At 37.7% G+C, this 119,353-nt stretch overlaps 6 protein-coding genes across 7 annotated transcripts in view; 2 read left to right on the top strand and 4 right to left on the bottom strand.

Annotated features, from left to right (window-relative positions):
• Positions 1-1,260: 1,260 nt before the first annotated feature.
• Positions 1,261-50,035, bottom strand: LOC134805076 (solute carrier family 22 member 3-like). Its single transcript, XM_063778361.1, has 12 exons — positions 50,020-50,035; positions 45,104-45,378; positions 34,320-34,540; positions 32,020-32,203; positions 30,366-30,495; positions 29,546-29,674; positions 27,754-27,946; positions 26,828-26,933; positions 23,852-24,084; positions 6,888-6,967; positions 2,590-2,765; positions 1,261-1,419 (listed from the first exon to the last, which is right to left on the bottom strand). Exons 1-12 carry the CDS (start codon positions 50,033-50,035, stop codon positions 1,267-1,269), a joined length of 1,896 nt encoding a protein of 631 aa, XP_063634431.1. The 3' UTR covers positions 1,261-1,266.
• On the top strand, positions 48,562-71,051 carry LOC134804954 (E3 ubiquitin-protein ligase RNF13). Of its 2 annotated transcripts, none has more exons than XM_063778249.1 (11): positions 48,562-48,748; positions 50,743-50,946; positions 54,238-54,404; positions 54,953-55,044; positions 58,664-58,766; positions 59,345-59,450; positions 61,489-61,663; positions 63,015-63,181; positions 63,319-63,402; positions 63,667-63,719; positions 64,080-71,051. In XM_063778249.1, exons 2-11 carry the CDS (start codon positions 50,854-50,856, stop codon positions 64,372-64,374), a joined length of 1,335 nt encoding a protein of 444 aa, XP_063634319.1. In that variant the 5' UTR covers positions 48,562-48,748; positions 50,743-50,853; the 3' UTR covers positions 64,375-71,051. The 2 variants fall into 2 exon arrangements, with proteins under 2 accessions (XP_063634319.1, XP_063634318.1); XM_063778248.1 differs by having other exon boundaries at positions 48,562-48,752.
• A 3,138-nt stretch (positions 71,052-74,189) lies between these two features.
• LOC134804756 (PAX3- and PAX7-binding protein 1) lies at positions 74,190-101,647 on the bottom strand. Its single transcript, XM_063777971.1, has 16 exons — positions 101,166-101,647; positions 90,264-90,394; positions 89,817-90,089; positions 88,111-88,255; positions 86,816-86,920; positions 86,328-86,475; positions 84,466-84,655; positions 83,870-83,990; positions 81,796-82,002; positions 79,128-79,303; positions 78,554-78,618; positions 78,141-78,325; positions 77,557-77,743; positions 75,860-75,993; positions 75,460-75,637; positions 74,190-74,826 (listed from the first exon to the last, which is right to left on the bottom strand). Exons 1-16 carry the CDS (start codon positions 101,326-101,328, stop codon positions 74,772-74,774), a joined length of 2,463 nt encoding a protein of 820 aa, XP_063634041.1. The 5' UTR covers positions 101,329-101,647; the 3' UTR covers positions 74,190-74,771.
• A 1,829-nt stretch (positions 101,648-103,476) lies between these two features.
• LOC134804340 (large ribosomal subunit protein uL10) lies at positions 103,477-107,400 on the top strand. Its single transcript, XM_063777346.1, has 7 exons — positions 103,477-103,537; positions 103,704-103,793; positions 103,867-104,103; positions 104,184-104,340; positions 104,639-104,763; positions 105,252-105,488; positions 107,139-107,400. The coding sequence occupies exons 2-7, from the start codon at positions 103,740-103,742 to the stop codon at positions 107,280-107,282; spliced, it is 954 nt and encodes a 317-aa protein (XP_063633416.1). The 5' UTR covers positions 103,477-103,537; positions 103,704-103,739; the 3' UTR covers positions 107,283-107,400.
• Positions 107,401-108,900: 1,500 nt separating this feature from the next.
• On the bottom strand, positions 108,901-111,460 carry LOC134805230 (protein arginine N-methyltransferase 9-like). Its single transcript, XM_063778537.1, has one exon. The coding sequence runs from the start codon at positions 111,317-111,319 to the stop codon at positions 109,130-109,132; it is 2,190 nt and encodes a 729-aa protein (XP_063634607.1). The 5' UTR covers positions 111,320-111,460; the 3' UTR covers positions 108,901-109,129.
• A 7,830-nt stretch (positions 111,461-119,290) lies between these two features.
• The window catches only part of LOC134805260 (RCC1 domain-containing protein 1), a 2,525-nt gene continuing 2,462 nt past the window's right edge, over positions 119,291-119,353 (bottom strand). The window contains exon 2 of the mRNA XM_063778573.1: positions 119,291-119,353. This exon is cut by the window's right edge and continues 1,547 nt beyond it. The gene's annotated coding sequence lies outside the window, so the exon portion shown is untranslated.

Here is a 119,353-nt window from a genome sequence, read left to right as displayed (position 1 = left end):
CTTGGAACTTTCCTCTTTGCATCGGCGCTGGTGATGGAAATGCTCGTAGTACATTGTGCAACGAGTGGGGTAAGTGAAATATAGTAAACGAGAGTCTGTAGATTCAAGACAGCCGCAGGATGGAGTGAATTAAAGACTCGAGATTGCAATATTCTTACCCCCGGAGTTACACACAATGTTTTTCATGACACTTTCTAAGAATAAACTAAATAACAAGCGAAATCATTCTTAAAACGGTGACTCGTGTTATCCCACTGCTAAAAGTCCCAAACTCCTCATCTCTTTCTCTCTCAATACCGTCCTATCTCGATCTCTCCAATACTTACCTGACGTCATACCTCAGTCAAACACAACCTACTTATAATTCAATACCTTTCAGCCTGGCTTTCGCCACTGCCACCGGTGTTCCTCAAGGCGGGGTGCTATCCCCATTACTATTCTCTATCTTCATCAACAGTGTCACTCAACTTCTGGTGTCATCATATCACCTATTTATATGCAGACGATCTGCAGATATACAGACATACGCCGCGGGTAGCGTCGATGAGTCAGAGTCATTGATTATTAAGCAAATAAACCAAGGACTTAATTTATATAAGTGACTGGGCGGCGTCGTTTGGCTTAAAGGTAAGCCAAGAAGTGACAGGCAATTCTCATTGGCCAAATTTCCTTCCGGTTAATACGAAAGTCATTCTTACCCGTTATCTTCTGCTTCCTCTCCGGGACTGCGAGGACGTCGCGAACGAGGAACTCCTCATCAAGATTAAGCGTCTACAAAATGTTTGTTTATGAAATATTTTTAGTTTCCCCAGAACATATTTCGTCACTTCGTTATGAACTTGTTTGGTTACATGTCCGCCGCCGTAGAGACATGCGTTATCTTTCCTTTTCAAAGCAGCTTTTATTTTCTTTTTCCTTTTCAATATTCATAACCCTCTTCCCCACCCTAACCTCTCTGAGCGCTTCAAGTTCCTGGCAGACGATAGTGACCACCGACTACGCTCCAAGTGCCTATGTTAAAAATGTAATTTTGTAGAATTTAAATGCCGACGATGCCGACTGTATATTTGTTTCGGATTTGGGAGAGAAGAATTATTTATTAGTAGAATAATCGCTCTTGGGAAGGGTGTATAGTATCGAATGCATAATCCATTCGTTAAGAAACGTCTTGTATAAAACAAATAAGTAGGTAAGTAAAATATTTCCGCGATAGAATGTATTCGTAGTTGCGTGAGGCTGGTCGGCGCGGCGCGCGGCGCGGGCGTGCTACCGGCGGCGTGCATCGGCGATGCGGTTGTAGTCGTCCAGGGTCTGCGGCAGCGGCTGGCCCGCGGTCTCTGGCAGCAGCAGGGCCACGGCGCCGCCCGCCACTGCGGTCGCGCCCACCAGCACCAGCGGCAGCTCCCCCCACACGCGCTCCTGTATTCAAACATCCATCACGAACCACGAACCACTATTAATAGGTGAATCCTTGACTATACGAATTGCGGATATTAAATATAACAGTTTATTCCTTCCAATTCTTGATACGAATGATAAATCACTCAATTTTAATTGCACATGACTAGCGCTGCTTAACGATATGATTGATGACTAGACTTAGGTACCTACTACAGTCAATAATAGTTGGTAAAGCAAGTACGCTACGAGTACGAGTATATGTGGTTCTGCTCATGAGTCACACGAATATTAAAATTAATTGATGGTGTAATGAGGTCGCCGATGTTGTCTACAACATAAATATAGGTGACCTAAAATTAAGTAGATTTTTTTTTACTGCGGCAAATTGAAATTGAAATTGCTAATATATGGAGGTTTTCGGGGGCGATAAATCGATCTAGCTATGTCTTATCTCTGGGAAAACGCGCATTTTTGAGTTTTTATATGTTTTCGGAGTAAAGTAAAGCTCCCAGATATTGTGGATAAAATTCAACTTTCTTATCAGTTTTTGAAGTACAAAGAGAGCCTTTCCGAGCTGGTGCATGTGGTGAAAATAAATATTGACGTTTGTAGTGATTTAATCGGTAGGCCGCGGACTACTGGTGGTCCCCGGGAGCATCTGAAGTGATCTGCGGATTTGTAATCAAAAAACTTAGACTAAAGTTTGTTAAAGTTATGGTCTACGTAGGTAGTTTATGTTAACTCAAAGTATGGTAAAGTTGACAAAATATAAAGTGAGCCGATCTTGTTCAAACTTGTTTGAGAGATCGGCTCACTTTATATTTCGTCATCCTTACCATTTGCACAGAATAAATAATAGTACTCCATTTGGTAGAAAAGAAAGCATGAAAATTGGCATGCAGCTTGTAGCTTGTGCAGGCACAACAAAATTGAGATGGAAATAAGCTGTCAAGTGAATGTTTCCCCTCCTAGATAAGCTACATGCATGCCAAGTTTTATGTTTTCAGTAGGATGGGACCTTGAAATTTGTTAGGGCTCTGAGAAGTAGGTAAGTAGGGCGGTCTTTACACTGGCGCCGCAACTGGATGGAAGCTGAGAAGTTTTGTGCGCGAGACAGGTCGCGTTTATTTTACACCCTATCGCCGCACCCATTGCGGCGTCAGTGTGATAACCGCCTAAATTACATACGGAATATACGAGGAAGGGGGCCAGCATGGCGGCGGCGAACCCGCTGACGTGCACGAAGGAGGCGCCCGAGGCGCGCACGCTGGTGGGCATGAGCTCGGGCGTCCACTGGATCACGGCGCTGTACGCCATGTTGCCCAGGAACCGCGCACCCACTGCCATGACCACAGACGCCACCCCTACCGCACAAAATATCTATTAAAGTACTTACCTCATTTTTTATCGTCGTACCTAATAAAGGCACTGCTCGCCATTTAGCTCTCTTTGCGTATATTTTTCACAACTTTACGCGCCCTAGGAGTCTCATCATTCGGGCACGAAGTTAACTAACGTTGTAAATATGAAATACTTGATCACGTGGCAAAGAAGCCTATTCGTAAATTAGGTTTAAGTCTGCGATCATATATAACCATGGATACCGCCTTTAGGAACATTACCGTTCAAATTCTCGGGCCAAATTAGCACACATACACAATTACGCCTACATTCAAATAAGACGACGCGTTTACAGAGCCTGTAATCAAAGCTGGTAAACAAAATAAGAGTCATCTTTATTACACTAATGGTACATAGCTAAGTGTAGATGAAATGCATATAATGTCAATAACTACCAATCAGCAACATTAATCCGCTAATAAACTTCTTGCTGTACGTACTGGCCGCTGAGAGTTCGCGGTTCATATTTGATTAGAATATGACTTGGACAGGGATAGGTTTATGCCATACAGTGAAGAACCAGTCAAATAATTCACGTATAATAATTTAATGCAGATTAAAAGATAACTAGTTAAAATGTTGTTATGACATGACAGACTAACTCAACATAAGTAAATATATCATTGTGTTGTATAAATGTATTCCGCTATAATAAGTATTTTGTATATTTTATTATCAATCTGCATGGTCACGTCACGAACAAAGTCACGATCAGGTATAGTCTGTCCGTTTTTCTAAGATCAAGTACGCCATAGTAAATGTATGGGGAACTTGATCTTAGAAATCGGACTGGCTATACAGTCTGCAAAATTTACATGGGTACACGAATCGGGTCAAAAATATTTGAACAGGCGGAGTCACAATAAATCCCCACTTTCAGTTCAGAATATTTTATATGTATATAGCCGGTCAAGCAAGTTTATCAGTAGAAAAAAGTGCAAAATTAAAATTTTGTATAGGACCACAGCCGTTCGCGCGCTTACATTTTCTAAATTTGCCGCTCTTATAGGGAGGCGAATAGGGGAATTTTCGGCAATACTCGAGCGTGGCAGTTTAAGATATGAGAGATACCTTAGACCTAATAGAACAACCTTGTAAAGTATTTAGCTCTATATGTAGTGACGCGCGCCTAGGATAGACGATCAGATTAGTAAAAAAAAATTGATAGTCTGAAATACTCGAGCGCCTCAGATTAAGATATTGGGGGTTGATTTTAGTGTTTAAAGACTAAATTTAACTAATCTGACGATAAGTCCTTGACGCCGCCGAGTTATAGGGTCGCGAACTTGTAAAAAAAAAACGTTAATCCGGCATTCTCGAGCGCGATTTTTTTATTTTTTATTTTGAAGAATATAATCTAAAACTTACTAAAAATACAAAATCTGCCGGTTTCCGCATGACCGGAAGTGTGGAGGAGCCATTTCGTCTTCCTAAGAACGCGTTGCGGCATATAAGTCGCGAACGATACATTTTACAAAAAAAAAGTTTAAATAAACAACAAAGGTAATTTTATTGTCATTCTTAAATTCCCCGTTTTATCAAGGAGAAAGAAAGGAAAAAAAAAGAAACCAAAAAACCTTTTTCGGTCAGATTAAGAGAACCCACCAACATTTTTGTCAGATTAAAAAAATATGCTTTCAGGATACCGAGATAAACCTCCCCTATGAAAATCTGACGCGCTCGAGTATTTCAAAAAAACTTTTTTTTTTGCATTTTCAAAAATTCATCGTAACTTATCGTCACGCCGAAATCGTCAGTTTTTTTAAAGGAAGCTTCCTTGGGGCCTACTTAACACCCCTTCCGAAAATCTGACGCGCTCGAGTAAATTTTTTTTTTTTGCATTTTTGACTACTTTATATGCCTACCCCCACCACGCAAACCGGCAGATTAGTATACCGTTGTTATCAGAGGCACTCGGGGCATACGTAGTATGAATATCTGACGCGCTCGAGAATGCCCAAGTAACTGTTTTTTTTAACATTTTTGAAAAACCGTACACGCCAAACCCACCGCTAAAATGGTTTTTGCCATACGAGCTTTTCTTTTCGAAATTATTTTATCTTTCGATTTTGATAGGTCTCGACGGCGCCGTTGAATTACGCCATTTAGCTACCTCGCCTCCCTAACTATAATATTTTAAACTTTCGCGTTTTGAACACATATTAACTCACATTATACGAAACGAAACTGATTTACGTCGGTAAATCAAGGTAATTGAATATAATTCGCGTTAGACCCGTCTATAATGTGAGTTAATATGTTTGCCGCTCTTTTCTACTGACGGAAATGGCTTGAGAGAGAACCTACATATATGTGACAGTAGAGGGTGGATTCAAATGATCAACATTTTCAGATAATGTCTGTATTTGTTAAATTAATTCAGTGAAAGCATGATAGGAAAAATGTATCTACATATAGGAGACCGGGTATGATTATCTCACGGGTTATATCTCATGAATAGAACATATTCTAGATATCTTGCCAGGCATCCACTCAATTTCATGTCTCTCTAATTGGACAGCTTTTTTCCATAGTTCTCTGCGAATAGCATCTTGTGGGAATCTGAATGGAAAGTAATGTAAAATGACAATACCAAATTTGATGGGTTATTCCCACTAGTTACCACCAAGTTGTTACCAGTGGTAACTACTGGGAATTTTTTTCCCACCTTTTACCACTGGTAACTACTGGGAATAAAAATTCCCAGTAGTTACCACCAAAATTTTGTTACAGGTAAATACTAATAAAATCACTATAAATAGTGTAGTATAAATATATAGAGTAATTTAATAAATAATTATAAGTCGATTAGTGTTTTAGTAAACTCCCTTAAAAGTGACCAAAAATATTGAAACAGTTTAACCGGTACTAGTACAAAAACTATGATATATGTACTTAAGGATAAATTTAATAATCCATTTAGATGATTTTTCAAGTGATTTTATTTGGTAATTCAAAATAACTCTATTTATACTATTCATACCTACTGTTTTTATTAGTATTTAACACTAACAAAGTTTTGGTGGTAACTACTGGGAATTTTTATTCCCAGTAGTTACCAGTGGTAAAAGGTGGGATAAAAATTCCCAGTAGTTACCACTGGTAAAAACTTGGTGGTAACTAGTGGGAATAACCCAATTTGATTATTAATTTGAAATAACTAGGTAGTTTTTTTATAGCTCCATCTCATGAAATAAAAAAGAAAAATACAAATCTGTAAGAAGGAATTTATTACTACATTTATAATTATATAGAAAATACCTAAACCAAACACAAGTTAATAAAATAGTCTACTTCATTTAGCATAACACCATCCCTATTATCCTCGCAATTTAAAAAGTCGTATGTTGTTATGAAAGTCGTATGCAGTTGTTACGTTTTAGCTTAGCACGGTAGTATTGAAAACAAATCGTCATGTTTTTTCCAAATTCTACTGAAGTTTATCTGTTTGTTGTTGTTGTGAAAAGTGATTCCACTGTCCTTGGTATGAACTAAAATAACTTCTGCACCACTTCACGACACATGAATATATTTTTAATTACAAAAAAACGTTGTTTTTATAAATCAATTTAGCCATTTGTCACTGACTGTCATCTCGGTGGTACTGAGATTGCCAATCGAGCAGTTTGTAAGTACCGCCTATCGCGGGGTAGTTTGCGTTGGGTCATAATTGAGCGGACAGAATACTTCCATGTATAGCATTTCGCTGGGTTTAAGTACGTTATATACGTAAAAGCCGTAATAGGTTTTAGTTTATTATGACACCAAAACATATATGTAGCCAAACCTAATTAACATGTAGATAAGAATACCCAATAAGTATTTTGGTATTAGGTACTTATAAGAAAATTTTAAAAGACCATGAATTTTTAAGGATTAGCATTTTGTCATAAGACTCATAAGCCATAGCCAAATCTGTCGCGCATACACAAACATCATTGGTACAAGAAAGGAAGCTAGCAAATATAAACCATCTACGAAAAAGCATGAATGACGCATTAAAATTAAACGTTTCTTCAGAATAGTTTTGTGCAATGTTACTTGATGCCTTCAATAGAATAGAATAAAGTTATTACGTCACCAACCTCGGGGCACAAAAGCGCCTACAAAAGCAACGACTCCTCCTATAATCAAGGGCAATGAGACTATTTTCCGACGTCCAAACCTGTAAATAATAGGATATGTTACATCTCTAAGAATATTCTTCTCTCTTAATAGGTATTTAAAGCTAGATCAACAAAGTATAATACGAAAATGTACTAACAGTCGGTCTAGCATGAGTTGCGTTCTCGCGCGCGACTCCATACATCTAGCGCGACTTCGAGTAAGTATGGACTTCGAGTATGGACGCACGCGAGCGAGAACGCAACTTGCTAGACCGCAATTTACTGTAAATTGTGCTGTAAATGAATAATTGTGTCCGCGGCTCACAATGAATCGAGTAGAACAAGCAAATGGGACAAAAATATTTTTATAGGTTTATGATTATAAATGAGCTTATTAAATAAGGGTATATATACAGGATGATTCATGAGACGTGAGCAGGACTAATCCTGCACACTCAGTAACTGATAATTGATCGATCACCGTCGTATTTAGGAGAAACAACCACACTTTTTCCTATTTTTTTACTTTTTGGTGAGGGCAAATTTAATTCTCAACAATCATGGTCACCCTACAGGACCTAATTAATAAACATAAAACCTCTTTAACCGTAATGGCATTTTGATTACGAAGAAAATAAACTGTCAAACTTGAGTGAGATACGAGTTTTCAAAAGTAACCAGACCGTGATGACAGTAATGACATTCAATTTGACACAGAATATCGGTAGTTTAGTATTCTAATTTTAGGGTGACCATGCATGTGGTAAAAAAAATAATAACTTTTTTTTTGCAACATGACTAGAAAATTAACGTTAACCTCACTAATACCTGCGATCATATATATATAACCATGGATACCGCCTTCAGGAACATTACCGTTCAAATTCTCGGGCCAAATTAGCACACATACACAATTACGCCTACATTCAAATAAGACGACGCGTTTACAGAGCCTGTAATCAAAGCTGGTAAACAAAATAAGAGTCATCTTTATTACACTAATGGTACATAGCTAAGTGTAGATGAAATGCATATAATGTCAATAACTACCAATCAGCGACATTAATCCGCTAATAACCTTCTTGCTGTACGTACTGGCCGCTGAGAGTTCGCGGTTCATATTTGATTAGAATATGACTTGGACAGGGATAGGTTTATGCCATACAGTGAAGAACCAGTCAAATAATTCACGTATAATAATTTAATGCAGATTAAAAGATAACTAGTTAAAATGTTGTTATGACATGACAGACTAACTCAACATAAGTAAATATATCATTGTTGTATAAATGTATTCCGCTATAACAAGTATTTTGTATATTTTATTATCAATCTGCATGGCAGTGCGAAGTCACGTTCAGGTATAGTCTGTCCGTTTTTCTAAGATCAAGTACGCCATAGTAAATGTATGGCGAACTTGATCTTAGAAATTGGACTGGCTATACAGTCTGCAAAATTTACATGGGTACACGAATCGGGTCAAAAATATTTGAACAGGCGGAGTCACAATAAATCCCCACTTTCAGTTCAGAATATTTTATATGTATATAGCCGGTTAAGCAAGTTTGTCAGTAGAAAAAGGCGCAAAATTAACATTTTGTATAGGACCACAGCCGTTCGCGCGCTTACATTTTCTAAATTTGCGGAATTTGCCGCTCTTATAATATTTTAAACTTTCGCGTTTTGAACACATACTTATTAACTCACATTATACGAAACGAAACTGATTTACGTCGGTAAATCAAGGTAATTGAATATAATTCGCGTTAGACCCGTCTATAATGTGAGTTAATATGTTTGCCGCTCTTTTCTACTGACGGAAATGGCTTGAGAGAGAACCTACATATATGTGACAGTAGAGGGTGGATTCAAATGATCAACATTTTCAGATAATGTGTGTATTGGTAAATTAATTCAGTGAAAGCATGAAAGGAAAAATGTATCTACATATAGGAGACCGGGTATGATTATCTCACGGGTTATATCTCATGAATAGAACATATTCTAGATATCTTGCCAGGCATCCACTCAATTTCATGTCTCTCTAATTGGACAGCTTTTTTCCATAGTTCTCTTCGAATAGCATCATGTGGGAATCTGAATGGAAAGTAATGTAAAATGACAATACCAAATTTGATTATTAATTTGAAATAACTAGGTAGTTTTTTTATAGCTCCATCTCATGAAATAAAAAAGGAAAATACAAATCTGTAAGAAGGAATTTATTACTACATTTATAATTATATAGAAAATACCTAAACCAAACACAAGTTAATAAAATAGTCTACTTCATTTAGCATAACACCATCCCTATTATCCTCGCAATTTAAAAAGTCGTATGTTGTTATGAAAGTCGTATGCAGTTGTTACGTTTTAGCTTAGCACGGTAGTATTGAAAACAAATCGTCATGTTTTTTTCCAAATTCTACTGAAGTTATCTGTTTACTACAAGTGAAAAGTGATTCCACTGTCCTTGGTATGAACTAAAATAACTTCTGCACCACTTCACGACACATGAATATATTTTTAATTACAAAAAAATGTTGTTTTTATAAATCAATTTAGCCATTTGTCACTGACTGTCATCTCGGTGGTACTGAGATTGCCAATCGAGCAGTTTGTAAGTACCGCCTATCGCGGGGTAGTTTGCGTTGGGTCATAATTGAGCGGACAGAATACTTCCATGTATAGCATTTCGCTGACTAATACTGATACGAAACAGTTGCTTATAATTAATGATATGCGCAGTGTTAGTCCTGCTCACGTCTCCTGAATCACCCTGTATATATGTACCTACAAATAGTTTATTTCATTTGGTTTGTGACTTAGAAGGGGCAGGGAGGAAAAGAGTAAATAATATATTTTTCACCTTAGGAGCTCGAACAAGGGTACTTTCCTTCTTAAAAACAGTGAGCAAAATGCGATTTTGCTCACTGAGTGAGACAAAATGACATTCAAGTGACCTTTATAGTCAAATGTCATTTCAACATGCGGGGTCTAATACAAGTTCGAAATACTTGGGTTCTATTACCTCTGTCCCTTTCACACTGTTAGCAAAAAGAAACAGACAATAAAAGTTAAAACGACATTCAACGGTATATTGAAGGTTTATAATAGACCCCCGAAAACTTCAGACCGCATCGTTCCAAACCACGTACGAGTATGATTTCTTAATAATTAATCAATAAAAATAAAGTTTAAGATTTGATAAAAACTGATCAAATACTATATTTTAGGTATTTCATTGTACAATTAAAATAATGAACTCAAAAAATACACAGATTATCACGCAAAATTAAAATAATTAATTTTTAGTTTTACTTTTAAGAATTTCTACCATATAGTTCGTTTTTTTAGCATTAGAAAGAACTTGAAAGAAGGTAAGCAAGATCGCTTACCTTCAATCGCTTCGCGTTTTTCAATTAAAAGACATGTCAAGATTGACATGTCTTTTAATTGAAAAACGCTTTATAAAAATCAATAACTATTACTTATGAAAGCAGAAGAATATAAAAGATCGTATTAGATTCATAATTGTTACATATTTGCCGTAACTTAATAGGGAATATTAGGCAAAGCTCTGTGTAGGTGGCACCTTTGTGGCACATACAGTAAACAAACCACATTGACACATTACACGTCACGTCAATCACATGGCCTACCGCGAAACAAGTAAATCGAAATTTCATTATCTAATCTCTCTATCGCTCTTGCATATTCGAGCGATAAAGAGGTAGATACTTAACTAAATTTCGATTTTCGCGTTTACCGGTAGGCCCTTGTTAACAAACCGCCTTGATGCATCAATGTCATATTTTATTGTCTGTTAAATCATGTCAAAAAACTGTTTAAGGCCTAGTATGTATAAGTTACTCTATGCTTTTACTCTATGTTCAGTGCTACACTCGGGCGGCAGAACATTGCAGTAATACCTCCTATTAAAAGCTTCGAGCAACACGGAAGGGAGGCGGCATCCGCACTATTTCCCTTCTGCCAAGGTACAAGATTAGCGCGTCAATATAATCTAGCGCGGGTAATAAAACTAGTTGCACTTGGATTTTTCACTAGACCGAGTCCAGACGCGCGCGTGAACACTGCTGCACAAAAATGCCTGTTTGCTCGGTTTTTTGTTATAAAAAGAGGTCGGGGACATCAAATTTACAAAAAGAAAGTGTTACATTTCACATGTAATATTTTTTTTTTACATATCATACGTTTAATTACATTCAAACACAATTATTATATTTTAGTCTCATGTAATTGTTGGATTTATCGATTTTGCTCGCTCAGTACAAATTGCGGATCGGTCGAGCGACAAATCCGACTTCTCATCTCTCAGAATACAATAATATACTTCAACGATAATGTGTTAGTGTGCGTGTTGTGACACTTGTCACTCGTCCGTACACAAAAAGAGATCGAGGTTTGCAAGATTTGTCTTTGACGTGTGTCATTTTCTATGTATTTGTGTCGTCATTACAGATTGGATTTTGTATGTAAGTGTGTGAGAAGTGCGACTGTGTGCACCTTTCCCCCCGCGAAAAATGGCAGAAAGATTTGTACGGTGAGATATCGCCTGGGCCCCTCCCTTCCGATGTGTCGGAAGCCGGTGTTGCTCGAAGGTTAAAAGACACATCAAGATTGTTTACCTTATTTCTAATGCTAAAAAAAAACATTATAGTTGACAAAAAGTACGTATCCGCAATTCGGGTTCGTATCTTACAAAGATTTTATTAAAAAAAAAAAGTTGTCGATTGATTTGAAGTGTCAGTTGAAGTTCGTTATTTCATTTCCATATTATTTTACTGAAATTTATTATTACGTTTTGTTTTTGTGTTCGATTGCGGTAATTAAACTTAATTGTTTGTATATCTTAAGAAAACATGAGTGCAGGTATTAAGTGATGGATGAAGGACTACATTTTTCAAGTTGTCTAATAGGTATGTTCTCACTGCTCAGGTGAAAAACGTTATTCTTTATTTTGTTTGTTTAAAATGAACTCATAAATAAAAGTGTACAGACGGGCACTGGGCAGTCGTCTGCACTTGGCTAACGTTGCGATTTTTAACGGGCAATACCTATGTACGTTTTTTTAAATTAATAAGTTTAATCTTGACTAATCAGTCGTACATGATCTCATTTTTAGGCTAATCTGGGTCAATTGAGAACGATTATAATGGCCCCATTAAATTTTCGTGATTGTCTGACCAGTGTCAGGTAAACACGAACATTGGTTTTGTTTTTGTTATAAAAGTTATTACTTACTTAAATAAAAAGAATTTAATATTGTTGATTGTAGTAGTTTAAAGTACGATCTTTACCTTTAAGAATAGTGTAGGAAATGAAGGTAGTGGACCCCGCAGTAATTCCTCTGCCAGAAAAAACTTTACAGTATGATAAAGTATCAATGAATAAAAAGTATTGTATAAATTTCCAAAGAATAATAATAATAGGATGTAAGTAAATACCTAAAGTCTTAAATCGTTAATATCTTTTTACGGAAAAATGCTCCGTTCAAACTTTCTTCTCCGGACATATTCATGTAAAGTATCCCAGCAGAAATACTAATATTAATAAAATATAATTTTTTGGCGTGTCTTGGACCGGAGAATTGCTCCGTCTAAATTTTTCACTGGAATGCCATTTTATTGCCGTTTTATACCTACAAAATGAAAATCTAAAAAAATTACCATGTAACTATACTATTTCCAGAAATTACCTTTTTACTCGCTGTGGAAAATTTCTCTATCCATTTTATTTATTGAATTAAGTTCAGAGTTTTCTTTCCATTCAACTAACTTACCATATTCGGTACCTAATAATAATATTGAGAGTGGCAACACTGTAGTTCATTGTATTGTCCTTTTCTAGCATATACGTTATACGTCCCTCTCTCTCCCACACTTCCACCAAATCAGGCAGTTGCTTTTGACACTGACAGTTGGCCAAAGCAAATTTCCAAGTCATTGTCTCAAAATTATAATACACCAGGCAGGATTAAAAATTTGGGTTCCGAATATGCTAAGTTATTTAATTAGCGTTTTATTTGTGTGTAACACGCTGTCAATAAACAACTGTACCGATATTCGGAACCTAATAATAATATTGAGACGTGTTTGTTATCGCCTGGTGTTGGGAAGACGTCAAGCCAATGTGATTATACATGTACTTATTATGTATATGTAATATTATTATATTATGAGTAAAAAAAAAAATTATGAGTGTTTAATTAACTATGTAGTACACCCTTTATTTTAACACCTGTGAGGAGAGGGGTATTTAGTAAAGCATACAATTTGATATACCATTATATATTATGATACTAACTTAACATTTTATTTCGAACGGCAAAATCCGTTAGAAACTGTTTTTCAATATAGTCAGCTAAACTGGGGTACAAATTCAAAAACTCACCAGCAGTTTAGCTTCACGACCTTCCCGTAGGGAATGCAATAACCAGCCGAACTTCATAACCGGTTTCGGTTACGGTTATGCCCGAAAAATAACCGAATATCGGTTATAAAAGGTTACGGTTATTTTCAACAAAAAATGATAAATTTACAATGTAGTTAAAAAATTACGAAAATAAAGGTACAGTATTAGGGAATGTGAGTATAAGTCTTCGTTTTAGGGTTCCGCACCTCAAAAGGAAAAAACGGAACGCTTATAGGATCACTCGTGCGTCTGTCTGTCTGTCCGTCTGTCACAGCCTATTTTCTCAGAAACTACTGGACCAATTAAGTTGAAATTTGGTACACATATCGACTACTGTAGGCTCAAAGGGCTTAACGGACAAAACGCGATTTTTTAGGAGAGCCAAAAACAGTTTTGTGTTGAGAAAAAAATCATAATTTTTTTCTTTGTATGAATAAACTGATGCCTGTATGTGGCTTATTCTTAACTTTTTGAGTTCTTTTAAACTGATTGTTTGAACTTATAATACAATGCTTATTTACGAAAATAGCATGTCCGTTACGCCAAAAACACGACTTTTTTTAAGAAGGGCGCCCCTTAAACTTCTTTTTTATGGTTTATCTTATTAGAAAAAGGGCGTAATGTACAAAAAATTAAACTGTTTTATTACCATTTGGCGTAAATCCAACAATTTCGTTGCAATATTGGCAACTTGCATTTGAGGAACACTATACTTCTAAGTACTATAGTACTTAGAAGTATGGCTAACTTATAAGTTACAATTTATTTTTCAAAAACATATAGAAATGTATTCACTGTTAAGTTTTTTCCCCATTTTTGTTATTTTGGATATTTAAACGTGGAAAAGGTCGTTTTTTAGCCTTAAATCCAATGTTTTTTTTAATTTGTTTATATTACTTGAACAGAATCACTGCTGGGTGATTCCTAAATTGTGTCCAATAAAATGTTTTTTCATAAACGTTTTTATTTTTCACATATTATTGCATATATCAAAAGTACATACAAAAAGCAATTTTTTGATTCATATGGTCAAGCTTAATACCCCCAGGAAAGGTAAATAAAATGAGTACATAAAAACGGTTGTGACAAAGTGTCCCTCAGTCAGAGATTTCGGCATTTTGGTGGCCAACTCGGCTATTTTGATTTATATAGTTATTTTAACATAGCCTAAGTCACTCCTATGACTACGACAAACCTAATGACAGCTCAGACGTTGAAATCCGTCAAACTATAAAGGCTGTAGAGCGTGACAAAGAATTCGATACACATCATACACACATACAAGCGAAAAACATTTTTTTTTTGCTTTGGCAGTCGGGCAAAATAGCAAATGATCTGTAGCTAATAAAAATACATTTCTGGAAAGTGCACGTGCCTCTAAATTAATCAAACGAATTAAGAATGACACGACCACGTGTCTATATGTCACAAACGTGGACTCAAAAGTCCGTGGCGGTGACAGATTTTTGAGGCCACGGTCGTGATAATTTGGAACATGTTCGATATTACATAAACAATCCCTTTGATTTTGCAAATGTTAAATAATTAGCTTAATCTGCAATGTATGAGGTATATCTTATGTTACAAACAATAACATGAAACTGCAACTTACTTATAAAACTCTAACACGGCGGTGACGCGTTAAGGTTGACCGTTTTTTCAATTGAACACAAATAAATAATTTTCGACAAAACTTCTCCCTTCAGCCATTTGTAAACCTGACAACAACACAGTGTTGCTGTTCTAAAAAAACTTTAATAAGGCTGCCAGTAGTAAAGATAATTTTCTACCGAGTACCGCATGTTTATATTACCACGCACGGTGGTGACGCGAAAACTAATCACAAAATGTATGTTGTTTAAAATTATATAAAATCGTTATAAATCCATACAATTTTTAAACAGTGTTGTAGAACAAGGATTAGTGTTTTATATTTGATATAAATTATTTCAAAATCACTTCATGTTTTTTCAAAAAAAAATCAAATATCACAAAATCAGGGGAAGTCACACTACACGGTCCGTGACATTTCGCACTTGTAATTTTTTTTTATATGTTTCTAATACTCTTAGGACAATACATTTAGGTTGACCTAAAACTAGAGGTAAATTGCTAAGTATATTGATATAGAGTTTACTTATTTTCACAAAAATAAATGCATAAGAATAAGAATTACCCTGCTGTCCTACCATCTATATATATTTAAAGCTTGACCCAGAAAAAAATGTCGTTTGTATTCGCATTCGGCTGCACATCAGACTTCTGACCAAAAGGCTAAAGGAGATCATAAATGTAAAAAAATACTTTTTTCTTATTCTTTATAACAATAAATCTCTTTCGTTTACATTTTCGAAGATATCGCCATCACAGAAAATACTACATGAAAAAATGTACTAACCCTTACAATATCGAGGTATTTCCACGAAAAACTAGCGGTGACGTTAATCTCGGCAGTAAGACCTGTTCAAATCGTGTTAAAATAATTCTAAAAAACTGGTGGTAGACGACGGCGGACTGGAAGTAGTCATAAGCCCTGGTTTTCCAACAAAAATATAGAGAAGAACATGATCGCTGCGTTCAAAAAACGCCTACCCTGTCTGTACTATATTTTGCCAAAAAGTGCAAAACGTCCAAATCGAAAGTGCAAAGACTTAAAGAATAACTCTATAATGACCTACAAACAAACTAAAGTACCTAACAAAAATGCAAAACAGCAAACTGAAGTGGAAACCACACCTAGAAAACTTTATTAAAACATTGCAACAAAAAAATCCTGTGTTGTAATGGTAGATGAAACATACTGCAAACTTGACTTCAAATTGCTACCCAGTCAGCTGTTTTGTTATGGAACTGATAAAAAAACCGCTAGAGACGAGTATAATATAATTAACGTTAATAAATTTGCGAAGAAGGTTCTCGTACGGCAGTATATGTGGCAAATGTAGCACTTAAAATTTTGTTAACGGGTCTGTAACGGCGATATATGTGACGTTCCACGGCAAAAGGTACCTTATGGCGGCTGGCGCTTATGTCGCATAGCGCCGCAATAATATTGGAGCGGCGTTAATAATAGCGTAAGCGCCAACCGCCATAAGGTACCTTTACCCGTGGGACGTCACATATAAACTAAACCGAGTGTTTGATAAAAACGTTGTTACCATTCATAGATCACCACAACAAGCTCTTTTTGTCTTGGCCTCATTAGGCCACGTGCCATTATCCCAGAAATCGATAAAGTGGTACTAAGTAAACAATATCGAATTTGTGGAAAAACACCTAATTCCTCCCAACTGCTCTGAATTACGATCCATGAAAATTAATGGGCTCGTATGAAGCGGAAGCTCTTCAAACATAAAACTAACGCCATGTCAGTTGAAAACTACAAACCAAAATTGAAAAATGCTTAAAAATGAATAATGAAGTCCTATGTATAAAACATGATGAAAAGCATTACAACAAAATCACGAAATTTCTGGAGTAATAAAGTCTAAAACTGCAAAAATGCGTACATACACGTTATTTATTAAATTTAGAACAAGAATATACCTACAATAAAATAGTTGGTTTTTAACTATTCTGTAAGATTTTGTGAAAATTAACATGCGTAATTTTTTTCTGGGACAACTTTTATGTAAACAATTTATAACAATTAGTTTTACTATAGAAAATATGTATGCCTTATTTCTGTTTGTAATCTAAGTTTGATCATAAATTTTACTTTTATATACTATAATACTATTAGGTACAACAGTAGTTTTTACCGGTTATTCGAGTTTCCAATATTCGGTTATGAAATTTTGTCAAAATAATTGGTTATAACCGATTATTTCGGTTACGGTTATAACCGATTTGCATTCCCTACCTTCCAGGTGGAAAAACAGCAAGCCAATGACTTGGAAATTTGCTTTGGCCAACTGTCAGTGTCAAAAGCAACTGCCTGATTTGGTGGAAGTGTGGGAGAGAGAGAGGGACGTATATGCTAGAAAAGGACAATTCGACCAACTACAGTGTTGCCACTCTCAATATTATTATTAGATTCCGAATATCGGTATAGTTGTAGTAGTAGTAGTAATCACTTTATTGTACATAACACAGGTTTACAGTTTCACAGGTTTTAAGTTGTTTAATGGTGTGTAAAGAATCACACACCAGTGACAACTCCCTTCTTAAGTGCGGGCTGTGGGTCACGTGGTCGGGTCGTACTAGTAGCACAAGGACGCTAATCTGCACTTAACTGCTAAAGCAAGACGGTACATTATTGCGTAACCGCGGGATGGATTTATCTTCGCTTCCAAAATTTTGGTGTTCTGGATGATATTTCTTTTGGATATTTTGGATTTAACTGTATACGTGACTACTTAGTATATATTTAAAAATAAATCAGGCTGAGAAATTTTCCACTCTCAGTTTTTAATAGTTCTAAAATACATAAATTTGGGTATGGATTTTTTTTTTGGATTTTCTTACCCACTACGCCAAATAATATTCTAAGATCATATAAGAAGAAAAAATGACAGAGCAATTTTCCGATGAAAATGAGCGTCAAAAAAAGGAATTATCATAAAAAAGATATTCTCATGTTTGACAAAAGTTTTAGATTTTTTTCTAGTATCACGTACTGATACAAAGAACTTATTTGGTAAAATAATTTTTGACTGAGGAATTACTCGGTTCAATATATAAACAGATTTGTATTTTACGTATAAATACCTAACTTAGGAGTGTTTTTTTTTTGGATATTTTTATGTTAGTTTTGGCTCATACTATACAATAACCAAGCAAAATTTCATCGACTGAGAAATTAATGCATGGGTCTCCATTAGACATGTGCGCCGCGCCGCCGCGCCGCCGCCGCCGACGATTTTTCCACGCCGCCGCCGCCGATAAATTTGACCGGCGTATAATCGGCGTGGCAAATTTTGATACCTATCGTGTCTTATTCCATGTTGCGTAGTGAGTAGATAGCGTCAAGGGTATAATTTAAAGATCCTTATGCTTTTTCGCTTATTATTTGCCAAACCAACCTTTTGCTTTGGTTGGTAAGTGAACCAAATAAGCATCATTTTTGTCGTTGCGGTATTAGCTGTGATAACGATTTAGCGTTAATTTCAACAAGATCTTGTATCTGGATCTCAGGTTATTATTTGATATTTTATCGCACAGCTTTTTTTGTAGAACGCATTTTGTTTTACATCAATAGTCTCTTGATTGTCAATTTAATCAGTGAACTACAGTCAAGAAAATAGCAGGTTCATAGCCTAGGACATAAACACGCTATTTTCTTCTTAGAATCTCCAGCAAGTTGTCACCACGATTATAATTGCGTATTTTATGGTTTCTCGTGTGATGCTGGTGACACGCATCAGGGGCATCATATGATAGATATGATTTGATTTGTTTATCACATAATATACAATTTCATTTAAAATTACACACAATGAATTGTTAGTCATTTTATGGTGATTATCAGCTTCTTTTACTTAACAATATATATTTCAATCAAAATTATAACAGTCAGATTAAAGCTTCGTAATAAGCTATACCTAAACAATTATACCTACTTAAAGGAACTTAAATCACCAAGTATCATCACTAAGCTAGCAGTATAGAAGACAAAGTAGACCTTAATATTCCATAAAACGGGACACTTCAAAGACATTCTGTTGAGCGAATCGACCTGCCAGAGACGTTTACTTTCGAAAAAGATGACATCTTTATTCTAACATACATTTCTGTTAAACTTCAGTTGAGACAAATGTAAAGTATGTACCTAGTTCATCATTATTTCGTAACAAATCCTAGGTGAGGGGACAGTGGCTGGGAAAAGTCAATATATATTTAAGACTTAACTTATAAATATTTTTTTTGTGTTTTATTTGTATTCCGCTTACAAAGTAAAAATACTGCCTAAAATGTAGCGTATCCTTTTTAGGGTTCCGTACCCAAAGGGTCAAACGGGACCCTATTACTAAGACTCCGCTGTCCGTCCGTCCGTCCGTCCGTCTGTCACCAGGCTGTATCTCACGAACCGTGATAGCTAGACAGTTGAAATTTTCACAGGGCGGGGTCAGTACTTGGATGGGTGACCGTTTTTTTTGCCGTTTTTTGCATTATGGTACGGAACCCTTCGTGCGCGAGTCCGACTCGTACTTGCCCGGTTTTTAATTTAATATTTAAACATACCGTTGGTAACCGTTAGGTTGGTATTGGTAATAAATGGTTGCCGAGTGACATGGATGGGATATCATTTACGCCAATAATTTAAAAAACACACGTAATATGTTTTGGATAGCCTAGTAAATACTCAGAAGGGTTTTGTGTAGAGTTTCTACAGCCACATTCTCATGCAGTATCAAAAATTATGCCACGCCGATTTCACGCCGATCACGCCGCCGCCGCCGGTCAAAAAATCATCGGACGCCGCCGCCGACGATTTTGCCATCGGCGCACATCTCTAGTCTCCATACAACAACTTGCTTCATTTACTACACTAAATAAGCAGTTAAAGTTAACTTATAAATACTATATTTTCATTTACACATTTTATTTTATCTCAAAACTCCCTTAGGTGTACGTAATTATCCCGCCTTCCCCTAAACGCATGTTCGAAATGACATTCATATGTCATAGTTTTCAATTGTTTGGTTGAGTTAAATATAATATTACGGTTGAGTTAAATATATTAGTACTATGCCTTATGGGAAACGGTCGAAGAGATAGTTCAGAGCCGGAAACCGCTACCAACTTTTAGTATGCTGTTGGGCATGGCATTGGGTCTCCAAAACTGCCGGGAGACAGCGGCGCCGGCCATCTACTTCAGCATTGCATACTGCACCCAAACTATGCATGGCACATACACGTGTGGGGTATTAAATGAAAGCCAATTAAATAAACTATATTTCATTTATACAGTGTGTACCAAAATATGCAACAGTTTAAGAGAAATTTACAAAAAAATAAAAATGACGTAAAAAAATACTCGATTATTTGGGTTTTACAACCAAACCAAAAGTCGGACGATAAGGCACTGGTCCCACCGCGAGCTAGTAAGCTATGAGCTATCGGCTATAAACACGAACAAAAGATAAGCACTCCCGTGTAAATAAAAGAGACACGGCGATATTTATAGTTACTCGCCCAGTGGTGAGCTATAAATATCGCCGTGTCTCTTTTATTTACACGGGAGTGCTTATCTTTTGGTCGTGTTTATAGCCGATAGCTCATAGCTTACTAGCTCGCGGTGGGACCAGTGCCTAAAGCAATGTACTACAACATTAAAGATGACGTCTCAGGCCATACACTGATATCAATAAAATCAAAATTGGACCAAATATGTGGAAATTATGCATCAAAATGTAGATATTTGCCCATACAAATGCATAAAAGTTAAAAAAATCCAAATTGATCATTTTCAGGATAATCCGCATAAGCTTCTAGTATGTTATTAGCAATATGACCTGGATTCTAAAACTGCCGGGAGACCATCTCTGTTGTTCCTCAGTTACAAATAATGACGTCATATAAATAATCACTGCCGAATTTCGTTAAATGAAAATTATAGCTATACCACGAGTCTCACATACACATGAGTTACATGTAATGAAAGGTTATTAAATGTATTATGATTCACCTAAACATTAATTGTAAAAAAAATGTACGGTTTAAGAACTATAAACAAAGAAATAACCCTTTTTATGAAAAAAGTAGGTGTATATCAATTTTATAGCTAAATTAAAAAAGGTAATTAAATGTTGCGTATATTATCAGAAAAAACAGTTATTCAGCTTTAGGATACTGCTTAAATTTTAGATTTCCATTAAAAACTGAGAAAGTTATGCAAAAAGAACTAAAGCGCGCCATCAATTCTACCTACAACTACAACGGGCTCATATTATGCAATGTACAGTCCTAAGTATCGGGCAAGAAATGAAAGTACAGAACGTAAAATGAAATTCATTCATTCATTTAATGAATTCAAATGTAATTTTTGACCAACACATATATAAAAAAATAAACCGGCCAAGTGCGAGTCGGACTCGCGTTTCTAGGGTTCCGTACATAAATCCGACTCACGCTTGACTGCACATTTCTAATAGGTTTTCCTGTCATCTATAGGTAAAGAACTATTTTGTGTACTTTTTTCAAAATTGTAGACCCAGTAGTTTCGGAGATAAAGGGAGAGAATGCTAATTTTTTGGCTATTTTCTTCAATAACTTCGAACCTAATATGTATTTTTAAATTATAAAAAAAAGGTCCATCTTTGGGTCACTAATTTACATATGTGTACCAAATGTCAACTTAATTGGTCCAGTAATTTCCCAGAAAATAGGCTGTGACAGACGGACAGACAGACAGACGCACGAGTGATCCTATATGGGTTCCGTTTTTTCCTTTTTAGGTACGGAACCCTAAAAACGACAGTTTTAGGTAAGTACCGTAGTTGCCCGTCATTTACAATACACGGATACAATATATACAATATATAGAAGATTATTGTATGCAATTTGTAGCAAAATGGAGTATTCCTAAATTCTCCAATACTTTGTAGTCTCTTCAATAGGTACTTCGGTACTTCAATACAATGTATGTAATTATACTAATTATATGTGGCTCAGTGAACGTTAATGTAAACCGACTTACCTACTCAACTATTAGGTATAATTTGTTGAAAATATATAATGTAACAGCATTTGAAGACGCACTGAACTCAAATTTAATACGATATTGGTAATTGATATACGTGAATGCGACTCATTTTTAAATTAAACAAAAATGTGAGTGGGGACACATTTTTTTTTCGTTTTAACATTAGAGGTTTAACCTATAGATGACAGGAAAACCTATTAGAAATGTGCAGTCAAGCGTGAGTCGGATTTATGTACGGAACCCTAGAAACGCGAGTCCGACTCGCACTTGGCCGGTTTATTTTTTTATATATGTGTTGGTCAAAAATTACATTTGAATTCATTTTACGTTCTGTACTTTCATTTCTTGCCCGATACTTAGAACTGTACATTGCATAATATGAGCCCGTTGTAGTTGTAGGTAGAATTGATGGCGCGCTTTAGTTCTTTTTGCATAACTTTCTCAGTTTTTAATGGAAATCTAAAATTTAAGCAGTATCCTAAACCTGAATAACTGTTTTTTCTGATAATATACGCAACATTTTATTACCATTTTTAATTTAGCTATAAAATTGATATACACCTACTTTTTTCATAAAAAGTGTTATTTCTTTGTTTATAGTTCTTAAACCGTACATTTTTTTTACAAATAATGTTTAGGTGAATCATAATACATTTAATAACCTTTCATTACATGTAACTCATGTGTATGTGAGACTCGAGGTATAGGTATAATTTACATTTTACGAAATTCGGCAGTGATTATTTATATGACGTCATTATTTGTAACTGAGGCACAACAGAGATGGTCTCCCGGCAGTTTTAGAATCCAGGTCATATTGCTAATAACATACTAGAAGCTTATGCTGATTATCCTGAAAATGACCAATTTGGTTTTTTTTTAACTTTTATGCATTTGTATGGGCAAATATCTACATTTTGATGCATAATTTCCACATATTTGGTCCAATTTTGATTTTATTGATATCAGTGTATGGCTTGAGACGTCATCTTTAATGTTGTAGTACATTGCTTCATCGTCCGACTTTTGGTTTGGTTGTAAAACCCAAATAATCGAATATTTTTTTACGTCATATTTATTTTTTTGTAAATTTCTCTTAAACTGTTGCATATTTTGGTACACACTGTATAAATGAAATATAGTTTATTTAATTGGCTTTCATTTAATACCCCACACGTGTATGTGCCATGCATAGTTTGGGTGCAGTATGCAATATTCGCAACGAAGCGGGAGTCATTATGATGACGTCATTCCGCTGAAGTAGATGGCCGGCGCCGCTGTCTCCCGGCAGTTTTGGAGACCCAATGCCATGCCCAACAACATACTAAAAGTTGGTAGCGGTTTCCGGCTCTGAACTATATTCCCATAAGGCAGTGCACTATATGTATATATATATATATATATATATATATATATATATATATATATATATATACATATATATATATATGTAATATAATGCCCGTGTTACAACAACGCTATAATTATGCAGCAACTACATACATTATATATATTTTTTTTTTTCATGAGAATTAACTACTTATGCCATTTAGTTTACTTAAATGTACTTAGCCATACCCCGAAATTAACGGAATTCAATAATAACACTGTTTATATACACTAGTTACGAAAACCCCTTGCAGTGCTGACGAAGTAGGTATATATGCAGGTGCACGTTGGTAACGTAAGTATTAGGTATGTCCCAGAGCCACCTTCAATCTTACTTGCTTCCAAGCAACAGAGGTGATAATGAATAGAGTTGGCCACTATGGTAGGTACTGGTAGTCACCGGTAAGTATATATCTACATGAAGGGGACGACCGCTGCGCCATACAAACGTAGTCCCCATTTTCCAACAAACCTGTCTATTAGCAGGACCACTAAAGCAATCGAAGGTACTTCCGTAGCGGACGTCAACGTGAACGCTATGAAGAAGTCCACTCCGAGATGCTCCGACATCCTGATCAGGCCATCGAACACCAGAGCGCAGGACATGAATGCGATAACGAGAAACAATACAGTTTTTCGCAAACCTTTGGTTTTAAATATCATTAACAAACTTTCATCTTGCTGAGTGAATGATTTGGCGGCAGCCTGAAACAAAATGTAGACAATTATCATTAGTCAATGTACCTCTACAATTAATTTTAACAGATCATATGATATCTTACAATTTTACAATGAAAACTAATTGATTAGGTTATCTATGGTTTGTAGTCTAGTCCAATTCTTTAGGTAAAGATTATGAATTTGTACCTACAGATTTTTAGGGGATTCTGCCTGCCTAGCCAAGGTTACAATCGCTATCGCTTCGACAACGAAAAGCTTTATGTCTCTCTATCACTCTTCCATATTAGTGCGACAGTGACAATTGCGTTTCGATCGCTACGGAGCGTGAGCGATTGGCATCTTGGCTACGCGGCCTGTTCTATTCCATGTATACCTACCATCCATATATATGTAATACCAAAACCACTGCAATTAGTTGGGCATAAGTCTATTAAAAAAATGTCAGCTAGCTCCATAGAGAAAACTTTCACCTCAGTTGCTAAACAAGGTGCTTTGATGCTGAAAAACAGTGAGGAAAATTTGATTTTACTGCGAGAGTAAGACAAAATGTGACGTTCCACGGGTAATGGTACCTACCTTATGGTGACCGCCGGCGCTTACGTCGCGCACCGCAGTACAGTCGCCATCAGATATATCGGAGCGGCCAAGGTGCTCACAAATATCGGAACACGCCTCTATTGTCAGGGTGTTAGAGCGCGTGTTCAGATATTGTGAACACCTTGGCCGCTCCTATATATCTGATGGCGACTGTACCTATGGTACCTGTACCTACTTACCTATGAAAGCAATAAATAACTGATTATATGTGACGTTCCATGGGAAAAGATACCTTATGAGGGTTTCTAGTATCGGAGATATTAAATGTTTTGTAAAAAGGTGAAAAATGCTCAATTTTTTTTTATTGGGTTATCTGAAACCTTAATGCTTAACGTTTGTTTACCTGTTTTTATTTTTGTTATATGTTAGTTATAAGCCTAGTAATGTCGTCTCAGAGTTTAGTAGAAAAGGTACCTTATGGAAAAGTCATTGAAAATTCCCAAAAATAACTAGTCAATACGGGAAAAGAAGTTTGGTAGAGATTTTGTTTATTAAAACCATAAACATAATTAATAACAAACTTACAATAAAAATTAACCTAAACCTGGTAGAGAACTGTATTAGCATTCTGAAAAACTAATTTGATAATTTCAGTTCTGGTCGAAGGGCCTAGCAAATATTATAACCGTACATCGACCGACATTACAAATCCAAGTAGCCTGCTATTATATACCAAAGTTACTCTCGTCAAGTCTTTCTTAACTAGAGTAATCTTCATTTCGTTTGGTCGCATGCAATAAATCTGCCATTGGTTTGCTGAAAAATGCCAATACCCGACGCATTGCCATAGGGGATATCTGAGGTCATCGAACCTCAAAGCCCCTTGTCTTCAATGGCAACCAAAATATATTGATAGCAAATAGACGATTTATACCATCTTTACCCCAAAATATTATTAGTTTATCCTAACTGTTCCATCATCATCATGCCTCATCATGTAACTTAACCACAAGGTACCTTTTCTTTACATACAAATTATAGGTCTTTTTTTTAATTATTATGACGAGGAACTAATTAAATTTGTGGCAGTTTAATGTAAATTAATATTTTCAATTCATAAAAGATAAACTTCAATGTAATTGATGTTTTGTAGTGATGTATTATTAAATTTATAATCATAAGGTACCTTTTCTTAAATTTATGGAGCAAAGACCGTTATTGTTATGTAAGTTTAAAGTGGCATAAGAGGTTAAATATAGTATTTAGTTGCGGTTTTAGGACTTATTTCATTTGAATGACAGAATTACTTTCATATGTGCTTAGAAAAATAGATTGTGGGTCACATTAAAAGTAAAAAATATTCAATTTCGTGATTTTACATGAAAAAGTCAGAAATTACATTTTCACGTCTATATAAATCGGTATTTTTTTTTGCTTAAACTGTCTCTCAGAGTCGTTTTCTAATAGATAAATTTAAATCTTGAGAGCTCATTGCAATCAATCGTGAAAATGAAACCAAACTGTATTTTCAAGAGATTGGTTAGTATACACATAAATCAGTCGATATCAAAGGTTTCCATTTATATTACAGAACAAGTCGCAACATTTTTTTAATCTCAGGAGTCTAAGGTATTATTATTTGTAGTCAACTATGTAACTTACTTCAGGAACATAGTTTTTTAGGTGGCTAAACTTAAAACTTCTCTATCGTAAAGTTGCTCATTTTACAACATTATTTTCAAAAAATAATATCTCTGTAACTACACAACTTAGGAGGTTGATCTTTTGTGTTATCGATAGCTTATTTATTTTAGATTACTGGGATATGCATAACTCCATACCCGCCACAAGGTACCTTGGACAATGGGACGTCACATATACTGATTAGTATTGAGCGGCAGTGTTAATAATAGCGTAAGCACCAACCGCCACAAGGTAACTTTACCCGTGAAACGTTACAAATAACTTTGAAATTATAGTGGCATTTCAAAGTCCGGTCTTTAATTAGTACTTATACCAATTTGGGACAGTTGCATTCAGCCAACTACGAGTATGGTTTCGTCATCAACTCTGATTGAGCGGCCTCCGACTGAGACTGACACAGCGACTGCAGACTGCAGGGCTGTCGGGTTTGGTCTGGGACTGGAACTGGGAGTATGTCTGGGAATGGTATGAGTAGCTATCTATACTGTTCTTAATTATTACGTTACCTACTAAAAATGTTACTTACTATAAATTCATCGAGGATCTCTTGCGAAATTTTAGTTTTGTTGACCCTTTCAAATTTATGAACTATTTTTACAGCTTCATCAACTCGCCCTTTGGATACCAACCACCTGAAAATAATGCTGAATATTGAAATACTTACGAAAACGAACCTAACAACTACTCAAGGTAAGTATTAGGTACTGCCTATACAACGTGATCAGGAGGAACCCGAAAGATTTTAACAGTGTACTTAATGTATTCTTGTTACCTAAGTCTCGCCTACTTGCAGAGTAAATATATATACTTATACTATTATATACCAATTAAAAAAAATACATGTTTTACTTAGAGCAAAACGCCTTTTTGGTGGCGATGTTGCTACTATGAGGCCTATATTACGGCCCCAATTTCATAGAAAAACCGCAAATCGATGTACTTACAGGTTAGCCATTTGGCACACGTATTCTAGAGGTCAAAACAAAATTTTTGAGCCCCAGTTCCTAAAAAAAATCCCTTAGGAGGGGAGTGCCGAGTCATTGTTTTTTTGTATATGGGAAAAACAATTTTTTTTTTAGAAACCTGTCGTGTGTGGTATTATATGAAAGGGCTTTTTGAGACGATACTAAAAATATACCACTTCATTACATTTCAGCCATTTTTTTTTAATTAAAGCAAAAATAATTTTCAAAACTTACCTAGTTTGGGCTCCTCCAGATACGATATGGCTGTTTTTTTTTTTGTACAATATACCACAAATGATACGTGATATCCTCATATCTAACCTTAATAAAACGATTTTGAACATAATTTTTCAATTTTACTAAGTGATACAGTCCTACTTCATCAGTACATTCCGTATTGCATAATTCCTTCTTTTGGCCTCAGAAATGCATGGTTAAAATCTTTCGGGTTCCTCATGAGCACCTTGTATAAGGTAGACGGTCTTACCCGACACTCTCCGGGACCAGGAAGGGAGTAACCAGAGCAACCAGCATGGGCAGCGAGGTGACCAGGATGAAGGTCTTCCAGTCGCTGAACCACAGCGCCAGCCACGGCAGCGCCACGCAGCCACCGCCGAAGTACAGCGCAATCGACATGTTGGCCACCCAAGACCGATGCTTTACGCCAACGTACTCCAACGCTGCAACAAAATAACGAACTACTTACTGTAGGTACTTTCAAACAATTAAAAACGAAGCGCATTATATGCAAATATAGAACATAGTTATGATAGGAATTATTGACGCAGATAAAGTAATCTTCCCAATTTGCCACTAACTAAATTCAGGATAAGGTTTTAACGCAGAAGGGCAGGCAGGGTGAAACACCTCTGTGTCCGAGCAACTTACACGGAGCACTAACACTAAGCAAGCGAAGCATTGCTAGGCTTTCTGGAGCTGGGTTAGTTAGAGTACGCAAAATATGCCCAATGGATTTCGAATGGCGGAAAGTCTCAGGAAAATAAACTGTAGTAATTACTAAGTTTTCTTACAGAACAATCTATGGGGGTTACTTTATGGTACGTACAGTTTTAGCAGCAGCAGTTACTATGCGGGCGAGGTGTTCAAAATTACCTTGACGCGCTCTTATTCTCTTCAATAAAGTCGCGTCATGATCATTTTGAACAACTCGCCCACTTAGCAACTATTGCTGCTGACTGTACATAAGAAACCTACAGGAAGCGCAATTTTATTGGTACTCGAGTTACGATTAACACAGCCTAAGTGTGACCTCTAAAATGACACTAAATACTGAATAATTAAAGGTCAAACATTGTCAATCTTCAAGAAACTTAACACTTAGCTGAGGGGGGGTTCTTTGATAATAGGACTTATTTATTTATTTAAGACTATCACTCCAACTTATTAAACAAAGTCCCCCGCCCCGTCTGTCTGTTTGTGTGTATGTATGTTCGCGATAAACTCAAAAACTACTGAACGGATTTTCTTGCAGTTTTCATCTACCAATAGAGTGATTCTTGAGGAAGGTGTATAATTTGCTAAGGTTTTGGTTTTGTGTAAGCCGTGCGCATCCGAGGCGGGGCGCTTAAACCTATATATTACCTATATATTCTTCTGTTCGTCGAATTTATAACGTTTGAATCTCGTCCCTATCTATGGAGCTCCCAAGTCAACTCAACCATAATGAATTCATTCAATAACTAGCTTGTAAAATTTCGTACCACGGAACTCTGATGAAAAGCTCTGTATTACGTCACGATTGTATTAATATATCTACTTTATATTTAGATAAAGATAGCGCGATTAGCGATAGGACCAAAGCCGGCAGAATACTAAACGCGTTTATTTTTTTTTGTTTTGTTGTCCAATTTATTCATGATCTCACTATGTATACGAACGTGTCAGATTTATGGCTCGTACTCTGTCAACTGTCGTAACACGTACTCGTACCTACACATAAAATTAGGTATGCTAAATAGGTACTTACCTACATATAATATTTGCACTCATACACATCGTACAATTCATTAGGCATGGTAATTAAACTGAGGAGTAGGTACACTAGGTACCTATCTCACATGTCTTGCAAATGGTGACATTCGTTTAAATGATGACTCACGCTAAACGGGGCCGTGCCCGGGCCGAGGCGTTGACATGTCACGTTCTATGACGGCTGATCGGTGATCACGTGGTGCTTTCCACGTAAAACGACGCGCCGGAAGCTCCGGCCCGGCCCCGGCCCGGTCTAGCGTGAGTCAATCTTTATTCTCCTTTCTTACCAAGGATATATATAAATAGAAAACAGCCGTCACAAGACATTCCAACCAGGAAGCGGCACACGGAGAAATCCCAGAAACCGGTAGTAAAGGTCATGGCCACGCCGCCGACACAGCCGAGAATGTTAGACACTGCAACACGTAAGTATAAACATTCTATTAGACATTTGGAAAGAAAACGCAACAAAACATAAGTAATTTAATAGTAGTAAGTAACTTAGAAACCGACTGTCAAAACTTCAAGAAAAAGATCGTACTCCCATCTTAAAGGCCGGCAACGCACTTACAACCCCTCTGGTGTTGCAGGTGTGACAATAATCTCCAATTCCCTTCTTCAAAATAAATACATAAATAAGTAAAAACTACGTAAAATACACTCGGAAGAGATTTCAATTGTCTACATCTACTCTCTATGTAAAAAACGTCTAGAACTCGCTGAGCGACATGCGGAAATGAGCTTTAGGGAGCGTAACGTTTTAAATACTACACCCTCGAATCCGCTCGCAACATCTTCCACGTAGAAGTCACCCTCACGCCTTCAGGTAGGTACATATATTGATTGGTACATCATCAACTAATCGTCTTACTTCCTTACCTACCTACATAACATCCCTTTAGAAATGATTCATTTACTCGTATATTTAACTAAAATTTTCTTGAAGGTTACCAAATGTCGCCATCAAATATATCGGAAATGTTTGCAAATACATATCTGAACAAAGCAGCAAGCTGCTCTAACATTTAAAGTATCTGATAGCTAAGCGTAAAGTATTTATTTTTTATTTACTATTTCTAATCGTAAAGTGTATGTTACAATAATCACCGAGCAACGCAGGTATCCGTCCGAACCTATCGGCGAAGTATCCGAGGAGTATTCCGCCCAGCATGGAGCCCAGAATGCTGATGGTCTGGGACCACGGCACCAGCGCCGCACGGCTGCACACCCACTCACGCTGCAAACACAATTACCTATTCATGATTTTCATCACAGACAAATAGTTAAAACAATTGCATATACATAAAGGTAGCCTAGAAACTAACACAGTTTTATTACGTAGCTTAGCTATTTATAGTTACCGATGTATTTTGTAATAGACTAATAGTTATTACTAATTATGTATATAAAAATAATTTATTTACTAACAAGATCGTACTCTAGACAACGGTATTACTAAACGAAATTAATAACTAGGTTAACTTTAAAATAGGCCCTTGAGGCATTATTGTACCAAGGATGCTGGCGGCATTTCCTCGCTGTATCGCAATGCTGATACGTTGTGCGAGGTAGACGCCAGCGCTTCCGTCACCATGCAGTTACGTCAACCAGACGCGATTTCTGCGAACAACTTGTGCGCGCTGGGACCCCATGGATCTAGAGTTTCAACTCCAAATGGTACAAAATGGTCCTCTCTACCGAGACTCTTATATTTGTTGCGTTTTAAAATTTAGGCGCTTTCCGCCGCTCCACCCGCTTTTACATTAGTCCGTTGGAGGTGGGACGGAGCCAGTGTGTCTACGCAGGTATATGTAGCATCCCACACTAACATCTGTCCCAAACTCCAAGAAACTAAGGACACCCCATCGGGCCCCCTGCCATCACCCCTGAATTATCAGCCAGTCGGCTCAAGAAGAGCAGGCACATTGATGGTGGCAAGAGACCGACGGATTATGTCATTCAGTGAGGCATGTCTCGAAAAACGGTTGCACTTTTTGACAAGATAAAATCCATGGTGTCCCACGTCGGTCCACGTCCGTGCCTGAAGAGCATATGTGTGGCGTAGTACGCACCGGAACCCTGAGTCGCAAACCAGACGCCAGTCTAAGGGCGGTCGGATCCAAGAAAGTACCAGTATTGGGCGAAGGATGGGCATGTGGCCCGTAATCAGCTTCCCGGGCTCCGACCGCCAAAAGCCTCGCGCGATCTGGACCTGTACAGTTGTTAATAGACTAATATAGTTACATCAAACCATTGATGTTTGTATTTTTCGAAATATTAATTAGTCTTAAATTACAAGCAGGAAAATCAGTACATAATATCGTATCTTACCTTATTGTTTTCGGAGGCCCTTCGACCCATAGGGATCTTTTGTGCAATTACCCCCTAGAAAAGATCTAAAGGTCAGCTACTCAAGAGCTTTTCCCACCATATCCATGTGTAGGATGATAGAGCTCATGGGTATAGCGTTTTAAAGTCCTTTGGTTCCAGATATCAGATATCCTGCTCCAAAGTCCTTCATTCTTTGTCTGGCGAGGGCGTGGGCGTAAACCCAGACACCAAAATAAATGTTAAGTAATTAACTGTCACACCCTACTCAGCTAGCGCTAAGTACATAGGTATACCTTCTTCACATTACACAATGTGCAACAAGAGAGCAGTTGGTTTTTGCTAGCCCCGGGCGGAGCCCAAATCTTTTGCTTGAGATAGCTAGGACGACCTAGGTACCTACTAAAAGCGAGAGGAACTGAATGGCACATACCTCAGTAGAGACGGTAGAATATGGTATGTCATCGAAGAGGAACTCCCACCCATTCTGGCAGGGGATGGTGGGCGAACCGGGCGCGGGCGGCAGCAGCGTCTCCAGCACCTCGGTCCAGTTGGCGGCGAACACGACGCAGCGCTCGAACACACCCTCCGCGCTCGCCGGGATCGACAGATTTCGCCTGACCAACACTACTAACTTTTACGTATTCTGGAGGCATATACCTACAGTTTTTAAAAATATGATGCCTTCTTAGTTACCAATTTATTTTCAATCTCAGGGCTACCATTTCTTCAAATTCTATCGAAAATATACCGAATATCGAATAAGAACCTAAGTATTCATCTACCCACCGCAGGGTGATTTCGCGTGTATAATTTATGTTATAATAAGGACTCGAATGTTTGAAGAACACGGCTAAATTGTTTACCTAGTATGAGTTTTCCACTAGGCAGGCTAATATTTTAGTCACACTTTTTGAAACGGCTTAAAAATACACCAAAAAGTCTATCTATTATCAAATTTAAACGTCAGGTTTAGTGATATTTATAAGGAATATAGGAGTAGGTAAGCTGTATTACAATCTAATATCTGTATTACAATTAGAAGTCGCGAGCGCGACGGTGAGTTTTTTTGTATTTTGCTAGGTTAATAATAGTAGATTGTGTAGTGTAATACCTAATAGTAGAAGTAAAATAGACCCTGATCTGAGCGTAGTGAGGGATCCAAGTGATAACGCCCGAAGTGGAAATAATTTTACTGCTTTTCATATCACCTATGAGAAAATTATCATGTTTCAAAACATTATTTAAACTAAAAAAAATGTAAGGTGCAGGGGGGCAATTCATAGACATAGAACAGAAAAAGTACCACTTAGATCCCTCCTATAACAGGGAAGAAAAAGCCCCTTTCCGAAGAGCTGATGTGAAATAATTAAATGCGGCAAGGTCTGAAACCTTCGCAACGCTCAAGATTCCACTTTTTTAATCACTCGCAACTCTGATGATATTTAAGGCTTATTATTAACCGGGCAACTGAAATATTCAACAGGAACTTTCATTGGGCATATAATAATATAATTTGGCTGTGCATTAATATTTTAGCGCCAAAAAATATATTAGCCTCAAATATAATCATCATATTATTAAAAAAACTGGCAGCAAAATCAAGCCCCCAAAAAAAATTATAGGGATCTTAAAGTGATAGGTTGGCGACTAAAATAATAAATTGGCAACTAATATTGTAAAGGGATCATAAAATTTAGTTGTCATCTAGTTTTTCACCTCTAAGTAATCAACTATAGTCATAACTGAGCATGTCGTTTCAGCTAAGGTAGTATTTTACTCACTCACTCTTTACACAAAACACCTCAAATTAATTTACCAATACGAAATGGTCAGTACACTTATAGTCGAAATTTCTAATCCTGAAACGCCTAATGGCCATTATACCATTAGATCTTTAAATTTTTAATGACTAGTTTCAATAGTTACCACTGTGTTCTGCTAGAGTCAACGAATAGGTGTGACGACGAGCAAAGCGAGGAGTGTTAGGTTGACCGTGTAATGACCAACAAAATATTTTAACACAACTTCATTTTTGAATTAATAGATAGCCGTTTTCTTTTTAAAATGTGCTTCATAAATGGTCTCCAATATAATAATTCAGTTGCCAAATAAATACTTGGTACCTGCCTAAATATTATCAAGAGCTGTAACGGCATTAAAATAAAACTCATATTGATATATTTTAAGGCTCCGTTTTTGTTGCCAAACTATTAATTTTAGTACCCATTTCTAGTTTTTTAAACTACCCAAATTCGATTAATTAGTTGACCGGTTAAATACGTGCCGATATTTAATACATTACAAATATGAATAAAAAGCGCTGTAAAATCTAATACCTAATTAGTTAGGTAATATTTTTTACGAGTTATGACGCTGATATTCGGCGAATACGAATATTCGTATTTCTTTTTATTAAAGTATTTGCATCACAAATCGGGTTCGTTGTGCTAAATTCGGTTCCTACCCGTGCACCACAGCACACACAGAACTGAGTACTGACAATACTTTTCAGCCGCGACTGCTGAAACTATTTACAAACGAACTGCACTTTCCGATGCGACGCGAACAGCGAAGTGTGTGTGTGTGCAGTTGGGACACAGCCTGTTAAAACCAACCACCGAACCGAACGTGTTGAATATTTCACAACATTAAGATACTTAAGGGTAAATTTATATTATTCTACCTATATAGTGATCCTATATGTAGCTGAGTGTATCTGTAGGTATCTACCTTAGGTCCCATCCTAGGCCATCGAGTTCAGGGACCCGGCACCAGTGCTCGTAGGGCGTGACCGTGATGAACAAGTGGCTCATGTACACAAATGCCCATAAAAACCCGAAGGGCAGCATCCCTACGAAGAGAAGTCGCTGGTAGATTCCCATCTCTCCCACATCTTTGATAACTGCTTGAAGTGCTGCACTAAAATCTTTTGGTTCTGCCGAAGTAACTACCTATAAATTAACAACATAATTGATCCCCGACTTGATCAGTGATTATTATTCCATCAGAGTATAACAACTGACTTTCTCCCAGATTAAGAGGTATTGATTACCTTATTTTTCGAATCTAAATCCATTTTTAGTTATTAAACAAACGACTACGACTGCGATGTAAGTCTTAACGAAAAGCCCAGGGGCTAATGAAGTAATAACTTAAAATTCCTTATCATAATTTAAAAATATTAATAGATAAACATTAATACGTTAGATTCAATTAATCATTTTAATCCATCGATTTGAAATTAGTTGCCGTGTGACGCATTTCAGATTACATTATACCTAAGCTACTAAAGCTACTCTCGTACTTACTTATCTTCGACTCCTTCAAACGTATCGCTCATCTCCTCATCTCAGTGATCGTTAATTTTCCAGCAATTTTGGTGCAGCATTGTTAGTTATTTAAAAGCATCTGTATGCCCTACTCTAGGTGGAATAGATAATTAGGGTTAATAACAGTAATATTCACCTGAACCATTCCTCTCCCTAGAAAAAAATTTAAGAAAATCCTTTATTTTTACTATGCTGCACCAAAATTGCTGGAAAATTAACGATCACTGCTCATCTCAAACATAATTCCTAACTAGTTGAAATTGAAATTTATTTATTTGCTTTAAATGTAGTACAATTGTGGTGTTACAATGGTCGAGTGAGCGTACATTCAGACTTTAATAAGTCATGCAAATTATTTCCTTAATAGCTAAATTATTTCTAGACTTATAATTACTATTTACATATTTAGCTTAAACATTAACGATGATTACATGTAAACAGATAAAAAAGGAAAAAGTAAGAGAGAACCATCAATTTTCAATTTAAAAATAGAATTCAAAATAAATTAACATAATTTAGCAAGTTTATAATATAATATTTTAAAATATAATGACATTCATAAAATAAAGAGATTTCAATAACCGTTAAATTTAATTAAAATATAAATTTTATTGCGTAAAAAAGAGTATAAAAATGTCAGAAATTTCAAATATACAATTAAATTAATCAGTTAAAAACAATAAATCACTAATGAAATAAATAATAAAATATACAAGGTTTTACTATATAAATTAATAATACTATTTTAATAGTCTGTTTGAACATTATCGCAATTTAAAAAGTCTTTTTCACCTCAGCAGCTCGAACAAGGGTACTTTGCTTCTTAAAAACAGTGAGCAAAATGCGATTTTGCTCACTGAGTCATTTTGTCTCACTCAGTGAGCAAAATCGCATTTTGCTCACTGATTGTGTCTCACTCAGTGAGCAAAATGCGATTTTGCTCACTGAGTGAGACAAAATGACATTCAAGTGACCTTTATAGTCATTTCAACATGCGGGGTCTAATACAAGTTCGATATACTTGGGTTCTATTATCTCTGTCCCTCTAGGTATGTTCTCACTGCTTAGGGTGAAAAATTTTGTGTACTACACGAGATCAAAGTTATTTACATCTCGTGCGCTTTTGAATCCCTTACTACGCTCAAGATTCTAAATTAGATTCACTCGCTACGCTCGTGAATCTATTATAGAATCTTTCGCTTGCACGGGACTCAAAATAAGCACTCGAAGAAATACCAAACTTTGATCTCTTGTTGTACAAATAACTATTAAATTGTAGTAACACTTTTGGGTCAGGTAGGCGTACAATTTGTTTTTAAATCTATTAAGGGGTAGTTCTTTAATGTCCTCCGGCAGCTTATTGAATATTTTAATGCACATCGCATAACAGCAACTATTTTTCATTTTTGTGTTTGTTTTTGGTAGGACTAATCTGTTGGGGTATCTTGTATTGAAGTCGGTTATTTCCCCCTTTTTTTTAAACATGTCGGGGTGCAATTTTACAAAGACACATACTTCATATATATACAGTGAATGTATTGTTAACAACTTTAATTCGACGAATAAGTTTTTGCAAGATGTCCGCTGCGAGGTGTTACACATTGCCCTGATACACTTTTTTTGGGCTATAAAGGTACGATCTATATGCGGAGAATTGCCATAAAGCAATATTTCGTATCTTAAATTGGATACCACGAATCCATGATATGCTTTAAGGACAGTGTTTTTATCAGATATTCTTGATAAGCGCAATAAAACGTATGAAAACTTATTAATGCTGGTACAGACTTTATCAACATGCATGCTCCATGTGCAACGGTCGTCTAGAACAATACCTAGAAACTTGGTGCTATCACATTCTGTTAAAGTTTGATCATTGTAAGTCAAACTAAGTTCTTCTTTTTTACCCCGTTGATTAATAAATTGGATATATTTGGTTTTTTCGACATTGACTTGTAAGCTGTTATCATTTAGCCATTTCATTATGGTAGCGATAGTTTCATTAATGACCTGGTTGTAATTTTGCGTTGAGGTATCAGATATGACAACGGATATGTCGTCTGCAAATAGTGTACACTCGTGTTCTGTAATTGTGGGCAGATCATTAATATATAACAGGAATAGCAAGGGTCCTAAGATGGTTCCTTGAGGTACTCCTACTTTGTTGTTTTTTGTATCCGACCTGTATTGTTTTTGAATATTATCATTGTCCAGATCTGTGATTTCTACTGTTTGACGTCGACTGCTTAAGTAACTCTCTAGCCATGAGTAGGCCAAACCTCTTATGCCATATTTCTCGCATTTGTACAATAGAAGTTTATGAGAGACATGGTCAAACGCCTTACTCATATCAAAGAAAACTGCAACTGTATTGTCTCCTTTATCTACATTATCCACTATTTTATTAATTATGTTGAATGTAGCCAATGTTGTAGACTTACCTTTTTGGAAGCCATGTTGTTGGTCACATATTATGTTACATTTATTTAAGAAGCTCATTAGTCTAGTAAACATAGCTTTCTCTATTATTTTTGCAAATATAGGTATAAGGGTAATTGGTCTATAGTTACCTAATTGTATTTTTTCCCCAGCTTTATAAATAGGCTTTACGATAGACACTTTTAGCACTTCAGGGAATATGCCTTGTTCAAACATTAGGTTTATTAAATGAGAAAGGATTGGAGCAATGATATCAGCTGTTAACTTAGTTATTTTTGTCGTAATCTCATCGTAGCCTACAGATTGAGTATTCTTAAGTTTTCTTATGATATTGGCTACCTCTGTTGAATCAGTAGGAGAGAGAAACATGTTTGAATTGTTATGTTTTAGGACATGATGATACTGTCTTAAGTTTATGTCAGAGTTGGAGTTTTTATGAGTTATGTTGATGAAATAGTCATTGAATGCATTTGCAATATCTATTGGCTTATTTATTATTTTATTATTGTAATTTATTTCATTAATCTTTCTAGCTTTAAAACTATCACTCTGTTTTGTTTCTAATTTAATTATGTCCCAGCTAGCCTTAGAAATATTCTTGGCATTATTTATGTAATTTCTGTTTGATATTTGCCTAGATGTATGCATACATTTTTTTAATATTTTATTATATTTATTATAGTTTGCTCTATCTTCAGGTGTTTTGTTTTTGTAGTACAGGTATCTCAAGTGTCGTTTAGTTTTTAAAGCCTTTCTCAAGCCTTTCGTGATCCACTTCGTATTTGTGTTAGATTTTTTAATCCTGACTCTGAATTTTGGAAAACACAGGTTAAATAGTAAAGTATACATCTCGTGAAAAGTGTTAAAAGCTATATTGGCATCAGGTTCATCGTAAACTTCACTCCATGAAATATTTATTAGGCAATTACAAAACTTTTCAACATTTTCTTGGTTGAAGTCTCTTTTCATTGCGTAAACGTAAGTAGGGGGAAAAATATTCCCTAGGTTTGGTATACTAAGTAATTGGCCTGTATTATGATCCGAAAGGCCCAGGGGACGCACTTCGCCTATGGCATTTGGAGTATTAGATATAATTTGGTCTATACACGTATGTAACCTTGTAGGTGCAATAATATGCGCTTTGAAATTAAAATTATCTAGGATTCTTACAAACTCTTTTAGTGGTTTGGCAGGCTTTAGGAAATTAATATTGAAATCGCCTGTTATTACTACCTTCTTTTTTGATTTTTTTACTAAAATTTCAAGTAGACTCTCAAATTTGTTTAGAAATATATCAATAAATGAATTAGGAGTTCTATAAATGCAAATAATGATGCAGTTAAGTGTGTCAATTTCACATCCACAAGCCTCGAAGTGCAGCTCCTGTTTAAAATCTTATAGAAAATTAAGTGGTTTACTCTCTAAAAGTAGTCTCTTATCAGGATACATGTCCCTCCTCTTTTTTTGGGTCTCGAAAAGGAAGTTGTTAATTTAAAGCCGTTAACATTGATGTTTGATTCGTTACCTTGTTCGACAAATGTTTCAGATAGACATATTACGTCTATGTATTTTCCCTCGTTAATATGCAGATCATTTAGTGTAATTTCAAGCAAGTCTTTTTTACCTAACAACCCAGCTATATTTTGGTGTAAAATTAGAAAAGAATTAGGCTTCTGTGATTGCGACTCCTTGGTCAAGAAAAAACTCGTTTTCGAGTCAGTTATTAATACTCGTATTAATATCCTTCTTCTCCCCCCTCTCGATTATAATACACAGTTATTTGTTTTACAAGGGGGCAAAGTTGTTGTTTAACCTCTCGTGCTAATATTGATACCCAGCAAGTGAAATATTCCAAAATTGAACCACGAGCGTAGGGGGTCATCCATTAATTACATCACACGTTTAGGGGGAGGGAGGGGGTCAAGAAAATGTGACATGTTATGACAAGGGGGAGGGGGGAGTCACAAACTTTGTGACGTCACTTTTAACTTCATCAGTAACCGAAAATGTATTTAAATTATTTTATTTGCTATACAGTTAAATAACAAGTTTTTGAAACGATAATCGTTTTTATTCGTTTAATTTTATTTCGTAATCAGTTTTGGGTTATATTAGGTCATTACCTATGAAATTGGCGTTTTGTTCGGAGAATTTCAACGAAACACGAATTTCCATACAATTAATTTTGCGGATATTTTTTTGATGGCTAATTCAAACCAAACAAAATTTTTCCAGTAATTTTTGACACCTTTAAGGTATGTTTTCAATATCTCCATTTCTTGAAAATTGGTACCATTAGAAAAATATAAGTAATTTTAATACTCGAACCGACAGCACATGAAAAGACCTATTTTCAAGGCTTAATTCTGAACACTTAACAATAAAAAATAACAATTAATTGCTGTCAAGCAGTTTGGCGAAATCATATTGTAGTTTTATTGTAATTGTGTATGTACTTTTGTAAAAAAAAAAAAACTAGGATCAGACTTATATCTATGAACAAAAACGCCAATTTCATAGGTAAGGACCCAATAACATTACTAATATATCTTTTGTCAAAAATATTTTGATAAAATATTAAATAAATATTTGCCGATTTCGTTGAAGAAATGTGACGTCACACCAGGGGAGAGGGGTTTGCCAAATGTGACCAAGTGTGACAAGGAGGGGGGGAGGGGTAAAAAAACCTAGAAATTCGTGTGACGTAATTAATGGATGACCCCTAGCGAGTGGTTCGAAAAATGGAATCTTGAGCGTTGCGAGGGTTTCAAGGCACGAGAATTAAACGAATTTTGCCACCGAGTGAAAAACAAAAAAATTCACCACACCAACACAAGGAAAAACTAACTGTAAAATATCAAACAAAATCAAAACAAATCGATTCAAAATGAATGTTATACTGAGAAATACTCTAAGCCTAATTAGCCGCCAATTATCAAAAAAACCGGCTAAGTGCGAGTCGGACTCGCGCACGAAGGGTTCCGTACCATTACGCAAAAAACGGCAAAAAAATCACGTTTGTCGTATGGGAGCCCCACTTAAATATTTATTTTATTTTGTTTTTAGTTTAAAGACTCATTTATTGTATAATAAGTGTTAAAAAATTAATATAAAACTAAAATTAACTACAACTAAAAACTAAAGCTAAAAAATTAAAAATACTATCAAAATTTTGCGCCCTTGGTAAGGTGCCCATCACGCAGGCAGCGTTCCCTCGCTGGATTGCTATGGCCAATCTTTGCGCGAGAAAGCTGCCTGCGCGAGGGTCACCTGTGGCCTGCCTTAGGCGTTTGCTGAGCTCCTTGTGGAGCCCCCGAGCCCCCCTACCCCACGGACCTAGTGTCAAGACGCCGAAGGCTACAAATTCGTAGTGTGCGCCGAGACAACTATATTTGTTCGCCTTAAAACGTTCTCGGACGTCAGCCGCCGCCGCGGCCTGTTTGCTGGTGGCTGAAATGTAGGACGCCCAGGGCCGGATTAACCCTAAGTCAAAGTAGGCAACTGCCTAGGGGCCCCGCCTCGGCCAGGGGGCCCCGGCGGCTCAGCGCGCACCAAATAATATTTTGTTCCATAGGGTCAAAATTCATGCGTAATTTTTTTATTATTATAAAAATTTATATGCTTTGTTATTGTTTTTATCGACCCATTTAAATTAATGAAATACCTACTGTAATCAAATTGAAGCAATACGTTACAGTTTACGGGGCGTATTGTGCGTACCTGTTGTAAAGTTGTAATAATAGGGGTTTTCGGGAAAAAAGGTTCACTTTTTTTCGAACAACCAACAACTTTTGGGTTATTTCGACTCTGAATCACGAGGACTATTGATTAAAACAAAGAAAAAGAAAGTAGACAAAACTGTCCCCAGTTTTTCATAGGAATGCTCGACCTTCAGCCTCACTTTTTACCTCAATTTACCATTGATTTGTGTTCCACATCTCCTCTACTTCAGCTTAGCCTTTGGCCTCGTAGCGCCAAGCTCGGCCTGCGGTCTCGTTTTTTAATACAATGGGCATTGCTGGTTCGTGTCTGTGCTCAACTATTTATCCTGAAGCCTGATGAAGCACGGCTTTGACTTCGCATGAAAGCTCGCCTCACTGGGGCACTTCGGACTTTTAGGCCCAAATGAAGATCGATACCCAGCCTTTTAACACGCTTTCACAATTTGCGATATTGTTAACCCTTCAAGTGGCGCCAGCGAAAACGCGAAAAGTAGTCAAGTGGCGGGGCCCCGGTGGGTGGTCAGCGCAGATTAAGAAAATTTTACAAAATCGTCGATTTAAGCTTTTTTATGTTTGAAAGTATATTAAATCACATATTGTTAGAATCAGAGTTATATAGGCTATTTGAATATAGCAATTAAATTATTCTAATGTTTATACATTTGGCCAGACCTAATCATACTCCGGAAGAATGACAGTTTTCCAGCTTCCTTGTTAAAAATGACTGCCACCATAAAACTAATTGATTATTGGAGGTAATTGCTATTTAATTATCAAAGGAAGACTTTTATCTTTAAGATTAAATCAATAAAAGGGACCTAAGATACAATTTCTTTTACAAAACAACCTCTTAATAAACGAGACTGACCTCGGACTAGGCGGTCGCTCCCGAATCAATGGTCCTCACCAACAAATTTTATACCAAGTGTTTTTGTATTTCTTATGGTATGCTATCCTTCTCTAACTCGCTAACTGAAGGGTTAACAAAAAATTTCGCGCTCGCTGCGCTCGCGTTTATATTTTGGTTCTTTAGTTGACCCTGTATCTACATGTTAGCTTGACTGGTGAATGAGTAGAGTTAGACCAAGAAAAGTCTGCAATGATTTTGATAGCATACGCAGTGCAAGTGTTATTTATACGTCATCATTTCATAGAAGTTTTAACGTTTAAAATAACACTTGCACTGCGAGTGCTATCAAAATTGTTGCAGGCTTATCTTGGGTCGTTTCTCAAAAAGTTGGCACCGCCATGTTAAAATTCATGTTTTACAAAAATATTGCATTTTCGCATTTTTTTAAATTGGGATTGTTAAAAGGCAACTTAATCTATTAGAAAATGTGGAAGGGAAGCAATTCCTTCAATTAGTTTAGAAGATATAGGCGTTTGAAATTCAGGTGAATGATATCAAGGACAGGTGAAAGATATTTTGTCTCCAGGTTATCGATAGTAGAAGCAGGTTATTGAGAAATAAGTACAAATTCCAATGAAAATATTGACAGGTTATCGAGAGGCGTCATTAACCTGTGTCCGTTGCCGTTAACCTGGTTTCTTGTCATCATTCACCTGAAATGAGTGTCATCCACCTGTCCACCACATCATTTTCAATGCCCTCTAAAAATAATCGAAAAATGTGTCATTTTCTCTAAAAAGGGACCTTATTGTCCACTACGATGATTAAAATTTTGGATTCTGACCCACTTAACCTTCGATACGATTCCCAATTTAACAACAAGTTTCTGTGAATAAGTAAACATTCAATCTTGCTGTCTATTAACCCTGGCAGTACCTAGTGGAACTCAGGTTTGGTGCAACATAGGCACCTGCAGTTTTGGTCATCCAACTCGTCTTGGTGAGCACTTGGGAGAACAGAACTAAAGATAGAGCCGATGCTGGCTGGACCATCGCAGTACCTAGTGGAACTCAGGTTTGGTGCAACATAGGCACACGCTGTTTTGGTCATCCAACATGTCTTGATGATCACTTGGAAGAGCAGTACCCAAGATAGAGCTGATGCTGAATCCTCGCAGTACCTAGTGGAACTCAGGTTTGGGGCAACACAGACACACGCTGTTTTGGTCATCCAACACGTCTTGATGAGCACTTGGAAGAGCAGTACCCACGATAGAGCTGATGCTGAACCCTCGCAGTACCTACTGGAACTCAGGTTTGATGCAACATAGACACACACTGTTTTGGTCATTCGACACGTCTTGATGAGGACTTGGGAGGGCAGTGCCCAAGATAGAGCTGATTCTGAACCCTCGCAGCACCTAGTGGAACTCAGGTTTGGTGCAACATAGGCACACGCTGTTTTGGTCATCCAACACGTCTTGATGATCACTTGGAAGAGCAGTACCCAAGATAGAGCTGATGCTGAATCCTCGCAGTACCTAGTGGAACTCAGGTTTGGGGCAACACAGACACACGCTGTTTTGGTCATCCAACACGTCTTGATGAGCACTTGGAAGAGCAGTACCCAAGATAGAGCTGATGCTGAACCCTCGCAGTACCTACTGGAACTCAGGTTTGATGCAACATAGACACACACTGTTTTGGTCATTCGACACGTCTTGATGAGGACTTGGGAGGGCAGTGCCCAAGATAGAGCTGATTCTGAACCCTCGCAGCACCTAGTGGAACTCAGGTTTGGTGCAACATAGACACACGCTGTTTTGGTCATCCAACACGTCTTAATGAGCACTTGGAAAAGTGGTACCCAAGATAGAGCTGATGCTGAACCCTCGCAGTACCTAGTGGAACTCAGGCTTGGTGCAACATAGACACACGCTGTTTTGGTCATTCGACACGTCTTGATGAGCACTTGGGAGAGCAGTACCCAAGATAGAGCTGATGATGAACCCTCGCAGTACCTACTGGAACTCGGGTTTGATGCAATATAGACACATGCTGTTTTGGTTATTCGACACGTCTTGATGAGCACTTGGGAGAGCAATACCCAAGATAGAGCTGATGATGAACCCTCGCAGTACCTACTGGAACTCAGGTTTGATGCAACATAGACACATGCTGTTTTGGTCATTCGACACGTCTTGATGAGGACTTGGGAGGGCAGTACCCAAGATAGAGCTGATGCTGAACCCTCGCAGCACCTAGTGGAACTCAGGTTTGGTGCAACATAGACACACGCTGTTTTGGTCATCCAACACGTCTTGATGAGCACTTGGAAAAGTGGTTCCCAAGATAGAGCTGATGCTGAACCTTACCTTATGGAAATAAATTTAATAATAACTAACTACAAAACATCAATTACATTGGAGTTTATTTTTTTATGAATTGAAAATATTAATTTACATTAAACGCCACAAATATAATAAGTTCCTCGCCTCGTCATAATAATCTTAAAAAATAACAATAATTTGCATGTAAAGAAAAGTAAGTAAAGTGGTTAAGTTATGATGTATCAGGATGATCAGTAGGTATGCTATACAATTCTCTACCAAACTTTAGGTATTTTTGGGAATTTTCCATCACTCCGCCACCTTTTCTGCTAAACTTTGAGATGACATTACTAGGCTTATGTAACTTATAAGGGGTCATCCATTAATTACGTCACACGAATTTCTGGGTTTTTTTACTCCTCCCCCCCTCCTTGTCACACTTGGTCACATTTGGCAAACCCCTCCCCCCCCTGGTGTGACGTCACATTTCTTCAACGAAATCGGCAAATATTTATTTAATATTTTATCAAAATATTTTTGACAAAAGAAATATTAGTAATTTTATAACCCAAAACTGATTAAGAAATAAAATTAAACGAACGAAAACGATTATCGTTTCAAAACCTTGTTATTTAAATGATAATTAGCATGTAAAATAATTTAAATACATTTTCAGTTACTGATGAAGTTACAGTGACGTCACAAAGTTTATGACTCCCCCCTCCCCCTTGTCACAACATGTCACATTTTCTTGACCCCCTCCCTCCCCCTAAACGTGTGATGTAATTAATGGATGACCCCTAACAATACTCTTTAATAGAAAAAAACCGATTTCTCAACCGAACCGGGTCAAGGTCCCGGTCCGGGTCTGAGTCCGGGTCCGAGTCCGAGTCCGGGTCCGGGTCCAACACCAGGTCCAGGATCAGGTCCAGGTCTAGGTCCTGGTCCAAGTCCAGGTCCGGGTTCAGGTTCAGATAAGAGCCGGGATCCAGGTCCAGGTCCGACTCCGGGTTTGAGTCGAGGTCCAGGTCCGACTCCGGGTCCGAGTCACAGTTCGGGTGCAAGTCCGGGCCCGAGTCTGGGTCCGGGTCCCAGCCCCAGTCCCAATCCAAGTCGAAATCTAAATCACCAAACGTGTACTATGCGTCGTTAAAGAGTTCTGTTCTGATCATCATCAGCAGTTCCACTTCATCGAATACGACAGTTTTTAATGAAAATGCTTGAATTTCTGATGAAAATCCAAAAGTCACTATACGCATGCCTTTAAGATTTGAGGAGTTCCCTTGATTCCTCATGGATCCCATCATCAGAACTCGAGTTTGAGAAAAAGGTGGGTTAAAAACTTATCATGCTTAACAAACATAACGAAGAAGACAAATTGCCAAACGTGAACTATGCGTCGTTGAAGAGTTCCGTTCTGATCTTCATCAGCAGTTCCACTTCATCAAATGTCAATTTTGTGAATGTATATGCTTGATTTGTAAATAAAAACACAAAAATCACTATATGTATGCCTTTAAGATTTGAGGAGTTCCCTCGATTCTTCATGGACCCCATTATTAGAACTGGGTTTTGACAAAAACGGGACCAATCTGTATGCATATACATACAATCAAAAAAAGAATTTCCAAAATCGGTCAGGTAAACAAACGTTAAGCATTGAGGTTTCAGATTATCATCATCATTCGCTTGCCCTTGCCCCATTCATTTGGGGTCGACGCAGCATGTCTTTTTCGTTTCATCCATACCTCTCTCTCTCGCCCGTCATCTCATCACACAATAAACAAAATGAGCATGTTTTCACCTTTTTACAAAACATTTTAATAAATGTCTAAAACTAAAAACCCTCATAAGGTACCTTTTCCCGTGGGACGTCACAAATCTACTTACGACATTAGTGTAACAAAATTTTTTTTTTCATAAAAACCCCAGGGAGGAAAATGGGGTCTACGTTTGTATGGAGAAACAGTTGTCCACTAACGACTTAATAAACATAATCACTGTTTGAGTATATACGTGGATTTTAAATAGTTATCGTTCACCTGCCATTACATCATTCACCTGACTTTTTTGGACAGGTTAACGAGACTTAAGACAAAAGTACACAAATTTGAATAATATGCAACTTTAACCGACAGGATAGTTTTTATTCCTAAGTTAACACACAAAAGCGATATAACCGCTATATAATTATATAGTTACGAGTATTAGTTGTGGTATCAGTGACATTAACCTGCCGCCAAATCTCATCCACCTGGCAGTTTTAGCCAGGTGGACGATATGCAGGTGATGGGGAAAATGGCAGTTATATCGCGAATACACAAAATGTATTAGCTTGATGAACTCCATACTTAGGCACATAAAACTAAACTATTGATTACGTTACATATCTTGATAGTAATGCGATAGGTTACACAATTAGCAAGATATCGACGCCAGGATAAAGAGTACTTACTCATTACAAACTACAATTTCCGATACTTTGTCGTTTGTGTTTTATTTGCGAAGCACAATAACCACGTCTTCGTCCTACCAGGTGTTAGCTGATGAGTGACGGCTTCGGCTCGTACGGAGTGAGACGGGATAGGTGCGGTGGTAATGACGTTAAATTAAGTTAATAATTTGTGTGGTTTTCATAGCTCGGAACATCAGTACCTCGCGTTGGGACACGGCAGGTTAACGGATAAACGTAGTTACAATATTTTTTTTTGTATGCAATATTTATTATATCTTTTTCAAAGTATTAGGCCTCTGTGTAAAAAGTCTCTCTAAATATGTGTTAAAATTTTATATATGAAAATTATACATAATGAAAAAAAAGTTCTAACATAAACCTATTTACAGGTGGCGGTGCCAACTTTTTGAGAAACGACCCTTGGTCTAACTCTAGTAATTTAAACATATGAAAATTCTTTATTATTAGATTGATTCTAAACATGTGGCTCGGCGTTTGGTCGTATGGTCGGACAATCGCTGTTCAGGCTCACAAAATATTAACTTATTGAAAAAATCAATTTTACGGCACCAGTTGAGCTTAGCTTTTAGCCTCGCTTAAAATTTGCCATTAGAGGTAGATAGGAAAGTGACGCTGAAGCTCACATCTTTGGTATTCCACTGGGAATTGGCCTTAAGCCTAGAGGCTCTCCCCACACTTGACGCGACGCGGAATCGGCAAAAACCGATAGAATAAAGCTTTACGTCCACGCAATAAGAGCGAAAAAGACATCGTTCTATTTGGATCGGCTCGTCCGACGCCTGAAGATTGAAATTAAAAACGCAAACTTATTTCCCTGTACTGACTATGCTGTGTGCAGAATTGACTGTAGGGGGCCCGAGCCTCGCACTGCCTAGGGGCCCCGACTTGCTTAATCCGGCCCTGAGGACGCCGCCAGCGTATCTGCGCAGGTGGCGTCCCACACCAGCGCGCGGCCCAACCGCCAGGGGATCAGCGACATCCCGTCGGGGCGCTTGCCGTCATCCCTTGCGATCTGGCCGCAGGGACGTCGGCGCTGACGAGCGCTCACCTCAGGATGTCGTTGAGCGCGGCATGACGGGATAGGCGGCCGGCGCCCGAGGAGCAGGCGAGTCCGTGGTGGCCAAGGCGATCAACAGGGGCAACACAAGACGCGCAGCTGTGGTCCACACATACATCGGCCCCGACCCGGAGTCCGATGGCAATTCTTAACGTGTTTGGATCGATGAAAGTGCCGGTGTTGGGTGATGGGTAGGCGTGTAGCCATTGTCCAGACTCTGGTCAAGTCTGGTCTGGACACAGCTAAGAGCCTTGCGCGGTCCCTTCCCGACGAACTGTCAACTAGGGATTTCATAACGGCGGTGCAGGCCAAGTTGTCCCAGGCCCTTTGCGTTATAGCGTTAACATAAATATAATACATCATCTATGAATTACTATGAATATTTCAACTGTCATCAGGTCATCACGAATATCACGGTTCATGAGTTACAGCCTGATGACAGACGCACAGACAGACGGACGGACAGCGGCGTCTTAGTAATAGGGTCCCGTTTTTACCCTTTGGGTACGGAACCCTCATAATGGCATGCTATTTGCAAGGACCTTTTATTATATCAAGACCGTGTACCACCCGTGTACTTATGCGAAAAAACAGGCCGAGTGAGAGATCACTTAAATGGAGTTTATCCCTTTCTTTCACATGAAAAATTACAATTACTCCAGTCATGTGTAGTAAGGTCTGACAGTCTGTAGAGGCCTTATAAACAGCGTTTCAAATTTCTGAACGATGTCAAAATGACAGCCAATGAAAAAAAAAAAGTATTAGTCGATGAGTGGTGAGTTGAGTAAGCTCAGTCGCAATTAGTTATCTATATTTACAATTTATTTATATTCTTGGTCTTATACGTTTATTTTGCAACATTGTGGCGGTACATGTATCCTGAACATTTTGATCTGTAAAATTTCAATCGACCATATCACCTGGTTGATAGTGAAGTGCTTCTGTAATTTTATTAATGTAGGTATGTACTGACGCCCTGGTTATTTTGTAGTCTTGCTTAAATGAGTTATTGTTGTCGTAACAAAACGTGTTCCAAGGCTAACCATGTTCATGTGTTCCAACGATTAATTTAATTAGTGGTGCAGAGTATATGTTGTCCTCCAGCCGCGCCTACATACCATGATGCATCGCGAAACAATTGTCTTTGTGCTAATGCTCCTTGTTATTACGACACTCAACGACACTGCGTTTAATCCTATAAAAGTAGTTCTTCATTAACTGAACTCCATTTTAATGTATCATAATAGTAATACTTTACTAATTATATTGTTTCCTTATAAGATACTAAATTTAATGGTGTTACCAAAAAATCATTAGCAATAACTTACTAATAATACTTAATCAATAGCAAATACTACACAACGAAGACTAGGCAACACAATTGATTAATGCCACTTTATAGAATTAAATTATATTACATTTTGTTTAAGACATTTAAATATGAACTGATGACAGCTATATAATAGTTATATGGTTTATTTATTTTATAAGATACATATGGAAACTATGAGCAAGTTTTTCGATGATCTGGTTCTGACGTAGGTACTAGACTGAATACTTGTAAGTATATTATAATTTCAAAAAATTATCATTACATGATTACTGTGTCAGAGGTAGGTACCTGATTAAACATTTTTTTTTACAGAAAAAAGTATAAAAGCATATTGATTTACAAAGCATCTAACTGTCATATCACATTGATTTCTTAGGCACTGCGAAAGTGAATATAAAATAAAAAGGCAACATATGATGATCCTCCCAGTTCCCCTGCTATACACAGGCTCATTATATCCTTGAGAATTTATTTAAACAACCTGATTGATGTAGTCTTGCTTAAATAAGTTTTGTGGTTTCTTGCATTGTCCACAATTCATCTATTGTATGTGTTGTTAGAGTTTTATTTAGGATATACTTAGTAAAGTTTGGTTAATAAACAGTAAGTTTTATATTTGTTTCTGTCTACAAAATCATTGCTTCTAGTGAGTTCTAGCATTGGTCAAGTGCTCAGTATGTGGGTGAATCAACTTGTCTGTTCTACAAGCATGTCAGTAAGATGTGGCACAATAGTTCTTGCTGTGCGGCAATGGCCTGCTGGCTGACTAGACAAAATAACAACTAGAATTAGTTGATCCACCCATGTACATTTATATTAAATTGTGGTGTAACTATGTGTCACAGGCTTCCCCCTCATATTGTAACAGATCAAGTTTGTGCAGATTCTTACTTACCTCTTGCTTGTTTCATCTTTAGTTTGAATTGATATTTGCAGTTAGTTGTATTTTATAATAGGGTAGTATACTGTATTTAAAATAAATTATTTTACACCACACATGAAATAAAGCACTAGATAATTATTAGGAAAACACAGATAGGAGTTTTTTTGTAAACACATATTGGATAGAAATATAAAAAGTAGGTGAGTTGACCGTGACGTCACAATGTAATGTTTCATATAAATTCCATATTAGCAAATCGTTTTTACAGTTCTAAAAAAGTAACTGATTTGACTAGTAGGAAAATACCCTAGTTTTGAAGTGTTTTTTTTTTCTTATATGTAAATTTCAAACAAATAAATGTTGAAGTTTGGTTATACATAACTTTGGTTAAACAAGAAAATTACTACCACTTATTTTTTTTTTTTTTTTTCTTTTTTTATTTTATTATCACTTTTTACAGAAAAACCATATTCTCTGGCCCAGAATTAAGTTTCTCCCATGCCATTCTATTCAGAATTTTAGTAACATAGTGTTCAAATGTATATACCTAAGACCCATTTTGCCGGTTTTGCTAATTTGGAGGTATTTGTTTATACCATGCAACACTATTTTGATTTGCAAAATAAAATGTATACCTATGTTTTACAAATAAAGCATTCTTATTCTGATTAGATTTTTATCATTTATGATAATGATAAAAACACAAACAATTCCAAAATATGTTAAATATTACAGAACATTATCAGTGTGGTGCAAAATTGTGCATGAGTGAGGCACCCGCACACGTGCAACTGAAATGTGAGCAGTTGGGGCGTGAACAGCGTGAACAAGAAGCGGCGCGTGGGCATGGCGTGGCGCGCGCTTGTGGCCTGCGCCCTCGGGCTGCTAGCGCCGGTCCTCGGCACAGTCGTCGTCTACACCCAGGACATACCACACACTGTAAGCCATTTAACCATGCACTTTACCCTTCTATACTAGGTCCGTCCATAAGTTCTGTCACAAATATTTTTACTGTAAAAAATGTTATTCATCGCGCGGCGCCTCGGCCGAGGCATGTCTACACTGGCCGTTTTGTGGGCGAGGAAACTGCCTCACGCGTATGTTTCCTCTGTGTGGACCCGGCTATTAGCAATAACAAAAAAGGGTTTAGGGTTTGACATGTATGTATGCCCCTTCCTATGTTTCGATTATGAACCGATTTTGATGACCAATATGTCACGAGTGCCATGCAGTATATTAAAAAAATATTGAGTGTACTCAGTCAAAATTTTGGGGCCATATTGTATTAGTAAAAACCAGACAAGTGCAAGTCAGACTCGCTCACCGAGGGTCACTTTTTAGTATTTGTTGTTATAGTGGCAACAGAAATACATCATTTGTGAAAATTTCAACTGTCTATCTATCACGGTTCATGAGATACAGCCTGGTGACAGACAGACAGACGGACAGAGGAGCCTTAGTAATAGGGTCCCGTTTTTACCCTTTGGGTTCGGAACCCTTAAACCTATTGGGTCCCTACTGAACCTATTGAGTGCAGTATCAAAATGAAAAATGTTTAGGTAAAGGTAATGTTTAAATCCAGTTAAAAGTCCTTACTAACTTTGGCCTCGGTATAATCTCCATGACATTGTTATAGGTTATGTCCCAGGTGACCCAGGCAGTATTTTAACTGACATTCAAATAGGAGCTCCTCCTTTTCCTATTTGATATTACGGGCTAGTGCAAGTGTAAGACATGCGGATCGTAAGTTTTCTATTTAGAAAATATGTTGACTTGTTCCAAAAAACAGGGTTTGCTGTTTGCTTCGATTGGAGTACCACTTTCGTGAAGCTATTATCAAAACAATTTCGTAATGGGGACAGCCCACACGTTATCATCAAGGCATAAAATCTTTTGTTGTAAATATTGTACATAATCGTACCTTAGCATTATTTTTATCACATTGTGTATTCGTACATTTATAATTAGATATCCTACTGTGAAAATTCGACCCAGGTAGTTAAATATGGAGTTCATTAATTTCATTACACACTATAGGGAGGTGTTTCAAATCATACCCAAATACCTATTAACAGCACGTTATTATCCGAACCTCTTTATTTTCAATAGCAGTATGAGTAGACCTAAGCAGAAGAACGACTAGTCGCTCATATTGAATAGGCGGTTAAGTAAACATTTGATTGACATAAACACTTAATGATAAAGTAAATCTTATCTGTAGCCATTACCAGTCAGTTGGATATTTCCAGTGAAGGTTTATGGGTGATTAACACACGACGGGCTACAACTATTACTACGCTTATTATTATGTATTGAATCACAAATCGACGCTTGTAAAATGTGTAAATTCTGCCGTCGTGAAACAACACGGTTACTTGTACTACAGTGAATATAGCGCGCTTAATAATAGACCCACACTTAGTGTGTTTAACATGTGAACACTAATACCTACCTATCACTTGCGTTAGGAATGTGACGAAGTAATCATTTTGATTAGGCATTGAAATGCTCATTGTAATCGCTAGTATTTTCCGAAAATGTACGCACTCAACCCTTTCAATGCAGTACAAGTCCTGCAAATAGTCGGGCTGCAGCACTTGGTTTGTAATTATACATATAAACTTTATTATTGCAATGATGCACTGACATAAAGACAGTTTTAAGATAGTACGAGGTGTTTTAATCAAATGGGGCAGTGAGAGAAAATCAGTAAATATGTAAATAATATACAGTACCGGCCAATTAGTCAAGGCGCTAGAGTGCGAGATCAGATATTTTTGCGCACCTCGGCCGCTCCGATATAGGCGATATATCTGATGGCGAATGTACATTATAATAACCTTGTGTCTTTAGTGAAATTTTATAAAATTACAAAGTACATACCTATATAATAAACACGCAAAGGTGGTTAAATTGCAAACTAAATTCGGAAATGTTTTTGTTAATAGGGGATACTACAGCAATGTTCTGCCGCCAGAGTGCAGCACTACCGACTCTAGTAAATTCATAGACTAACTCAGCGGTCGGCAGCCTTTTAGCAGCCAAGGGCCACATAGTAGTTAAGGAAGTTGACGCGGGCCGCACTTTTGCTAATGTGTGATTTTATCAGACATTGTTGTTTGGCAATATTACATACAAAATAACCAGGGGGGCTCGCGGGCCGCTCGCGGCCCGCGGGCCGCTTGTTGCTGGCGCTGGACTAACTTATACATACTGTGCCTTAAACTGTTTTTTTGACAAGTTTTCACAGACAATCAAATATGACATTGATGCATCAAGGCGGTTTGTTAACAAGGGCCTACCGGTAAACGCGAAAATCGAAATTTAGTTATCTGCCTCTTTATCGCTCGAATATGCAAGAGTGATAGAGAGGCAGAAACCGAACTTTCGATTGTCGTGTTTCACGGTAGGCCATGTGATTGACGCATAATGTGTCATTGATTTTTGTTTACTGTATGTGCTAGTTGTGCCACCTACGCAGAGCTATGCCTAATATTCCCTATTAAAAAAAGATATCAAGGTGTAATTATATTTTTCCTGTAATATTTATGATAATGTTAATATTATGTATTTTTTTGTAATCTTCAGATAAAACGGGAGGGGGGGAGTATAGTATTTCTTTTTTTCATTTTCCTTCATAACTCAACGGAATGCACAACACGAGCTCTTTCAAAATAATACCCCACATGACTTAGTATCTATATAGACTTAATTTTGTGATAAAATAATAGAATTTAAAAAACCGGACAAGTGCGAGTCGCACTCGCCCACCGAGGGTTCCGTACTTTTTAGTATTTGTTGTTATAGCGGCAACAGAAATACATTATCTGTGAAAATTTCAACTATCTGACTATGAAGGTTCATGAGATACAGCCTGGTGACAGACGGACGGACGGACGGACAGCGGAGCCTTAGTAATAGGGTCCCGGTTTTTACCCTTTGGGTACGGAACCCTAAAAAAGACCCAACGGGTTAATTTGTACATAACTATTCTAAATTTCAAATCGACAGCGTAAGTAGTTCTCAAGGTATATTTCACTCAGTCTCATTTGAAGCATATCGAACGTTAATTTTAATTATTCGAGGTTTGTACCCGTTAGTACACGATCAAGATCACTCAGCTGTGAACTACGAAACTTATCATGCAAGAAAATTTAGCGAACGCTTTAACGGTGACAGGCGGTTTGGTGCAACCGACCCTGTGTACTTATTACGTTTCGATTGTCGCAGATAGTGGACGAATTCAGCGACCAGCCGGCGGCGTTCGGCGCGAAGCTGCCGGACGACGGGCTGCGGGGGCTGCTGGTGCGCGCCGAGCCGGCCGACGGCTGCGCGCCGCTGGCGCGCCCGCCGCCCGCTGACAACTTCACCGACAAGTGGATCGTGCTCATAGCCAGGTGACTCACTACACGACACACATTCCCCGACGGGGACTCGCGGACTCGAGCCTGTTTCCCGCTTCTACTTTTTAACCTAACACTAATAGTACCATAACCCGATTCTTACACCTTCACCAAAGCTTCTGCCGAATCCTTAACCACTTTGGTCCAACCAATCGCCCTAATTACTAGTACGAGAGTTTAAATTACATACAAACTATGTAATTAGCTACTGGTGGTCATTAGCAAAAACTAATAAGTTAACAAAACTATTTTTGCATATCAAGGGCATATGAGCACTTAAACTACTGCTGACTGGTATACTAAACCCAATAGCTACTGACCCCCTTCTTTCGTCTCTTTCCAACAAACAGAAGTGTCAAAATGACTGATAGGCACAAACTGTTATCAACGGTCTGTTAGATTTGACAAACGTTTACGAATAAAGCCATAAGTGGTTTTGACGACAAGATAACGAAAAAGACTGTCTTTATAATGTATTTAGTTCCTTTTCGAATTAAAGATTTGGTAAACTCGTTATTAGATATTTTTTCATGATTATCCAGGTATAACTGTACCTTCGATGTGAAAATCCGCAACGCGCAAGCGGCGGGATACGACTGCGCCATCGTGCACAACGTCAACTCCAGTGAACTCGGTGAGTCGCCCCGCCCCTACACATCCCTGCACCTTTCTGATTAAATTGTGTAATCATAAAAAGCAAAAGGTTTATCACTTTTAAATCTTCTATATCTGGGATACCGAGCTTTGCTCGGAAAACATATTATGGGCCTTGGAGGGAAAGTACCTTAAAACCTTAAGTTAGCTCATTTTATTTAAAATAAACATTCTTTTTTTTTCTAAACTGCATTCAAAGATTTTTTTAATTCGCTAGTCACGCCCGGGAATCGAACGGACTAAAAATTCCAAAAAATTGTCACTGGCTATTTTATTCTACTAGTTGATACCGTTAACGTTAATGATAACTGTTCTTCAAGAAACATTAGGTCTTACACTCGTCTGTCGTGTAAAATATATACAGGGTGACCTTAGCCATTGGACAAACCCTGAAATCCCACGTCAGAAATGCTCTAACGGTAATATTTATTTAATTAGAACAAAAGATAAAAAATAATTATCAAACAAAAGTAATTTCCAATAATCGACAACAAAAAGAAACACACTGTATTAATCATTGGCAGTGTTTTTGACAATTTGTTTGAAAATGTGCGGCAATGATGACATTAGTCAAAAGTCAGAATCTTATTAAAGTCATAAATAAAAAAGATAATCAAAACGGTCGAAGAAGGTTTTATACTATTTATTACCTCAGGAGCTACTAACACATACAGGTTGCTCCAAAGTAAAAAAATCCTAATTTGTTAATAGGGAATATTAGGCAAAGCTCTGCGTAGGTGGCACCTTTGTGGCACATACAGTAAACAAACCACATTGACACATGGCCTACCGCGAAACAAGAAAATAGAAATTTCGTTATCTAATCTCTCTATCACTCTTGCATATTCGAGCGATAAAGAGGCTGATAACTAAATTTCGATTTTCGCGTTTACCGGTAGGCCCTTGTTAACAAACCGCCTTGATGCATCAATGTCATATTTTATTGTCTGTGAAAACTTGTCAAAAAACAGTTTAAGGCACAGTATGTATAAGTTAGTCTATGAATTTACTGAGTCGGTAGTGCTGCACTCTGGCGGCAGAACATTGCAGTAATATCCCCTATTTCTTCGTAACCGCTACACCGATTGTTATGATACTTTGTATACTGGTTCTAAATACCCTAATGCATATGTACATTTCGGCTTTGTCCAATGGCTAGGGACAACCTGTATAAAATCGAATATTTAGTACCTACTCAAGAATATTTTTAGACAAGCAAAAAAAACTTTGAATGCAGTTTTGTTTCTTTTTAGAAATAAAATAATGTTTATTTTAAGTAATATGAGCTAACTTAAGGTGTTAAGGCACTTTCCCTCCAGGGCCCATAATTTTTTTCCAGCCTGTATATAATGTATTTAATATGTAATATTTGTGGGACCGAGCTTTGCTCGGAAAACATGAAAACTCAAAAATGCGCGTTTTCCCAGAGATAAGACTTAGCTAGATCGATTTTTCGCCCCCGAAAACCCCCATATAGCAAATTTCATCGAAATCGTTAGAGCCGTATCCGAGTTCCCCGAAATATTTAAATATAAATAAATATATATACAAGACTTGCACGTTTAAAGGTATACATCTTCATTACTAAGCAGTACCTAGTGTTGGAATGTGACAAACGTTCGTTGTCTCGGCTTTATATTAAACCTAATATGAAATGAATATAATTGAGTACGAGAAGGATAAGGGCATTAGTAATGAGAGTAATGATGAATGCGCTCATTATCGCTCGTGCTCGGGACGTTACACTGCGGAGATAAGTGGCGTGTTGTCGAGGCGAGAGCTTCGGCTAAACAGTATGCCGTACGAAGGGTGGGTGACAAATACTTTTGCTTTTTTCCAACATTCATTTAAAACCGCGGTTATTTTTAAAGTGGACCGTGCAGTAATGTTAATGTAATTCGTCTATTTTAGGGTAAGTACCATCACAGCTAGCCTACCTAAACTACATATAAAATAAATCATAATATCAAGTTCCTGTTAAAATCCTGTTAGTTGGGAGTTTTCCGTGTGCCATCCACATCGTCGCCGAGAGACTGTACGCGGTGTACGAGTCCATTATAAATACATTATACATTTTGTGTATGCATAAATCAATAACTACTAATTAATGAAGTCAAAAATCCGACGATTCGTGTTAAAAAATTAATATACCTAATGTGTTTGTGTACAGTTATAAGTAGTATCACGGTTAAATATACAAGTAGGTAAATATTCTTATTTAAGTGTAACAAATTTTACTAAAGTCGGTACTTTTTTATATAATAGGTACTGTTTTATGTATTGTTGTCATATTATTGGAGGCCACTAAACTTCCGTATCGCATTTTGACTCATTATGTTTTCCAAAGTGACTGCAGTGCAGATTACGTTATTAAATACATACCTACTAATAAGTATCGTAAATGCGAAAGTCACTCAATCTGTTTGTTACCGCATTACGCATAAAGCGCTGAACCGATTTAGACGAAATTTGGTATGAATATAGTTGGAGGCCCGAAGAAGCACATAAGGATAGTTATTATCAATCATCATCATCATAATCCCAAGCAGCCGAACGGCAGAAGCTAGTATCTAGACACGCGGCAGCTGTCGAGCCAAGTTCAAAACAACATTATTACAAGAACCATTTTGGAGCCACTTTTGACCCTTGCGTAACTCAAAATCATAAACATATGAAAATTGTCTTTTTTAAGGCTAACTAGAACACCTTTTTAATTAATATAGCTCCACCGGTTATAAAGATACAAACATCTAAAAATCGGGACTTTTCTCACTGACTGACTCACCTAACATCAAAAACCTAACCCACTTGGCTCTTATTTCACAGTTTATGTTTTTGATAGGATTGTATTTATGTATCAGTGTACCTACCGACCTACACACATGCCTCGATAATACGTTTTTTTTTTTTCAAGTCGGTCAATACAATCATAATAATGATTGTTTTATCTGACATCAGTTCGCGGCTCGCGTTGCGAATGATATCACCAAAATGTTATATTAGGTACTCGTACTGGGGACTGTAGTGGCAGCAACGTATAGTATATATATATATAGGGTACTTTGCACTATTGTCTCGGGCAACGTTTCTTGTTATGAGGTTATGACAGTTTTTGAGTCAAACTAATGCTGAACTGCTTACTTTATCTATGGTAAACATGACTGTTATTATCTTGAGAATGTTAATAGGCTTAATCACTACCATTATCTGATATTTAAGATCAAGAAACCATAATATCTCTAAATAAATTAATCAAACAGAATAGGGTATTTGACTACTAGTCAAATCAGTTTCTTTTTTCTAATTGTCAAGACGATTTTGTGACTATGGAATTTATATGAAACACTAGCTTGTGACGTCACGATCAAATTACCTACTCTTTATAGTTTTATATGGGTTTTAAAATAGAAATTGTATATATAATACTTCTAATAGTACGAAATGGTTTGTTTGATATTGTCCCTGGCCGGTGTATCTCTCGAACTTGACTGACACACCAGCGCGTGACTGGGTCATTTTTATAGTGATTGAAGTTTGATAAAGAATAGGCTCGTACAGTAGTAGACTAGTGTTGATCTGAAGGGCGTTGTCTGCCGCAGATACTATGACCACGAAGCACCCGGCGGGCATCGACATCCCCTCCGTGTTCGTGAGCGACATCGCCGGCCTGGCACTCGGCGAGTCCTACCTCTACAATTACGGGTCAGCTCCCCGGATTTTTATTTTATGTTTAATACTTTTATGTCTACGGGTTATGATTATAACCTGATATATATACCGTAACTGGTATATATACCGCGCGAACTTATATACATTTTATTATTTGACCGTCATTCCAATTAATGTTTTGCAAAAACTAATGATTAAAGCGTAAAGAGATTTATCCTCCCGAATTTCAAAAGCAATGATGTATTCTGACATTAATTACCTCTTTTGTTCAATAAGAGTTGAACAAATTTTGTTATGTACAATATTTGCCTTTGTACTGCCTATCCTGTGCCATAAATTTGTGTTTTGTACAATAAAGAGTTTATACATACATACATACATATTTCGGAACTCACGAGGTAATTTTTTTTATAGTACTTAGCTAAATAACGTTATGTCTTGTCCTAATAATTTTATCTAGCCCCATCGTTTTTGAAGCCTAAAAGTATCCCATAAGTATTCCCCGACGTGACGAACCTCAATGTACAGTTTCAATAATACTAATATTATCGTTAACGCTATTTGGTGAAATATTTCATTTATAATTATTGTCTGTCCCTCCTTACTTGCAGCTACTACATAATGGTGAACGGCGCACCCTTCGACATCAACACACAGCTGCTGCTTCCGTTCGCCATCGTCGTCGCCATCTGCCTCTTCATCATGATCGGGTTAATGGTGAGACTGGACCGTACCAATAATAACCTTTTCTCAAAAATGGACGGCAAAGTCGACTTTGCCGTTTAAAAAATTGGTCGCGAAGCGCGTAGTTTATGGTCAGTCAAAAATTAAAAAGTTAAAAACATTGCAGTCTCGATTTTGGGACTGCAATGTTGCATACAAATTCCATTATTTGTCGAGTTCCAAACTTTTTAAAAGTTGAAATGGCCATATCAAATGAAGGCACAGGCCCATTAAACAGCCAAACAGATGATTAGTACCGCGACTATTTAGCTGTCTCAAATAGGTTGACGTATTTTCGGCAGAAAAATACACTTCTATTTTTTTATTAAAAAAATAAAAAGGCGGCAAAGCTAATTTTTTCAATTGTTTCTACTTTTTTCTGTGAAAATATATACGTAAGAACGTTGCTTTTGTAAAATATTTCTATGATATTTATATTTCTTGCACCATTTTTGAGAAAAGCACTATATATGACTCGGCTGGAAGGCTACTTGCTGGCTTCGGATTCAATTAAACGGACTCCCAAGGTCGTCCGTTTAAAACGCTGCAAGTAGCTACTTCCGAGCCTCGACAATAATGTACTATTTCACTTCTCATGCTCAAAAAGTGCACCTTTATGTCGTGCGTAGACGACATAAAATCTATTACGACCCTTATTGACTTAGCAATAAAGTCCAAATTCTGCCATACAAACTGCCAGCCCTGCCGGCGCGCCCCCGACTGGCGCTCTCCCGATCGGCGTGCCCCGCGCCTCCGACCGGCCCAAGAACAGTTTTCTTTAGTCTTGAATAAATACGTTAAAATAACCTAAAATATTTGATTTTTTGGATATTTTCCTCGCAATCGAAGTGAAAAGCAGAGCGTACGAGAAGGGCATAAATGTCCATTTTTACCCTTGTCTACTATTTTGGTCTTCGCTTCGCTCAGACCAAAAAATTGCCTCGGGTAAAAATGGGTCACTTTATGCCCTTGTTGTACAATCTACTATTACTCTGTGTTGTTTCACTCAAACGCATCGTACTACTCATGCGTTAGGAAGGGACAGCGTGGTTCGCTCTCTAAGATCGGTTTTATAATAAATAAAAGTGCAGAATTCTCACTGTTTATCAGTGAAAATTCTGTACAGCTAGTAATATTATCGATCAAGAGTATAAAGCGCTGTGTAAAATAAGCTTTGCTTTGGCATTTAATAATGGTGCCTCCACCAAGCATAACATAACGCCTTCACCGCCAAAATAAAATAAGAAATTGCGTCGCGCATGAGCGCAATGTGCTTCTTGAATTAAGATTGAAGGGCCGCGGCGGCCGGGGCGCGTACCAGTATGAAGGTATCGCGGCTGCTCGCGTATCTTAGCTGTATACTTTTGGTTTGGTTTGTTTGTATGATGCTACTAGTTTAAAGTATTATTTTTGTTGACTCATAGAAAAAGTATTGTATACAATAGTGATATAATCAAGCTTTTCAATCTCGTCCCTTACTTAGGTAACTTAGCAAGCTTCGTTGCCTAAACACGGTACTCGACTAAAAAACACTCTATTATATCACGATTGTATAAAATACTAGATGACATGCAATAAACAAATAGTATGAGTACATTTTAAACATTTGTCATGTTACTATTACAATAATTTTAATACATATATACAAACCATGGGTATCGTCTTGGGTCGTCCCATTCGTTTTTCGTCAAGTTCTTAAATTAGTCCTATTCTGCTTTCGTCACTCATTGTACATTTGTCACAATCGTCGGTGGCTTTCAATGTAGAATGAGTGACGAAAACAGAATAGGACTAATTTAAGAACTTGACGAAAAACGAATGGGACGACCCAAGACGATACCAAACCATGCAGGTACTGTCTGGCAAACCATGTCGTCAGTACAAAAATGCGCGAAATTCTAAATGTGTGTGGGAGATTGACTCTTCTTGGCCACATTTATCAAATTAGCTGCCATTTTGTGAACTGTGAAAATTGGAATTAGTGTTTAGAATTATACTCAAAGTTATAACAAGGGTGGTTCGGTATACACAGATAGCGAAATGCGTCCGCGACCGTCAGCACGCGCGGCGGCGGCGGCTGCCGGCGCGCGCGCTGCGCAAGATCCCCACGTGCAAGTTCAGCAAGGGCGACCCCTACGACACCTGCGCCATCTGCCTCGACGACTACGTCGAGGGCGAGCGTCTGCGCGTGCTGCCCTGCGCACACGGTACATCATTCACTTGACCTCTCAACGGCTCGCCCACCAAACGCACACACACGTTCAACGCTGACGCCGACTAACATACATTGTTTAAATCAAATGTGTGGCGGTCGGCGTCAGCGTCGAGCGTTCACGCTTGGAATGTGCGTTTGGTGACTCTCGCGTAAGTCACATGAAAATAGCCACCGACATACAATCCAAGTTGCGCTCTCATTTGCTCATGACATGCTGCAGTAACTTGACATGAATATTAAGCTATAACTATGTTATTCGTTTTCATTCCTAGAAATTGTAATACAAAGAACATAGAGCGAGTAGAAAATTTGCGAGCAAAAGTTGTACTTGCTTTTTGTTAACTAACTTAACTAAATGCTAATTGTATGGCGGCGGCTAAGTTCTTGTGACTCTTTTAGGTCTTAATGGAGAGCTACAGGTCCATAGACCTTGCAAGACATTGTTGGATTGGTTTCGTGGATTATCTCGACAGTAGGCCTCGTGTGAACACTGAATAACTAATTTCAGCGCACAAGAGCGTTGAGACTAATCTGTAATCTTATTGCGAACTAAGCTTACTGCTGTAAACCTATCTATACAGTGCATAATTGACGGACTGATTAACTTGAAACATAGCTTCCGCCAGTTGTCAGTTTTAAAACTTCTTTCATGCTGAGAATTCACTTCATTTTATTGCTTAAAAAGTATTCGCGTCGCATGTGTTTCTCTATATTCTAGAAAAAACAGGCATGCGGTTGCGGAGCGTATTCATTCTAATAAAGCAAAGTAAATCAAGCAAATTATGATTATACACGGTTTGGTTACAACTACTAGTAGACGTATGGTTTATTTTTACTTCGTTCTAACGGTCACCATGAGTTCTCGCACGCGACTCTATACATCAAGCGCGGCTTCAAGTATGGACTCGCGCGCGAGAGCGCAACTTATGCTAGACCGCCTGGTTTCCTCTACACTTGTGTGGATAATCATTCCATATCTTTACACATCTAATACCATCAATGAATATTTATTGAATACAAATTCATGTTTCAATTTGGGAGGTTAATATAGAATTATAGATGGCGCATGTACGGCGCTGTACGACTGTACATTTTGGGGTAACTCTGGTTGTCAAAAGTTAACAATGTTTGCATATGGCACCTTACAGCGGCATCTTCGTCGGCTGTCAAACTCGGGACATTTTTTCTTGAACTTTACACTTCTTAAGTACCTATACAATTAAATTTAATAAATGTTTGACGATGATTTCTCATGTGATAGGACCAAATAGTGGTGAGCACGAGACCGGTCCGAGTGTATGGTCCTTATAGGTTGTAAGTATGTAAGGTGTTGTGTGTCGCAGCGTACCACGCGAAGTGCATCGACCCGTGGCTGACGCAGAGCCGGCGCGTGTGCCCCGTGTGCAAGCGGCGCGTGTTCGCGGCGGGCGAGCGCCGCGCGCCGCTCTCCGACTCGGACAGCGACGACTCGCGCGAGCCGCTCGTCACCAACACCACCGAGCCCACTCAGGTATCTACTCACTTTGCACTATGCTTTCTCTTACCAAGCCTCTGACCAAGACTTCGATCGGCTAACAACTATTATGATAGAATATATGTATTGTATATTAATCTTTAATATATTTACAATAGAATTTGTGGTTCCAGGGTGGCACGTTCGAGCCGCAGCGAGAGAACCCGTTCGTGCGCGCCGCGCGCTTTGTAACGCGCGCGCGCCGCTCGCAGCCACAGGTGACACATCACTTCCTTTAAGGCGGGATTCAACCAGTGTGCACATGCCTATTCATCTAAGCACACTGGCGGAATCCCGCCTTTATAAATAGGTAACACCGCAGTGTCAAACTAACATATACATACCTAGCCCGCCTCAAACTCTTTAAGTAAAGATACACTCTTCTTTCTAAGAACCACATACTCTCACTGGAGAAAAGCGGTTCTTTCGGCAGTCAATGCGTTATAAGTCACTTCTTTCAACTATGGTGTTTGTTCTTCTAGAACGAGGGACAGCCTGACGAAGAAAACAATACAGTGAGGACTGACGTTGAAAAGTAAGTGTTCCTTTTAATTGAACTTCGATAGAAAGTAATTATAGTTGGTTTTTTTAGCATTAGAAAGAACTTGAAAGAAGGTAAGCGATCTTGACATGTCTTTTAATTGAAAAACGCTTTTTAAAAAATCAATAACTATTACTTATGAAAGCAGAAGAATATAAATTATCGTATTACTGTCATAATTGTTACATATTTGCCGTAACTTATTTTTAAAATGTGTTATTCAATTAAAAGACACATAAAGATTGTTTACCTTATTTCTAATGCTAAAAAAACGAACTATATAATTACATACATATATATTAAAGATAATAGTACATACACGAAAGATTTTTTATGACGAAATACTTTCTTCAGTGGTCAAAACGAAGACACGGATCCTCTGATTCCGCCATCGGCACCTGCGGACGGGCAAAGCACCTGGTACCTGTCCCGGTCGCGCCGCACCCGCCGAGCTCGCGCCGCCGCCGCCGCCACCGCCGCCGCCGAGCCGCCCGCCGAGCCGCCCGCCGAGCCGGCCGCCGCGCCGGCGCCGACGCCGCTGCTGCACGCCGGCGAACACTCCATCAACACCGAGACACAGTGCCGCGGCGAAATCGGGGTCGCGGCCCTGCCCGCCCCACAAAACCAGCCCTCACATGTTCATTTATGAATGGCTTAATTTGCCTCTTATGTGCAATAAGATAAATCCTTATTTTAACATATTAACGTCGATAACTCATCGAGATTAAATCAAGTAGCAACTGTATGTCGTATTTCGCTTGGTTAAATTGACTATGAAAATACTTTAGGCCTTCAATGTCGTTCAAGGCAGCAGGACAGTTTATGGCTCCCAGGTTTATTAGTGTTATCATGTATATATTTAAATAGGTATTTAGTTTGGTTTCCTATATCTCTAGAGACAATTCCCGATTTCTCCTCCTATTTAAATTTTAGGCTTACCACAGAAGGCTTACCTACTTGTGTTAGTATCAATTATTATTGACCTACCTTTATTTTTTGTCATAAATACACATATGTTTCTGAAATTATATTCCGTTCCATTACATCAATTATTTCTTACGATTTGTATAGCAGATAGTTAGGATATATCTTAGGATTAATTTAAATCCGTTGTGTGACGCAATTTAAATTCTTAGAATTGAATTTGCTCAATGAAATAACCGTCCGCCAGTGGTGGCGTCTACGCGGCCTCAGCCGTCTGCCTCGCGGCGAGTTTTACACGTTGATACAATAAAAATACTATAGTCCGAGTCGAAAACACAGACGTGGCTCAACGCGGGCTCCCACCACGAGGCCAAACCACCCTCATTTTCCGGTAAACCCTACTTTGGTAAATAAAATATTTCACTTGACTGACACATTTTGACACATTTTAATTGTGATGTTAAATAATGTAAAATGAGGTTTCCTTTAACGGCTAGGCCCCCACCCCAGGACCCGACGCGTGTCGCTATCCTTCAAAGTAAACCCGAAGGAATTGTTACAGGCCCCCTTTATCAATTAAAGAAGGAAAATTGGCATTATCTAAAAGAGCCGCAGCGTCATGTAAATAATGAACAAATAGTATAACCTCCTAACTATAATTTACATTAATCAAGAATGGCAAATAGGTTGTGTGATTCTTGTTTGCTTCTTGCGGATATTAGACCGAGGGTGCAAACTTCTACTCAAGTATATATGTATACAAAACAATGACAACTTGCATATAAGTAAATAAAATGTATATGCTGAAGGATGTTGTAGACTATCTTCTGTTTTGAATTCATTTAATTCAAGGACCTATATTGTATCAGCGTAGGTACCTGGGCTATAACCGCGAAAATAGAAGTTCGCAAATTGCGGGCATTTTTCTCTGCCACTCTAATTACGCCTTCATTGGAGTAAAAGAGAAAGATCCCCGCAATTTGCGAATTTCGGTTTTCGCGGTAGCCCCTCTGACTCGGCACGATTTGCGGTATTCGTGGTACCATTAGACCATTGCTAGTAATATATGTAAGTTCAACAGATAGAAAATCGATACCTTCAATCGGCTTGAGCATACAAAAAATATTTGGTACTAACCGGATCAATTATGGGTCAGTCACAAATGTATACTGTTCTCTGTTCCAGATAGTTAAATATTGGCGTAATAAATGGCCACAATTTTGATACAGACCAATAGGTACAAGGGCGGTTTTGGCAGTTATTTATAGTCACAACCAGATATTTATTAGGCTCCATCTATTAACAACTCACACAATACCTTCAACTTGTCACTAAGAGTGGTATTCCACTTGTCCAATTTCTTTGTCCAATGTGCATTGCGTCTCACTATACCTACACATTGAACCAACATATTGGACAGATGGAATACCATCCGAGGGAATAGTATTAAGACATTTATTATTTACTTATCTACTGTTGACACGCTTTACGTTATAGTATTTACAGACAAGTGTAACTAACAGCTATGAGAACTAAATGGGATTAAAAATATGAAACCGCACCGACGAAGTCTTGTTAACAAATTTATTTGCCACACGATGTTTCCTATTCATTGAGCAGAACAAACGTATTAAATCGATTACATTCTGCGAACAAGTGGACAGCCTGTTAAATAACGGTACCCGACTTTGCTGTAGGTACATGCCTCATAATATCTCACCCACAAAGGGCAAAGCCTCTCTTTTCTACAGAATGATAAATAACACGATTCACTGGGCAACTACAGTAAAGTGGAAAGTTGCCAAACTTTGTATTATTTACTCGTATGTAGTTCTAAACCACTGACTTGTAAATCGTACTTGTATATAATGTTAATTAATAATATAAAACTTGTAAGTTCAGCTTATCATCAAGTCACAAGGTCGTAAAATTTTAAATTATACGATGGTTGCACTGACGCCTTAGCCACGAAATACCCGGAGGGTGTGTTCCGTGGACCTGGGTAAGTTTCCCATATTTGAGCGTAGAATAAATTCGTACCTATAATCACATAAATTAAAAAATCAACTCATTTCGTTTTACGAAGTGAGCGATGTTTTATTTTAGACCTTACTTTGTCGCACGGGTTGAGATGTTGAATTCTATGCCAAATTCATGCACGTCTGGGGACCGATTTTTAAATTTCGAGTGCTCCAATTCTATTTTCGTCACTAGAAAAACGGCGAAATGCTATTTTTGAAATATAAGCGATAGAAATCGGGAATCTAGTGGTGTTGATCACTAGTTTTCAACTATATTAGTAGAACTTAAATGCCTACAGTTAGACCAAGACAAGTCTGCAACGATTTTGATAGCACGCAGTGCAGTGTTATTTTAAACTTCAAACTTATGACACTTGCACTGCGTGTGCTATAAAAATCGTTGTTGACTTATTTTGGGGTAACTCTAGTGGTGGAAATAATATTAAACGAAATACTAGAAATCGAGCGGTCGAAATTCAATAATCAGCCCCCTGAACTAAATGTCTATATAGGTACATAAGGTCCTATATAGGTACATAAGATCACGTGAAGTGACGCACGTCGATACCGAACATAGGCATGTGTTCCATGCGTATACTTATTAGGCCCTGAGGCCGTACCGTAGAACGAAAATCATTTTTTTTTTATCTGCCTCTATCGCTCGAATGTGTAAGAGCGATAGAGAGGCAGATAACGAAATTACGTTTTTCGCGGTAGGTCCTTTAGACCTAAAGCCCGTCACAGACGTAGCTTTAATGTATATAAATATATATATATATATATACAGGGTGATTCATGAGACGTGAGCAGGACTAATCCTGCACACTCAGTAACTGATAATTGATCGATCACCGTCGTATTTAGGCGAAACTTTTTAGTGAGGGCTAGTTTAATTCTCTACAATCATGGTCACCCTACAAGACCTAATCGCCGAACATAAAAACTCTTTAACCGTAATGACAGTGTTATGATTACGAAGAAAATAACTGTCAAACTTGAGTGAGATACGCGTTTTCAAAAGTAACCAGCCGTGATGACAGTGATGACATTAAATTTGACACAGAGTATCGGTAGTTTAGTATTGTAATTTTAGGGTGACCATGCATGTCGTAAATAAATCAATAACTTATTTTTCTCAAACATGCAATGAAATATTGATGTTATGTTCCTTATAATAGGCTGCGAAGTATGACGTTTCAGGTGCGGCTAGGACAAAAGGTCGTTAATGGAATTTCATACACATCTTGCAGGCCTAGGCCGGCAAAGTCCTCTTTTTTAATTTTCATTTCACAGATATTTGTGACACAGCATCGTGGCATTCATCCATTAAAAAAAACTAGAGGCAGTATTTGCTTTATGGTTCGTAATGACACTCTGCCACTACGCCTATAAAAAAAAAAAAAAAAAACAATGTTTGCTCAAATTTGCAGTTTTATTTGTATAAAATCAACATGAACTTAATGAATAATACATATAATACATTCTATAATTTTAAATTATAAATTTAAATACACAAATAAAAACATTTAAAATATTTCATCTAAACGTTAGCGGTAAAAAGGTCTACTCAAACACGCGTAGTTATATTTTTTAAATTGTTATGGAGGTAAAGTTGAAAAATATTCATTCTGTTTTATTGGATTTATGGTGCGTTGTTGATTTTTTGACTTTAATATGAGTTCCGACGAAATAATAAAATTAATATTAATTGTAATCGTAGGTGTTGGAATTGGCAGCGTAAGCAGAATTGATTTTAATAACTTGCTGCCTCTGCCGCCAAGACAAAGACGAAGTATGTATATGGTTGCTTATGGCAATTTTATTATTTGAGAAACTAAGAAAAATGGCTTACAGTTTATTAGAAACGGTTTTGTGGCATATTTTAAATGAATGTAACTTCAAATTCGTCAACACTGTGGAAATTATACTTATTTACTCCATGCATAAAGCAACGATGTATGTGAAACATGATATCAACATGAAAGACTATGTAAATTTATGTGACGAAAACGACAGTCAGACGGATACAAGGCGAAAAAATCAAAATACATGAAAATATACGGGTAGTAAAAATACACGACTCGTGTAAAACATACGCGTGATAATGATATAGGTACGTGTTGGTTATATTTTGGGTGTAGTTTACTTTTAGTTTTTTCTATAAATAAAACTTGGGTTCCGTGGATTTTTTATTTTATTTATTTCATTGCATGTTTGAGAAAAGCACTATACATACCTCGGCGGGAAATGGGGTTGCCCGCGCTCAGACCTATTCGGCCTCGCTTCGCTCGGCCGTCTATATGTCTTCGGCCGGCAACCCCTTTCGTCCCGGCCTCTGTAGTAATGTACTATTTTCAACATGACTAAAAAAATAACGTTAATCTCACTAATACTGATACGAAACAGTTGCTTATAATTTACGACATGCCCAGTGTTAGTCCTGCTCACGTCTCCTGAATCATCCTGTATATACCAACATATAAATATATTTATAGCAAGGTAACTTAAGATATATTTTACGTTTACGATATACAGTGTGGAAAAAAATTATGGGTCTTGGAGGGAAAGTACCTTAAAACCTTAAGTTAGCTCATTTTATTTAAAGGAAACATTCTTTTTTTTTTAAACTGCATTCAAAGATATTTTAAATTCGCTTGTCATGCCTGGGAATCGAACGGACTAAAAATTCCAAAAAATATACACTGGCTATTTTATTCTACTAGTTGATACCGTTAATGTTAATGATAACAGTTCTCCAAGAAACATTAGGTCTTACACTCGTCTGTCGTACAAAATATCTATAAAATTGAATATTTAGTACCTACTCAAGAATATTATTAGACAAGCAAAAAAAAACTTTGAATGCAGTTTTGTTTCTTTTTAGAAATAAAATAATGTTTATTTTAAGTAAAATGAGCTAACTTTAGGTATTAAGGCACTTTCCCTCCAGGGCCCATAATTTTTTTCCACCCTGTATATTATGTATTGCTATAAATAATATACATTTTGATATTTTAACATGTAATATTTGTGAGACCGAGCTAGCTTTGTTCGGAAAACATAAAAACTCAAAAATGCGCGTTTTCCCAGAGCCTAGCTAGATCGATTTTTCGCCCCCGAAAACCCCCATATAGCAAATTAGATCGAAATCGTTAGAGCCGTTTCTGAGATCCCCGAAATACATAAGAATTGCTCGTTTTACGAGTTCATGTGTTACCTACTTATCCGTCATAATTTCATAGAAGTTTGACTTTTACTTAATCGTTACAGACTTATCTTGGCCTAAGGGTCTAACTCTATAAGATTATAGCTACGTCTGTGACGGGCTTTATAGCCAAGGATACGGCGCGGGGAGCTCCGGGCCAAGTTGTACCTAACTCTGAGTTGACAATAGAACAGCTGAAGACCAATACACAATATACACACATCATTAATTACTAATGTTAATTGTATAAAATTTAATAACTAACCTAACCCTTAATTATTATGAATGGTACCTAAATAGCTGTTAAATAAAGGAGACAGTGTTTTCGGTGACCGAATATTGATGTAAAATAAACACACATGTTAAGCAAATATATAAAATAGAATTCGGAAATCTGATGGGAATAAAGATAAAGAATAATAATTAGTAGTGATTTTATATTTTTTGGGAGATTTGGTTTAAATTCCGTTATATTCTGAACACGTAATGCATTGCTGCATTTCTGCTTATGGAAGCACCCTTGCCTTGCCCAGGCATCCGCAGCGAATCTATTTAAAACGTACCTAGTCGTCGTCGTCTAATTATTGTAAGAGCGATCCATTTTCATTGCTCTTGACTTAAAACAACTTAAGACTAGAGAAGAATCATTATCAATATTTAATAAGTATTTCTTTTGTGTATCAAGCGTATTGTTAATCACGTATGTGATATACGGATTTAACTATTCGTTAAATCCGTATATCACATGATCGATCAGTTTGGATATTTCCGCCGTGAGGTTGATAATATTCCTGAATGATTAGGTTCTTGTCGGATTCATATTTTATTTGCACGATTCATTTTCATATTTCCTATACATTTGTGGATGCTGTTATCACTATCGTAATCCAAACATTATAACGATTAAGATTTAGATTGATTCATAATTCATGAAACACATTCATTAAAACTTCTTAGTTGGCCTATTTTCCATATATAAAACGTTTGTCTCCTTTTTATCAGTTTTCTTATCTCATGTGATATGAAATACTTTTCTTTAATGTAATATTTTTGTTTAGTCAGTGATGTCCTTTATTTTAATGAGTCCCTTCCATATTTAATATTACGTTTGGGCTTGGGATGATAAGCTTAAATTCTTTTAGGGTATAACCAAAGAAATAAAGTGGTTTGACACGATTATCTTGTTTTATTTTGTATATGCTAACAGCCTCCTTTTGTATATGCTGCCGACCATGACGCCACACGCCACCAGCCGCGAAGGGCGGACCACTACCATGACGCCACCAGCCGCGAAGGGCGGACCACTACCATGACGCCACCAGCCGCGAAGGGCGGGCCACTACCGGGCTATGGCCGTCAAAATGAGGGTCATACAAATCATTTTGTCTGTTTAGTACTTGTTCAATGTATGACTGTGAACATCTGGTTAGGTATTTTTGCATGAAAGTTTATATTTTTCTTGATACGGGTATAGTAGTGACGTATGTAATATAGGTAGCAGAGCCCGGAATTTTCGCGGCAAAACAAAAGACTGTCGCAATCTTGCTAGAGTAAGAAACATTTTTTTGTCGATATCGATAGTTGTGTAGGTGTGTTGTCTAATACAAGAAAAAACGGTCCACCGAATATAAAAATATTTAATAAGACAATTTACGTCAGGTTTGTCTAAAATTGTGTAGAGATAGATACAATTAGTATACATAATGCAATAGTATAAATAAATGGCTTTATAGTTATAAACGAAACTGTTTACTCCCAGAGCATGTTGAGAAAGTAATGATTATCTACATTCTACTCCTATTAATATCACAAACCAAATAAAATGTCATGTGCCGCGGTGTGTACTGACGTGTATTTCGAAGAAGACATTGCATCTATTTCTATATAATTTTAGACAAACCCCACGTAAATTTTCTTCGTAAACATTTTTTTATTAGGTGGGTCGTTTTTTCTTCTATTAGACAACACACCTACACAACTATCGATATCGACCAAAAAATGTTTCTAACTCTAGCAAGATTGCGACAGTCTTTTGTTTTGCCGTGAAAATTCCGGGCTCTGATAGGTAGGTTCGTTTGAGTCGTGCGTTCCATCGTCGCTGCTGACTCTGATTTAGTGAATGAGATGATGTCAATGATTTGTTTTTAGGAAGCGGGTGTCATTAGCTGCATTATGAACCTACTCAGAAAGAGGACAAGGTTTTTTCTTTACCAAAGATGGCCAAAAGAACCGCAGTCAGTTTAACCCTTAAACCATTTGACATTCCTTTCTAGTCATTCGATTTCGAACCGTAATTCTTATTGAAGAGATATACGTTTTTGTTGGTTCTCTTATTTATCGCCGAAAATGGTATGGCCGATTATAACTTCCCAACTCACGTTTGGCGGATTTTTATTTCGCCGAATTTTCATTTCCCAACTTTTCAAATCTTTTTTTTTTCATTTGCCAACCGCACACTTACCAACTAAACGTTTGATCTGTGTTTTATAATGCCAATTTTCTAAATGCCAACTTTCATGTCGTAGAATGTTTTAGTTGGCATAATATACACTTAGTTGTTTATTGTTTACCAATTGTTTCATTTGGTCAGACTGTTAGACCGGGAGATAGTGACACATTTTACTGGGTCATTTGTACCAGTATGGCGGTTCGTCAGGGGTCTAAGTACGTAATGAAGGAAAGAAAAATGATGGTCATAGCGCTGGTACCGGCGGCCCAATCGCGTGGGCGTTAGTCGAACGTGTCGGATAAAATACGAGTGTCGAACGATTTGTTCCACAAAAATCCTCGTATTTTCCGATAGTCCATAAAAAAGAAGTAGGCGGTAGCGTAATGCCATACTTCTCCGGTGTGACTTACAGCCCGCCATACTGAGGCGAACACATTAATTTAAAAGAAAACAATTCAATCATTTGTGCCAAGCTAATTTTTGCACAGGTGATCATCGTCGAGCAGCCATTCATGGACATCACCATGCCATACTCTTCGGACGGTTCCAAATGGCCGCCATACCGCCGCAAGGGAGTTAATTATTTTTTTTTGATAAACCTTCTAACCTAACCATATCCAAGTCGGCTCTGCCCAGGAAGGTCTTGCTCGCTCGCTGCCACTGGCTTCAAATATTAAAATATACATTATAAAAAGTACAACAACTCGGCCATTTTTGATTGTTTGGTATGTATCTTTTTCTTATTGGTAACTTGCCTAATGTATGAAAAGCGAACTGTAGCTCCAACGAAACGTTATTCGCCCAAGGGTTGTTCGACCAAGTGAAAGATTTGACAAATGATAAGTCTCCCAAAAGTTTAGAGGCGTTATAATAATCTGCTTTACAATAATTCTGCCAATTGAAACGTTGCCATACAAAAATTTGCTAATCGTTAGTTGTCAAAGTGAAACGTCGGCGAAATGTTGGTTGGCAAATGAAATTCCGCCAAAAATAGTTCTGCGAAAAGGCAGAACACCGTTTTTGTTTAAGTATGATGGCAAGTATGTTGCCGCTGTGGGCTTAAGGGTTATAGTTATTCAAACGGTCTACATATTTCTGTGTGGTCTACTGGTTCTAACTTTGGAATAGTATGCATTTTCTGAGATGATTTTTTCGGCTCCGGCCCTAATATGTTAACACAAAAGGTATTGTTTCTTTAATGCAGCGGCTACATTACCAGTGCTACTGACTGAACCGGAACAAACCCAGTAAAACATAATATATTAAAGGGTAATTAAAAGGTAAAATTGCTTTTTTAAGCAATTTTACCATCCTGTGTATATGGTTCAAATTCATGTAACAGCTAATTCTGTTACCTGGCTCGTTATCTCAGAATGAGCTGTTACATAAATTTTAACCTTAATACTATCCCGATGGCTGTTTTTTAAACAATATCGTTGTTTTAGAACGCCCGGAAGACGGCTCTGCATAAAAGAAACAAAGGCTTTTGTGTTAACAGATTAGGGCCGGAGCCGAAAAAATCATCTCAGAAAATTCATACCATAACTAAAGTTCGTTTTTTTTAGCATTAGAAATAAGGTAAACAATCTTGATGTGTCTTTTAATTAAAAAACACATTTTAAAAATAAGTTACGGCAAATATGTAACAATTATGAATCTAATACGATCATTTATATTCTTCTGCTTTCATAAGTAATAGTTACTGGTTTTTAAAAAGCGTTTTTCAATTAAAAGACATGTCAAGATCGCTTACCTTCTTTCAAGTTCTTTCTAATGCTAAAAAAAACGAACTATAGTTTCCGAATGGAAAATTAAAATCAATGTGAAGAAGATTAATAGATCGTATCATTAAGAAAACGACAAAACACAGGTCAATAATTTCATTTATTTATAGACAATGTCCTTAATACGTAGATTACGCAAGCAGTATACATTATGTAGTCGAATGTCACAGTTTAAGGTTTGTGTAGTAAGAAGACATTGATACGATTATTATTTGTCACTATCCATAATTATAGGTCTGCCACATAACTGAGGTGTTTGGTAACAAGCTATTATGGATAACTGCGGGCTGGTTGAAGGCTGAGCAGCGTGCGACCGATTTGTATTGTTTAAGAGTCAATATTAAATACTTAAAACTTGATTTAGTTCGAAAACTGCAAAAAAACTACTATCTTGTAGAAAAAAACCACCGCACAATGACTTTACCAACCGCCCATTTAAAATGATGATAGACCTATAGTCTGCATCTGATTATCTTATTATGTTAGCCGCACGATTTGAGATTAAAAATAGATGTCTCGGAGACATTCCGTTTAAAACGTCACATTTATACCTACAACTGATTGGATTGTTCGTGTAAAAGCATGTCGACTTGGTCCGCATGCCTGGTACGTGGAGCCCGAGCCGGAGTCGCCGGCGCCGCTCGTGGCCGAGCGCGACCGTCGTCACTCTAACGGCTTGGCCTCTGCTATGACTGCTTTGGCTTGTTCTACAGCTTTCCTAAACACAAATAAACGTTCAATTTAAAACTAAATGTTTCTAATACTATCTGAAGGGAAAGTACTCTTAAATAATGGAGATAGCAAATATCACTTAAAAGAAACATTCCTTTATTTTCGAAAATTTGCATTCAAAGATTTAAAAAAATACGAGTGATTCGATCCTTATGATTAATCTTATTGATTCGTGCCATAAAAGTACAGGATGTTGTTTCTTTTTAATTTTAGGCGGTTCGATTCCGGGGTGAGGGAATTGTATTTTTTTTTAATCTTAGAATGCAGTTTTGTTTATAGAATATTTCGCTTGCGCGGGATTCAAAATCAGCACTCTAAGAAATATCAAACTTTGCTCTCTTGTTGTGTAAATAACTATTAAATTGCATTTATTTTCTTATGTAGGTTTGATAAGCTGCTGTCCAACCGGGCACAGGGAAGTGGTTAAAATCTCGTATTATTATAAACAAATGTAACAATCTCTGTGACGGACAAAAAAGCTTGTACCCGATGCGGATCCGGCCCGTGTAACAACACTATATGCGTGCATAGCGCAGTCTCGCTCACACGCCGGAGCGCCGTGCGGATTCGCATCTACTGATAACCGCGGTTATGGGTCGGCATGCAGGCTCAGGCTTACATGTGGAGCGGGTTGGCTTGGTCGAGGCGGTCGATGGCGAGCGTGGCGAGGCGCGCGAGCCGTCGCAGCGCGCGCGCGCGCAGCTCGCCCGTGCCGCGCGGCAGTGTCTCGGCCAGCGCCGCGGCCGCCGCCGCCGCCGCCGGACCGGCGGACGCGCCCGCTGCTGTACTCAGCGTCTCTGCGGCAATAAGTATACGATCAAATGTCATTATTAACATTTAGGACCTCGACTACAGTGAGGTACCAAGAGCTTGTAATTTCACTGGCCACGACCACTCTGTAAAGAGTGTAACGAAGAAGAAGATAAATAAAAGCTTGTAAAAATCTAAAATGCAATTTGGGGAAACAAAACAAACTCATACTTTATACCGAGAACGAATATAACGAGATGGTCACTTACCTATGAGGGAGAGCGCGACGTCATCGGCGTGCAGCAGTGGCGGCGGCGACGTGAGCGCCAGCGCGGCGCGCAGCAGCCGCACGCCCGCGCCCAGGCAGCGCCGCCAGAAGGCGCCGCTCGCGCCGTCTAGAGCCCTGCCAAACAGTAATAATATGCATATTATGGACCGGCATGTGATAAGCGTAAACGAGCGTCAACTTATCTACAGTTACAGTTACGGTCTATTTATTCTGCATAGAGGCGACATATACCGTAGAGTTTCGTATCTTTGCCTGCGCTACCTATTTTCGCCTAGTTTGACATAAGTTGCCATTAACAAAATGTTTCTAATGTAAGCCTTACATAAAACTGCTAAATACAAAGTATTTTTTACGGGTGTCAACATTCTTCGAACAATCTGCGGCTAACTTCACACAGTTGACTTTTAGTGAGGTTTTTTCGTGACACCGACCACACGTTTTTTTGAACCAGTGTTTTAACTTCAGTTTTAAACGGTGATTTGGACCCGGTAATGATAAACTTTTTACATGATTATATCCTATAACTATTTCTTTTTCACATGAAACTATTATTTAATGGCTAGCTTACGTTTAGAAGTCACAATTGGATAAAACATTGGTGAGGGTACTTTGCATCCATCTTGTTGCCAAATTTCGCCTACCCCTAGGGTTGACAAATTTTTTGTACCACATTCATTGGTGGATGACATTACTTGTTTCTAAATTTAAATATTATCTTATGTTTGGTTATTTTAGTTTACGCTATATGCAAATGTTTATTTCTACTCTTACCGATGTTGAGTAGGTACCAAATAGGTATTTTTATGTCTCACTTTGTGTAAATAAGGTTGATTTGCTGGCACTTACGATAATAACAACAATTTTGCAATAATTATACAATTTTGTTAAAAATAATATATTTTTTTAACTTATAAACCATTACTCCCCTTTATTTGGCATGTTGGTTAATTTTTGGCAGCCCTAGCTTCATTATAGAAAATGTATGAAAACAACTTCAGACTGTTACCAAACTTCGCCTACTACCCCGTTTTTTAAAAATATGCCTAGTCTGGTGTAGTTAAGGTTCATAGTATATTAGCACATTCCAAGGAGATATGACTTAACATGTGTAAGTCACAGAAAAGTAAGTATTAGCGGCAAGGCATGCCATAGGCGAAGATTGGGAAAAATACCCAAACATCGCCTATTGCCTTTGGGGCCATTTATGACCAACTTAACCAATGAAATTCTAAGTTTTAGTGGTGTATACTGATAGTTGGGAGTACTAAAAAACATTTTTTCGTCTTAACGGATTAAAATGCTTTCAAATTTGAGAGATTTTTTGGGAAAAGTGTCAAAATCCAGGCGAAGATACGAAACTCTACGGTAGTCTCTTTTTGTTAAGATAATAGAGAATGGTAGATGCGTAATTTGATCCGCTATTTTTAATACTGACTGTACGCGTTAGCAACGCACAACGTTGTGCGTGCATGCATATACGCTATATCTATATATTACTATTTAATTGTTATTCTGATATCGACCACATACACTGTACAACACAAGCCCATTTCATTTTACACAGAGAGACACTTGCACTAAATATTTTGAGTAAAATATCATTTTGACACAATGAATTAGTTCAACTTTGCACTTCCGTTTATTTGTTAGAGGTATCGTAAAGAGTGCGGTACTGACTGGTTGTTGGGCAGCGGCGGCAGAAATACGTCGGCGTTGAGCGCCCGTTGCAGGCGCGCGCGCGCCGCCGACGCCACGCGGGCCACGGCGGGCGCGGCGCCGGGCAGCGCGCACGCGCGCACCAGCAGCTGCCGCAGGCGCACGCACGCGCGAACGCACACCGGGTCCCATGCGGCCTCAACCAGCTCTGCACAAGTTCATATTTATCATATATTTATTTGTCATGAACCAACATTTTTATCTACGTATGCTCGCACCATACATAAATAAAACCACATAAATTTATAATAAATTTCCTGCGAGCTTTGCAAAAACTTATTCATAATAAATTTTAAGCTTAACAATATAGAAAAATATACACTTATAATTTTTTTCATATAAATTTTTTTTTGCTCTCCTACGCACAAGGGTAGGTAATATGTATGTTTTAAGTTTAAGAGAGTTTCAATATTAGGTATTAAATGACTATACCTCCCATACAACTTATTATTAATAAGTAAGGACAGGCATATATCTAAGGAGTCAGCACTCTTAGTTATTTAGCAAAAGAGGGCAGCTTTAGAGCAACTGTAAGTTGGCGTCACCTGCGAGCTTGGGCAGCACGACCCCGCAGACGACGGCGGGCACGAGCATCAGGTCGGGGTCGGCGCGCACGCCGTCCTCGCTCACGGTCGCCGCGCCGCCGCCGCCGCCGCCACTCTCCTCGTCGCTTGACTGTTCCGACTCGCTCGATAGCTTCTCGTTCCGAACTCCATACATCATTAACCATCTAACACACAAATACAATCCGTAGAGACACGATTGCTATAAACATCTTATTATATTTTAATGAAAAAAATGTCTAAATACAATCAATAAACGTGAAGCAGAATAATTTGAAAAACTGCAATAATTTTAGATAAAATCGTTTAAATTGGAGTTCAATTTTAAAGCAAATCATGTTAAGAAATTGAGGACAATATTTTCACCAATGCCTGAGGAAACTTATTCCACTTACTTGTACCAATCCATCCTTTCATAGTCATCATTGTCTTCATCTGCGAGTGGATTCCAAAGAATAAGCTAAAAATAAATCAAATTTACATATATGCTAGATATTTTTCGGTTTGACAACACTTTATTAAGGCCGACAGGTTACGTGGCAAGTGCGCAAGTAACGCAATGGAAATTACGAAAAAATAAAACAGATTTCGTCTTAGGGCGGTATTCCACATGTCCAATGTGCATTGCGTCTCACTCTCTCATTAAGCAAAATGTGAGACGCACATACACATTGGACCAAGATATTGGACAGATGGAATACCATCCTAAGACATATATATGGCTAAAAATATTCAAAAATACCTCCGCTATCACGATCTTAAAGCTTTGTACCTAGCTACCAAACACCCTGAATATTACATGTGCGAGCGAGGGCGAGCATTAAGTACGTACTATCATGCGACGTACTCGTATTAAATTTCCCGATTCTCTTTGCCATCCTTCCGGTGATGGACACATATTTACATTTTCAACATATCTAGTGATGTAGATAAGTAGGTGCATTAGAAATCTGACTCGTGCGAGGGTACCTGATGCCTGACGTAGGGAGCGATCAGTTTGGGCAGGCAATCGGCCACGTAGGCGTCGGCGTAGAGCGTGGGGTCGCGGCGCCGCCATCGCGCCAGCCGCGCGCACACGCCGCGCGCGCTACGCCACGCCGGCAGCGCGTCCGCGAACACCGCCGCCGCCGCCACGCGGATACTCTCTAACAACACATAAACAATATACAGTGTGTTTTTTTTAAGTGGGACAGTATGGGGAAATCCCAAAGTATAAGAGATACAGGGAAACTGTCTTAGGAAACATTAGGTACTTTTTTGTGAAAAAAAAAATGGTATAGTCAAAATTTTGGTCAAGTGTGAGTTGTCCCTAAAAATGATTAATTTTGATGAAATTTTTTTTTGACGCACATCTACTCAGTTTCATGAGGGGATCATTTTATTGTATGGGAAGAAAAAAATCGGGACAGCAGAAGTTAGTCAAATTTAAGAAAATCGTTTTCATTTTTACAACCCGTGTAAATTGAAAACCACTGCCCACTGCAAGGTTTTTATTTAAAAAATATTGCCTATTCCAGTTTTACATTTGAATTTGGAACACTTTATTTGGTTTAAAAAGGATTAAAATACTTTAAGATATTCTTACGCGAGCCTTACCTTACAAATCTAATTTTAAAAAAAAACAAATTTTAAATTTGGAACTTCTTGAAACAAACAGTATTTTACTTGATATTTCATTGTTTAAAGTTAACATTATGTTAAGTTTTCGTCATGGAATTACCAAACTCGCATAAAGTAGATTTAATTGAAGCGTATTTTGTAAATTATCGTAGCTCTGTGAATGCGTTACAGTGGTATCGGGAACGTTATCCGGACCGCGATCAACCGGACCGCAAAATTTTTGACAAACTGGTGAAAAATTTAAGAAAGGGAGGCTGTTTTAAATTAAAACGGAAGAGACGAGCCACAGTAATAAATGAATTTACAACTATCGCAATCTTAGGATATTTTGAAGCCTACCCAAAAGCCTCATTGAGGGAAGCTGCTAACACTATCGGTGTGCATAAATCTACAGTACGAAAGGTATTGAAGGCTTACAAGTACAAGTGTTACATAGAAGGTCATCTTGTACAAGCATTGCTTCCAGGAGACACTGACCGGAGATTAGCATTTTGCCAGTGGTTTGTAGCATGCTCGATTAGAAACCCGTCTTTTCCAAGCCGGATTATTTGGACAGATGAATGCAATTTTTCAAACAATGGCATGTACAATAGAAAAAATAATCATTTTTGGGCACGTACAAACCCCTTCCGAACTACGGCAACCCATAACCAGGTCCGCTTTTCCTTTAATTGTTGGTGTGCAATATTAGATAATATAATCTTTGCCATTAAAATTTACCATGGAACATTGAATAGTCAAAAATATCAGGAAATATTAAACATGGCTGTGGATTTAGTAGATATGGCAATTCCATTAAATAATTTGAATAATATCATCTACCAACAAGACGGCGCCCCTGCCCACAATAGTATCGCTACGAAACAGTTTTTAAATGAACATTTTCTTGATCGCTGGATGGGCACAAATGGCCCTATTAAATGGCCACCACGTTCACCCGATTTAACACCGTTGGATTTTTTCATTTGGGGGTACCTTAAAGGTCGAATTTATGCAGATACTTACAACTCGGTACAAGAGTTAAAAGACGCAGTGCATTATCATTTGAACAACATACATCACAACGCCTTGTCTAAAGCTACCAGAGGTGTTCTGAAACGCGCTCGTGCCTGCATTCGACAAGAGGGAGGCCACTTTGAACATTTACTTTAATGTAAAATTATTTTATTAAATTTACCTAACTTCTGCTGTCCCGATTTTTTTCTTCCCATACAATAAAATGATCCCCTCATGAAACTGAGTAGATGTGCGTCAAAAAAAAATTTCATCAAAATTAATCATTTTTAGGGACAACTCACACTTGACCAAAATTTTGACTATACCAATTTTTTTTTCACAAAAAAGTACCTAATGTTTCCTAAGACAGTTTCCCTGTATCTCTTATACATTAGGATTTCCCCATACTGTCCCACTTAAAAAAAACACACTGTAGAGTTCAATAGAAATTGAAGTTTGATTTCAATTATGTTTATGGTTTTAAATAAAAGTATTTATTCTTAAGTACGTTTGTAGAATCTGAATTAGAAGCTTTTTTGAGTAAAAAAAAAACATATAGAAATTACGATGCATGAAAACAAACCAATTTACCTTCATTACTGCGTAATATCGCACTTTTTAAGGATAACCATGATGTTATCAACAGTCTATAAACTTGAATCTTCTATTTATAACAGTTTCTTGTTAAACTAAATTAACCCAACAGCACCTCTATAGTCCATGTGCATGACGTTCCATTCTGTAACGATTGGAACATCCAAACTGTCAATTCAAAGATGATCATAGGTAGGTATAGTAGAAATAGAAAGAGTTTATTTGGTGTAAAAGTAAAACTATCAGTACATCTTATTCTAATACATTCTGACACCAAATGGCGGAGTATGCAAACGGCTTTTACACCAAATAAACTCTTTCTATTTCTACTATACCTACCTATGATCATCTTTTAGTATATTTTCCTACAACTAGTGAGCGCCAAAGAGGTTTGACTTCACGACCTTCGGTATTTCGAGGAGTGTACCTTTCTCCTGGCGGTAGTAGTGTTCCTCGCTGGGCGGCAGGTCGTCGTCGCTGGAGTCGCCGTCGCGGTGCGAGCGCGGCGGTGGCGCGCCGGCCGCCGCCGCCGCCGCCTCGCGCTTGAGCCGCCGCGCGCGCCGCCGGCCCTCGCGCTCCGCCGTGCGACGGATCTTCTCCTCAGAGTCCGCCGGCTTCAGCGCGCCCGCGCGAGCTGTACAATAGTAGATTGTTAACCACCCTTGGTGAAAGGCACTCATTTCTGCCGAGGTAGTTTGGCACTCGAACGCACTGAGAGCGCCAATAGTCCGAGGCTGAAATGATGTCTTTCACCCGAGTGAAACACTCTACTTTTCATTTCGAATACGAGGAAAGTAAATGCATGAGTTTTTTTAAAAACATGACTAAGTATACATTTTTCTAGTATTTTTTAGGGTACTCTCAAATCTTTCAATTAACAATTTAGGCAAAAGTATCGTTATTTATGGAATGGGAGTCAAATATCAGAATGGAAATTGTATAGCAAATCCATTTACACCCAAATTTCAATTTTGGATTGGAACCTAAAATGCTCTAGTGCAGAAACGTATCATTTTCTGCACACCTTTTAGAACAACAATTACTCTCTTTCAGAGCATGAGAAATGAAAAATACATTCATACCCGTGTTCTTTCTGTGCCTTTGTTTTGTACAATCAGCAACACTACTAACTATACATCGATGGACAATTTACAAAAGGCATAAGGTCCCCCGATGTACAGTTAACAGTGTGGGCGATGGTACTTATGAGTATGCATTTAAAAAAATATTGTTAGTTGTATTGTAACTGTTGTAAGTAAAGTATCTTAACAAAGTACGATAATAAATTGTACCAATATTTATTACAACTCCAATAGATAACTAAACTATAAAAATTAAAAGCTAAATCTAAAAATAAACAATACCAATCTTAAAATAAAATACTAAAAAATAGCCCCCTGCGGCATGGTGCCGTAGATGCTGGCAGCATTTGCTCGCTGTACCGCTAGACTAATTCTTTGAACGAGGAAGCTGCCAGCTCTGCGGTCACCAGTGACCATCATTATCCTTTTGGATAGTTCCTTAATAGGATTAAGGACGCTTGGACCCCATGGGCCAAGGGTCTCAACGCCATTAGGTACGAAATTGTATTACGCCGATACCCCTATATTTAGACATTATTAATTTTTCGGGTGCTTGTGCCGCCGCGCCGGCCTAACAGATATGCCGTGGAGATAAGACGGGGCTAGGGTGTCTACACAGGTGGCGTCCCACATCCAGCACCCGTCCCATCTTCCACAGAATTAGAGTCATTCCGTCCGGTCTCTGACCATCGTCTCTTAAAATGCCGGGGGGTTCAAGTAGAGCTGGCACGTTGACGCTGGCAAGAGACCGGCGGAGAATGTCGTAGAGCGCGGCGTCTCTAGAGAAGCGACCGGCGCTCCTTTGGCAGGAGAGCCCGTGGTGTCCAAGAATGTCGACGTCAGTGCCGTAGGGGCACCTATGTGGGGCACAGACCCGGACGCCGAGTCGTAGGCAGGCCGCAACGCACAGAGTGTGCGGTTCCAGGAAGGTATCAGTATGTACCGACTGGAAGGCGAGTAGCCAGGGGCGCCGGATTCCCTGCCACCTGCTGCTAACAGTCTTACAAATCGCATTTATTTATATTTGAAAGTGTTACGTTCTTAGTTTTGGGAAGACAGACAAGTAAAAGTTTAATGGCGTTATTCATAAATGCGTTACTGGCCTGAATTAGCTATGAATCGTTTGTCTTTATCTGTCATTTTGACTTATGTATTTGTAAGAAAGGGATACATAATTTAACTAAATGTGGCCCGTAAAATTTTATGAATAAGGGGGTTAGTGTTCCTGTGTAAAAAACGCCACGACACGGTCGAGACGTCCCGGTGCTGCGGTCTTCGGTGCCGGGCGCCCCGTTTCCAGTACAAAATGAACACACATACGTGTGGTTGGCAGTGAATGTGTGAAAGCTCCTCCAGCAGCGGCGGCTGCACACATTGTACACGCTAGATACAAGCAGGGGCGGGGAGGAGGGTTATTACCGGGCGCGAGGGTGTCGAGCGCCTGGTCCTGCACGTCGGCGCGGCGCCGCTCCGTGAGGAACTCGCAGCGGCGGCGGTGCAGCGCCAGCGCGCGCGCCTCGAGCGCCTCCAGCAGCGGCACCTGCAAACATACGTGCATTCCTCATTAGGGCCGGTTGCACTACGCAAAACGAGAACACGCTAAGTTAAACTGTCTAATTACCTTGGACTAATAAGACCAAGATCCCAGAGATCCCGACATTACTTATTTTCTCAAAAATAAAATGTGTGGGATAAAGTAGTGTTACTATGTACAGTCAGTAATACTATTCGCTTAGCACCTTTGCATACAAACTTCTATACGGAGGGGGGGTCACGTTTCTCTGCAGCTGAACTGTAATTTGAGTGTATGCAATTATGCATTGCATACCTGCTAGCTTGGTCCGGCGGCCGTTTACCGTTACCAGGTGCTAAAGGCAGGTTGCATAATACTTACTTTTCTTAAATCTCAGTGCTGATATTTATGTTTGTTGTAGAAGATATTTTTTTAAATGTATAATCAATATTGCCAGACACATTATCTTGATCTTGCTTGTAATATGTTGAGTATTAGTGACCTTTTCATCGAGGCACTCGATGAGGTCGGTGAGGAAGCCCCGGGCGGCCTGCGCGCGGCGGTATGCCGCGTCCAGCGCGCCGGTGCGCGCGCCGCACGCCGAGCGCGTCGCCGCCGCCGCCTCCAGCCGCGCCGACCACGTTTCCTTCTTTGCCAGGGTCGAAGACCGGTCCGTCTCTAATTCTTGCAACCTATACAAACAACACATACAAACTAACTATTAACTTTATTATTATCTGTAAGAAGCGGTCTGGGTTGCCACCATACGCTGCGTACAACGTTACTTTGTAAGGAAAGACAGCAACACATTAGTTACCAATATACTTAAGTTTGTATCTGAATGAATAAATATTTTTCACCACACCAGCTCGGAAAGGCTTACTTTGCACTTCAAAAACTGATAGCAAAGTTGCATTTTATTCACATGTGAGGCAAAGTAATCAAATGCAAATTTTGAGTTGTTTTCTTATGTTTGCTGGTAGAATTGACTTTTAAATGATAAATATTTAATAACATTCATTCGGATTTGATTTGGTTTGATATTTTACATTTAATATTTGCTTCAGGTTGGTGTGGTGAAAAATTTTGTGTTTCACTCGGGGGCAAATTTTGTTTAACCCTCGTGCTTTGAAACCCTTAAGATTCCATTTTTCGAACCACTCGCTACGCTCGTGGTTCAATTTTGGAATCTTTCACTTGCTCGGGTATCAATATTAGCACGAGCGGTTAAAAAACAACTTTGCCCCCTTGTAAAACAAATAACTATCTGATGGGTAAAATAGATCGGAATTTGAATGTGATAAGATATGGTTCACTTAACAACCATGTGGATCCTTATTTAGACCTATTTAGTATGGATGCACAATCGTTCATTCTAGTAAAAAGTCCGTGAGTAAATTTTACACAAATTAAGTTGGAAGCGTAAACTTGAAGACTGGTCTGGCCTAGTGGGTAGTGACCCTGTCTATGAAGCCGATGGTCCCGGGTTCGAATCCCGGTAAGGGCATTTATTTGTGTGATGACACAGATATTCCAGAGTTCCAGAGTCATGGTTGTTTTCTATGTATATAATATAAGTATTTATATATTATATATATCGTTGTCTGAGTATAAAGACCGTGCGCGTTGGAGGGTCTGCCATCTTGTGACCTCAATAGGAAACATATGTGCACATGTACACTGGCGTTCAAAAGTGCTAGGACATGTTTCAACCGTAATATTAAGACATTACGGTCGACATTATCCATGCACTCTTGAACGCCACTGTACATTGCCAAAGCAAGTGCTACCATCTACCGTTCTCGTCGGTACGTTTCCTTGTGCATAGTAGGTTCTGCCATCTTGTGGGCTACATTGGAAGCATAAACGACACATTTACGCCTCGCGCCAAAAATCTGATGCTCCTATGCTGCCCCCTATAGTTCATGTACAGGGCCTATCCACAACACTAGCCTTCTTGAGGTTACCGTGTGGGGCTTAGTCAATTTGTGTAAAAATGTCCTATAATATTTAAACATGTGCTGTTGATGTTTAAAATGGTAAACAATTCCACTCAAAAAATACAATTTAAAAATCTTAAAATGCATGTACTTACAAAAACTACAATAATCTTAAATAAAAATAAAACAAAAATCTGATAAGGCCCCTACGAGCGTGTACACTTGCCTTAGGGCCAGTTTAAATATTGATTAGTGTTTAGTACCTGTGAGTTTATACATTTGCTACTAAACGCAAGTACCATCTCGGACGATCGATATTCGAAATATATTTGATATGTCATACATTAATTAATTGCTATAAATATGTACAGTATTTACAAGTTCGCCATATTCTAGTGGAATTTGGTTTGATCGCCTGGCATACCTGTCAGTGAGCGCTTCGAGTAGCGCCTGCGGCGTGGTGGGCGGCGGCTGCGCGGGCGCGGCCAGCGGCCGCAGGTGCGCCGGCGCCTCCTGCAGCCGCGGCGGCGGCGGCGCCACCGCGAACGGGTTCAGCCCCGCCTCCGTGCCATCTGCAACGTACACACATTTATAGCTTCTCGAAAACAAACGGAAACAGGCATCGGACGCCTTGGTCCAACATGTACGTCAAGCTTTAGAAATACAGTAGCGGAAATATGTCGTACCGTTACTTATTGCTGATATTCATTCGAAAATTCGTCAAAATAAACTTTGTATCACAAATATTTCAATAATTATAAATGTCACGGACACCTGGCTCGAAAGAAGGCCAATTTGATCAAGAGGCCATGAGCTCAGGGCCCCTTTGCCCCATTGCGATAGATTAGCCACGGGCCTCTGCAGTTGGTACCCGCCGCTGTACATGCAGCAGGACTGGTGCGCTAGTGTTACCCGGTCCGTCGGCGAGCGCGCCGCGCGCCTTGTTGAGCTGCTGCGCGGCCCACTCCTCGCCCTCGCTGTCCAGCTCAGACTCCGCCGACGCCGCCGCCGTCCCGCCTGCCATATACATATAATATTCAATTACACTCATTCATTTTTTTTTAGGGCCAAAGTGAAAGAGCTGCTATTCTTATCACCATTGACGTGACAAAGTGTGGCGAGCCAACGTCATATTTTCATCGAAATTTTAAATGTATGGTGACACTTTCACACTTTATTATTCCAATATATGTGCAGAGTTAGCTTATGTATGCACAGACCTCCTCAACCACTAGACTAGACGACTCGTGTAATTTAATAATATTTACAAAAATTTAAGCTTAGCTTACCTGCAATAATACTAATAATAATATAGTTACTCTTCGAAGGCTGTAAAAATATCTGACACGATCTTATCTCTAGAGCAGGGATGTTGCGAACATTCGCATCCGCATCCGCAACCGCGGAACTTCCGCATTATTTTCAACATCCGCATCCGCATCCGCAAGTGCTAGGTCATTTCGTCATTACCTATAACGAAATCGTCTAGATCCAGAAAAGTCGGCCAAGTTACTGTTTATTAAATATAACGCACCTATATTCTTGCTCAAATACTAAACTATTCGTTTTTTTTTAATAAATAAGTACTAAAAATGTAATATATGACGTTTTTCTACGTACCTAATCTTGACATCCGCATCCGCATCCGCGGATGTGAGCCTTTAAATATCCGCATCCGCATCCGCGGATGTCAAAAAATCTGCATCCGCAACATCTCTGCTCTAGAGCTATAAGAGCGTGTCACAACTTTTTGCAGCCTTCGAATAGTAACATATTACTGCAGGTGACTGTACATAAGCTGTTATAGTATAAAATGGTATAGTCATTAACGTATATATCTATGGACTGGCCTTACGGGCACTAAAATTTTTTTTAGTAAAAATGGTACTAGTTTAGCGTTGTGACTCACGAATTCCAGCCAATCGTGCAGTCTAACGCAGCTAGTTGCGACCAATAGCGCGCGTGATGCGAACTCATCAACCAATCGCGCTGTACCGGTGTCACACCGCTGTACTGGCCCCTGTCATGCCTCATTATTATTGTCCGTAAAACCAGTCACTAGATATCTATGTCAATGGGTATAGTATTCAACTCAGTTGTGCTAGTCGAATATTACAATCAAAATTACACCCATGTGTGGTGACCTCGTGCTCTTTGTATGCTTCATAATGCGGTGTCTGTGTAGTCAGTGGGTGCAAGTGACATACGCTTAGGCTTGTCGCTGGGCAGTTCGAGGCCGCGCACGAGCAGGCGGCCCTCCTCCTCGTCGTCGCCCGAGCCATCGTCGCGCTGCAGCCGCGAGCCCGGCGCCGCCTCCGACGCCACGGGGATCACGTCCCCGCACTCGCGCGCCTACATACACACACATAACTTTTATAATAGGGATGTTGACAACATTTTAAAACTGTTTTCATTTTATAGATAGACACGTAATTATTACAAACAAATGTTTAAATATTTTTTTTCTACTCATCGACTATAATCTGTGTATTACAACTTCATATTTAACTCTATAACCTCACTCTTTTTAACGTTGGATAGTCTATGGCACTTCCGACTCAACTAATATAATTGTATCGATACGGTTTAGTCAATTATAAAAATTTTGAAATTAGAACTTCATACATTTCGATAAAATATTGCTTGTTTAAGGAGACTCGACTCAATACAAATTAGCCAACGATGGCGTTTCGGAATGAATACCGTCGCGGCATCTGTCATACTTCCGTCTACTTAAACACGCTGCTGCGTCGCGTCTGCTTTGTGATTGGTTGGCCAACTCAAACTTTTTTTCACAATGAACGCCCACGAGATTTTCTCTACAAGAAATTTGAAAACTTGTAAAAGTGTTAAAGTTTTTGTTTTGTGAGTGAAACTGCGAAAAATACTAAATGAAGATGAGTGACAGCGGTGAAAATATGTTGCCCACTACTCAGGAAACGTTATTAGATTGAGTGTTGCATTATTCATTATTCAGTAGTAGAACTAAGTATTGCATTGGGTTAATTTTGGTAACACTATATTTTTGATTTTATTCCCGTAATTACCCCAATGCACTTTAAAAAATGTACGTAGTAGTTTTTCATATTAACTGTTTTACTATTTCTGTTAACTTGAGTAAAATAAGTCAGGTAGTAGAAGTAGAAAGTATGGTATTATTCATTATTTATTTTAGTTATGTATGTATGTATGTCACTTTATTGCACATAAACAGGTTTACATAAAACGGACAAAAACAAAACAAAAATAAAAATGTTATGTACAAAGGCAAAATTATCCCTAAAAGGGATCTCTTCCAGCTAACCTTTGAGAAAATGGATCAGATATTTTAGTTAACTCGTAGAAAAAGTATTGTATACAATAGTGATATAATCAAGTTTTTCAATCTCGTACCTTACTAAACTTAGGCAACGAAGCTTGCTGAGAAAACACGGTACTCGACTGAAAAGCTCTCTATTATATCACGATTGTATAAAATACTAATTCAATCATTTTAAACAAAAAATCGAGTTTAGTTTTGTGTTTAAATTTCGCGCCTAAACGCTCCAAACTGTCACGATCTTGATGTCGTCACGATATGATAAATGAACAAACCGCTGTCAAACTGCCAGTCAACGTAGATCAAAAATGTAGTAGACGTAGTGCATAATTATTTTCCTTCGTATTTTCACGGAAACGTACGAACGTGTCTTGCTATTTCAGTCAGTCTCGGTACAAAAAGTACTGAGGTTGATTGAAGTAGCATGTTAAATAATTAATCTTAAATTTAAGCTCTCTTTACAAGCCATTCGACCTATAGATATCTCGTTCTGTAAGTTAGGCGTAACTGGTCGAAAGTCTAAAAAGATCCAGAAAAAATACAGTAGTGGCGCGGAGGGTCCTGGCGGGCGGCGTTGTCCCTCACCTCTCATACCTGCTGTCTCGTCTTGCGCGCCGCGTGGATGAGCGCCGCGTCGGGGATGTGGCCGGGCGCCACGGCCAGCGCCGCGCGCACGGACTCGGCGCGGTACCGGTGGAACCCCCTGTTATCCTCCTCCGGCTCCTCCGCTTCCTCCTCGCTGCCCGACACATCGCCCGACCCGTCGGCCGCCAGCGCTTCCCTCCCGGACAGTATTAGTCCTTCCAGACTAGCTTTCTTCTTTTTTGTTTTTTCTTGTTTATCGGCGCTGATCGGCGAATCCTTTTCCTACATTACAAATAGAAAGTTACAATTAAGAATGCAAACAAGTGAAATTTTAAACAAACCCCATTAACTAAAACTCATAGTGATGTTTAAATCCTAATTGGAGTGACGACTAAGGAGTCTAAGGATGGTGTCCCTGAGAGAACAGCTTATACAATTGGTCTTAAAGAACATTACCTCGTTGTTGCTGTGGTTGTCATATTTGTTATTATCACTATCATTGGCTCGTCGTTTCTCCCGGTCGCGACGCTTGGCCAGTCTCTTGCTTTGTGATGACTTCTTCACAATAAACACTTCACCGTCTTCCTCTAAAATTACGTAAATTATTAATGTTTAAATGTGTTCAAATTATTCTATAAGTGTAGTATAGCTACTGAGAAAGCATGAAACTTGGCAAGTATGTAGAAATAAATAAAATTCATTCATTTTCATTCATAATATTCTACTTCATACTTTTTACGATTATATAGATAGCATAATTTCTAAAATCAAATTTCCTAAGTACGAAATTCCTAACGACAGAACATCGAAAATCAAAATGTCTAATGTACGAAATTCCTAAATGGCCCAGCTAAATTAAGGGTTTCGCCTCAGAATGAGAGATAATACGCTGGTAACTCGTATACACCTTCGTTATTACGTGTTAAAGGTTCTCTTAAAAGTCGACGCATATATCGTGTGCGCTTCAGAAGTTATTCAAGGTCAAATGTCATAAAAATCGGGTATACGCAGATATCAAAATTTCTATAGATCCGATGTTTTTTACATGTAGGTAAGAATTGTAGAGCATAAAATTTGCGACGAGTTAGTTATCAAACATTTTTTCATGCGATTAGCCGCTTTCAAGATATTCGGCATACGAGGGCTGTTTGATAAGTACCCGTTTTCTAAATCTATTAATATCACTTTCCGAAAATATGTATACCACCGTGTTAAGCCATTATTCAGAGGCGGGAAAATAAAAAAAAACAGCATTCTTTTGTTTTTTTTTTCTCATTTGACAGCGATTCAGTGAAAGCGTGAACATAAAATTGTAAAAATGGAGAAAGAACAGTATCGGTCTGTAATTAGATTCTTGTTTTTGGAAGGAAAAACATGTAATGAAATAAAAGTAAGAATGCAAGCGGTTTACCATGAATGTGCTCCTTCTATGACAACCGTCAGATACTGGTTTAACGAGTTTAAGCGGGGGAGAACAACCGTCTTTGATGAGGATCGCCCAGGCTAGCCAATTGAGGTGACTACAGATGATATGGTAAAGAAAATTGAAAATATCGTTTTAGCCGACCGCCGAATTAAACTTCGAGAAATCGTTGATGTTGTAAACGTTTCAATCGAGCGGGTACAAAACATATTAGAAGAAAAATTGGATATGAAAAAAGTATCGGCGAGGTGGGTGCCGCGTTTACTCACGGAGGAGCAAAAGCGGAGCCGACTGACTACTTCGGAGCAGTGTTTGACCGTGTTCAAACGTAACCCGAAGGAGTTTATGCGTCGTTTCGTGACCGTAGACGAAACATGGGTTCACCAAGTAACAATTTGTGGTACTATAGTGGTCAATAGAACGTTTCCTAAATACCACCTAAGGTCCTATAAAAGACCTAAGAAGGTTGTATAAAGCCGAAATGGCGCATCTTTAGTGCTATTCAGTGATATAGTAGACCTGTAGCAGTGTCAGCCGTGACGTTTTAGGTCTATAAAAGTGATGTAATGCATGACTCTTGTGCTAATTTGTTGTCAGAAACGCCATTATAGTGTTAATTTATACTATAGTAGCATTTGAGATTCCATTATAGTGCTTGTTTTATACTATAGTAGTATTTGAAATTCTATTATAGTGCTTTTTTATACTATTGTAGAATTCATAGTTCCTTTACTACTTGTTGTGTGTTTACTTCACAAAAACGGTACTAAGTAAAATGGTGATAAATAAAGACGTTATATTAATATGCGCCATTTAGATGTCGAATAATTCGGTCTTTAGTGCAAAAAGTATATGGGACGGAAGTTTTACCGTTAGAATAGTATTAGGTTAATGAGGAATTTTAAATGCCCCCTCGATTTATTTATGTTTTTAATAAAATAATTTAATAAAATATTATGATATTCACCATAGTTACTACTATACAGCCAAGAAGTAAATCCGACGCTTTTATAGGCTAACTATAGAACTTAGGACGAAATATTCACCGCCATCATGATTAAAATTAGGGTTCCAAAAGAATTTTGCTGTGACCCAGTTGCACCTACAAACTCTTTAGAAAGATATAGGATTTTTTTTTAATTTAGATGTAGTCATTACTGTTGTTTCCTTTTTCAATGAGATTGGTAAAAAAAATGTGCTAATAATGGATGTCGATAAATATCTAAACCGTCACGATTTTATGCTTGTATTAAATCATTGATGATAAATCTCACCTACAATCACTAATATCACTGGGGTCTTTTTTATCAATTCATTAAAATATAAAAATATTTTGTACGGAACCACATTATGTGGCTTAGGCCTGAACTTATATAAGCAAGATATAAGTAGCCATTACAGATCAAATTGATCATTTACAAGTAGTCGTTTTCTACCTTTATGTATCTAACTCGGTTTATAAAAGACATAAAAACTCAGCTATAACGCTGTTGTCTTTTAAAAGAAAAAACAAAACCACTATACAACAGTTTTGTGATATAAAAGAGTCATTGTGACGTTTACAGCGATGAGATATAATAGGGATTTAAAAACTACTAAAGCGCTTTTTAACGCTATAAATATGTCCCAAAAACGCTACTATAGAGCAAAACAGTTCTATAATAGTGTTCATATGACTACTAAAGTATTATGTACTATAGCAGTGATCTCTAAAGCCACTATATCCTATAATCGTTGTATAGTTGGGTTTTTGTCACTGTTTAAACACAAAACTATAGCGGCTTGCAGGGAACCTTAATAGCGCAAACTACTAAAGTATTATGTACTATAGCAGTCATCTCTAAAGCCACTATATCCTAAAATCGTTGTATAGTTGGGTTTTTGTCACTATTAAAACACAAAACTATAGCGGCTTGGCAGGGAACCTTAATAGCGCAAATTAGTTGCATAAAAGTGATTCCAAATACTATTATACAGTAATATTGCTCTATAGTGATTATATTTGAACCTGTTATAGTACACGCCTGTAACGGCTCTATAAAATGATGATGTAAACCTTTACATCAATTGCTTATAGAATATATTAGCTGTATAAGCCTATAGAGCAAAAAGGTGTTGCCAAGCGCTTTTATACGACAGGTGGTCATCTCTGAAACATTAATACGACGTCTATACAAGCTTTTAGCGATAAAAACTAAAATTATAGGACTAAAATGTTACTTGGGGCCACTACACCCCTGAAATGAAAGAGCAGTCGAAGAAGTGGATTTTACCGGGTGAACATGCTCCAAAGAAAGCAAAAACCATCCCATCGGCTGGAAAGGTCATGGCGACCGTTTTTTGGGATTCGCAGGGTATTATAAATATTGACTACTTAGAAAAGGGGAAAACGATAACAGGGCAGTACTATGCCATTTTATTGGATGAATTTCACGCTGTGTTGAAGGACAAACGACCCCATTTAAAAAAGAAAAAAAGTACTGTTTCATCACGACAACGCCCCAGCTCATTCGTCCAGAGTTGTGTGGCTAAATTAACACGGTTACGCTACGAACTATTGCCTCACCCCCCGTATTCTCCAGATTTGGCCCCATGCGATTTATTTTTGTTTCCCAACCTGAAAAAATGGCTCGGTGGTAAGCGATTTCGATCAAATGACGAAGTCATTGCCGCCACAGAGGCCTATTTTAATGACTTTCCGAAATCATACTTTTTGGATGGTTTATTGAAGCTTGAATATAGGTAGAACAAATGTATAGAGTTAAAAGGTGACTATGTAGAAAAATAAATGCATATATACAAAAACAACTGATTATTTTTTTCATAAACGGGTACTTATCAAACAGCCCTCGTAGAAGGCGCAGCGGCCAGCCAAACGCACTATGACGCAAGGTTAGCTGGTAATCTCTGTGAATAATAAATTATATAAAGTTTTTTAATCATTAAAATGACACTTGTCGGTCATAAATAGATTTTGAAACAAAAGTTGCCCCTCCTGTGGACATTAGTTAACAGCTTATGTGCATATTGTAATGATTTTATTATATAGTTTAATATAAAAAGGGTACCCCTTTACACAGGTTTAATCAGAAAATTATGCTTTATACTCGTAGCCTTTAGGTATTTCTACAGGAAAGAGGTAGATTTTAAATAATTATAATACACGAAAATGGTTTCACAAGCTTTTATTTAACTCCCGATGTTCGTATGTAACTATGAAACTTGGCTACAAAATTCAACTCAAATCAATCAAGCTGATCTGTTGATGGGGACCGTAGATGGTCATAGGAACTCATTGAGTTTATTTGTTACAATCGTCTAGAAGAGTAGTCGATGACCGTGACACAAAGAACAAGATCCCTACCGTTTGAGGTTCAATTATTTTCATTTTCATCGTCATCTTTATCATCTATTGTCAAATCTGGGTCAAATACACTTTCTTCATCGGGGTCGCTTTACAATGAGCCGCATTAAAACAGGCTTGCTGGCCACAAGCTAAAGAGCATTTCAACCTCGATTTTCTGCACCCGCAGCGTGGACCACACCCCTTTTTACAACTGCAAAATATGGTATTTAGTAGCTCATCTGCAGCTGGTGCTAATTTTGTTGTTACTGGCTCCAGGAATTCGTTTTGAAGCATCCAACCCCATTCTTGGGGTTCTAAGTAATTCCCTAACCATCTTTGTACCTGGTAATATGTACGGTTTATATGCTGATGGGCTGCTGCAGTTGTCGGTGGATGATTTGACAGCTGTACAGGTTTATACAGCTTTGTAGACTTAACAAACTGAGTATAACGAAGATGATCGATGTTGTTCTCAGATTTAGGAGATATTTAGGAGAGCATTATAAATCGCCAATAAGATGCGTATTCCGTTTTCGTATAATTGCTCTACTGGACAGTTTTATTGTAAAAAAACTTGAGCTAGTTGGTCAAAATTGGAAAGTTTTTGTAGGTACTAGTTTTATGAATGTCCTCATTTTATATTTTCTACAGGACAGACAACTTTTAAAATCTGGATATGCTCATTAAAGGATGATTAAATAACTTTGTAGAAGGTATTATTCACTGATATTCACGATTGACCTCATAAAAGTGCGTTTGGCTGGCCGCTTGAAAACGGCTAATGGCATGAAAAAATGTTTGATACCAAACTTGTCGCAAATTGTATGCTCTATAATTCTTACCTGCATGTAAAAAACATCGGAGCTATAGAAATTTTGATATCCACGAAAAACCGATTTTTATGACATTTGACCTTGAATAACTTCTGACGCGCACACGATATATGCGTCGACTTTTAAGAGGACCTTTAACACGTCATAACGATGGTGTACACGAGCTTATTATCTCTCATTCCGAGGTTGACCCCCTTTTTAGGCTTAAGATGACTGGCCCAAAAGATGCATGTCCTAATACACTTTTAATCGACCGATCTCATTTTCGAAAATCAATATTCCTTTGTACAAAATGCCTAAGGACAATACTTTGAAAGTCAATATGTCTAATGCTCAAAATAGCTACGTTCAAAAAGCTTAATGACAATATATTGAAAATCAATATTTCCGAGAACATTTCCTTCTTACCCTGAGTTGACGGAGCCCCGCTACGCGGGGCTCCTATTTCTGGGCGGTTTGCCCTTCGGGCATCTGAAGCTACCTAACGAACCTAACCTACCTACCTGTTGATTTAGTTTAGTGTGACGTCCGTGAAAGCAGTACACTTTGGGGGAAAAGAGTAGGGAGGTAGGTAGGTTAGGTTCGTTAGGTAGCTTCAGATGCCCGAAGGGCAAACCGCCCAGAAATAGGAGCCCGCGGGGCTCCGTCCAGTTAAGTTGTAGAGGAAATGTTTTTTGACTCTTTTTTGTTTAGACTCTTTAAGCTAAAGTCAGCTAAACGTAGGACAAATGTCGTTAGAAATTTCGCAATTTATACATTTTAAACTTAGGTCAACTGAACGTAGGAAAAAAGGTCGTTAGTATTGTACTTTAGACATTTAAAAAATAGGTTGATTAACCGTAGGACATGCATCTTTAGGAATTTCGTACATTAGACATTTTGATTTTCAATGTTTTGTCTTTAGGAATTTCGTACTTAGGAAATTTGATTTTAGAAATTATGCTACACAACCCTTTTTACAGGTATCGACAAAACAGGCTACCCCTAACAAATGTGTTGTTGTAACCCATATACAGGGTGTAATCGTTAAGTGTAGCCAGGCGATAATTCCATAAATATAACAGATATCAGAAAACTTCAAATTGATATCGAAAGAGCGTTATAGTTCGTAGTTTTGTAACAGAGCCCGGCGGCTAATCCTATTGTCTATTGTTAAGTAAAACCGTACGTGCTACTTACCTGCAAAAAAGGGTCATACTTATTCTATTTGGCACCTGAGCGCGGGCTAGTCCAACGCTCAAAAAACTAGTGTAGCTGCGCTCTCCGATAACGCGCCTTTGTTACGCATCTCGATGACACATTTTAGACTGGTTCTGTAGTGTTCGACTCGCCGGCACTCAATAACCGAATTACGCAGGTTTTTACGCAGGTGGTTGTGGCACGTGGCACGAGCGGTTTTACTTAACAATAGACCATAGTCTAATAAAACATGGTCTTCCATTCCCAGAGTGACACGGGCCTACGTCACAACAACATGGCCGCTATATATAGCGCTATCGCATATTATCATATAGCGCTGTCGCATGATGACGTAAGCCCGTGTCAGTTAGGTGACCTAGAAAAGACGGGAATGGAGTACCAGGCGGAGTATATTATTATACCATGCAATAGACAATAGGATTAGCTCGGGCTCAGTTACAAAACTACGAACTATACCCAATGAGTAAAATAACATTAATAACTTTTTTAAATAATAGCAGAAATATCCCAAACATTAACTTCAAACCCTCCCATACATTTAGTCCGACGACTCACCCCTCATCGAACGTCGGTGTCGTAAGAGATAAAATTGCTTGAGATTCATTATTTGCGATAATAAACTGTAATAAAATATGTAATAAAACTACCGTTTATACAACATTTATTTTTTAAGGAAGTACATTTTTTGTTTAAAGTAGTTGCTCGAAGTGACGCCCTTCTTGTGCGATACATTGACGGGCCCCCTCTTTAATGTTTCTAAATGAACTTTTCTTAAAATTTGCGGTGTAATTAAATACTTGAAAATGATTATTGATTGTTATGGATAAAATATAACAATTCATGAATCATTTGATAACGGTGAAATGACTAGACCGTATAAACTATTAGTCTTTCAACAAACGGCATACTAAATGTATGGGAAGTTAATGTTTGGGATATGTCTGCTTTTATTAAAAAAAAGTTATTCATGTGATTTTACTCATTGGGTAACGCACTTTCGATATCAATTTGAAGTTTTCTGATATCTGTTATATTTACGGAATTATCGCCTGGCTACACTTAACGATTACATCCTGTATATGTATAATGTGTTCTTTCATTATTATATTACCTATTAAACATACTTGTCTCTTAATAATGTTACCTAGTTTTTAATAAACCTTATCTTTGGCTGTATGTTACCATAGTAACTAGCTATTTTTTGTAACTACTTTTATTTAACCGAATCTGGCTGCCATGTTACAGGCATAGCCTAGTGTGGGGCCACAGGAAATGTTAATAAGGTGTTTTCTTTTAAATAAACAATTCTTATTCTAATGTTCTTTTTTTTTTTTATGGCTTTCCCCTCTTGTGTGTATTGGCAGGAGGGATTTTGCCAATGACGACGTTTTAAGACGTACTACGCACGATAAGAATGTTCGGTGAATAATTTTGATTTGGTGATAGGAATTGTGCTGGGAACCTAAAACAAAAACATTTATTGTTATGGACATCACAGACAACACATGACATATGTACAGTTTATTAGAAAAAGAGCGGGAAAGGCGATAGTTTTGACAGTTAGGCAGCATGCCAACATAAGGAGAAAAATAAGAGATGGACAATAGATATAAGATGACAAGTATTATAGAAAGAGTAGAGCAAGTAAAGCCGTTAAAGTTTTATATTATTTTCTTGTATGTGTTTAAGAATAATTCCAGTGATGGGAGGATCCATGAGAACCAGAAGCGTTTGAAAATTGATAGGCCGCGGAATATTTTTCGGTAAAACATCATATAAAGAGTGGTTAAGTCTGTTGCAAGAAAAGAAAATGTGTTCCGTCGTTCCTTCGTCAAGACCGCACTCGCATAAAGAGCTATCCCGCACCCTAATTTTTGCGAGGAATACAGGAGTGCATACGTGACCCAAACGAAGCCGGCAAAGTGTAGACGTGGCCCATTTACATGCAGAGCGAAAACGGAAGAACCATGGTTTATGAGGTATAATTGGCTGTATATTTCCGTAGTGTTTTCCTACATGTCGTCTAGAGGAATCCCATAATTGTTGCCAATCGTCTCTTAAGTCACGGCGAGCTTTAATCATTAAGTCAGATGCGAGAACCATGTTGTGAGTCTCCGATCCATTGAGAGTGGCCTGCTTGGCCCACATGTCAGCATCCTCATTGCCGTTAATGTTCTTATTCTAATGTCTCTCAATTAGGGCTTGCAATCCGGATATCCGGATAACCGTTTTATCCGGAATTTCGTCCAATTTACTATCCGGATTTAGATGAGGTTGATATCCGGATAAAACGAATAATTCGAATACCATTTATGACAAAAATATCGTTCAAATTTTTAAGAAAACTATATCAAAAATGTTGAAAATTATAACGTAAACGATGTCGGTTGATTCATTTATTTATTTGGATGCATTTTTACGGTATAAAATCTGATTATTTAAGTATTTCTCCTTGATTGTCGTCTAGTCCCTTATTTTTTTAAATATTTGGGAACAATCTTATGCAGATCGATCTAGCTCCGTAAAACGTACAAAGTAACTTTTAATGTAAGTGTACCGTGTTCCTGTCAAACGCGCTGCGCTGCATTATTGTTAGTGTCTGAATACATTATTACTAACGTGCGAACAGAACTAAAATGGGTCCAACAGAGGAAAACTTCGGTTGACATTGAACTGATGAACGAGATGCAGTAGCTGTTTAGCAGATATGATAAGAAAGTTTTAGCATTCTGCATTTGAATAAATCTGTAATGAAAACCTTGATTGACCTTAAATGCAATGTAATATCTCAACAAGAAGAGACTCTCAACAGTTAGGAGACATATTCGATTCTCTAAATATCATCAAAACCACGGACAGTACCATAATATGTCAATAAGACGCCAAGTTCTAACTGATGAGAGTTTGATCACAATTTATAATTTATGGTTGTAAAATTTTAATGAAATAACGCCAAATATCTTGTGATCATCTGAAGTCACTTAAGAAATGAATTTCGCAGTGCAGGCTGCCAATATTAAGCAGAGGGTTGAAGTATCTCCATAAACTATATATTGTTTAAAAATTAAATTTGCCAAAGGTTGATTGTCATGTCACAGTAAACTTCAGAAAAAAAATTTACCAAGTGAAATTCGGGCAATAAAATTTCGATGAAAAGGTAGAACTCCTAAAAATACCTTAGCATTTGCTTTTACGCATCCTTATATGCGTAAAATTTGATTCTATTACATTTTTTATAAAGTTCATGTGAGTTTTGTTAAATAAAAAGCAAGTATTCGAATTATCCGTTTTATCTGGATATCCGGATAGTAAAATTATAAATATTCGAAATATCCGGATACAAAAAATGGACGGATAATGCAAGCCCTACTCTCAATCAACTTTGATGGGTGTTTATTAAGTCCACTGACTACGAAAAACCAGCCCTTTAGTGGTGCAGTTATCTGAGCAAACATGTTGCTCACCAACATCCAGGATTAGTCATTGAACATTATGTATACAAAATTATATATTTTGCCTGATACAGTTGACAAAATATAATTTGCACACTTATGAAGGGGCATAGATCCAGGAAATTAGAAGAAATCAACAGATCTCCATGCAAAACTTGCGACGGAAGATATGACTGTTGCACAGGTTTTTACCTTATATATAGGAAAATCTATCTCTGGAAATACGAGTATAAGTACTCGTTTTAAATTTTGCTTGTCAGATCCCTCAGTTATAAATTATAATAAAATAATAAACCCTTGAATAAAATGTGTAAAAATTCAATATAAAAACTACAATTTTGTGTTGACCCTTATTAAGAGCAATGAAAACAGGTCAGATCATACAGAATTCTCATACAAAGTAACTCATTTTCAGGGTTCTTGAGAGTGAATAATTTATTCATACAACTATGTTCCTTCCTACATACAATTCCAAGTAGTTTGACACAAAATCTCAAAGTACATTCTTAACTGTAAGAAAGCATGAAACTTGGCATGTAACTTTAGCATGGCATGTAGCTTATGAAGGTAAAAAGATAGAAGGGGAAACAACTTGTGAAGTGCATTGTTCCTCCTGTGTCCCCCACTTTTGTGACCTGCTTTGCATTTTTCTCTGTTATTAGAAAAACAGTTGAAGTTACAACCAAACTGCTAATAAACAATATATCCTTCATTAACATACAAAGTATGGTTAATTATGAGTAACACTAATTGTCATCATTAAGTTCATGTCTCCTGTAGACATTCCCAAAGTTAAGAGGTACAAAATCAAATTTTCTGATATATAGGATACTCTTTTGTGTTTGCTCTTGTGATCAAATTATCAATTACACACAAGTTCTTAAACATCTACCACAGGACCAAGAGTTTCCAAATCTGTGTATAACCCAGTCACAGGGTAACTGCTTTCCTTCCAATTGTCTGTCAAAATATTTGTATTTAAAACGGAATGAGTTGTGGTAAAACAACTCAGTGTGGTAAAACAATCAGTTTCTATAGACTGTATTGGATATTGGATATAGTTAAGTCTTACACCAATTTACCTGAACCAGATTATTACTATACCTTCATCGGCAAAACTTAAAAGTGGAGTGCTCTTGACCGGTTTGTTCTCCTTCTTAGCGTGACTGATGACCGGCGGTGGTGGCGGCTCAGGTTCACCATCATCATCATCATCAACGCAAAATACGCGCCTTTGAATCCTTTTCGGCTTACGAAACAATGACATGTTTCACAAATTTCCTGCACTTTAGTGGTGTGGAGTCTTATAGAGACATCACTTCTAGAGGAATCACATAAGCAGGTTCACGTGTAGTTCTGCAAAACTGCGGTTGAATTCGGCCACGCGCACGAATCCCAGTGCCAGTTCGTTGCTTTTCCAGTTCTATATGTCTCCTTCTTCTACTATTTTATAAGGTTAGTATTCAGGTACTCAAGTGCTTTTACAATTTACATATTGTATCACTAATCCTTAATCTCTCGCCCTTGTTCTTGCGTAGCGTAGCGTTTTGAGAGCTTTTGAGAGTCAAGTTTTTGACACCACAATCAACGTATGTTTAAGACACTGAATAAAATGCTTTGCTACTTTCGATGCGTTTAATGCACTGTTGAACCGAACCAAAACCGAACCACCATTTTGGTGCGGTCCGTTCTTTCACACACTCGAACATGGTACGCACCGTCCGTATTATGTTCGGGTGTGTTAGCCTAGTGAGTGTACACAGCAACATGACAGTAACCCGTTTAGAAATTAAAGTCTGTCAAGTCATTTCCGTCAGTAGAAAAGAGCGGCAAAATTAAAAGTGGTAACACACTATCGCACCGCACCGCGACCTTGGTGCGTCACACCCATAAGTGAGAGCGAGAAAGAGATATCTGTTTCTCGCTCTCACTTATGGGTGCGACGCGCCCAGGTCGCGGTGCGGTGCGATAGTGTGTTACGGCCTTAAAATACGTAGGCGTGAAGGGATCATAGAGTATTGTAAGATTCTAAGTATATTTGAAAGGGATAAAATCCCATAGAAAAGTTGAAATTCGTGCCTTTGTCTACTGACAAAGTTACTTGCCTTCACGCCTAAATTTATTAAAATTACCGCTCTTTTCTACTGCCCGAAATGGCTTGACAGGCTATAAGTTTATAATAGGGTTTGAGCATTTGAGCAGTGTCTGCCAAATCGGATCGTCTGTTACCCCGGTTACACACGTTAATGCCCCATTCGCACGACAGCTTAAAAAGCGTTGCGTTAAAACCCGACGTTGGCGCTTTTTTAGGCCCCGTTCGCACGGCAGCTTTTTCAACGCGCGTTAAAAAAGCGTTTGAATGACACAAATGGATAACCATGTATGTATTCACACGAAGGCGGTTTTTAAGCGCGGCGCTTTTTTATCGAGCACTGTTCGATTTTCGGCGTTGAGCGTTGGCGTCAAATTGAATAGACCATACGGAAATCCGTGTATCTGTTCTCACAAGCGTTGAAAAAGCGCCGGCGCTGCTGTCAGTTGGCTGTCAAGTGTCAATTTTTGGTGTCAATCGTCAAGATTATTATTAGTTTCACCTTAAAAATGTCAACTTATGCTTACAAATTCCTGAAATATTCAAGCTATATTCAAATAATACGTCGTAATAGCAAATAAAGTATGGCTTTGCTGAGATGCGTACGTGGCAGTACGACTCACAAGTGATTTTTAAGCGTTCATATGAACACAAATATTGGAAACGGTAAAAAAGCGCCAACGTCGGGTTTTAACGCAACGCTTTTTTACCGTTTCCAATATTTGTGTTCATATGAACGCTTAAAAATCACTTGTGAGTCGTACTGCCACGTACGCATCTCAGCAAAGCCATACTTTATTTGCTATTACGACGTATTATTTGAATATAGCTTGAATATTTCAAGAATTTGTAAGCATAATTTGACATTTTTAAGGTGAAACTACTCGTAATAATAATCTTGACGATTGACACCAAAAATTTACACTTGACAGCATAGTTGACAGCCAACTGACAGCAGCGCCGGCGCTTTTTTAACGCTTGTGAGAACAGATACACGGAGTTCCGTATGCTCTATTCAATTTGACGCCAACGCTCAACGCCGAAAATCGAACAGTGCTCGATAAAAAAGCGCCGCGCTTAAAAACCGCCTTCGTGTGAATACATACATGGTTATCCATTTGTGTCATTCAAACGCTTTTTTAACGCGCGTTGAAAAAGCTGCCGTGCGAACGGGGCCTACTATAAATCGTTATACTCGGTTTAGACTCTCGCGCGAGCCACGAGACGAGCCGCGAGCCGAGAGTCTAAACCGGCTATTACGTGTGTAGCCGGCATTAGTAGAATTATATGGCAACATTGTAATTTTACGAACGACAATAAAAAAAGGTTGTCTATCCGCCATTTCAATTTTGTCTCGCACGTAGTACGTGCGTTAGTTGTTTTGGTGAGTGAAATTAATCGTAACTTTTCTTACTAATCCATCGAGTTAGTGCAATTTACTACTTCTTATACAATATCTTTATTACAAGAAACTTTTTAACAGTGATATTTTGTTTGTATGCAGTATAATCACCTGGCTCACGTTTTTAATCGTCTTATAACCTTTTCAGTCCTTAAATTTCTTCGAAGTCCCTACACACTTCAAGATGGGTAGGGAGGACAAAGCTACCTGGAAGTCCAACTATTTCGTAAAGATTGTCGTAAGTATATTATTATCGTACATGAGGCAAAGTTGCGAGCTGGTATTTAATGCTACATATTATTTGTTTGTAGCAACTCTTAGACGAGTACCCAAAATGTTTCATAGTGGGTGCCGACAATGTGGGCTCAAAGCAGATGCAGCAAATCCGTATGTCCCTGCGTGGACATAGCATCGTGCTGATGGGCAAGAACACCATGATGCGCAAGGCCATCCGTGGACACCTGGAGAACAACCCGGCGCTGGAGAAGCTGCTGCCGCACATCAAGGGCAACGTGGGCTTCGTGTTCACTCGCGGGGACCTCGTCGAGGTAACTTACCCCCATCTGCCATTCTTATTTGTGTTAAAACCCGTGAATTTTATACTAATTATATTTTTTGTTTGTAAAAGGTGCGTGAGAAGCTTTTGGAGAACAAAGTGCGTGCCCTGGCTCGTCCTGGTGCCATTGCTCCGCTTTCCGTTATTGTCCCGGCGCACAACACTGGTCTTGGGCCTGAAAAGACATCTTTCTTCCAGGCCCTTTCCATTCCTACCAAGATTTCGAAGGGTGAGAATATATTCATTGTTTATGAGTGTTGGGTAATGTCTGTCCTAATACCTGAGAGCTTAATATTTACTCTCTGGCTTCGCTTTCAGACTACAGTAAATTTTTCAAATTTATCCTAGTGTGATTATTGTATTTAAAAATTGCACTGGCATTTTGAATATACATACCTAATTTATAAGAAAAAGTAATGTTGCATCACAATGGTGCAAGTAGTAGCACATGTTCCACTTTCCATCACTGTGATTATATTTTGATAATCAATGTTAGTTTGTTACTGATGTGTATATGAATGTTACAGGTACTATTGAAATCATCAATGATGTGCATATTCTGAAGCCTGGTGACAAGGTGGGCGCGTCTGAAGCCACGCTGCTCAACATGCTGAACATCTCTCCATTCTCATATGGTCTTGTAGTGAAGCAGGTAACTTTTATGTAGAGTCGCCCAAAGCATTGAGTCCAGTTTGTATCTTAATGACAGTCTGGAATTTGTCTTTGGTAAAGCATTTTGCATTTGACTGTCTTGACTAATCCATTTCTGTAAAAGATTTTCCAAGTCATATGCACACAATTATTGCATATCCACATGTAATTATCGAGACATGGAGTATCGAGACAAACCTTACTGGTTTACCAATACTTTTGTAATTAAGTTTAGATATTGTGTTGTAATTACCTGAATATTAAAAAAAAAAAAAAAATAGTGTGAATATGTTCCTATTATGTTATATGTTCAATCTGATTGAGTTGGCTCGCGAGTCAACCCGGTATCCATTGCGCGCGGCTGCATCGCGAGTCAATGTTCGATAGTTTGCCGCGCGATATGGAGACAGGGCTTTAAGATTTTCTTTCTTTGATTTGTCTGACATGAGAGTTCAGAGTGCAGTCTGCTTAATAGAAATCTCATTTCAGGTGTATGATTCGGGTACCATTTTCACACCAGCCATTCTTGACATCAAGCCAGAGGACCTCCGTGCCAGATTCCTGGAGGGTGTTGCTAATGTAGCTTCTCTGTCTCTGTCTATTGGCTACCCAACTATCGCCTCAGTGCCACACTCCATTGCCAACGGATTCAAGAACCTGCTGGCTATTGCTGCTGTCACTGAAGTTGACTTCAAAGAGGCCACAACTATCAAGGAATTCATCAAGGTGAGCCTAGATTTGCTTCTTTTAAGTGATAAGGAGATTACACATATCCATTATCTTCTAAGCAAAGTACTTTATTGTAGATCAAGTTTAGCATCGATTTTCGGAGTTATTCATTTGTCTGTTCTAATACCAAGGAATTGTTAAACTTAACTCCTTGGCTTCGCTTTCAGACTACATGATTTCCTTCAAATTTATCCTAGTGTGATGAAATCTTAATAGACATTGCACTGGCATTTTGCAGGAACAAATTTTTCTATTATGATGACAAAAACCATGACCCTTTCTCAATCTTTACAGATATTTTTTTACCTTTCTAATTAATACTGTTTACAAATAAATAAACCTACTACTGAGTGAACCACGTATCAATGAGGGTTAGAGCCGGCGTAGCTTTATTTGAAGTTCATTTCATAAGCATTTTGTCTTATCGAACGAGCGAGAGAAGCGAAGCGAAGCGAAGTTCTTACATTCGACTTTGAACACGCGGCTGGCTAGCGGCACGTCCCGGCATTTCGATGTTTTTAAGCTGAACTGTCAGAAGATAGTTTGATACTCAATAACGTACATTTGTTCTAATTTAAATGAAATTGGGTAAACGTGTAGTCGAGGGCATTATATTTTAGTCATTAAATTATGAGCAGGCCCGATCAAGGGGTTATTGAGCTAGAAGAGCTTAGAAGGCCAAAAAACTTTTTGTGAGAGGTCTTGCTATTCTGGTCATTTTTTTGCAAGAAACATGGTCGAGTTTAGTATCAAATGAAAGTGCTTGACTTACACTTTTATAATATCGTTTTTAAATTTACCATTTTGAAATAATTAGCAAGATAAAAATAAAATAGAATAAACATAATATATGTATTTGACAGGAAATATTTCGGCTTAGCACAGATACAGTTTATTTTAATCTCTATGGTGGTGACTTAAAACCAGGGGAGGGACAGCCGTATACGAAGCCCTTTATTCGAAAAAATAGCGCCATCTATATTACTTAACGCTGAACTTGTAAATGGCGTTTCAAAATTGATGCAAAAAAGCAAATCTTGTCGGTAGAAAATGGCGCGATACTCAAATTTTCTATGAGACCATATCCCTTCGCGCCTACATTTTTTCTACTGACAAGATCTGCTTGGCCAACTATATTATACACACTACTCTTTGCTTAAATCTATCAGTTAAAGGCTCCACAGACCTTGCAATAAATCCACGCGATCTTTGATCCATTGCCGCCCATAGAGCGACATAAAATCGTAGAAATTAAATAAAATGAACTCAAAAATGTCCATACTAAATTGTTGCCATGTGTAAGCATTTTACGTCAAAAATGTGACCGTTACGTAGAAAGTGGCGCCCTCATTTATTTTCTATTATTTTATATTTATACGAGTACCTAAGTAGGTGCAACAAAGTCAATCGCTATATAATTTTTGGTTAACCGCGAGTTCTCAGTTCGGTACGAAATACTAGTATACTTCAATTTAATTTAAATTTTAAGTCTCAAGCCAAATTAGAATTGTTAGAACGCTTCAGTTAAGTAGCGACACTATTAACTGAAGCCTTATAATAATTCTAATTTGGCTTGGCAATATCAGTTGTTACAACTGCTTGCATTCTTATTGAATAATAGTAATAATAAATGCTTGAATGTTTCAGGATCCCTCCAAGTTCGTAGCAGCAGCAGCTGCCGTCGCCCCGGCCGCCGCGTCCGCGGGCGCCGCGCCCAAGGCCGAGGAGAAGAAGGTCGAAGAGGAGGAGCCCGAGAGCGACGACGACATGGGCTTCGGCCTCTTCGACTAGTCCTTTTAGGGCTCTTGTGCTCTTTTGCACACTTGTAGGAAGTCAACGCCGCCGGGTTAGGCACCCAAATGGCGGCTGACACATCTCTCATTTGTGTAAATAAAGCCACTATGGAAAACACTGTTTTTATTTTCTTTCTTCCGATAAACAAATTCTTACAAATAACAACTTGCTATTTATTTATTTAATCGTATGGCAAACATTGTAAAAATATAAGGAATTAAATGTGTATTGTCTATACTTTTAGCCGACAACTTGCTATAATGCACACATATAGGACTTCATACATTTTTAAATCTTTGCCTAGTTCCTATAGTTATTTGTACTCCATTTTGGATTTCACGGGCCTATACATCCCGGTCTTTTGATAGGCTTGCGTGGGGATATAGATCCAACACGTAGAGGCGCCTTGGGGAGCTTTAATGTCATGTAGAACGCCTGCTGGAACCCGTTCACAGGTGCAACAATAGACGCCCATGAACCGGTCCCGGCAGACATTGGGACTATTGTAGAAAAAGTGAACAGTATACCGGTCCTATAGTTATTATTATTAGTATGAACGATAGAAGCAGAAAGTGCGTAGCTACTGTAGCTAGGCGTGGGCGAGAATGGGGCCTCGCAAAGCAAACCTTTTTATTACCTTGGGGAAAACACATTGAAAAGGGTCTCGCAGATGTGGTTTACGCTACGCCACTGAAAGTAGGGTTAGTATTTAAATTAAATGTGGCTTTCTACAGAGAAGGGTCCTTATGTTTCATCTGCAATAAGCACGCTTATATCAGAATTTCTGTTGAAACTTCAGACGGAAACGTCCTTATTGCACTTGAAGCATAACCAGGCGGTCTAGCATAACTTGCGTTCTCATTCGCGACTTCAAGTATGGACTCTCTCATGCTAGCAGAACTAGGGTATACCCGGGTAAGAGTGGTATTCCACCTGTCCAATATCAGTGTGTCTCACTCTCTCATTAAAGTAAAATGTGTGACGCAATACACAATTGGACAAAGAAATTGGATAGGTGGAATACCACCCTAAGACCGGACTATTTTTCGGCGAGTTGGAAGGACGTCACAAAAAAATATATATCTTATTTCTGACTAACTTTTACCTCCGAATGTTTATTGCAAATGATAAAAATTAAAACATACTTATCATTATTCATTAATCACTTAATGCCCATTAATAAAATAGTTTAGGATTAAAAAAAATAATCCTTTATGAACAAGTTAGAACCTTGATTTTTTTTGGGAAAATGAATTACTATTGGTGCATGTAACATCCAAATTTAAAAGAAATCGAACATTTAGCTAAATAATAAGTACATAATAATAAATATATATTATTTTTTAGCTAAACAAAGGGGATTCTAGGCTTGGAATTTGGTAAAACGATATCTTATAATAAGACAAATAAACTCACCTAAGAAAGGTATATACATTTCAGCTAGGGGCAGTTACACTATAGGATTGCGGCCAGACCCTTTGATTAAATATTGGACAGGTGGAATACCACCCTAAGACATTAAAAGAGAGACAAGTAAGTCAATATAATATTATATGCCCAAAGAACTAGAACGAGTGAAGAATATTAGAACACCAGCCGTAAAAGTATAAGACAGCCCACCGCGTCACAGTTCAGTAAAAGCGAAATATGTAACTTAAAAGATAGTTACAGTATCTCAAGTATCTGTAACTACTTTTAGGTTATTTCGCTACTATACTTTTACGGTACATAATAATTATACGAAATAAGAAAAAAACTAATGAGACGAGTGATGATAACGGAGTATGGTGATGATGATACCCATTATCACATACATAAAAACACTTGACTTATTCAAAAACAATTTAAGTAGTATCTATATCAATCATCAGTTTAAATGATCCATTACAATCCACACATCGCAAAATATTAGCTGACCCACCTCGGAGCGTGGGTAATGTGGGGTCAGCTAGAAATGCCATGCTTTCTATGAAACTGTCACTCCTATTAGTTTGGATCTCTCCCATGTCCTTCACTAGCACTATACTATACCAACACAATATTGCATTAGCATTGCCATCATTTACAATGGGAACACTGACCACACCTGACACCATTGTATTAGTAAATGTTGCTAAAATCATAGGAGCTGACAGTACAGTAAAATCCATAGTTGTCAAGTCAAGACAATAGTTCTGTGATACTTGGAACTTGTTGACATGCTTTGCAATTTTATAATTACTAACATTTTCGTCATAAACTCTGTTCTGCCTGTCCAGCCAGGGGCTGTCCACCAGCTGCCCCATCAGCTGCACTGTGGCCGGTATGAATAGACCTGCAGGGTGCAGATTGTTTTCTTTAAGGTGATAAGCTAATTCTTGTCGGTTTAAATCTATGTCACCACATAGTTCAAAAACATTGCAAAATACTGCATGATACTTCTCTTTGGCAAAAGAATCAATAGTCAATTCACCTTCCAGTAAGAATTTTACTTTAGATTGTGGTATCTTGTTAGCCTTGAATACTTTCTTGAAAAACTTCTTATCACTTAGAGATTTTGCATAACAAACCAAGGATCTTGCACCACGCTGCAACATTAATAAGCCAAACAGAGGAAAGGGGCACAAGTCTGCAACATCAATCTGTGAAATATCTATTAACTGTCCAAAATAAACACAGGCCATAGCGATACAATCTTTTATTTTTTTAGTGTACTCTATATCATTCAAAAATCTGAGTGTTTCTGGTGAAACTCTTGTAATATGATCCAGGTTATCAGACAGTAAAGTCATTTTGCCTTCATTTATTAAGAACTGGGTTTCAAGGATTTCATTTTGTTCAATATTACGAGAAACAAAATCCAAAAAGACTGCTTGTTGCCAAGCATTTGCTCTGTTCTCTGATTTTGGATCTGTAGTAATGATAATATTCTTAGTCAAGTGCAAGTTAAACCAGCCAATGATGATGTTGATTTCACCAGTCTGTGTGGCCATCAGAGGCACCAATACAGGCTCTCGCTGCTGGAGCACTTGCTGTATGTCATCAGGATTATTAAAATCTATTTTTAACACTAAATGTGCTTCCGTCATATATGTAACATCTTTAAACATAGACATATCTGTACAATCATAAGTATCACCAAACGTCAACGTATGTATGGCCATTTTTGGGATTTTCAGCAAACTTTTGGCTGATTGCCTCAATTGGTATTTCAAATAGAGATGGTCACACTTGGCACCCATTACAAAGAATTCTGCACTGTGAGGAATGACTTTTCCTGAATCAGCTATCAGATTATCCCAGGCATGAGATAAAGATTGCAACACATGTTCACCAAGCAATCCAGAGTCAAACACCTCCGTTACTAACAAAGACCTCCTCCCTCCAATTTCTTTGGAATCCATATCTGTAGACATTTTATTGATTATTACCACTTCCTGGGCTAGATTTTCTTCCATAATAACTTGAGCAAGATTTGCCATAACATGGGATCCTTCACAGGCAGTTATGGCTGAAGGAGTGCACTCATTGGCGTAGAGGGCTAGCAGCCCGGATCCAGTACCAATATCAAGCACACTGTCCTGAGCGGGTATAACTGTCTCTTGGAGGGCTGCATGATATGCCTCATTCCGTATTTTATCATTAAGCATTCTGAAGTGCCATCTTTCAACCATTAGGTTTTTAACAGAATTCAGATTTCTTTCAGCATCAACAAATCCAGAATCAATCTTTAAAGCATTCTGAAAATGACACCATGCCACAGTGTAATATTCGAATTTGTACAGGAATTTGCCAATGTCATTTAGGAGATAAATATTTTCAGGAAAAATATTCATGGCAATGCCAAAATTTGCAAATACTTCGTCAAGTTTACCAAAACTGGCTAATGTCTCATTTACCCTATTCAGTACAATCCGAAATTCTGACTCGAACATGGTTTTGATACTAGGGTATCTATTAAATGCCAGAACGTAAAGTTCGAACGCCTTATCATAACGACCATAAGATGAGAGTTGTCTGGACATGGTAATGTAGGATCTTGCTATGTCTCCCATGTTTGGATTGGCTATTTTCTTTCCACTTAATCTAACAAAAATGATCCAAGCACAGTATGACAGTCAAGTCATATCGTCAGTCAATGACTCTAATTCTCACACGAGTAAATAGCAAATATAAATATGATTGCAGTATTATTATAAATATAAACGGTCAAATGTCAAATTGAATTGAGGTTATGATCAGTGTTGCCAGGGCTCTGAGGGGCTACCGCGAAAACCGAAATTCGCAAATTGCGGGGATCTTACTCTTTTACTCCAATGAAGGCGTAATTAGAGTGACAGAGAAAAATGCCCGCAATTGACGATTTTCGGTATTGGCGGTAGCCCTACTGGGCCCAATTTTATAAAGTTACAAGTTACAAGTTTACAGGCGTTTACTGGCAACACTTGCTCCGTTTTTTACAATTTGCGTTTTATAAAAGTACTGTGTTACAATTTTACAGGTTACAGGTACAAGTGCCTGTAGCTCAACCATAGACGAAAATATGGGAGTTTAATAGTTTTAAACTCATAATCGAACAAGCGTTTTATAAAAATATTGTAAATTACAAGTGTAGATTGGTACACTTGTAACAAAAACTGACATACGTCTTGAGTCCTGTAATTCTTAATTTTTAATTATAATTATTCGTTTTCTAAGCGATTTTAAACTTTACTCTTTATTGTTAGGCACCAACTCCAACGATTTTGCCAGGGCATGCATACATTTCCATGCACTGACCTTATCAGTTTTTGTTAATGTATCTGAAGTATATAGTAAATAGGAAATAAAGTGACAATATGTTTGATATTGATTTTATTGATGATATCGTTTTATTTTATCTACTAGGAAACGGAAAAGGATTGATTTATTAACATTCGTCTCTTTATTTAAGTATAGTGCATTCACACTATGGTAAAGTGTACTATTCATAATTTTCGATACACAGCGTACTTATCTTTGACCCGCTACCGAAACGATACATTGTATAATATAATGTGAAACAGTATTCATTTACTTATTAGGTAAATATTTCATGAAATCTAACTTAATCTGAATCTGAAAACGGCCCGAAAAGTATATCCTTGGCATCGAACACCGCTCTCAACCACTCGATTTTTCCTTCATTTCAGGGCATTTTTCCAATAATTATTAATATTTTACAGCAAACAATAACACAGCATTTAGTAGAGCACAGAGTATCTATGACAGACGTTTTTTTTTAATAGTGATGTCCTTCACACCTGTAGATTTCACATGTAATCGAGATTGACCGTGGTTCTTTACAACTGTAATAGGCCTGTTGCAAGTAACAAAGAATCATGGAAATAATGGTTTCAATGAAACATATATGTTAATATGATTCTAAAAAATGGCCCAATCTCAGTATAAACTGAAGGATTATTAATATATTCAATAAAATAAAAGTGCAAAATTCTCCAATCGGCCATTTTTACTGAAACGCCAATCAGAAACGTTCCAAACAGTGACGTCATCAATCCATAACATATTTCTTAGAGCAACATAGACAACCTCATTGACCGAAATCTATACGTGGGCACCAAAGAGTTAGAAATGTGAAAAAAAAAATGTTATTTCGCCACTAAACATTTATTACGTCCAAAAAATATTATTACACGATATAAAGTAGATATCTATTTTTTATTATTTAAATAAAATGCTAAATAATACTATATTTCAACAACAAAGTTTTTTAATTATTTGGCTGAATGGAACTATCATTGCCATGTTGGCTGTCGTAACTAGAAAAAATGAAAAATTAAAAAGTAAAACCGGCGTTCGGTGATTTTCACTCAAAATTTACATGTATCTAAATAATTCATCTTAAACTGCAACCGTGTGAGAGTTTTTGTGTAAAATGAGTTATTGTGATAAATTTTTGTAATGTATTTATCATCCCTAATCGTAATATATGGTGCTGAATTAACAATATCATTCGGATTCAAGGGAAATTCGTAACTGTAAGTATGTAAACAATATCTACCACCCTACCACCAACTAAATAATGACGTCACAAATGGCATGCGAGGCGTTTTCGCGCGAAGTTTAAACTAGCTATAATAAAATGCAATTATCTATGTTAAATCTTATGAGTATAACTGAAATATAGTGTTTTTCGGAACTAATACAAGTGTACCGACGATATTAAAAGGGTTTTCAAAATTTGTCATCAGGCCTATTATCTATGTGTATTTATAAAACACCTGTAGCCGTTCACAGTGCATTACAGGTGCCTGTAGCCTGTACTCTTGTAACCTGTAACTTTATAAAACTGGGCCCTGGAGTCCTAAGTTACGTTTCGTTTCCCTAAAAGTCACGTTTTTGCTGCTCAAGTCACATTTTTATACTATTGTATAGGCCTGATGACAAATTTTGAAAACCCTTTTAATATCGTCGGTACACTTGTATTAGTTCCGAAAAACACTATATTTCAGTTATACTCATAAGATTTAACATGATAATTGCATTTTATTATAGCTAGTTAAAACTTCGCGCGAAAACGCCTCGCATGCCATTTGTGACGTCATCATTTGGTTGGCGGCAGGGTGGTAGATATTGTTTACATACTTACAGCTACGAATTTCCCTTGAATCCGAATGATATTGTTAATTCAGCACCATATATTACGATTAGGGATGATAAATACATTACAAAAATTTATCACAATAACTCATTTTACACAAAAACTCTCACACGGTTGCAGTTTAAGATGAATTATTTAGATACATGTAAATTTTGAGTGAAAATCACCGAACGCCGGTTTTACTTTTTAATTTTTCATTTTTTCTAGTTACGACAGCCAACACGGCAATGATAGTTCCATTCAGCCAAATAATTAAAAAAGTTTGTTGTTGAAATATAGTATTATTTAGCATTTTATTTAAATAATAACAAATAGATATCTACTTTATATCGTGTAATAATATTTTTTGGACGTGATAAATGTTTAGGGCTACAAATATAATGACCACCAAAAAATACTTTGGTACCCTAAATAAAAAAATCATGCTTACCAAAAAAAATTACTGAACACCAAAAAAATAAGGCCTAAAAATACAAAAGTACCACCATTTTAATTACGACTGCGCTTCAAATTGTATTCAAATACCAAATATATTGAATGATCACCAAAAATCATTAATGATCACCAAATCTTGAAGACCAAATTAATGCGATATTTTCACCTAATAAAGTAAACTGATGCCAAAATTACTAGCCCCTCCCGCTCAACCCCCCGTACCCCGCACCGCATACCTACCTTACCTAATCTACTTTTCTAGTAGCATTTCGTTATGCTACTAGAAAAGTAAGTCAAACTGCTATCAGTTAAGTGGGTTAGGTTAGCACTGCGACCCTTAGAGAAACGAAATGGTACTAGAAAAGTAGGTTAGGTTAGGTTGGAACTGCGACCTTTACAGAAACGAAATGCTACTATAAAAGTGGGTTAGGTTAGGTTAGAACTGCGATCCTCACAGAACCGAAATGCTACTAAAAAGTGGGCTAGGTTAAGTTTCAACTGCTACCCATACATATACGAAATGCTACTAGAAAAGTGGGTTAGGTTAGGTTTGAACTGCGACCCATACAGAAACGAAATGCTATCAGAAAATTGGGTTAGGTTAGGTTTGAACTGCGACCCTTACAGAAACCAAATGCTACTAGAAAAATGGGTTAGGTTAGGTTTGAACTGCGACCCTTACAGAAAAGAAAAGTGGGTTAGGTTAGGTTTGAACTGCGACCCTTACAGAAAAGAAATGCTACTAGAAAAGTGGGATAGGTTAGGTTTGAACTGCGACCCTTACAGAAAAGAAATGCTACTAGAAAAGTGGATTAGGTTAGGTTTGAACTGCGACCCTTGCAGAAAAGAAATGCTACTAGAAAAGTGGGTTAGGTTAGGTTTGAACTGCAACCCTTACAAAAAAGAAATGCTACTAGAAAAGTGGGTTAGGTTAGGTTTGAACTGCAACCCTTACAAAAAAAGAAATGCTACTAGAAAAGTGGGTTAGGTTAGGTTTGAACTGCGACCCTTACAGAAAAAAATGCTACTAGAGAAGTGGGTTAGGTTAGGTTTCAACTGCGACCCATACAGAAACGAAATGCTACTAGAATAGTGGGTTAGGTTAGGTTTGAACTGCGAACCTTGCAGAAAAGAAATGCTACTAGAAAAGTGGGTTAGGTTAGGTTTGAACTGCGACCCTTGCAGAAAAGAAATGCTACTAGAAAAGTGAGTTAGGTTAGGTTAGGTTTGAACTGCGACCCTTACAGAAACGAAATGCTACTAGAAAAGTGGGTTAGGTTAGGTTAGAACTGCGACTGTTACAGAAATAAAATGCTACTAGAAAAAGGTGACGAAGTGGATTAATTAATTTAATAGGATAACGGTAATTATATTAAATATTTGCACATTTTTAATTAAAATGTGGTTACAATTTTGGTGGTCATTTACAATTTTTGGGTTTACAATGATTATTTTGGAGTCATTTGCTTTAATATGATATCAAGATTTAAACATTTGGTTATAATTTTACATTAAAATGGAGTTCAAATTTTGGTGGTCATTTACTATTTTTGGATTTACAATGATTATTTTGGTGTCATTTTCTTTAATAGGATAGCAAGATGTAAAAATTTGGTTATCATTTCACATTAAAATGGGGTTTGAAATTTGGTAATCATTTAGTATTTTTGGGTTAATAATGATTAGTTTGGTGTCATTTCCTTTAAAAGGACAGTAAAGTGTAATAAAATTGGTAATCATTTCACATTAAAATGGTGTTATAATTTTGGTGATCATTCATTATTTTAGGGTGGTAAAATAGATTTTTTTGGTATTAAATTTTACTAAATCTGGTGATCAGTTAAATAGCAGCCAATGTTTAGTGGCGAAATAACATTTTTTTTGCACCTTTCGAACTCTTTGGTGCCCACGCATAGATTTCGGTCAATGAGGTTGTCTATGTTGCTCTAAGAAATATGTTATGGGTTGATGACGTCACTGTTTGGAACGTTTCTGATTGGCGTTTCAGTAAAAATGGCCGATTGGAGAATTTTGCACTTTTATTTTATTGAATATATTAATAATCCTTCAGTTTATACTGAGATTGGGCCATTTTTTAGAATCATATTAACATATATGTTTCGTTGAAACCATTATTTCCATGATTCTTTGTTACTTGCAACAGGCCTATTGTATGGGTAGGTAAATCGATTTTGTTAGAAGAAATTCAGAAAATAATATATTTCACAAAAAATCTACTAACCTTTTATGATTTTTCCTCAAAAGGAAAAAACGGAACCCTTATAGGATCACTCGTGCGTCTGTCTGTCTGTCTGTCCAACTGTCACAGCCTATTTTCACGGAAACTACTGGACCAATTAAGTTGAAATTTGGTACAAATTGGTGGAAAATAGTGACCCAAAGACGGACATGTAAGTCATGTAACGTAAACAAATGAATTTTAAGCATGGGGGCTACTTTTGGGGGGTCAATGAGAAAGTTAAAAAACTAAGATTTTCAATAACCCAAGCAAATTAGAAAAATCTGCGGAAATAATTCTTGTAATAGTTTTGAAAATTGGTACAGGTATACCTTGTGGTGTCCAGATAAACATACTAAAAGTCCTCGAGGATACGGGGTGTGCTGAGAGTGCAGGGAGGGTTAAAGGTACCTTTTTTCCTCTTTTTGCTCATATCTCGAATATATGTACAAATAGCATTATAATTACTTCGGACAAAAATTTTATTATACAATTTCCTACAAATTTGGTTATGTTTATTTTTACTCTACGATCAATACTTTAGGAGCTTCAGGCTGTTAAAGTTAAATTAGAGATAAAAATAGACGATTTAAGAAAATGTCGTTTTTTTTCGTAATTGTTCATCATAAATAAAAAAAATAGTTTGGAGTAAGCAAGCTAAGTGACCTGCTGATAAAATATAAAAAAACCGGCTTAGAGCATGTCGGGCCATGCTCAGTGTAGGGTTCCGTAGTTACCCGTCTGTCAAAATAGACTATGCGCAAAAACTCAAAAACAGCTATACCGATTAGGTTCGCTATATTTTTCCTTGAAAGTCTTTACTAAGCTATGTTTTTATAATTTTTTTCATATTTTTTGGACCCATGGTTCAAAAGTTAGGGGAACTAAAGGGGAAAACACAACTTTTTTTCTTTCAGATTATTTCCGAAAATATTAAGTTGATCAAAAAATGGTTCTTTAAGACCCGTATCCGTTTTAAAATACCTATCTAACGACATCCCACACTATAGGGTGGAAGCGAAAAAAAATTCATCCCCACTTTAATGTAGGGCAGCCACCATAAAAAAATATCCCATTTCTAGTTTCTATTATTAAATTTGGCTTGAATATATAAATTTGTTACACTAACAAAGTCGTAAAATATAAACTAGAAAAAATATTTTTTTAGGGTGACTCCCCTACATTAAGTGGGGATGATTTTTTTCTCGCTATAACCCTATAGTGTGGTGTGTCTTGGATAGGTCTTTTAAAATGAATAAGGGTCTTTAAGGACCATTTTTGATCAACTTAATATTTTCTATTAGAGGTAGCTGGTACTTATAGCAAAGGTTTATACCTAATTTAAGTATCAACGAAAGAACTTGGACAGATAATCCTATGTAACATAACTTGAGAAATTATGTATAAGATGTAACCTTTTGAGCTAATAAACTTTATCTTATCTTATCTTATTTTCGGAAATAATCGATCTGAAAGAAAAAAAGTTGTGTTTTCCACTGTAGTTCCCCTAGCATTTTAACCATAGCTCCAAAAAATATTAAAAAAATTGTGAAAGTAAAACTTAGTAAAAACTTTCAAGGAAAAATATAGCGAACCTAATCGGTTTAACAGTTTTTGAGTTTTTGCAAATAGTCTATTTAGACGGACGGGTAACTACGGAACCCTACACTAAGCATTGCCCGACATGCTCTTGGCCGGTTTTTTTTTATATTATATCAGCAGGTCGCTTAGCTTGCTTATCCTAAACTATTTTTTTTTATTTATGATGAACAATTACGAAAAAACGACGTTTTCTTAAACCGTCTATTTTTTATCTCTTATTTAACTTTAACAGCCTGTAGCTCCCTAAAGTATTGATCACAGAGTAAAAATCAACATAACCTAATTTGTAGAAAATATTGTGATAAAACTTTTGTCTAAAGTAATTATGTATAATGCTATTCGTACAGATATTCGAGATATGAGGTTAAAAGAAATGAATAATACACTAAAAAAAATAACTATTACTATCAAACTAAATGAGTCAAGGTAACAAGTCTCATCTTGCCACGACTATTATAATAAACATGATGGTGGATGTAACGTCAAGGTGTCAGTGCAAGTGTCAACTTGGGTGCGTTCACCGCGTTCCTAAATAATACAAATTGCAGAACTAAACTTGTCCAAAATTCGACTAGCTTAAAAAGTCACAAAAATTGCCTCAAGATCGTAAGTCACGCACATGTCACACGAGAAGGCCAAAAGTCACGAAAAATGTGACTTTTGTGACCATCTGGCAACACTGGTTATGATGGTAAATTAAATTGATAACCAAAGAGCAATAAGTTCTATTCTTTGTCTTTTAACCATAGACAAAAAAAGTAGATGACAAATGGGCCTATTAAGGCCCCAGTACACAATGGGCCATCGCCGGCCACTCCAAGGGACGCATTTATGCGTCAGAAGGAGCAAGTGATATTGCTATCTCATTCTACCGCATGGCTGCGTCCCTTGGAGTGGCCGGCGATGGCCCATTGTGTACTGGGGCCTTTACATATTTTATAGATGGTAAATAGGATCCTATAGATACGCGTGCATCCGTGAGGGACAAAACATGAAAACAAACGCAATGCGACACGTCGAGTTTATTTGTTGCCCACCATAAATCATAGTCTGTGCGGAAAAAGAAGGAGTCTTAGAATGTATGGGGCCCAATACATTCCACGATCCACGACAGTCCACGACTGATCTCTTTCCAAACAGACTACTAAATTTACAAGTTGCTGGCGGCGA

Source organism: Cydia splendana, chromosome Z (assembly GCF_910591565.1).
Source record: "Cydia splendana chromosome Z, ilCydSple1.2, whole genome shotgun sequence".
Taxonomy (NCBI): domain Eukaryota; kingdom Metazoa; phylum Arthropoda; class Insecta; order Lepidoptera; family Tortricidae; genus Cydia; species Cydia splendana.
The sequence above is the reverse complement of the archived record's forward strand: the minus strand, read 5'-3'. Positions and strand labels throughout refer to the sequence as shown.

Coding starts and splice junctions, on each gene's coding strand:
- LOC134805230 (XM_063778537.1), bottom strand. CDS start 111,319: ATGGGAGACATAGCAAGATCCTACATTACCATGTCCAGACAACTCTCA.
- LOC134805076 (XM_063778361.1), bottom strand. Junction 27,947..29,545: donor TCTATTTATATATATCCTTG/GTAAGAAAGGAG, acceptor ATTTTGTTGCAG/CGTTGGAGTACGTTGGCGTA. Junction 26,934..27,753: donor CTGGTCCCGGAGAGTGTCGG/GTAAGACCGTCT, acceptor CATTATTTTCAG/GTGGTTGGTATCCAAAGGGC.
- LOC134804340 (XM_063777346.1), top strand. CDS start 103,740: ATGGGTAGGGAGGACAAAGCTACCTGGAAGTCCAACTATTTCGTAAAG. Junction 104,104..104,183: donor CTCGCGGGGACCTCGTCGAG/GTAACTTACCCC, acceptor TGTTTGTAAAAG/GTGCGTGAGAAGCTTTTGGA. Junction 104,341..104,638: donor TCCTACCAAGATTTCGAAGG/GTGAGAATATAT, acceptor TGAATGTTACAG/GTACTATTGAAATCATCAAT.
- LOC134804756 (XM_063777971.1), bottom strand. CDS start 101,328: ATGTCATTGTTTCGTAAGCCGAAAAGGATTCAAAGGCGCGTATTTTGC. Junction 83,991..84,465: donor TCGAGTGCCTCGATGAAAAG/GTCACTAATACT, acceptor GTATGTTTGCAG/GTGCCGCTGCTGGAGGCGCT. Junction 79,304..81,795: donor CTACTACCGCCAGGAGAAAG/GTACACTCCTCG, acceptor ATGTGTTGTTAG/AGAGTATCCGCGTGGCGGCG.
- LOC134804954 (XM_063778249.1), top strand. CDS start 50,854: ATGGCGTGGCGCGCGCTTGTGGCCTGCGCCCTCGGGCTGCTAGCGCCG. Junction 50,947..54,237: donor CCCAGGACATACCACACACT/GTAAGCCATTTA, acceptor CGATTGTCGCAG/ATAGTGGACGAATTCAGCGA. Junction 63,182..63,318: donor ACACCACCGAGCCCACTCAG/GTATCTACTCAC, acceptor TTGTGGTTCCAG/GGTGGCACGTTCGAGCCGCA.